The following is a 128499-nucleotide window of genomic DNA, read 5'->3' on the forward strand; positions in this document are numbered from 1 at the left end:
CATCTCCCCACGTCTCCACACCCAGCCTGGCCTGACCTCTGTGACTCTGAGACTTTGTATGTGCAGTCCCTTCCCTTGAAACATCCTTCCCTCCCCATTCCTGCCTCTCCAAGTCCTGAGCATATCCTCAGGCTCAGGCTTAAATGTCACCGCGTGTGAGTGTGTGTGTGTGTGTGTGTGTGTTTCATTGTCTGGTTTTGGGTGGAAGAGTGGCATACACTTAATTACAGACTATTCGGCAAGAACTATTGAACACGTACTCTGTGCCCCCTTGTTGGAGGTTCCCAGGGGGCATCAGTGAGCACAGCATCAAACATCTCTGTCATCGGGCTTCCCTGGTGGCACAGTGGTTGAGAGTCCGCCTGCCGATGCAGGGGACACGGGTTCATGCCCCGGTCTGGGAAGATCCCACATGCCGCGGAGCGGATGGGCCCGTGAGCCATGACCGCTGAGCCTGCGCGTCCGGAGCTTGTGCTCCGCAACGGGAGAGGCCACAACGGTGAGAGGTCCGCGTACCGCAAAAAAAAAAAATTCTCTGTCATCAAGCATAGACAATAAGCTTGTGGTTACCTGGGGTCGGGGGGGGGGATGGATTCGGAGTTTGGGGTTAGCAGATGTGAACTATTATATATAGAATGGATAAACAAGGTCCTACTGTACAGCACAGGGAACTATAGTCAATATCCTGTGATAAACCATATGGAAAAGAATATGGAAAAGCACATGTATTATATGTATATGAATAACTAAGCCACTTTGCTGGACAGCAGACATTAAACACAACTTTGTAAATAACTACGTTTCAATAAAGAAATTTTTTATATCTCTGTCATCAAGAAGCTGTCCTTCTGGATATAAGAAGGATAGAAACATTTTTAAAAAATAAGGAAAAATATTGAGTGTGTTTGGTGGTAACATGTGTCTGGAGAAGCATCGGGCAGGGAGCGAACACGTGACATTCGGGGGCTGTTTTCTGTTGCTGAGAGTGTGTCCGAGGTGATGTTTGAGCGAAGACTTGAAAGTGGAAGAAAGCAGGTTCTGTGTTCCCGTAAGAGACAATTATCCCAAGGGCTTCCAGGCCAATGCAAGTATCCGGAAGCCTTTGAGGAGAGCAGAGACAGGATTGAACTTTCATTTGAAAAGGATCCTCACAGAAATGCAAATCCAAACTACAATGAGGTATCACCTTACACCGGTCAGAATGGCAATCATCGAAAAGTCTACAAATAATAAATGCTGGAGAGGGTGTGAAGAAAAGGGAACCCCTCTGCACTGTGGATGGAAATGTAAACTGGTGCAGCCACTATGGAGAACAGTATGGAAGTTCCTTAAAAAACTAAAAATAGGGGCTTCCCTGGTGGCACAGTGGTTGAGAGTCCGCCTGCCGATGCAGGCGACACGGGTTCGTGCCCCGGTCTGAGAAGATCCGACACGCCGCGGAGCGCCGTGCCCGTGAGCCATGGCCGCTGGGCCTGCGCGACCGGAGCCTGTACTCTGCAATAGGAGAGGCCACAACAGTGACGCATACTGCAAGAAAAAAACAGAAAAACAAGAAAAACAACTAAAAATAGAGTTAGCATATGATCCAGCAATCACACTCCTCGGCATATATCCGAAGAAAACTCTAATTCAAAAAGGTACGTGCAACCCAATGTTCATAGCAGCTCTATTCACAACAGCAAAGACATGGAAGCAACCTGAGTGTCCATCCACAGAGAAATGATAAGGATGTGAGATATATATATGAATATATATAATGGAATATCACCTAGCCATGAAGAGAATGAAATCATGCCATTTGCAGCAACCTGGATGGACCTAGAGACGATCACACTGAGTGAAGTAAGTCAGACAGAGATAACATTATATAATATCACGTTCATGTGGAATCTAAAAACTAAAACCACTAAATTCATGTACAAAACAGAAACAGACTCACAGACATAGAAAACAAACTTATGGTTACCAAAGGGGAAAGGGGTTGGGGCAGGGATAAATGAGGAGTTTGGGACTAACACATACACACCACTATATATAAAATCGACACTCAACAAGGACAAAGCATAGCACAGGGAACTCTACTCAATATTCTGCAATAACCTATATTGGAAAAAAATCTGAACAAGAATAGATATATGTATATGTATAACTGAATCACCTTGCTGCACAACTGAAACTAACACAACATCGTAAATCAACTCTACTCCAATACAAAATAAAAATGAAACTAAATTAAAAACTAAATAATTCGGAGGCTCGTTAAAAAAAGAAATTTCCTTTGCACTGACATAGACCATGTGCTTTCCGTTTGTTTCACATGAAGATGCTACATGGTTTTTATTCTGAAGATGCCATTGAAAGTTTGGGAATCAGCATAGTAGAAGTTAAAAAAAAATCCCATATCATATCTTTAGAAAATACCCAGTATGCTGCCGGACACTCGGCAATCTCACCACTGATGCAGCTCTAAAGCCCGACAGTGCTGCCTGTTTGGGGAGGAAGTGATGGGCCCGGGTGGGAGCATCTCCTGGGCAGGGACCAGGCCAGCCGTAGCCCTTCTGGTCTCCAGGTCACCAGCCCAAGATGCTCAGTGTTGGGGGAAGGAGTGAAGGCATGATTGGCGGCTGCCTTCACGTCACCCAGGAGCCCCTTCTTGTCTTCTGCCCCAGACGCTCACACAGACCCTAAAGAACCCGACATCTTGCAGGACTGACCACCCGAGGGTCTAGGTGAGGCTGGGACCCTCCAGGTCGAGAGAGGAGCTGAGCGGCTCCCTGGTGTAGACAGCGGTGCTCAGACGGGAGGACCTTAGGAGGCTCGCCGTGTCCTACGCCTCCGTGTCCTCAGAGGCTCTGGTGCTGGAAGGACCCACGCGAGATGGGGGGCAGGACAGGGCTCTCCTCCTTGCCTGCTCCTCTCTGGGCAGGTCTCCGGGGTCTCTGGACCGAGGGGTGTCCGTCCGCTCTGTGCGGAGGGGGGCCGAGCTCCGGCTCTGCAGTTCCTCTTCTGTGAAGAGCTGGGTCTCGTGTTCCTCCCCGGCTTCCCGTGGGTCTCCCCGCAGCCTTACTTCCCTCTCTCCTTCCCCTTCTCTTTTCACACACAGGACGCCCAGAAGCCCTCTGTCTCAGAGATGCTGCCGCTGCTGCTGTCCCTGCTGTGGGCAGGTGGGTGGGCTGCGGGGAGAGGGGTGGGCAGGGCAGGGGCTGCGGCTGACCCTCGTTTCCCCGCAGGGTCCCTGGCTTGGGACAGCAGATACCGGCTGGAAGTGCAGGAGTCCGTGATGGTGCAGGAGGGCCTGTGTGTCCGCGTGCCCTGCTCCTTCTACTATCACTGGGACAACAGGGACAACTCTGCCCCAGTTTTCGGCTACTGGTTCCCGGAAGGGGCCGATGTGAACCTGGATGCCCCTGTGGCCACAAACAACACAGGACGTGAAGTTCAGGAAGAGACCCAAGGCCGATTCCACCTCCTAGGGGACCATGGAAACAACTGCTCCCTGGACATCAGAGACGCCAGGAGGAGGGATCAAGGTTCATATTTTTTTCGTGTGGAAAGAGGAACGACAATATGGAGTTATAAGTCTAACCTGCTCTCCTTGCATGTGACGGGTAAGGAGTGGGGTCCAGGAGAGGCCTCAGGGGAAGGACCTGGAGCCCCAGGGCAGGACTTGGATAGGACCCCCTCCTGGTAGGGGTCGGGGGGAGAGCAAGTGGGGGTTCAGAAAGACGGGCTGGACCAAAGCCTGAAGCTTATCTCAGGGCTGCACCTCTAACCCTCCTCCTGACCCCGTCTCCCCCTTTCTTCATCAGCCCTGAACCACACACCCCACATCCTCATTCCTGCGACGCTGGAGGCGGGCCGCCCCGGGAACCTGACCTGCTCTGTGCCCTGGGCCTGTGAGCAGGGCGCGCCCCCCATCTTCTCCTGGACGTCAGCCGCCCTCACCTCCCTGGGCCCCAGGACCCACCTGTCCTCAGTGCTCACCATCACCCCACAGCCCCAGGACAATGGCACCAATGTCACCTGTCAGGTGAAGTTCCCCGCAACCGGTGTCATCGTGGAGAGGACCATCCAGCTCAGCGTCACCTGTGAGCGCTGCGCCGTGTTGCCCGGGGCGTGAGGGGATGGGGGCAGGAGGGCCAGGCCGGGGGTGCTCGGTGCTGTTGCCTGGAGACCTGGCTGAGTAGGAGGGCCTGAAAGGACAGAAACCCTGTCCCTCCTTTATTTCTGTGGCTTCTGGGTGTGTGTGTGTGGGGGGGGGGATGCCTACCCTTATCTCACCCCAGTCCTCTCACTGAGGAAGGAAATCCTGTCTTCCACTGCTAGGTGCTCCACAGAGCCCAGCAAGAGGTCTGTGCTCAGGGGATGGCACAGGTAAGACGGAGCCCCCCCATCCATGGGGCATTGAGTGGAGTGGGGTCTCTTCCAGGTTGGGTCAGAGCTGCACTTTCAGAGCTCAAATGGTGCAGGTCGGGTGTGGTCCTGCAATTAGACACAAGAAGCCCCCATTAGGTCTCTTCCTGCCGTATCCTCCGACTCTGGTCTTGCCAAAGTGACCCACACCTCCCTCCCTGCCCATTCTAAATATGGGCTTTATCTTTCTCGGGTCACCGAAGGCCTGGCGGGGGGGGGGGCATTTTTTAAGTAGACTTTATTTTCAGGAACTGATTTGGGTTCGTAGCAGATTCGTCAGACGGTAAAGAGACTTCCCTCGTCCCCGCTGCACTTTCCCACACACGCACGGCCTCCCCCCAACAGCACGCCCCGCCAGAGGGTTCCTGTTACAATCGATGAATCTCCACTGACACGTCATTTTCAACCAAAGTGCATGATTGACGTTAGGGTTCCCTCTTGCTGTTGTACATTTCATGGGTTTGGTCAAATGTATAACGACATGTATCTGCCATTATAGTATCATACAGAAGAGTTTCATTGTCCCAACATCTCTTTGGGCCATTTATGTGACTGTCAGCCCCTCAGCCCTCACCCTGAGCCCTCTCTGGAGCCCAGCGCTCCCCTCACTGCTGTATTCCCACTGGTCATAACATCTGGTCCCCCATCTGGACAGAGCCCCATTAGGGCTGTCTCAGCAGTGCCCACCAATCTGTAGACAGGTGATGCCCAGACGCACATCCCTTGTGCTGGGTGTTGGGGTGCTACAGGCAGGGCCAGGAGAGCTGTCTGGGTCTGACCTGGAGGTCTGAGAAGCTTCCTGCTTCCACCTCCTTCTGAAGGCACAAAAGATCACCGTGGACCCTGAGGGACAGGGCCAACAGAGGCCAGGAGAGCAGATTTAGACCCCCTCCCTGGAAGGAAGGAGAGGCAAGGCCCTTCAGCCTCCCACAGTGCTCTCTGTCTCTCTGGAATGTCCACGGGGCACAGAACCTCATGGCTCTGCTGTGGCCAGGTCTGGAGGCTGCTCTTCATGTCTCTGGATCTGCCTATAGTGGATACTTCATACACGTGGAATGTTACAGAACAGTGGCCTTTTCTGTCCGGCTTCTCTCACTAAACGTTCTCAAGCATCATCCGTAGAGCGTGTATCAGTATCAGTTCCTTTTTGTCTGAATAACATTCCATTGCGCGGATGCGCCAGCTTGTCTCCATCCAGTTAGCAGTGGATGGACGTTTGGGTTGTTTCCACTTTTTGACTCTTACAATGCTGCTATGAACGTTGCTATACTTTTCCTTTTTATTTTATTTTATTTTATTTTTGATCATTCATTTCAGTCTTCTCCAGCATACACCTAGGAGTGAAATTTCTGGGTCAAATGGTCGTTTCTAATTTTAAATTTCTGAGGAAATGCCAGATGGTTTCCACACTGGCAGCACCATTTTACATTCCCACCAGCAATGTATGAGGGTTCCAATTTCTCCAGATCCTTGTCGACATTATTTTCCTTAAAAAAAAATTCGAGCCCGCTGGTGGGTGTGAAGAAATATCTCATTACGTTCTGAGTTACATTTATGGAGCGAATAATGACGTCGTTCATTTTATTCATGAACGTATTGGTTATTTGGAGAACTTTTTTATTCCTTTGTCCGTTTTGAAAAATTTCATTGCTTGTCTCTTTGTTCTTGAATTGTTTTTTTGTTTGTTTGTTTTTTCTTTTTTTTTTGCGGTACACAGGCCTCTCACTGTTGCGGCCTCTCCAGTCGCGGAGCACAGTCTCGGGATGCGCAGGCCCAGCGGCCATGGCTCACGGGCCCAGCCGCTCCGCGGCGCGTGGGACCCTCCCGGACCGGGGCACGAACCCGTGTCCCCTGCATCGGCAGGCGGACTCTCAACCACTGCGCCACCAGCGAAGCCCTTCAATTGTTTTCTATATGGCTTTTATATAGGCTGGATATCACACACATATCGAATCTATGATTTGCAAATATTTTCTCCCATTAAATGGGTTGGTTTTTCACTTTCTCAGTCCACTGATGAGCCGAATTTTTCTTTCCATGAAGTCCAACTTATGCATTTTTGTTTTCTGTTCAGCTGCTGGAAGGTAAGGGCATGGGGTGGGTGATACCCCGGGCACACGGGGTTTGGCATCCGGTGGATGAGGAAAGCCTGGAAGACCAACGTCCAGAGTCCTCCTGGGAGCGGAAGGACACAGGATTGAGCAGATGATTCCATCCTTGTCCCGCTTTCCTGCAGGGCAGTCGGGGCGCGTCACAGCGCAGGTGATTCTGACGGCCATCTGGGAAGCGGCTGTCAAGATCCCGCTACTCTTCTTGGTCCTCATCGCCCTCCTGTGAGCACCCCTGGGAGAGGGGAGAGGGGATGGGTGGGGAGGGCAGGGCGCAGGTGGCTGCACCCTGGAACCGGTGCTGGAGGGGGCGGGGGCGGGGCCGGCAGGAGGCCGACGGGAAGGGGGAGTGGGGGGGCGGGGCTTGGGGGCGGTGAGGAGTCCCCTGGGGCAGGGTCTCCTCCCCACCCAGTGTCAGGGTTGAAGGTAGCCGCTGTGCTCTAGAGGGTCTGTGGGGCCAGACCTGCCCTCTCCCACCTCAGTCATCCCCCCGCCCCTAAAGAAGGAACAGGGTGAGTGTGCGGCCCGCGGCACCCGATCTGACCAGAGCCTGGTCTCTTCCCTGGCTCAGAGTGACGTCCCGCAGGAGGAAGGCAGCCAGGCCTGCAGGGGGCGCGTCTGTTGCAAACGCCATTCCAGGTTACCCCTCTGGGTGAGTGATGTCGGCATCCTACCACCCAACATCCCACTGCACACCTGCCCCAGAATGGCCCCCAGGATTGCTCTGCTCAGCGTACCCAAAGTGGAGCTGCCATCTTCCTCCCCAAACCCACTTCTCTGCTGGGTTCCCTGTCACACTGATGACAAGGTGGCCCCCATCTCTAAGGCCAGAAGGAAGGACGGTGTTTGTCCCCTTTCATCCCCGCTTCTCTTCTCCAGGCTCCAATAATCACTACGTGCTGTCCATCCTTCCTCCTAAGCACAGCTCGTCCTGATGCCCGTCTCCTTCCCATCTTGACCCCAGTCGTTCCGGAAGCCTCCTCTCTTCCCTGGGTCTCTGAACCCACCCACCTCCTGCCTCCATCTCCCTGGGAAACACAGGCCTCCGCACTGTTCGCAGAGACCGTTACCATCCACTTGCTGCACAGCAGGGACAGCTGTGTTTCCTCTCCACGGCCAGAGACCAAGGTGCACACACCACTGGCTGGAGTTTCCACCCTGGCGGGCTCTGCCCTGCTGGACCCTCCACCCAGATCCCTCCTCTCCCTGCATCTCCCCACGTCTCCACACCCAGCCTGGCCAGACCTCTGTGACTCTGAGACTTTGTACGTGCAGTCCCTTCCCCTGAAACATCCTTCCCTCCCCATTCCTGCCTCTCCAAGTCCTGAGCATATCCTCAGGCTCAGGCTTAAATGTCCCCGCGTCTGTGTGAGTGTGTGTGTGTGTGTGTGTGAGTGTGTGTGTGTGTTTCATTGTCTGGTTTTGGGTGGAAGAGTGGCATACACTTAATTACAGACTATTCGGCAAGAACTATTGAACATGTACTCTGTGCCCCCTTGTTGGAGGTTCCCAGGGGGCATCAGTGAGCACAGCATCAAACATCTCTGTCATCGGGCTTCCCTGGTGGCGCAGTGGTTGAGAGTCCGCCTGCCGATGCAGAGGACACGGGTTCGTGCCCTGGTCTGGGAAGATCCCACATGCCGCGGAGCAGTTGGGCCCGTGAGCCATGGCCGCTGAGCCTGCGCGTCCGGAACCTGTGCTCCGCAACAGGAGAGGCCACAACAGTGAGAGGCCCGCGTACTGCAAAAAAAAAATTTTTAAAAATCTCTGTTATCAAGCATAGAGAATAAGCTTGTGGTTACCTGGGGTGTGGGGGGGGATGGATTCGGAGTTTGGGGTTAGCAGATGTGAACTATTATATATAGAATGGATAAACAAGGTCCCACTGTACAACACAGGGAACTATAGTCAATATCCTGGGATAAACCATATGGAAAAGCACATGTATTATATGTATAAGAATAGCTAAACCACTTTGCTGGACAGCAGACATTACACATAACATTGTAAATAACTACATTTCAATAAAGAAATTTTTTAAATCTCTGTCATCAAGAAGCTGTCCTTCTGGATATAAAATAGAAACATTTTTTAAAAATAAAGAAAAACATTGAGTGTGTTTGATGGTAACATGTGTCTGGAGAAGCATCAGGCAGGGAGCGAACACGTGACATTTGGGGGCTGTTTTCTGTCGCTGAGAGTGTGCCCGAGGTGATGTTTGAGCCAAGACTTGAAAGTGGAAGAAAGCAGGTTCTGTGCTCCCGTAAGAGACAATTATCCCAAGGGCTTCCAGGCCAATGCAAGTATCCGGAAGCCTTTGAGGAGAGCAGAGACAGGATTGAACTTTCATTTGAAAAGGATCCTCACGGAAATGCAAATCCAAACTACAATGAGGTATCACCTTACACCGGTCAGAACGGCAATCATCGAAAAGTCTACAAATAATAAATGCTGGAGAGGGTGTGAAGAAAAGGGAACCCCTCTGCACTGTGGATGGAAATGTAAACTGGTGCAGCCACTAAGGAGAACAGTATGGAAGTTCCTTAAAAAACTAAAAATAGGGGCTTCCCTGGTGGGGCAGTGGTTGAGAGTCGCCTGCCGATGCAGGCGACACGGGTTCGTGCCCCGGTCCGGGAAGATCCCACATGCCACGGAGCGGCTGTGCCCGTGAGCCATGGCCGCCGGGCCTGCGCGTCCGGAGCCTGTACTCTGCAACGGGAGAGGCCACAACAGTGACGCATACTGCAAGAAAAAAACAGAAAAACAAGAAAAACAACTAAAAATAGAGTTAGCATATGATCCAGCAATCACACTCCTCGGCATATATCCGAAGAAACCTCTAATTCAAAAAGGTACGTGCAATCCAATGTTCATAGCAGCTCTATTCACAACAGCCAAGACATATAAGCAACCTAAGTGTCCATCCACAGATAAATGGATAAAGATGTGAGATATATATATGAATATATATAATGGAATATTACCTAGCCATAAAAAGAATGAAATAATGCCATTGAAGCAACATGGATGGACCTAGAGATTATCACACTAAGTGAAGTAAGTCAGACAGAGATAACATTATATAATATCACTTTCATGTGGAATCTAAAAACTAATACCACTAAATTCATATACAAAACAGAAACAGACTCACAGACATAGAAAACAAACTTATGGTTACCAAAGGGGAAAGGGGATGGGGGAGGGATAAATGAGGAGTTTGGGACTAACACATACACACTACTATATATAAAATCGACACTCAACAAGGACCATGCATAGCACACGGAACTCTACTCAATATTCTGCAATAACCTATATTGGAAAAAACTCTGAAAAGAATAGATACATGTATAACTGAATCACCTTGCTGCACAACTGAAACTGACACACCATTGTAAATCAACTCTACTCCAATACAAAATAAAAATGAAACTAAATTGAAAACTAAATAATTTGGAGGCTTGTTAAAAAAAGAAATTTCCTTTGCAGTGACATAGACCATGTGCTTGCCCGTTTGTTCTACATGAAGATGCTACATGGTTTTTATTCTGAAGATGCCACTGAAAGTTTGCGAATCAGCATAGTAGAAGTTAAAAAAACATCCCATATCATATTTTTAGAAAATACCCAGTATGCTGCCGGACACTCGGCAATCTCACCACTGATGCAGCTCTAAAGCCCGACAGTGCTGCCTGTTTGGGGAAGTGATGGGCCCGGGTGGGAGCATCTCCTGGGCAGGGACCAGGCCAGCCGTAGCCCTTCTGTTCTCCAGGTCACCAGCCCAAGATGCTCAGTGTTGGGGGAAGGAGTGAAGGCATGATTGGCGGCTGCCTTCACGTCACCCAGGAGCCCCTTCTTGTCTTCTGCCCCAGACGCTCACACAGACCCTAAAGAGCCCGACATCTTGCGGGACCGACCACCCGAGGGTCTAGGTGAGGCTGGGACCCTCCAGGTCGAGAGAGGAGCTGAGCGGCTCCCTGGTGTAGACAGCGGTGCTCAGACGGGAGGACCTTAGGAGGCTCGCCGTGTCCTACGCCTCCGTGTCCTCAGAGGCTCTGGTGCTGGAAGGACCCACCCGAGATGGGGGGCAGGGCAGGGCTCTCCTCCTTGCCTGCTCCTCTCTGGGCAGGTCTCCGGGGTCACTGGACTGAGGGGTGTCCGTGCGCTCTGTGCGGAGGGGGGGCCGAGCTCCGGCTTTGCAGTTCCTCTTCTGTGAACAGCTGGGTCTCGTGTTCCTCCCCGGCTTCCCGTGGGTCTCCCCGCAGCCTTACCTCCCTCTCTCCTCCCCCTTCTCTTTTCACACACAGGACGCCCAGAAGCCCTCCGTCTCAGAGATGCTGCCGCTGCTGCTGTCCCTGCTGTGGGCAGGTGGGTGGGCTGCGGGGAGAGGGCTGGGCAGGGCAGGGGCTGCGGCTGACCCTCGTTTCCCCGCAGGGTCCCTGGCTCAGGACAGCAGATTTCGGCTGAAAGTGCAGCAGTCCGTGATGGTGCAGGAGGGCCTGTGTGTCCGCGTGCCCTGCTCCTTCTCCTTTTCATGGGACAACAAGGACAACTCTGCCCCAGCTTTCGGCTACTGGTTCAAGGAAGGGGCCGATGTGGACGTGGATGCCCCTGTGGCCACAAACAACTCAGAACGTAAAGTTCAGGAAGAGACCCAAGGCCGATTCCACCTCCTAGGGGACCATGGAAACAATTGCTCCCTGGACATCAGAGACGCCAGGAGGAGGGATCAGGGTTCATATTTTTTTCGTGTGCAAAGAGGAACGACAAAATGGACTTATAAGCCTAAAAAGCTCTCCTTGCATGTGACGGGTAAGGAGTGGGGTCCGGGAGAGGCCTCAGGGGAAGGACCTGGAGCCCCAGGGCAGGACTCGGATAGGACCCCCTCCTGGGAGGGGTCGGGGGGAGAGCAAGTGGGGGTTCAGAAAGACGGGCTGGACCAAAGCCTGAAGCTTATCTCAGGGCTGCACCTCTAACCCTCCTCCTGACCCCGTCTCCCCCTTTCTTCATCAGCCCTGAACCACACACCCCACATCCTCATTCCTGCGACGCTGGAGGCGGGCCGCCCCGGGAACCTGACCTGCTCTGTGCCCTGGGCCTGTGAGCAGGGCGCGCCCCCCATCTTCTCCTGGACGTCAGCCGCCCTCACCTCCCTGGGCCCCAGGACCCACCTGTCCTCAGTGCTCACCATCACCCCACAGCCCCAGGACAATGGCACCAATGTCACCTGTCAGGTGAAGTTCCCCGCAACCGGTGTGATCATGGAGAGGACCATCCAGCTCAGTGTCACCTGTAAGCGCTGCGCCGTGTTGCCCGGGGCGTGAGGGGATGGGGGCAGGTGGGCCAGGCCGGGGGTGCTTGGTGTTGCTGCCTGGAGACCCGGCTAAGTAGGAGGGCCTGGAAGGACAGAAGCCCTGTCCCTCCTGCATTTCTGTGGCTTCTGGGTGTGTGGATGCCTACGCTTATCCCACCCCAGTCCTCTCACTGAGGAAGGAAATCCTGTCTTCCACTCCTAGGTGCTCCACAGAGCCCAGCAACAGGTGTGTGCTCAGGGGATGGCACAGGTAAGACGGAGCCCCCCATCCATGGGACATTGACTGGAGTGGGGTCTCTTCCAGGTTGAGTCAGGACTGCACTTTCAGAGCTCAAATGGTGCAGGTCGGGTGTGGTCCTGCAATTAGACACAAGAAGCCCCCATTAGGTCTCTTCCTGCCGTATCCTCTGACTCTGGTCTTGCCAAAGTGACCCACACCTCCCTCCCTGCCCATTCTAAATATGGTCTTTATCTTTTTCCAGTCACCGAAGGCCTTGCGGGGGGGGGGGCATTTTTTAAGTAGACTTTATTTTCAGGAACTTATTTGGGTTCGTAGCAGAATTTGTCAGAAGGTAAAGAGACTTCCCTCGTCCCTGATGCACTTTCCCACACACACACGGCCTCCCCCCAACAGCACGCCCCGCCAGAGGGTTCCTGTTACAATCGATGAATCTCCACTGACACGTCATTTTCAACCAAAGTGCATGATTGACATTAGGGTTCCCTCTTGCTGTTGTACATTTCATGGGTTTGGTCAAATGTATAATGACATGTATCTGCCATTATAGTATCATACAGAAGAGTTTCATTGTCCCAACATCTCTTTGGGCCATTTTTTTGACTGTCAGCCCCTCAGCCCTCACCCTGAGCCCTCTCTGGAGCCCAGAGCTCCCCTCACTGCTGTATTCCCACTGGTCATAACACCTGGTCCCCATCTGGACAGAGCCCCATTAGGGCTGTCTCAGCAGTGCCCACCACAGTGTTGACAGGTGACGCCCGGACACACATCCCTTGCCCTGGGTGTTGGGGTGCCACCAGGCAGGGCCAGGAGAGCTGTCTGGGCCTGACCTGGAGGTCTGAGAAGCTTCCTGCTTCCACCTCCTTCTGAAGGCACAAAAGATCACCGTGGACCCTGAGTGACAGGGCCAGTAGAGGCCAGGAGAGCAGATTTAGACCCCCTCCCTGGAAGGAAGGAGAGGCAAGGCCCTTCAGCCTCCCACAGTGCTCTCTGTCTCTCTGCAATGTCCACGGGGCCCAGAACCTCATGGCTCTGCTGTGGCCAGGTCTGGAGTCTTTTGCAGAGAGACCCTGGATGGACAAATAGCTGACTCCACGAAGAGCTGAATTTTGTTGGGAGTCTGTGGGGTGGAGAGGAGGTGTGGCCAAACTGTGCCCTTCTGGAGAAGCCTCAGGTCCTACAAATGGTGGGGGAACATAGGGGCTGAACCCTTGGTGGGAAGGGAGGGGCACCCCTCTCTACCTGCTACGGAGAGGAGGAGACCTATGCCTGCTCCTCAGGATTGGAATTCTCCCCAAGTCTCTCTTGTCTGCAGGAAACTCGGGGATCAGGGCAGGAGTGATTGAGGGGGCCCTTGGGGGAGCTGGTGTCACCACGCTGCTTGTTCTCTGCCTGTGCCTCATCTTCTTCACGTGAGTTGGGCTGGCTGTGGGCCAGGGGAGCAGAAGAGGCGCCTGGAGGGGTTGTGAGGACCCAGAGCAAGGCTGGGGCGGTGCAGGGGTGGTGAAGATCCAGCTCGTAGACACCTGGCCAGGCCTGAGCGTGTTCCCAGCCCTGGTCCCCGATCCAGAAGCCGGGAGGGAGAAGGGACCTTGTCACAGTCTTGTTATAAAGTCTCCTGGGCTCCCTCTACACTTTTAATTTTTACTTTTTATTGGAGTAGAGTTGATTTACAATGTTGTGCTAGTTTCTGGTGTACAGCAAATTGAATAAGTTATGCATACGCATATATCCACTCTTTTTTAGATTCTATTCCCATATGTCATTACAAAGTACTGAGTAGGGTTCCCTGTGCTACACAGTAGGTCCTTAGTAGTCATCTGCTTTATATAGAGCAGTGTGTATATGTCAATCCCAATCTCCCAATTTATCCCACCGCTTTTCCCCCTTGGTATCCATAAGTTTGTTTTCTGCGTCTGTGACTCTATTTCTGTTTTGTAAATAAGTCCATTTGTACCGTTTTTTTAGATTCCACATATTAGCCATTTCATAGGACATTTGTCTTTCTCTGTCTGGCTTACTTCACTCAGTATGACAATCTCTAGGTCCACCCATGTCCCAGAAAATGGCATTATTTTGTTCTTTTTCATGGCTGAGTAATATTCCATTGTTATATGTGCCACATCTTCTTTATCCATTCCTCTGTCGATGGACATTTAGGTTGCTTCCACGTCCAGCCTATTGTAAGTGTGCTGCTATGAACGTTGGGGTGCAGGTGTCTTTCCGAATTATGGTTTTTTCTGAATATGTTGGGCTCACCCTACGCTTGACCTGCCTTAGTCACTCACTCCAGCCTCAAAAGAGATACCCTGTGTCACAGACCCTCGTGTCTCCCAACAGAGTGAAGACCTACAGGAAGAGAGCAGCCAGGACTGCAGTGGGTATGGAGGACATCCACCCTGTCATAGGACCAACTTCCCTGGTGAGTGACACGGGCATCCCGGCAATGCAGCCTGCCCTGCAGATCTCCCGGGGCGGCCCACAGCCCTGCTCCATTCAGCATGTCCAGAAATGAGCTCTTCCCCTTCCTGCGTCTTTGAAAATGTAGGATTTATTATTATTCCTCTGTGTTAGGCCAAGAGATCAGGAGACGATTGCCACAAAAAAGACAGGTAGTAGAGTTCCCAAGAGGAGGGGCCGTGCCACACCCTGCAGGGCCATGACGGGCAGCACAAGGGTCTGTCAAGAGGCAGAGGGAGTGAGGAGGAAACCTGGGCAAGAGATTTTGTGGTTTATGTGGGAAGGAACAGGCAGGGTAAGCAGACTGAGGAATGTCTAGTTGAATGATTCCAGAATGCTCTGGGGTGTAGGGGTTGTCTCTGGTTTTCTGGTACCTGGCCCCGGGGTGATGAGAGCAGGATAACGGTCCAGAGAGTAAGAGTTTGATAAAGGAAGTGGTTTGGGCTGATCGGTTTGCAATATGAAGGGCAGGCTTGCAGGCAGATCCCTTAGAATCTCTAGAACTTGACTAGCACTGGCAGGGGCAATCCCTCGAGGGTTAACAAAGCCCCGGTTGTCAAAACATCAGAAACACAAGGTGAATACATCCCTAAACATACTCTGCTGGGTTCTCCAATTCATCAATGGTACTCTTGTTCCTGACTCCCAACCAGCGATCCATCCCTTTCCCCCATCACCTCTTCCTGCACTGATACACTGCAAAGCATGTCTGTGTTTCTTCTAAATACAGCTTGATACAAACACGCCCTTTGAGCTGAGCTCCCCACTTAGCTCTTATCCTGCTGAAGCCTCCCCACCTTCCCCCAAACATCTGCATTACCTGCACCTGCATTACCTGCACCTGCATGACCTGCATCTCCATTGCCTGCACCTGCATTACCTACACCTGCATTACCTGCATCTGTATTACCTGCATCTGCATAACCTGCATCTGTATTACCTGCATCTGCATTGCCTGCACCTGCATTGCCTGCATCTGCGTTGCCTGCATCTGTATTACCTGCATCTGCATAACCTGCATCTGTATTACCTGCACCTGCATTGCCTGCATCTGCGTTGCCTGCATCTGTATTACCTGCATGTGCATTGCCTGCGTCTGCATTACCTGCACCTGCATGACCTGCATCTGAATAACCTGTACCTGCATTACCTGTATCTGAATTACCTGCATCTGCATTACCTGCTCCTGCATAGCCTGCACCTGCATTACCTGCACCTCCATGACCTGCATCTGCACTGCCTGCATCTGCATTACCTGCATCTGCATTACCTGCATCTCTATTGCCTGCAACTGCATGCCCTGCATCTGCATTACCTGCTCCCGCATAGCCTGCACCTGCATTACCTGCACCTGCGTGACCTGCATCTGCATGCCCTGCATCTGCATTACCTGCTCCTGCATAGCCTGCACCTGCATTACCTGCACCTGCATGACCTGTGTCTGCATTGCCTGCATCTGAATAACCTGCATCTGCATTACCTGCACCTGCACTGCCTGCATCTGTATTACCTGCATCTGCATTGACTGCATCTGCACTGGCTGCATCTGTATTAGACAGTCGTCCCATCCTGCCCAAGTCTGAAATGCACTGTTTCTCCGCACTGCCAAACAACTTGATTGACATTTAGGGCAGGAAAACCAGAGTCAGCTTTGATGCTGCACTTCCTCCAAACAGGCTTGCTCAAGCAAAGTAAGCTTTTTGCCCCTCAGAATCATTGCCCATCTGCCCCCTTCTCCTCCCGTGTCCGTATCAACCAGCCCTACTCATGCTCATCCTCTGATCCCTGACTTTCATTTATTTCTTGACCTATGGCTAATGTGGCCATCACTGAGGTCTCTGAGCGAATCCATCACCCATGCATTCACTTATTCCTTCAGCAACTATCTCCCACTTGTTGATTGTTCTGAGCACTTGGGTAATCTCTGTATTTTTACAGAGACAGTGGAAAATGTCCCTTGCTGTCAAGGACTTACATTTATTGAGGGGAGTGGGGCGGTTGTGGTGAAAGCAATGAACAGGTGAGTAGTGAAAGTATACAGGAAATGAGAGCTATGGAGGGAGATGCAATGGGAGGGACAGTTCTGGGGGTGGGAGTCTTTGAGAAAACCCCTGCAGGAAGTGAAGGAACACAGTGGGAGCCCCTGAAAGAGAGTCGTTGAAGGGCTCTAGACAGAGGGAGCCGCAAGTGCTGGGCTCAGAGGTTGGGACGAGCTGATGCATTGGAGAGACGCATCGCTTAATCATGACGAAGCCGCCATAAAAATCCCAATAGTATGGGGCACAGGGAGCTTCTGGCTGGTGCACAAGTGGAGGTGCTGGGAGAGTGACGTGTCTTGAGAGGGGGTGGAAACCCTGCACCCCTTCCCACATACCTTGCCCTGTGTATTTCTTCATCGGACTTTTCACGCCTTCCTAAGCTATATCCTTTCATAATAAACTAGTAATCTAGTAAGTAAACGGTTTTCCTGAGTTTTGTGAGCAACTCCAGCAAATTACTCAAACCTGAGGAGGAGGCCATAGGAACCTCTGATTTATAGCCAGTTGGTCAGAAGCACAGGTGACAACCTGGACTTGTGATTGACACCTGGTGGGGGGGAGGCAGTCTCATGGGATTGAGCCCTTAACCTGTGGGATCTGACACTATCTCCAGGCAGATAGTATCAGAACTGAGTTACATTGCAGGACACTCAGCTGGTGTGGGAGAATTCCTTGGTGTGGGGGTACAAAGAACCCACGCATCTGGTGACAGAAGTGTTGTGAGTGTGATAACGGTGCGAGAGTAAAGGAGAGACACACAGCAGAAGTGAGTTTCCATAAACACCCTCCTGTTTACGGAAAACCTCAGGAAACCTCAGAGGGCCAGGGGTTGAGTTTGTGATCAATAGATGTGTGACCTTGGGAGGAACCTACCCTCTCTGAGACTCCGTTTCTCTCCCTGTAACGTAGTAATATTTCCTCCATAGGTCTGTGTGGGTGCTCAGTAGAACTGGGAAACAATCTATAGCGTTATATGTGTTGGATGACTGAATCAATGGAACCTTCAGAAACGTTTGGTAGCAGAATGGAAGAAGGAATAGATGCTCTGTCCCAGAGTCAAATTCACTTCCTGGACCCTCTCCCCCTTCTCCCCTCGAAACTACCTTGATCTGACCCCTTCCTTTGCTCTGCATCCAGGATCACCGGGAAGAGTCCAAGTTAGAGGATCCTCCTGACCCCACCAGCTCGGCAGGGGCCACCCTCACCTCGGGGATGGAGGAAGAGCTGCATTACGCCTCCCTCAGCTTCCATGGGATGCGTCATCTTCAGGAGAGCCCCCACTCAGAATACACGGAGATCAGGACCAAGTGAGGGACCGCACGCGGCATCAGCCTCAGGCAGGACGTCCATTTCCTCTACAGGAAGCGGGACCCACAGGCTAATCCTTAGAGACTTAACATCCCCGTAGGTGATAGGTTTATGAACTACTGTTAGTGACTTTCCTGCTCTATTGGAACTATCTTAGGCTTTGCATTCAGAGACACCTGGCATCAAGTCCACGCTTTTTCATTCAGCAAGAGTATGATGTCATGGCACCTAACCCCTCCATGTCTTGGTTTTCTGCTTTGGTGAAATGGATGTGAGAGGTCCAGCATCACAAGGTGGTTGTGAGGATTAAACGAAAGTACCAAATATGCAACAGAAGTCTTCATGCATTGTGACCTTTGTCCACGGAAAAAAAGCTCACAACCTAAAAGTTGCACGTTATGTTTTATTTGGGGACCTTACTGAGGACTATAGCCTGGGAGAGAGCCTCTCCCATAGCTCTGAGGAGCTGCTCCAAAGAGGTCAGGGAGGAGCCAGGATATAAGGGTGTTTTTGCTGAAAACAAACAAACAAACATGTAGTCGAACATCAAAAGATGTCCAACCACAAACATCAGACGATCAGAGTAATGACTTTGGAGCTTTAGAGCTTTTCTGTGTACGGGAGGATGCACAGTCTGAGCTGATTGGAAATTAGTCCTTAGATGCACCTTAACAACCTAGGGCCAGGATCGTGCTTTTCTCCGTCCTGAATTCCCCTCAGGGCACACCTTCGGGGGAGACCGCAGTGGTTGACTGTTTAATGGCGGACAACATCCTTTGTTTACTGAAACGGCAGGCGACATTTTGTTTGTTTGTTTGCTCAATTCACCCAGAGGCTGGGTATGTCCTGTCCCGGGCACCACATCGGCTACATGTCAGTCTCACTGTCTACTCAAAACCCTCCCATGGATCCCTTCCTTGACTGGACCTCCAGCACCATCTCTTGCCATTCCTGAATCTTCCCTTTCCACCCTCCCTGTCTTCTACTAGTCCTGCTATAGCCAAAATCAAGTAATAACATTTAGAGAATTTCCTAAATCTTAGAGCTGACCACAGCCAAAATACCGCTCTCTCCTCAAGCCCAAAGAATAATTTACAAGCTTCTCAACCTGACGTTTTAGGTCAGGGGTCAGGAGACCTTTCTGCGAAAGGGCCAGATAGTAAGTATTTAGGCTTTTCAAGCCATAGGGTCTCGGTTGCAACTATTCAACTGTAGTGCAAAAGCAACCGTGGACCATTTGCAAACGAATTAATGTGGCTGGGTGCCAACAAAATTTTATTCACAAAAACAGGCAGCCCCAGGGTTGTAGGTTCTAGGTTATTCTTAGTCTCACCCAATCTGCTTCTCCATCACCGTACCCCAAACCACCTATCCCTCAAGCCATTCTCTAAGAACCCATTCCGATGCATCCCTCACTGTCTCTGAGCACCTGCATCTCTCCTTCCAGGAAGACCCAGCCCCATGAAGTCATCTGGCTAACACCTTCTTATCCTTCAAAGTGAGTTCAAAATTATAGTCTGGGTTGAGAAGGTAGAGGGAAGCGAGAGCTTGGAAACGTCCTCCTACAAAGCCTAACACTCTAATTTTACTGCAAATCAGTTGAAACAAAAACAGCCCCAAATAGACCAGCAGCACCAAAAGCATGGCAGGGACCATGCATGACGCCCCAGTTTCTAAAGTGACACTCGAACAGATGAAAGATTCTGGTGTGGTGTAAGAAAAGGCCTGGTGCCCAAACCCGGCGCCTACACCCAGAAAGGACAGTTAGGTCAGACTTCCGTTTATGATAACATCAGCCTGCGTGATGCGACTCATCACATTAAAGGTCGATGGTTAGCCTTCCAATCCAGGCAAGATGACACTGGCCCATTGTTCCCTGCTTCTCCCTCTGTTCACAACGATAAACCCTGCGCATGGTGCAAGACACAACCAAAGGAGAATTCTGGAAAGTGGTAAGAAGAAGGCAAGTTGCTTTAGGACCCCAGGACTGGAAAAACAACGCAGAGTCAGGGCATCCCAGTTCCTACAGCCTAACGAGGATGAACACTCGCACCCACCGTTTCCCAAACCCCGACTGAGAAACAGTCAAGGGTTATCATCATAGTGTCAGGAATGCGCTCACCTGTCCCATCATCCGCGCTATGTCCTCCTCCCTCCCTGGGGCTCCCGCAGCCCCGTCCTCCCCGCTGCATCAGCCCAGGCCACGCCCCACTGTGATTGTGTCTCCGTCCCCCTTCCTGACCCTGGCTGGTTCTCCTCCAGTGGTGGCCTCGCCTTAGCCCAACCCCACAGGACACTCTGCTCAACAGATGGGAGACAGGCACCCAGGGTGCAGGAGCGGCCACCAGCTCAGCCAGTGGAGGGACCTGCCCGAACAGCGGCCTGTTCAGCACGTCCTGGCCTGGGGAGGGGAGCGGAAGTGTGGCCAGAGTGAAGTAAGAGCGAGTAGAGATCAGAGCCGGTGCACGGAGTGAGGCAGGAGATAGATGGGCTCCAGGGTAGACATTTCCAACTGGCCTCTTGTTCACACTTCCTGGGGTGAGAAGAAGATGGGCTCCAGGCCGGACATTCATTCCCAGCCCCCTGTTTACATTTCCTGAAGCAAGAGACGAACAGGCTCCAGGACTCCATATATGACCGGACTCCTGTCTATCTTTCGAGATCTGCACCTCGATATAAAAACCAGCGACAGAAATAATAGGGTAAATAACCAGACATTGGACCTTTTTATGGCAGGAACAGAGTGGGACAAACCCTGTTGAAAGATCAAGAGGCCATGCATTTCCCATCCTTGGGGCAAGGGAGACATTGCACATGCGCAGAAAGGCTCCTTGGGGTCCAAAAGGAGGGGGCGCCACCCCATAACATGTGAGGCTAAGGCCGTCCCATAGGCCTCTGGGCTGGAATCCATCTTGGAAAAAAGCTGCGCACGCATGCTGTTGAGGGTCCTAGGGCAGGTCAGGTGTGGAAAAAGAAACCAGATAATTGGCCAAAGGGAAACAAAGACCCGGAAGAACTGCCCTATATGAATGACGTAACCGCCTTTTTATGGGGCTCTTCCTCATTGGGGGGACACCCACACCCTTTCCCTCCGGGTGTGCGTCTCTGCCTTGCTTCTATCTTAACTAAACAAACTGTTTCTGTGTGCTCTCCCCCTTGTTGTGCTGTGTCTCTGATAATAAGCTTTGTACCTGTTTTTACAGTTTTGCCTCCGTGAGAGATGCATTTTTCACTGGGGGCAAGAGCCAGGAGGTGTGGTGGCTGGGATTCCTGGTTTTCATCCAGGCTCCCCAGGTTCAATTCCTGGGCAGGGAATTAAGATCTCGCTTCACGCCACCACTCCCTGCCGCCACTCTGAGACCAGGAGGAGAAGCCAAGGTGTCCTCGGGTTACCACCTCTTTCATTCCCTTTTCTCCTCCTGTCCTTGGAGTGGCCCCATCCTGCAGGCTGACCACTGGCCACTGTGTGGGCTGCATCAATTTGGGCTGCTCTAGGCTGCTCTGAGCCCTCCACTTGTAGGAACACGTCGAATCTTCGGGGTGACCCCGTGGGTTCACCTGCTAGGGCTGCCGTAAGGAAGCACGGCCGACTGGGCGGCTTGAGCAACAGAAATTCATTTTCTCACAGATCAGGAGGCTGGAAGTCTGAGATCAAAGTGTCAGCAGGGCTGGCTTCTTAGTATTATTATTTTAAATTTTTTAAATTTTTAATTGAAGTATAGTTGCTTTACAATGTTGTGCTAATTTCTGCTGTACAGCAAAGTGATTCAGTTACACCTATATAGACATCCTTCCGAGGCCTCTCTCCTTGGCTTGTAGATGGCCGTCTTCTCCCTGTATCTTCACGTGGTCTTCCCTCAGTATGTGTCTGTGTCCTAATCTCTCTTTCTTACAAGGACACCAGTCCTATTAGATGAAGGCCCAGCCCAATGACCTGATTTTATATTAATTACTTCTTTAAAGGCCTTGTCTCCAAATGCAATCAGGCTTAGAGGTACTGGGGGTTAGGACGTGCACATAGGAATCTGGGGGGTGACACAATTCAGCTTCCAACACCGTGCGAGCATAGGCACACCTCTGCACAGAGTGGTTAAGCGCCTCCCCAAGGTGGCACAGCAAGGATTAGGGAAGCAAGCGCAAGCCTAGAGCCATCTGCTGCAGAGCCTGTGCCCCTGAGCCCCGCATGAAAGCCCTCAGGGGAGGAAGCCCCCGGGAAGCGCTAACCACCACTGAGGGGGGGACTCAGAGTGACCCCTGAGGGATGGGCAGGGCCAGACACCTGACCTGCAAGACAGCCACAGAAGAGTCTGTAGAAAACGCCCACCTCTGTCCTTGTGTCAGATTCTCCCACAGACGAGGGTTGAACATTGTGATCCTTCCATGTGACAGATGAGAAAACTGAGGCCTGGAAGGGAGAAGGGCGGGGCCCACCTACCTCCAAACACTGGCATCCCCCCAGGGCCACGCTGCCTGCCATCTTGCTCCCAGTGCCCGGCGCCCAAGCCTGGCATGTGCAGGGAGGCCTGGGGCAGGGGGCTGCGAGCAGGTCAGGAAGCCTCAGGACCCCCTGTGGGATCATGTCCTGGTGGCCACCCTCCTGGATCCTGGTCTCATCCTCTCCATCCATTTATACCTGGGAACTCGCCTTCTAGCTGCACGGAGCGATGGGGTTTCCTCCAAGCCTCTATCTGGGCTGCCCCTATCTCACACTGTATCAGCAGGAGCTGGGGCGCTGGAGAAGTTCTCAAGGGTGGAGACAAAGTCTGCCGCATTCTTGCCTTGTGCTCCACTCCCCTGAAAGGAGAGGTGCCCCTGTGCCGTTGTCGTGTTCATTTTGTTCCCAAGTCCAAGCTTGCTCTGCTCGCCTCACAACGGGCGCGTGAATCGGAGATGAGGTGTTGAGGGAAGGAATGACACCTTTATTCGGAAAGCTGGCAGACCTAGAAGACGGCAGACTAGTGTCTCTGAAGAACCTTTTGACTGGGGTTTGGATGCCAATTTCTTTTACAGCACAGAGAGGGAGAGGAGATGAGGAAGTAAAGTGAAAAGGCCACAAGCTTTGCAAACATCTCCTGGAATGGCCAGCCTCGGGGAGGGAATGCGTTCATTTCTTCTTCCTTGCAGCCATCCACGGGTGGAACAGTGTCCAGATGTTTCCCTGAACGAGGCCACTTTGTTTTAACCTTCAGGCAGAGGGGCAGGGCTCCCCGAGGCAGGCCATTATGTAGAGACAGTATCCTTTTAATGAACAAAAGCAGTGGAAAGCAAAGGTTAAAGTAGAAGAAACAGATCCAACACGGAGTCAGGATTGACTCTTCCCTGTTACAATTTCAGTAACTAATCACCACCTCTTTCACCCTGGCGGGGACTGACCGGCCTGATTTCCTGCGGACAGAGGTGTGGGAGGGACAGGCTGTGGACAGGGATCCGGGAGACGCCTTTGGGCTGTATTCGCTGCTCGTGACCCTCACCAGGGCCTCACATGGAAAGTAGAAGTGGTGACTCTCCAAGGTCCACGCAGCTCCGGCAGCATGTGGGTGCGGAGTTCCTCTTTTGTGGTCGGTTACCTTCTGACCTCAGCTCTGGGCTTCCTGTGGGGGCTTCCTCTCAATCCTGTGACACAAAGGCCCCATCACTCTTACCCCAAAGATGCTGCTACTGCCACCACCGCTGCTGCTGCTGTCCCTGCTGTGGGCATGTGGGTGGGCTGCGGGGAGACGGCTGGGCGGGGCAGGGGCTGCAGCCGATCGTTGTTCCTCTGCAGGGTCCCTGGCTTGGGACAGCGAATACCGGCTGGAAGTGCAGGAGTCCGTGACGGTGCAGGAGGGCCTGTGTGTCCGCGTGCCCTGCTGCTTCTACTATCCCTGGGACAAGTGGGACAACTCTGTCCCAGCTTTCGGCTACTGGTTCCAGGAAGGGACCAGAACCTACCCGGATCGTCCAGTGGCCACAAACAAACGAGGTAGTGCGGTGCTGACGAAGACCCAGGGCCGATTCCACCTCCTTGGAGACCCCCGGACCTACAACTGCTCCCTGGACATCAGAGATGCACGGCAGGGAGACACGGGGACATACTTCTTTAGGGTGGAGAGAGGGCCTACTGTGAAATATAGTTATTCTGAGTACAAGCTCCACCTGCATGTAACAGGTAAGGATGGTGTCAAGGAGAGGACACAGACACAGGGGCCCTGAGTGTCCCCAGGGCAGGGCTGGGAGGGGACCCCCTGTCTTCTCATCCTGGGAGGGGCCCAAGGGGACCTAGGAGGACAGGCCGCTGCGGCTGCCCTGGGGCAGAGACAGCTCTGAGGGGCACACTCAGGCCCCCCCGCCCAGGGCCTGGGTCTGTTTCTCTCTCCTCTTCAGCTCTGACACAGACACCCGACATCCACGTCCAGGGGACCCTAGAATCTGGCCTCCCCGAGAATATCACCTGTGCAGTGCCATGGGCCTGTGAGAGGGGGACACCCCACACCTTCTCCTGGACCGGGGTTGCCCTCCCTTCCCTGCACCCCAAGGGCCCCCACTCCTCGGTGCTCACCCTCACCCTGGGGCCCCAGGACCACGGCACCAACCTCACCTGTCGAGTGACCTTCCCCGGAGCTGGCGTGAGCGCAGACAGAACCATCAGGCTCAACGTGTCCTGTGAGCGCGGGGCCGGGACGCCGGGGCCCTGAGGGCGGAGGACGTTGGGGACGGGAGGGAGGGCCTGGGCTACTGCATGCTGAGTCCTGCAAGCTGGAACTGGGGAGGAAGGAAAGAGGACACTACTCCACCCTCTTCCTATTTCTAATGTTTCTGGGGGAAAGGGCCAATGCCTGCCTTCCTGCCACTGAAAAGGGGACCGTTATGTCTGTCTGTCCAGATGCACCCCAGAAGCCGACCATCAGAGTGTTCCGGAAGGAAGACACAGGTAGGTCTAAACCTCTCTTCTCCAGGGGTGTGGTGGAAGTGGAAGTGTCTCTGCCCTTCGGAGCAGAGCTGGGGATCAGAACTCAGATGGCAGAGAGGCTCAGGCCCGGGGAGGGGACAGCAGAGGTGGGACAACCCCCACTGGCTCATCAGCTTACGCACTGGCCTCCCCCTTTCGCTGGCCCTGCTCTCATGGGGTATCGCGTGGCCTCTTCCTTGTCTGTTGGACGTGGCTGTCACCACTGCCAGGGCTCCATCCTTGTCCCACATCCTGCCCAATAGTATTCAGCCCTTGTGTATCCCCCCTCTTGGTTATCTTTTCGAATAGAACCTACACATGTACATTTTAAAACACACACATATATGCAGATCATACTACCCGCATGCTTTGCATCTCTATTAGTATTTTTAATAAACTTTTCATATGCAGTAATTTTAGACTCGCGTGGTACAGAGACTGTCCACAGATCTCTCTCCTCAGCATTAAAATCCTCCATCCATGTGGCATATTTGCCACAACTAAGGAAGTGATGTTGGTACATTTCTACAAACTAAACTCGCCTTTTTCTCAAACTTGGTATATCTTGGAGATTCTCCGGTATCTGTACCTAGGAAACCTTCTTCATTCTTAATGATGACCCCATGGTTTTCCAGTTAGAAGTATATTATATGATAAAGTACTTAATAGGTCTCCTGTTAGTGGAAAACTACGGTGTTTCCCATCCTTTGCAAGGACAGGACAAATGTGTGGGTCTGGAAGCTTACTCTTGAGACAGAAGAAAGTCCTAGATCGAAGGGCATGTTTGTAATTTCTGCAGATATTGCCAAATCGAGCTACATGGAAGGCGTTCTGCTTACGCTACCCCTGCTATGTGTCTGTTTCCCTGCTACACATTTTCATCCTTGCTGATACCATAAGTGAATACACTCTCATGTTAACTTGCATCATCATTTTGTGAATAGGTTGGGTATCTTTCATTGTGTTTAAAAAACATGCGTATTCCTTTTTTTTTATTTTTATTGCGGTACGCGGGGCCTCTCACTGTTGTGGTCTCTCCCGTTGTGGAGCACAGGCTCCGGACGCGCAGGCTCAGCGGCCATGGCTCACGGGCCCAGCCGCTCCGCGGCATGTGGGATCTTCCCGGACCGGGGCACGAACCCGTGTCCCCTGCATCGGCAGGCGGACTCTCAACCACTGCGCCACCAGGGAAGCCCCATGCGTATTTCTTTGTGGTCTTTTTCTTGATTTGAAGAAACTCTTTTCATATTAACGCAATCATCTGTGTATAAGTTGAGACGATTTATTTTCATCCTAATCATGGGCTTTTGACTTAGTGCACGGTGATTTTGCTAGGCAAAAACATGCCATTTTTCTTGGCCACACCGCGTGGCTTGTGGGATCTTAGTTCCCCAACCGGGGATCTAGCCCGTGCCCCTGGAAGCACAGAATCCTAACCACTGGACCGCCAGGGAACCCCCGCCATTTTTTTTTTAAGTTGCATTCAGTGATGTACTGGGACTAGCTCTTACTGGTTGGCGAGAGCCAGTTGTGCCATTGTGTCCATCTTTTCCCGCTTCGGGGTTCAGAGGCTTCAAATTAGGTGCTTGAAATTGGCCAAGATGGGAGTTTTTACACAGAGGAAATTGACAAGTGCTACAAAGCAGGAAGATATGAACCCTTAGGCAATGGAAGAGACAGACAGACAGACAGGCAGACTGAAGCTAGCTTTCTCTCTGTCCTGCCAGGACCTGAAAGTCTGGGCCAAAGCCTATCTCTCCCAGTCCAGGAGGGCCAGTTCCTACGCCTGGACTGTGTTGCCGACAGCAACCCTCCTGCCAGGATGAGCTGGATCCGGGGGAGCCTGACCCTGAGCCCCTCCAATTGCTCGAACCCAGGGGTCCTGGAGCTGCCCCGGGTGGAAATGGAGGACCATGGGAAATATGTCTGCCGAGCTCAGCATCCGTTGGGGTCCAAGGAAGCATCTCTGAGCCTCGTTGTGAAAAGTGAGTTGGAACACACCTGAGGGAAGGACGCCTGGGTTCTAGGGAGGGGAGAGTCTCCTCTGATCCCTCCCATGTCTCCCCACAGAACCCCGCAGCTGCTGGGACCCGCCTGCTCCCAGGAGGAGGAGGGTCTGCACTGCGACTGTTCTAAATATGGTCTTTATCTTTCTCCAGTCACCGAAGACCTTGTGGGGGGGGCATTTTTTAAGTAGACTTTATTTTCAGGAACTGATTTGGGTTCGTAGCAGATTCGTCAGAAGGTAAAGAGACTTCCCTCGTCCCCGCTGCACTTTCCCACAGACGCACGGCCTCCCCCCAACAGCACGCCCCGCCAGAGGGTTCTTGTTACAGTCGATGAATCTCCACTGACACGTCATTTTCAACCAAAGTGCATGATTGACGTTAGGGTTCCCTCTTGCTGTTGTACATTTCATGGGTTTGGTCAAATGTATAATGACATGTATCTGCCATTATAGTATCATACAGAAGAGTTTCATTGTCCCAACATCTCTTTGGGCCATTTTTGTGACTGTCAGCCCCTCAGCCCTCACCCTGAGCCCTCTCTGGAGCCCAGCGCTCCCCTCACTGCTGTATTCCCACTGGTCATAACACCTGGTCCCCCATCTGGACAGAGCCCCATTAGGGCTGTCTCAGCAGTGCCCACCAATCTGTAGACAGGTGATGCCCAGACGCACATCCCTTTGCTGGGTGTTGGGGTGCTACAGGCAGGGCCAGGAGAGCTGTCTGGGTCTGACCTGGAGGTCTGAGAAGCTTCCTGCTGCCACCTCCTTCTGAAGGCACAAAAGATCACCGTGGACCCTGAGGGACAGGGCCAATAGGGGCCAGGAGAGCAGATTTAGATCCCCTCCCTGGAAGGAAGGAGAGGCAAGGCCCTTCAGCCTCCCACAGTGCTCTCTGTCTCTCTGGAATGTCCACGGGGCACCGAACCTCATGGCTCTGCTGTGGCCAGGTTTGGAGTCTGCTCTCCATGTCTCTGGATCTGCCTATAGTGGATACTTCATACACGTGGAATGTTACAAAACAGTGGCCTTTTCTGTCCGGCTTCTCTCACTAAACGTTCTCAAGCATCATCCATGGAGCGTGTATCAGCATCAGTTCCTTTTTGTCTGAATAATATTCCATTGCGTGGATGCGCCAGCTTGTCTCCATCCAGTTAGCAGTGGATGGACGTTTGGGTTGTTTCCACTTTTTGGCTCTTACAATGCTGCTATGAACGTTGCTATACTTTTCCTTTTTATTTTATTTTATTTTTTTTTTTTTTGATCATTGATTTCAGTCTTCTCCAGCATACACCTAGGAGTGAAATTTCTGGATCAAATGGTAGTTTCTAATTTTAAATTTCTGAGGAAATGCCAGATGTTTTCCACACTGGCAGCACCATTTTACATTCCCAACAGCAAAGTATGAGGGTTCCAATTTCTCCAGATCCTTGTCGACATTATTTTGCTTAAAAAAACAATTCGAGCCTGCTGGTGGGTGTGAAGAAATACCTCATTACGTTCTGAGTTACATTTATGGAGCGAATAATGACATCGTTCATTTTATTCATGAATGTATTGGTTATTTGGAGAACCTTTTTATTCCTTTGTCCGTTTTGAAAAATTTCATTGCTTGTCTCTTTGTTCTTGAATTGTTTTTTTGTTTGTTTGTTTTTTCTTTTTTTTTTGCGGTACACAGGCCTCTCACTCTTGCGGCCTCTCCCGTCGCGGAGCACAGACTCGGGACGCGCAGGCCCAGCGGCCATGGCTCACGGGCTCAGCCGCTCCGCGGCACGTGGGACCCTCCCGGACCGGGGCACGAACCCGTGTCCCCTGCATCGGCAGGCGGACTCTCAACCACGGCGCCACCAGCGAAGCCCTTGTATTCTTTTGATATAGCTTTTATATAGGCTGGATATCACACACATATCGAATCTATGATTTGCAAATATTTTCTCCCATTCAGTGGGTGGGTTTTTCACTTTCTCAGTCCACTGATGAGCCGAATTTTTCTTTCCATGAAGTCCAACTTACGCATTTTTGTTTTCTGTTCAGCTGCTGGAAGGTAAGGGCATGGGGTGGGCTGATACCCCGGGCACACGGGGTTCGGCATCCGGTGGATGAGGAAAGCCTGGAAGACCAACGTCCAGAGTCCTCCTGGGAGCGGAAGGACACAGGATTGAGGTCCAGCAGATGATTCCATCCTGGTCCCACTTTCCTGCAGGGCAGTCGGGGCGCGTCGCACCACAGGTGATTCTGACGGCCATCTGGGAAGCGGCTGTCAAGATCCTGCTACTCTTCTTGGTCCTCATCGCCCTCCTGTGAGCACCCCTGGGAGAGGGGAGAGGGGATGGGTGGGGAGGGCAGGGCGCAGGTGGCTGCACCCCGGAACCAGCGCTGGAGGGGGCGGGGGCGGGGCCGGCAGGAGGCTGACGGGAAGGGGGAGTGGGGGGGCGGGGCTTGGGGGCGGTGAGGAGTCCCCTGGGGCAGGGGCTCCTCCCCGCCCAGTGTCACGGTTGAAGGTAGCCGCTGTGCTCTAGAGGGTCTGTGGGGCCAGACCTGCCCTCTCCCACCTCAGTCATCCCCCCGCCCCTGAAGAAGGAACAGGGTGAGTCTGCGGCCCGCGGCACCCGATCTGACCAGAGCCTGGTCTCTTCCCTGGCTCAGAGTGACGTCCCGCAGGAGGAAGGCAGCCAGGCCTGCAGGGGCCGTGTCAGATGCAAACGCCAGGCCGGCAGGGGGCGCGTCTATTGCAAACGCCATTCCAGGTTACCCCTCTGGGTGAGTGATGTCGGCATCCTACCACCCAACATCCCACTGCACACCTGCCCCAGAATGGCCCCCAGGATTGCTCCGCTCAGCGTACCCAAAGTGGAGCTGCCATCTTCCTCCCCAAACCCACTTCTCCGCTGGGTTCCCTGTCACACTGATGACAAGGTGGCCCCCATCTCTAAGGCCAGAAGGAAGGACGGGGTTTGCCCCCTTTCATCCCCGCTCCTCTTCTCCAGCATCCAATAATCACTAAGTGCTGTCCATCCTTCCTCCTAAGCACAGCTCGTCCTGATGCCCGTCTCCTTCCCATCTTGACCCCAGTCGTTCCGGAAGCCTCCTCTCTTCCCTGGGTCTCTGAACCCACCCACCTCCTGCCTCCATCTCCCTGGGAAACACAGGCCTCCGCACTGTTCGCAGAGACCGTTACCATCCACTTGCTGCACAGCAGGGACAGCTGTGTTTCCTCTCCACGGCCAGAGACCAAGGTGCACACACCACTGGCTGGAGTTTCCACCCTGGCGGGCTCTGCCCTGCTGGACCCTCCACCCAGATCCCTCCTCTCCCTGCATCTCCCCACGTCTCCACACCCAGCCTGGCCAGACCTCTGTGACTCTGAGACTTTGTATGTGCAGTCCCTTCCCTTGAAACATCCTTCCCTCCCCATTCCTGCCTCTCCAAGTCCTGAGCATATCCTCAGGCTCAGGCTTAAATGTCCCCGCGTGTGTGTGAGTGTGTGTGTGTGTGTGTGTGTTTCATTGTCTGGTTTTGGGTGGAAGAGTGGCATACGCTTAATTACAGACTATTCGGCAAGAACTATTGAACATGTACTCTGTGCCCCCTTGTTGGAGGTTCCCAGGGCGCATCAGTGAGCACAGCATCAAACATCTCTGTCCTCGGGCTTCCCTGGTGGCGCAGTGGTTGAGAGTCCGCCTGCCGATGCAGAGGACACAGGTTCGTGCCCCGGTCTGGGAAGATCCCACATGCCGCGGAGCAGTTGGGCCCGTGAGCCATGGCCGCTGAGCCTGCGCGTCCGGAACCTGTGCTCCGCAACAGGAGAGGCCACAACAGTGAGAGGCCCGCGTACTGCAAAAAAAAAATTTAAAAAAATCTCTGTCATCAAGCATAGAGAATAAGCTTGTGGTTACCTGGGGTGTGGGGGGGGATGGATTCGGAGTTTGGGGTTAGCAGATGTGAACTATTATATATAGAATGGATAAACAAGGTCCCACTGTACAACACAGGGAACTATAGTCAATATCCTGGGATAAACCATATGGAAAAGAATATGGAAAAGCACATGTATTATATGTATAAGAATAGCTAAGCCACTTTGCTGGACAGCAGACATTACACACAACATTGTAAATAATGTAAATAACTACATTTCAATAAAGAAATTTTTTAAATCTCTGTCATCAAGAAGCTGTCCTTCTGGATATAAAATAGAAACATTTTTTAAAAATAAAGAAAAACATTGAGTGTGTTTGATGGTAACATGTGTCTGGAGAAGCATCGGGCAGGGAGCGAACAGGTGACATTTGGGGGCTGTTTTCTGTCGCTGAGAGTGTGCCCGAGGTGATGTTTGAGCCAAGACTTGAAAGTGGAAGAAAGCAGGTTCTGTGCTCCCGTAAGAGACAATTATCCCAAGGGCTTCCAGGCCAATGCAAGTATCCGGAAGCCTTTGAGGAGAGCAGAGACAGGATTGAACTTTCATTTGAAAAGGATCCTCATGGAAATGCAAATCCAAACTACATTGAGGTATCACCTTACACCGGTCAGAACGGCAATCATCGAAAAGTCTACAAATAATAAATGCTGGAGAGGGTGTGAAGAAAAGGGAACCCCTCGGAACTGTGGATGGAAATGTAAACTGGTGCAGCCACTAAGGAGAACAGTATGGAAGTTCCTTAAAAAACTAAAAATAGGGGCTTCCCTGGTGGGGCAGTGGTTGAGAGTTGCCTGCCGATGCAGGCGACACGGGTTCGTGCCCCGGTCCGGGAAGATCCCACATGCCACGGAGCGGCTGTGCCCGTGAGCCATGGCCGCCGGGCCTGCGCGTCCGGAGCCTGTACTCTGCAACGGGAGAGGCCACAACAGTGACGCATACTGCAAGAAAAAAACAGAAAAACAAGAAAAACAACTAAAAATAGAGTTAGCATATGATCCAGCAATCACACTCCTCGGCATATATCCGAAGAAACCTCTAATTCAAAAAGGTACGTGCAACCCAATGTTCATAGCAGCTCTATTCACAACAGCGAAGACATGGAAGCAACCTGAGTGTCCATCCACAGAGAAATGGATAAAGATGTGAGATATATATATGAATATATATAATGGAATATTACCTAGCCATAAAAAGAATGAAATAATGCCATTTGAAGCAACATGGATGGACCTAGAGATTATCACACTAAGTGAAGTAAGTCAGACAGAGATAACATTATATAATATCACTTTCATGTGGAATCTAAAAACTAATACCACTAAATTCATATACAAAACAGAAACAGACTCACAGACATAGAAAACAAACTTATGGTTACCAAAGGGGAAAGGGGATGGGGGAGGGATAAATGAGGAGTTTGGGACTAACACATACACACTACTATATATAAAATCGACACTCAACAAGGACCATGCATAGCACACGGAACTCTACTCAATATTCTGCAATAACCTATATTGGAAAAAAATCTGAACAAGAATAGATATATGTATATGTATAACTGAATCACCTTGCTGCACAACTGAAACTAACACACCATTGTAAATCAACTCTACTCCAATACAAAATAAAAATGAAACTAAATTGAAAACTAAATAATTTGGAGGCTCGTTAAAAAAAAGAAATTTCCTTTGCACTGACATAGACCATGTGCTTGCCCGTTTGTTCTACATGAAGATGCTACATGGTTTTTATTCTGAAGATGCCACTGAAAGTTTGCGAATCAGCATAGTAGAAGTTAAAAAAACATCCCATATCATATTTTTAGAAAATACCCAGTATGCTGCCGGACACTCGGCAATCTCACCACTGATGCAGCTCTAAAGCCCGACAGTGCTACCTGTTTGGGGAAGTGATGGGCCCGGGTGGGAGCATCTCCTGGGCAGGGACCAGGCCAGCCGTAGCCCTTCTGGTCTCCAGGTCACCAGCCCAAGATGCTCAGTGTTGGGGGAAGGAGTGAAGGCATGATTGGCTGCTGCCTTCACGTCACCCAGGAGCCCCTTCTTGTCTTCTGCCCCAGACGCTCACACAGACCCTAAAGAACCCGACATCTTGCGGGACCGACCACCCGAGGGTCTAGGTGAGGCTGGGACCCTCCAGGTCGAGACAGGAGCTGAGCGGCTCCCTGGTGTAGACAGCAGTGCTCAGACGGGAGGACCTTAGGAGGCTCGCCGTGTCCTACGCCTCCGTGTCCTCAGAGGCTCTGGTGCTGGAAGGACCCACCCGAGATGGGGGGCAGGGCAGGGCTCTCCTCCTTGCCTGCTCCTCTCTGGGCAGGTCTCCGGGGTCACTGGACTGAGGGGTGTCCGTGCGCTCTGTGCGGAGGGGGGGCCGAGCTCCGGCTTTGCAGTTCCTCTTCTGTGAACAGCTGGGTCTCGTGTTCCTCCCCGGCTTCCCGTGGGTCTCCCCGCAGCCTTACCTCCCTCTCTCCTCCCCCTTCTCTTTTCACACACAGGACGCCCAGAAGCCCTCCGTCTCAGAGATGCTGCCGCTGCTGCTGTCCCTGCTGTGGGCAGGTGGGTGGGCTGCGGGGAGAGGGGTGGGCAGGGCAGGGGCTGTGGCTGACCCTCGTTTCCCCGCAGGGTCCCTGGCTTGGGACAGCAGATACCGGCTGGAAGTGCAGGAGTCCGTGACGGTGCAGGAGGGCCTGTGTGTCCGCGTGCCCTGCTCCTTCTACTATCCCAGGTACAGCTGGGACAACTCTGCCCCAGTTTTCCGCTACTGGTTCAAGGAAGGGGCCGATGTGAACGTGGATGCCCCTGTGGCCACAAACAACTCAGAACGTAAAGTTCAGGAAGAGACCCAAGGCCGATTCCACCTCCTAGGGGACCATGGAAACAATTGCTCCCTGGACATCAGAGACGCCAGGAGGAGGGATCAAGGTTCATACTTCTTTCGTGTGGAAAGAGGAACGACATTATGGAGTTATAAGTCTAACCTGCTCTCCTTGCATGTGACGGGTAAGGAGTGGGGTCCGGGAGAGGCCTCAGGGGAAGGACCTGGAGCCCCAGGGCAGGACTCGAATAGGACCCCCTCCTGGGAGGGGTCGGGAGGAGAGCAAGTGGGGGTTCAGAAAGACGGGCTGGACCAAAGCCTGAAGCTTATCTCAGGGCTGCTCTTCTAACCCTCCTCCTGACCCCATCTCCCCCTCTCTTCATCAGCCCTGAACCACACACCCCACATCCTCATTCCTGCGACGCTGGAGGCTGGCCGCCCTGGGAACCTGACCTGCTCTGTGCCCTGGGCCTGTGAGCAGGGCGCGCCCCCCATCTTCTCCTGGACGTCAGCCGCCCTCACCTCCCTGGGCCCCAGGACCCACCTGTCCTCAGTGCTCACCATCACCCCACAGCCCCAGGACAATGGCACCAATGTCACCTGTCAGGTGAAGTTCCCCGCAAGCGGTGTGATCATGGAGAGGACCATCCAGCTCAGTGTCACCTGTAAGCGCTGCGCCGTGTTGCCCGGGGCGTGAGGGGATGGGGGCAGGTGGGCCAGGCCGGGGGTGCTTGGTGTTGCTGCCTGGAGACCCGGCTAAGTAGGAGGGCCTGGAAGGACAGAAGCCCTGTCCCTCCTGCATTTCTGTGGCTTCTGGGTGTGTGGATGCCTACGCTTATCCCACCCCAGTCCTCTCACTGAGGAAGGAAATCCTGTCTTCCACTCCTAGGTGCTCCACAGAGCCCAGCAACAGGTGTGTGCTCAGGGGATGGCACAGGTAAGACGGAGCCCCCCATCCATGGGACATTGACTGGAGTGGGGTCTTTTCCAGGTTGGGTCAGAGCTGCACTTTCAGAGCTCAAATGGTGCAGGTCGGGTGTGGTCCTGCAATTAGACACAAGAAGCCCCCATTAGGTCCCTTCCTGCCGTATCCTCCGACTCTGGTCTTGCCAAAGTGACCCACACCTCCCTCCCTGCCCATTCTAAATATGGTCTTTATCTTTTTCCAGTCACTGAAGGCCTTGCGGGGGGGGGCATTTTTTAAGTAGACTTTATTTTCAGGAACTTATTTGGGTTCGTAGCAGAATTTGTCAGAAGGTAAAGAGACTTCCCTCGTCCCTGATGCACTTTCCCACACACGCACGGCCTCCCCCCAACAGCACGCCCCGCCAGAGGGTGCCTGTTACAATCGATGAATCTCCACTGACACGTCATTTTCAACCAAAGTGCATGATTGACATTAGGGTTCCCTCTTGCTGTTGTACATTTCATGGGTTTGGTCAAATGTATAATGACATGTATCTGCCATTATAGTATCATACAGAAGAGTTTGATTGTCCCAACATCTCTTTGGGCCATTTTTTTGACTGTCAGCCCCTCAGCCCTCACCCTGAGCCCTCTCTGGAGCCCAGCGCTCCCCTCACTGCTGTATTCCCACTGGTCATAACACCTGGTCCCCATCTGGACAGAGCCCCATTAGGGCTGTCTCAGCAGTGCCCACCACAGTGTTGACAGGTGACGCCCGGACACACATCCCTTGCCCTGGGTGTTGGGGTGCCACCAGGCAGGGCCAGGAGAGCTGTCTGGGCCTGACCTGGAGGTCTGAGAAGCTTCCTGCTTCCACCTCCTTCTGAAGGCACAAAAGATCACCGTGGACCCTGAGTGACAGGGCCAGTAGAGGCCAGGAGAGCAGATTTAGTCCCCCTCCCTGGAAGGAAGGAGAGGCAAGGCCCTTCAGCCTCCCACAGTGCTCTCTGTCTCTCTGCAATGTCCACGGGGCCCAGAACCTCATGGCTCTGCTGTGGCCAGGTCTGGAGTCTTTTGCAGAGAGACCCTGGATGGACAAATAGCTGACTCCACGAAGAGCTGAAGTTTGTTGGGAGTATGTGGGCTGGAGAGGAAGTGTGGCATAGACTGTGTCCTTCTGGAAAAGGCTCAGATCCTACAAATGGTGGGGGAACCTAGGGGCTGAACCCTCGTTGGGAAGGGGGGCACCCCTCTCTACCTGCTACGGAGAGGAGGAGACTTATGCCTCCTCATCAGGATTGGAATTCTCCCCAAGTCTCTCTTGTCTGCAGGAAACTCGGGGACCAGGGCAGGAGTGATTGAGGGGGCCCTTGGGGGAGCTGGTGTCACCACGCTGCTTGTTCTCTGCCTGTGCCTCATCTTCTTCACGTGAGTTGGGCTGGCTGTGGGCCAGGGGAGGATAAGAGGCCCCTGGAGGGGTTGTGAGGACCCAGAGCAAGGCTGGGGCGGTGCAGGGGTAGTGAGGATCCAGCTCGTAGACACCTGCCCAGGCTCGAGCGTGTTCCCAGCCCTGGTCCCAGATCCAGAAGCCGGGAGGGAGAAGGGACCTTGTCACAGTCTTGTTATAAAGTCTCCTGGGCTCCCTCTACCCTTTTAATCTTTACTTTTTATTGGAGTAGAGTTGATTTACAATGTTGTGCTAGTTTCTGGTGTACAGCAAATTGAATAAGTTATGCATACGCATATATCCACTCTTTTTTAGATTCTATTCCCATATGTCATTACAAAGTACTGAGTAGGGTTCCCTGTGCTACATAGTAGGTCCTTAGTAGTCATCTGCTTTATATACAGCAGTGTGTATATGTCAATCCCAATCTCCCAATTTATCCCACCGCTTTTCCCCCTTGGTATCCATAAGTTTGTTTTCTGCGTCTGTGACTCTATTTCTGTTTTGTAAATAAGTCCATTTGTACCGTTTTTTTAGATTCCACATATTAGCCATTTCATAGGACATTTGTCTTTCTCTGTCTGGCTTACTTCACTCAGTATGACAATCTCTAGGTCCACCCATGTCCCAGAAAATGGCATTATTTTGTTCTTTTTCATGGCTGAGTAATATTCCATTGTTATATGTGCCACATCTTCTTTATCCATTCCTCTGTCGATGGACATTTAGGTTGCTTCCACGTCCAGCCTATTGTAAGTGTGCTGCTATGAACGTTGGGGTGCAGGTGTCTTTCCGAATTATGGTTTTTTCTGAATATGTTGGGCTCACCCTACGCTTGACCTGCCTTAGTCACTCACTCCAGCCTCAAAAGAGATACCCTGTGTCACAGACCCTCGTGTCTCCCAACAGAGTGAAGACCTACAGGAAGAGAGCAGCCAGGACTGCAGTGGGTATGGAGGACATCCACCCTGTCATAGGACCAACTTCCCTGGTGAGTGACACGGGCATCCCGGCAATGCAGCCTGCCCTGCAGATCTCCCGGGGCGGCCCACAGCCCTGCTCCATTCAGCATGTCCAGAAATGAGCTCTTCCCCTTCCTGCGTCTTTGAAAATGTAGGATTTATTATTATTCCTCTGTGTTAGGCCAAGAGATCAGGAGACGATTGCCACAAAAAAGACAGGTAGTAGAGTTCCCAAGAGGAGGGGCCGTGCCACACCCTGCAGGGCCATGACGGGCAGCACAAGGGTCTGTCAAGAGGCAGAGGGAGTGAGGAGGAAACCTGGGCAAGAGATTTTGTGGTTTATGTGGGAAGGAACAGGCAGGGTAAGCAGACTGAGGAATGTCTAGTTGAATGATTCCAGAATGCTCTGGGGTGTAGGGGTTGTCTCTGGTTTTCTGGTACCTGGCCCCGGGGTGATGAGAGCAGGATAACGGTCCAGAGAGTAAGAGTTTGATAAAGGAAGTGGTTTGGGCTGATCGGTTTGCAATATGAAGGGCAGGCTTGCAGGCAGATCCCTTAGAATCTCTAGAACTTGACTAGCACTGGCAGGGGCAATCCCTCGAGGGTTAACAAAGCCCCGGTTGTCAAAACATCAGAAACACAAGGTGAATACATCCCTAAACATACTCTGCTGGGTTCTCCAATTCATCAATGGTACTCTTGTTCCTGACTCCCAACCAGCGATCCATCCCTTTCCCCCATCACCTCTTCCTGCACTGATACACTGCAAAGCATGTCTGTGTTTCTTCTAAATACAGCTTGATACAAACACGCCCTTTGAGCTGAGCTCCCCACTTAGCTCTTATCCTGCTGAAGCCTCCCCACCTTCCCCCAAACATCTGCATTACCTGCACCTGCATTACCTGCACCTGCATGACCTGCATCTCCATTGCCTGCACCTGCATTACCTACACCTGCATTACCTGCATCTGTATTACCTGCATCTGCATAACCTGCATCTGTATTACCTGCATCTGCATTGCCTGCACCTGCATTGCCTGCATCTGCGTTGCCTGCATCTGTATTACCTGCATCTGCATAACCTGCATCTGTATTACCTGCACCTGCATTGCCTGCACCTGCATTGCCTGCATCTGCGTTGCCTGCATCTGTATTACCTGCATGTGCATTGCCTGCGTCTGCATTACCTGCACCTGCATGACCTGCATCTGAATAACCTGTACCTGCATTACCTGTATCTGAATTACCTGCATCTGCATTACCTGCTCCTGCATAGCCTGCACCTGCATTACCTGCACCTCCATGACCTGCATCTGCACTGCCTGCATCTGCATTACCTGCATCTGCATTACCTGCATCTCTATTGCCTGCAACTGCATGCCCTGCATCTGCATTACCTGCTCCCGCATAGCCTGCACCTGCATTACCTGCACCTGCGTGACCTGCATCTGCATGCCCTGCATCTGCATTACCTGCTCCTGCATAGCCTGCACCTGCATTACCTGCACCTGCATGACCTGTGTCTGCATTGCCTGCATCTGAATAACCTGCATCTGCATTACCTGCACCTGCACTGCCTGCATCTGTATTACCTGCATCTGCATTGACTGCATCTGCACTGGCTGCATCTGTATTAGACAGTCGTCCCATCCTGCCCAAGTCTGAAATGCACTGTTTCTCCGCACTGCCAAACAACTTGATTGACATTTAGGGCAGGAAAACCAGAGTCAGCTTTGATGCTGCACTTCCTCCAAACAGGCTTGCTCAAGCAAAGTAAGCTTTTTGCCCCTCAGAATCATTGCCCATCTGCCCCCTTCTCCTCCCGTGTCCGTATCAACCAGCCCTACTCATGCTCATCCTCTGATCCCTGACTTTCATTTATTTCTTGACCTATGGCTAATGTGGCCATCACTGAGGTCTCTGAGCGAATCCATCACCCATGCATTCACTTATTCCTTCAGCAACTATCTCCCACTTGTTGATTGTTCTGAGCACTTGGGTAATCTCTGTATTTTTACAGAGACAGTGGAAAATGTCCCTTGCTGTCAAGGACTTACATTTATTGAGGGGAGTGGGGCGGTTGTGGTGAAAGCAATGAACAGGTGAGTAGTGAAAGTATACAGGAAATGAGAGCTATGGAGGGAGATGCAATGGGAGGGACAGTTCTGGGGGTGGGAGTCTTTGAGAAAACCCCTGCAGGAAGTGAAGGAACACAGTGGGAGCCCCTGAAAGAGAGTCGTTGAAGGGCTCTAGACAGAGGGAGCCGCAAGTGCTGGGCTCAGAGGTTGGGACGAGCTGATGCATTGGAGAGACGCATCGCTTAATCATGACGAAGCCGCCATAAAAATCCCAATAGTATGGGGCACAGGGAGCTTCTGGCTGGTGCACAAGTGGAGGTGCTGGGAGAGTGACGTGTCTTGAGAGGGGGTGGAAACCCTGCACCCCTTCCCACATACCTTGCCCTGTGTATTTCTTCATCGGACTTTTCACGCCTTCCTAAGCTATATCCTTTCATAATAAACTAGTAATCTAGTAAGTAAACGGTTTTCCTGAGTTTTGTGAGCAACTCCAGCAAATTACTCAAACCTGAGGAGGAGGCCATAGGAACCTCTGATTTATAGCCAGTTGGTCAGAAGCACAGGTGACAACCTGGACTTGTGATTGACACCTGGTGGGGGGGAGGCAGTCTCATGGGATTGAGCCCTTAACCTGTGGGATCTGACACTATCTCCAGGCAGATAGTATCAGAACTGAGTTACATTGCAGGACACTCAGCTGGTGTGGGAGAATTCCTTGGTGTGGGGGTACAAAGAACCCACGCATCTGGTGACAGAAGTGTTGTGAGTGTGATAACGGTGCGAGAGTAAAGGAGAGACACACAGCAGAAGTGAGTTTCCATAAACACCCTCCTGTTTACGGAAAACCTCAGGAAACCTCAGAGGGCCAGGGGTTGAGTTTGTGATCAATAGATGTGTGACCTTGGGAGGAACCTACCCTCTCTGAGACTCCGTTTCTCTCCCTGTAACGTAGTAATATTTCCTCCATAGGTCTGTGTGGGTGCTCAGTAGAACTGGGAAACAATCTATAGCGTTATATGTGTTGGATGACTGAATCAATGGCACCTTCAGAAACGTTTGCTAGCAGAATGGAAGAAGGAATAGATGCTCTGTCCCAGAGTCAAATTCGCTTCCTGGACCCTCTCTCCCTTCTCCCCCCGAAACTACCTTGATCTGACCCCTTCCTTTGCTCTCCGTCCAGGATCACCAGCGAGAGTCCAAGTTAGAGGATCCTCCTGACCCCACCAGCTCGGCAGGGGCCACCCTCACCTCGGGGATGGAGGAAGAGCTGCATTACGCCTCCCTCAGCTTCCATGGGATGCGTCATCCTCAGGAGAGCCCCCACTCAGAATACACGGAGATCAGGACCAAGTGAGGGACCGCAAGCGGCATCAGCGTCAGGCAGGACGTCCATTTCCTCTACAGGAAGCGGGACCCACAGGCTAATCCTTAGGGACTTAACATCCCCGTAGGTGATGGGTTTATGAACTACTGTTAGTGCCTTTCCTGCTCTATTGGAACTCTCTTAGGCTTTGCATTCAGAGACACCTGGCATCAAGTCCACGCTTTTTCATTCAGCAAGAGTATGATGTCATGGCACCTAACCCCTCCATGTCTTGGTTTTCTGCTTTGGTGAAATGGATGTGAGAGGTCCAGCATCACAAGGTTGTTGTGAGGATTAAACGAAAGTACCAAATATGCAACAGAAGTCTTCATACATTGTGACCTTTGTCCACGGAAAAATAGCTCACAACCTAAAAGTTGCACGTTATGTTTTATTTGGGGACCTTACTGAGGACTATAGCCTGGGAGAGAGCCTCTCCCATAGCTCTGAGGAGCTGCTCCAAAGAGGTCAGGGAGGAGCCAGGATATAAGGGTGTTTTTGCTGAAAACAAACAAACAAACATGTAGTCGAACATCAAAAGATGTCCAACCACAAACATCAGACGATCAGAGTAATGACTTTGGAGCTTTAGAGCTTTTCTGTGTATGGGAGGATGCAGGAGTCTGAGCTGATTGGAAATTAGTCCTTAGATGCACCTTAACACTCTAGGGCCAGGATCGTGTTTTTCTCGTCCTGAATTCCCCTCAGGGCACACCTTCGGGGGAGACCGCAGCGGTTGATTGTTTAATGGCGGACAACATCCTTTGTTTACTGAAACGGCAGGCGACATTTTGTTTGTTTGTTTGCTCAATTCACCCAGAGGCTGGGTATGTCCTGTCCCGGGCACCACATCGGCTACATGTCAGTCTCACTGTCTACTCAAAACCCTCCCATGGATCCCTTCCTTGACTGGACCTCCAGCACCATCTCTTGCCATTCCTGAATCTTCCCTTTCCACCCTCCCTGTCTTCTACTAGTCCTGCTATAGCCAAAATCAAGTAATAACATTTAGAGAATTTCCTAAATCTTAGAGCTGACCATAGCCAAAATACCGCTCTCTCCTCAAGCCCAAAGAATAATTTACAAGCTTCTCAACCTGACGTTTTAGGTCAGGGGTCAGGAGACCTTTCTGCGAAAGGGCCAGATAGTAAGTATTTAGGCTTTTCAAGCCATAGGGTCTCCGTTGCAACTATTCAACTGTAGTGCAAAAGCAACCGTGGACCATTTGCAAACGAATTAATGTGGCTGGGTGCCAACAAAATTTTATTCACAAAAACAGGCAGCCCCAGGGTTGTAGGTTCTAGGTTATTCTTAGTCTCACCCAATCTGCTTCTCCATCACCGTACCCCAAACCACCTATCCCTCAAGCCATTCTCTAAGAACCCATTCCGATGCATCCCTCACTGTCTCTGAGCACCTGCATCTCTCCTTCCAGGAAGACCCAGCCCCATGAAGTCATCTGGCTAACACCTTCTTATCCTTCAAAGTGAGTTCAAAATTATAGTCTGGGTTGAGAAGGTAGAGGGAAGCGAGAGCTTGGAAACGTCCTCCTACAAAGCCTAACACTCTAATTTTACTGCAAATCAGTTGAAACAAAAACAGCCCCAAATAGACCAGCAGCACCAAAAGCATGGCAGGGACCATGCATGACGCCCCAGTTTCTAAAGTGACACTCGAACAGATGAAAGATTCTGGTGTGGTGTAAGAAAAGGCCTGGTGCCCAAACCCGGCGCCTACACCCAGAAAGGACAGTTAGGTCAGACTTCCGTTTATGATAACATCAGCCTGCGTGATGCGACTCATCACATTAAAGGTCGATGGTTAGCCTTCCAATCCAGGCAAGATGACACTGGCCCATTGTTCCCTGCTTCTCCCTCTGTTCACAACGATAAACCCTGCGCATGGTGCAAGACACAACCAAAGGAGAATTCTGGAAAGTGGTAAGAAGAAGGCAAGTTGCTTTAGGACCCCAGGACTGGAAAAACAACGCAGAGTCAGGGCATCCCAGTTCCTACAGCCTAACGAGGATGAACACTCGCACCCACCGTTTCCCAAACCCCGACTGAGAAACAGTCAAGGGTTATCATCATAGTGTCAGGAATGCGCTCACCTGTCCCATCATCCGCGCTATGTCCTCCTCCCTCCCTGGGGCTCCCGCAGCCCCGTCCTCCCCGCTGCATCAGCCCAGGCCACGCCCCACTGTGATTGTGTCTCCGTCCCCCTTCCTGACCCTGGCTGGTTCTCCTCCAGTGGTGGCCTCGCCTTAGCCCAACCCCACAGGACACTCTGCTCAACAGATGGGAGACAGGCACCCAGGGTGCAGGAGCGGCCACCAGCTCAGCCAGTGGAGGGACCTGCCCGAACAGCGGCCTGTTCAGCACGTCCTGGCCTGGGGAGGGGAGCGGAAGTGTGGCCAGAGTGAAGTAAGAGCGAGTAGAGATCAGAGCCGGTGCACGGAGTGAGGCAGGAGATAGATGGGCTCCAGGGTAGACATTTCCAACTGGCCTCTTGTTCACACTTCCTGGGGTGAGAAGAAGATGGGCTCCAGGCCGGACATTCATTCCCAGCCCCCTGTTTACATTTCCTGAAGCAAGAGACGAACAGGCTCCAGGACTCCATATATGACCGGACTCCTGTCTATCTTTCGAGATCTGCACCTCGATATAAAAACCAGCGACAGAAATAATAGGGTAAATAACCAGACATTGGACCTTTTTATGGCAGGAACAGAGTGGGACAAACCCTGTTGAAAGATCAAGAGGCCATGCATTTCCCATCCTTGGGGCAAGGGAGACATTGCACATGCGCAGAAAGGCTCCTTGGGGTCCAAAAGGAGGGGGCGCCACCCCATAACATGTGAGGCTAAGGCCGTCCCATAGGCCTCTGGGCTGGAATCCATCTTGGAAAAAAGCTGCGCACGCATGCTGTTGAGGGTCCTAGGGCAGGTCAGGTGTGGAAAAAGAAACCAGATAATTGGCCAAAGGGAAACAAAGACCCGGAAGAACTGCCCTATATGAATGACGTAACCGCCTTTTTATGGGGCTCTTCCTCATTGGGGGGACACCCACACCCTTTCCCTCCGGGTGTGCGTCTCTGCCTTGCTTCTATCTTAACTAAACAAACTGTTTCTGTGTGCTCTCCCCCTTGTTGTGCTGTGTCTCTGATAATAAGCTTTGTACCTGTTTTTACAGTTTTGCCTCCGTGAGAGATGCATTTTTCACTGGGGGCAAGAGCCAGGAGGTGTGGTGGCTGGGATTCCTGGTTTTCATCCAGGCTCCCCAGGTTCAATTCCTGGGCAGGGAATTAAGATCTCGCTTCACGCCACCACTCCCTGCCGCCACTCTGAGACCAGGAGGAGAAGCCAAGGTGTCCTCGGGTTACCACCTCTTTCATTCCCTTTTCTCCTCCTGTCCTTGGAGTGGCCCCATCCTGCAGGCTGACCACTGGCCACTGTGTGGGCTGCATCAATTTGGGCTGCTCTAGGCTGCTCTGAGCCCTCCACTTGTAGGAACACGTCGAATCTTCGGGGTGACCCCGTGGGTTCACCTGCTAGGGCTGCCGTAAGGAAGCACGGCCGACTGGGCGGCTTGAGCAACAGAAATTCATTTTCTCACAGATCAGGAGGCTGGAAGTCTGAGATCAAAGTGTCAGCAGGGCTGGCTTCTTAGTATTATTATTTTAAATTTTTTAAATTTTTAATTGAAGTATAGTTGCTTTACAATGTTGTGCTAATTTCTGCTGTACAGCAAAGTGATTCAGTTACACCTATATAGACATCCTTCCGAGGCCTCTCTCCTTGGCTTGTAGATGGCCGTCTTCTCCCTGTATCTTCACGTGGTCTTCCCTCAGTATGTGTCTGTGTCCTAATCTCTCTTTCTTACAAGGACACCAGTCCTATTAGATGAAGGCCCAGCCCAATGACCTGATTTTATATTAATTACTTCTTTAAAGGCCTTGTCTCCAAATGCAATCAGGCTTAGAGGTACTGGGGGTTAGGACGTGCACATAGGAATCTGGGGGGTGACACAATTCAGCTTCCAACACCGTGCGAGCATAGGCACACCTCTGCACAGAGTGGTTAAGCGCCTCCCCAAGGTGGCACAGCAAGGATTAGGGAAGCAAGCGCAAGCCTAGAGCCATCTGCTGCAGAGCCTGTGCCCCTGAGCCCCGCATGAAAGCCCTCAGGGGAGGAAGCCCCCGGGAAGCGCTAACCACCACTGAGGGGGGGACTCAGAGTGACCCCTGAGGGATGGGCAGGGCCAGACACCTGACCTGCAAGACAGCCACAGAAGAGTCTGTAGAAAACGCCCACCTCTGTCCTTGTGTCAGATTCTCCCACAGACGAGGGTTGAACATTGTGATCCTTCCATGTGACAGATGAGAAAACTGAGGCCTGGAAGGGAGAAGGGCGGGGCCCACCTACCTCCAAACACTGGCATCCCCCCAGGGCCACGCTGCCTGCCATCTTGCTCCCAGTGCCCGGCGCCCAAGCCTGGCATGTGCAGGGAGGCCTGGGGCAGGGGGCTGCGAGCAGGTCAGGAAGCCTCAGGACCCCCTGTGGGATCATGTCCTGGTGGCCACCCTCCTGGATCCCGGTCTCATCCTCTCTGTCCATTTATACCTGGGAACTCGCCTTCTAGCTGCACGGAGCGATGGGGTTTCCTCCAAGCCTCTATCTGGGCTGCCCCTATCTCACACTGTATCAGCAGGAGCTGGGGCGCTGGAGAAGTTCTCAAGGGTGGAGACAAAGTCTGCCGCATTCTTGCCTTGTGCTCCACTCCCCTGAAAGGAGAGGTGCCCCTGTGCCGTTGTCGTGTTCATTTTGTTCCCAAGTCCAAGCTTGCTCTGCTCGCCTCACAACGGACGCATGAATCGGAGATGAGGTGTTGAGGGAAGGAATGACACCTTTATTCGGAAAGCTGGCAGACCTAGAAGACGGCAGACTAGTGTCTCTGAAGAACCTTTTGACTGGGGTTTGGATGCCAATTTCTTTTACAGCACAGAGAGGGAGAGGAGATGAGGAAGTAAAGTGAAAAGGCCACAAGCTTTGCAAACATCTCCTGGAATGGCCAGCCTCGGGGAGGGAATGCGTTCATTTCTTCTTCCTTGCAGCCATCCACGGGTGGAACAGTGTCCAGATGTTTCCCTGAACGAGGCCACTTTGTTTTAACCTTCAGGCAGAGGGGCAGGGCTCCCCGAGGCAGGCCATTATGTAGAGACAGTATCCTTTTAATGAACAAAAGCAGTGGAAAGCAAAGGTTAAAGTAGAAGAAACAGATCCAACACGGAGTCAGGATTGACTCTTCCCTGTTACAATTTCAGTAACTAATCACCACCTCTTTCACCCTGGCGGGGACTGACCGGCCTGATTTCCTGCGGACAGAGGTGTGGGAGGGACAGGCTGTGGACAGGGATCCGGGAGACGCCTTTGGGCTGTATTCGCTGCTCGTGACCCTCACCAGGGCCTCACATGGAAAGTAGAAGTGGTGACTCTCCCAGGTCCACGCAGCTCCGGCAGCATGTGGGTGCGGAGTTCCTCTTTTGTGGTCGGTTACCTTCTGACCTCAGCTCTGGGCTTCCTGTGGGGGCTTCCTCTCAATCCTGTGACACAAAGGCCCCATCACTCTTACCCCAAAGATGCTGCTACTGCCACCACCGCTGCTGCTGCTGTCCCTGCTGTGGGCATGTGGGTGGGCTGCGGGGAGACGGGTGGGCGGGGCAGGGGCTGCAGCCGATCGTTGTTCCTACGCAGGGTCCCTGTATCAGGACAAGGGATACTGGCTGCGGGTGCAGGAGTCCGTGACGGTGCAGGAGGGCCAGTGTGTCCGTGTGTCCTGCTGCTTCTACTATCCGCGGGACAACTGGGACGACTCTGTCCCAGCTTTCGGCTACTGGTTCCAGGAAGGGGCCAGAATCGACCAGGATCGTCCAGTGGCCACAAACAACCCAGGTCGTGAGGTGCTGACGGACACCCAGGGCCGATTCCACCTCCTTGGAGACCCCCGGACCTACAACTGCTCCCTGGACATCAGAGATGCACGGCAGGGAGACACGGGGACATACTTCTTTAAGGTGGAGAGAGGGCCTACTGTGAAATATAATTATATACAGAGCAAGCTCCACCTGCATGTAACAGGTAAGGATGGTGTCAAGGAGAGGACACAGACACAGGGGCCCTGAGTGTCCCCAGGGCAGGGCTGAGAGGGGACCCCCTGTCTTCTCATCCTGGGAGGGGCCCAAGGGGACCTAGGAGGACAGGCCGCTGTGGCTGGCCTGGGGCAGAGACAGCTCTGAGGCGCACACTCAGGCCCCCCCCCCCAGGGCCTGGGTCTGTTTCTCTCTCCTCTTCAGCTCTGACACAGACACCCGACATCCACGTCCAGGGGACCCTAGAATCTGGCCTCCCCAAGAATATCACCTGTGCAGTGCCATGGGCCTGTGAGAGGGGGACACCCCACACCTTCTCCTGGACCGGGGTTGCCCTCCCTTCCCTGCACCCCAAGGGCCCCCACTCCTCGGTGCTCACCCTCACCCTGGGGCCCCAGGACCACGGCACCAACCTCACCTGTCGAGTGACCTTCCCCGGAGCTGGCGTGAGCGCAGACAGAACCATCAGGCTCAACGTGTCCTGTGAGCGCGGGGCCGGGACGCCGGGGCCCTGAGGGCGGAGGACGTTGGGGACGGGAGGGAGGGCCTGGGCTACTGCACGCTGAGCCCTGCAAGCTGGAACTGGGGAGGAAGGAAAGAGGACACTACTCCACCCTCTTCCTATTTCTAATGTTTCTGGGGGAAAGGGCCAATGCCTGCCTTCCTGCCACTGAAAAGGGGACCGTTATGTCTGTCTGTCCAGATGCACCCCAGAAGCCGACCATCAGAGTGTTCCGGAAAGAAGACACAGGTAGGTCTAAACCTCTCTTCTCCAGGGGTGTGGTGGAAGTGGAAGTGTCTCTGCCCTTCGGAGCAGAGCTGGGGATCAGAACTCAGATGGCAGAGAGGCTCAGGCCCGGGGAGGGGACAGCAGAGGTGGGACAACCCCCACTGGCTCATCACCTTATGCACTGGCCTCCCCCTTTCGCTGGCCCTGCTCTCATGGGGTATCGCGTGGCCTCTTCCTTGCCTGTTGGACGTGGCTGTCCCCACTGCCAGGGCTCCATCCTTGTCCCACATCCTGCCCAATAGTATTCAGCACTTGTGTATCCCCCCTCTTCGTTATCTTTTCGAATAGAACCTACACATGTACATTTTAAAACACACACATATATGCAGATCATACTACCCGCATGCTTTGCATCTCTATTAGTATTTTTAATAAACTTTTCATATGCAGTAATTTTAGACTCGCGTGGTACAGAGACTGTCCACAGATCTCTCTCCTCAGCATTAAAATCCTCCATCCACGTGGCATATTTGCCACAACTAAGGAAGTGACGTTGGTACATTTCTACAAACTAAACTCGCCTTTTTCTCAGACTTGGTATATCTTGGAGATTCTCCTGTATCTGTACCTAGGAAACCCTCTTCATTCTTAATGATGACCCCATGGTTTTCCAGTTAGAAGTATATTATATGATAAAGTACTTAATAGGTCTCCTGTTAGTGGAAAACTACGGTGTTTCCCATCCTTTGCAAGGACAGGACAAATGTGTGGGTCTGGAAGCTTTCTCTTGAGACAGAAGAAAGTCCTAGATCGAAGGGCATGTTTGTAATTTCTGCAGATGTTGCCAAATCGAGCTACATGGAAGGCGTTCTGCTTACGCTACCCCTGCTGTGTGTCTGTTTCCCTGCTACACATTTTCATCCTTGCTGATACCATAAGTGAATACACTCTCATGTTAACTTGCATCATCATTCTGTGAATAGGTTGGGTATCTTTCATTGTGTTTAAAAAACATGCGTATTCCTTTCTCTTTTTTTTTTTTTTTTTTGCTGTACGCGGGCCTCTCACTGTTGTGGCCTCTCCAGTTGTGGAGCACAGGCTCCAGACGCACAGGCTCAGCGGCCATGGCTCACGGGCCCAGCCGCTCCGCGGCATGTGGGATCTTCCCGGACCGGGGCACGAACCCGTGTCCCCTGCATCGGCAGGCGGACTCTCAACCACTGCGCCACCAGGGAAGCCCCATGCCTATTTCTTTGTGGTCTTTTTCTTGATGATTTGAAGAAACTCTTTTCATATTAACGCAATCATCTGTGTATAAGTTGAGAGGATTTCTTTTCATCCTAATCATGGGCTTTTGACTTAGTGCACGGTGATTTTGCTAGGCAAAACATGCCATTTTTCTTGGCCGCACCGCGTGGCTTGTGGGATCTTAGTTCCCCAACCGGGGATCTAGCCCGTGCCCCCTGCAGTGGAAGCACAGAATCCTAACCACTGGACCGCCAGGGAACCCCCGCCATTTTTTTTTTAAGTTGCATTCAGTGATGTACTGGGACTAGCTCTTACTGGTTGGCGAGAGCCAGTTGTGCAGTTGTGTCCATCTTTTCCCACTTCTGGGTTCAGAGGCTTCAAATTAGGTGCTTGAAATTGGCCAAGATGGGAGTTTTTACACAGAGGAAATTGACAAGTGCTACAAAACAGGAAGATATGAACCCTTAGGCAATGGAAGAGACAGACAGACAGACAGGCAGACTGAAGCTAGCTTTCTCTCTGTCCTGCCAGGACCTGAAAGTCTGGGCCAAAGCCTATCTCTCCCAGTCCAGGAGGGCCAGTTCCTACGCCTGGACTGTGTTGCCGACAGCAACCCTCCTGCCAGGATGAGCTGGATCCGGGGGAGCCTGACCCTGAGCCCCTCCAATTCCTCGAACCCTGGGGTCCTGGAGCTGCCCCGGGTGCAACTGGGGGACCATGGGAAATATGTCTGCCGAGCTCAGCATCCGTTGGGGTCCAAGGAAGCATCTCTGAGCCTCGTTGTGAAAAGTGAGTTGGAACACACCTGAGGGAAGGACGCCTGGGTTCTAGGGAGGGGAGAGTCTCCTCTGATCCCTCCCATCTCTCCCCACAGAACCCCGCAGCTGCTGGGACCCGCCTGCTCCCAGGAGGAGGAGGGTCTGCACTGCGACTGTTCTAAATATGGTTTTTATCTTTCTCCAGTCACCGAAGGCCTTGTGGGGGGGGGCATTTTTTAAGTAGACTTTATTTTCAGGAACTGATTTGGGTTTGTAGCAGATTCGTCAGAAGGTAAAGAGACTTCCCTCGTCCCCGCTGCACTTTCCCACAGACGCACGGCCTCCCCCCAACAGCACGCCCCGCCAGAGGGTTCTTGTTACAGTCGATGAATCTCCACTGACACGTCATTTTCAACCAAAGTGCATGATTGACATTAGGTTTCCCTCTTGCTGTTGTACATTTCATGGGTTTGGTCAAATGTATAATGACATGTATCTGCCATTATAGTATCATACAGAAGAGTTTCATTGTCCCAACATCTCTTTGGGCCATTTTTGTGACTGTCAGCCCCTCAGCCCTCACCCTGAGCCCTCTCTGGAGCCCAGCGCTCCCCTCACTGCTGTATTCCCACTGGTCATAACACCTGGTCCCCCATCTGGACAGAGCCCCATTAGGGCTGTCTCAGCAGTGCCCACCAATCTGTAGACAGGTGATGCCCAGACGCACATCCCTTTGCTGGGTGTTGGGGTGCTACAGGCAGGGCCAGGAGAGCTGTCTGGGCCTGACCTGGAGGTCTGAGAAGCTTCCTGCTTCCACCTCCTTCTGAAGGCACAAAAGATCACCGTGGACCCTGAGGGACAGGGCCAATAGGGGCCAGGAGAGCAGATTTAGACCCCCTCCCTGGAAGGAAGGAGAGACAAGGCCCTTCAGCCTCCCACAGTGCTCTCTGTCTCTCTGGAATGTCCACGGGGCACAGAACCTCATGGCTCTGCTGTGGCCAGGTCTGGAGGCTGCTCTCCGTGTCTCTGGATCTGCCTATAGTGGATACTTCATACACGTGGAATGTTACAGAACAGTGGCCTTTCTGTCCGGCTTCTCTCGCTAAACGTTCTCAAGCATCATCCGTAGAGCGTGTATCATATCAGTTCCTTTCTGTCTGAATAACATTCCATTGCGCGGATGCGCCAGCTTGTCTCCATCCAGTTAGCAGTGGATGGACGTTTGGGTTGTTTCCACTTTTTGACTCTTACAATGCTGCTATGAACGTTGCTATACTTTTCCTTTTTATTCTTATTTTTTTTTTTTTTTTTGGATCATTGATTTCAGTTTTCTCGGGCATATACCTAGGAGTGAAATTTCTGGGTCAAATGGTCGTTTCTAATTTTAAATTTCGGAGGAAATGCCAGATGCTTTCCACACTGGCAGCACCATTTTACATTCCCACCAGCAATGTATGAGGGTTCCAATTTCTCCAGATCCTTGTCGACATTATTTTCCTTAAAAAAAAATTCGAGCCCGCTAGTGGGTGTGAAGGAATATCTCATCATGTTTTGATTTACATTTATGGAGCGAGTAATGACGTCGTTCATTTTATTCATGAACGTATTGGTTATTTGGAGAATTTTTTTATTCCTTTGGCCGTTTGGAAAAATTGCACTGTTTGCCTTTTTGTTCTTGAATTGTTTTTTGTTTGTTTGTTTGTTTTTACTTTTTTTTTTTTTTTGTGGTACGCAGGCCTCTCACTGCTGCGGCCTCTCCCGTTGCGGAGCACAGCCTCCGGATGCGCAGGCCCAGCGTCCATGGCTCACGAGCCCAGCCGCTCCGCGGCATGTGGGATCTTCCCGGACCAGGGCACGAACCCGCGTCCCCTGCATCGGCAGGAGGACTCTCAACCACGGCACCACCAGCGAAGCCCTTGTATTGTTTTTGATATAGCTTTTATATAGGCTGGATATCACACACATATCGAATCTATGATTTACAAATATTTTCTCCCATTAAATGGGTGGGTTTTTCACTTTCTCAGTCCACTGATGAGCCGAATTTTTCTTTCCATGAAGTCCAACTTATGCATTTTTGTTTTCTGTTCAGCTGCTGGATGGCAAGGGCTAGGGGTGGGTTGATACCCCGGGCACACGGGGTTCGGCATCCGGTGGATGAGGAAAGCCTGGAAGACCAACGTCCAGAGTCCTCCTGGGAGCGGAAGGACACAGGATTGAGCAGATGATTCCATCCTGGTCCCGCTTTCCTGCAGGGCAGTCGGGGCGCGTCACAGCGCAGGTGATTCTGACGGCCATCTGGGAAGCGGCTGTCAAGATCCCGCTACTCTTCTTGGTCCTCATCGCCCTCCTGTGAGCACCCCTGGGAGAGGGGAGAGGGGAGGGGTGGGGAGGGCAGGGCGCAGGTGGCTGCACCCTGGAACCAGCGCTGGAGGGGGCGGGGGCGGGGCCGGCAGGCGGCTGACGGGAAGGGGGAGTGGGGGGGCGGGGCTTGGGGGAGGTGAGGAGTCCCCTGGGGGAGAGGCTCCTCCCCGCCCAGTGTCAGGGTTGAAGGTATCCGCTGTGCTCTAGAGGGTCTGTGGGGCCAGACCTGCCCTCTCCCACCTCAGTCATGCCCCCGCCCCTGAACAAGGAACAGGGTGAGTCTGCGGCCCGCGGCACCCGATATGACCAGAGCCTGGTCTCTTCTCTGGCTCAGAGTGATGTCCCGCAGGAGGAAGGCAGCCAGGCCTGCAGGGGGCGCGTCTATTGCAAACGCCATTCCAGGTTACCCCTCTGGGTGAGTGATGTCGGCATCCTACCACCCAACATCCCACTGCACACCTGCCCCAGAATGGCCCCCAGGATTGCTCCGCTCAGCGTACCCAAAGTGGACGTGCCATCTTCCTCCCCAAAACCACTTCTCCGCTGGGTTCCCTGTCACACTGATGACAAGGTGGCCCCCATCTCTAAGGCCAGAAGGAAGGACGGGGTTTGTCCCCTTTCATCCCCGCTCCTCTTCTCCAGGATCGAATAATCACTACGTGCTGTACATCCTTCCTCCTAAGCACAGCTCGTCCTGATGCCCGTCTCCTTCCCGTCTTGACCCCAGTCGTTCCAGCAGCCTCAACTCTTCCCTGGGTCTCTGAACCCCCCCACCTCCTGCCTCCATCTCCCTGGGAAACACAGGCCTCCGCACTGTTCGCAGAGACCGTTACCATCCACTTGCTGCACAGCAGGGACAGCTGTGTTTCCTCTCCACGGCCAGAGACCAAGGTGCACACACCACTGGCTGGAGTTGCAGCCCTGGCGGGCTGTGCCCTGCTGGACTCTCCACCCACATCCCTCCTCTCCCTGCATCTCCCCACGTCTCCACACCCAGCCTGGCCTGACCTCTGTGACTCTGAGACTTTGTATGTGCAGTCCCTCCCCTGAAACATCCTTCCCTCCCCATTCCTGCCTCTCCAAGTCCTGAGCATATCCTCAGGCTCAGGCTTAAATGTCACCGCGTGTGTGTGAGTGTGTGTGTTTGTGTGTGAGTGTGTGTGTGTGTTTCATTGTCTCGTTTTGGAAGAGTGGCATACACTTAATTACAGACTATTCGGCAAGAACTATTGAACATGTACTCTGTGCCCCCTTGTTGGAGGTTCCCAGGGGGCATCAGTGAGCACAGCATCAAACATCTCTGTCATCGGGCTTCCCTGGTGGCGCAGTGGTTGAGAGTCCGCCTGCCGATGCAGGGGACACGGGTTCGTGCCCTGGTCCGGGAAGATCCCACATGCAGCGGAGCGGCTGGGCCCGTGAGCCATGGCCGCTGAGCCTGCGCATCCGGAACCTGTGCTCCGCAACGGGAGAGGCCACAACAGTGAGAGGTCTGCGTACCGCAAAAAAAAAAAAAAAATGTCTGTCATCAAGCATAGAGAATAAGCTTGTGGTTACCTGGGGGACGGGGGGGGATGGATTCGGAGTTTGGGGTTAGCAGATGTGAACTATTATATACAGAATGGATAAACAAGGTCCCACTGTACAGCACAGGGAACTATAGTCAATATCCTGGGATAAACCATATGGAAAAGAATATGAAAAAGCACATGTATTATATGTATATGAATAACTAAGCCACTTTGCTGGACAGCAGACATTACACATAACATTGTAAATAACTACATTTCAATAAAGAAATTTTTAAAATCTCTGTCATCAAGAAGGTGTCCTTCTGGATATAAGGAGAAACATTTTTAAAAAATAAGGAAAAATATTGAGTGTGCTTGATGGTAACATGTGTCTGGAGAAGCATCGGGCAGTGAGCGAACACGTGACATTTGGGGGCTGTTTTCTGTTGCTGAGAGTGTGCCCGAGGTGATGTTTGAGCCAAGACTTGAAAGTGGAAGAAAGCAGGTTCTGTGTTCCCGTAAGAGACAATTATCCCAAGGGCTTCCAGGCCAATGCAAGTATCCGGAAGCCTTTGAGGAGAGCAGAGACAGGATTGAACTTTCATTTGAAAAGGATCCTCACGGAAATGCAAATCCAAACTACAATGAGGTATCCCCTGACACCCGTCAGAATGGCCATCATCAAAAAGTCTACAAATAATAAATGCTGGAGAGGGTGTGAAGAAAAGGGAACCCCTCTGCACTGTGGATGGAAATGTAAACTGGTGCAGCCACTATGGAGAACAGAATGGAGGTTCCTTAAAAAACTAAAAATAGGGGCTTCCCTGGTGGGGCAGTGGTTGAGAGTCCGCCTGCCGATGCAGGGGACACGGGTTTGTGCCCCGGTCCGGGAAGATCCTACATGCTGCGGAGCGGCTGGGCCCGTGAGCCATGGCCGCTGGGCCTGTGCGTCCGGAGCAATGGGAGAGGCCACAACAGTGACGCGTACTGCAAGAAAAAAAACTAAAAATAGAGTTAGCATATGATCCAGCAATCACACTCCTAGGCATATATCCGAAGAAATCTCTAATTCAAAAATGTACGTGCAACCCAATGTTCATAGCAGCTCTATTCACAACAGCGAAGACATGGAAGCAACCTGAGTGTCCATCCACAGAGAAATGGATAAGGATGTGAGATATATATATGAATATATATAATGGAATATCACCTAGCCATGAAAAGAATGAAATAATGCCATTTGCAGCAACACGGATGGACCTAGAGATGATCACACTAAGTGAAGTAGGTCAGACAGAGATAAACATAATATAATATCACTTTCATGTGGAATCTAAAAAATAATACAAATAAATTCATGTACAGAACAGAAACAGACTCACAGACATAGAAAACAAACTTATGGTTACCAAAGGGGAAAGGGGATGGGCAGAGATAAATGAGGAGTTTGGGACTAACACATACACACTGCTATAAATAAAATCGACACTCAACAAGGACAAAGCAGAGCACAGGGAACGCTACTCAATATTCTGCAATAACCTATATTGGAAAAAATCTGAACAAGAATAGATATATGTATATGTATAACTGAATCACCTTGCTGCACAACTAAAACCAACACAGCATTGTAAATCAACTCTACTCCAATACAAAATAAAAATGAAACTAAATTGAAAACTAAATAATTTGGAGGCTCGTTAAAAAAAGGAAATTTCCTTTGCGCTGACATAGACCATGTGCTTCCCGTTTGTTCTACATGAAGATGCTACATGGTTTTTATTCTGAAGATGCCATTGAAAGTTTGCGAATCAGCATAGTAGAAGTTAAAAAAACATCCCATATCATATTTTTAGAAAATACCCAGTATGCTGCCGGACACTCGGCAATCTCACCACTGATGCAGCTCTAAAGCCCGACAGTGCTGCCTGTTTGGGGAGGAAGTGATGGGCCCGGGTGGGAGCATCTCCTGGGCAGGGACCAGGCCAGCCGTAGCCCTTCTGTTCTCCAGGTCACCAGCCCAAGATGCTCAGTGTTGGGGGAAGGAGTGAAGGCATGATTGGCTGCTGCCTTCACGTCACCCAGGAGCCCCTTCTTGTCTTCTGCCCCAGACGCTCACACAGACCCTAAAGAACCCGACATCTTGCGGGACCGACCACCCGAGGGTCTAGGTGAGGCTGGGACCCTCCAGGTCGAGACAGGAGCTGAGCGGCTCCCTGGTGTAGACAGCGGTGCTCAGACGGGAGGACCTTAGGAGGCTCACCGTGTCCTACGCGTCCGTGTCCTCAGAGGCTCTGGTGCTGGAAGGACCCACGCGAGATGGGGGGCAGGGCAGGGCTCTCCTCCTTGCCTGCTCCTCTCAGGGCAGGTCTCCGGGGTCTCTGGACCGAGGGGTGTCCGTCCGCTCTGTGCGGGGAGCGGCCAAGCTCCGGCTCTGCAGTTCCTCTTCTGTGAACACCTGAATCTCGTGTTCCTTCCCGACTTCCCATGGGTCTCCCTGCAGCCTTACTTCCCTCTCTCCTTCCCCTTCTCTTTTCACACACAGGACGCCCAGAAGCCCTCCGTCTCAGAGATGCTGCCGCTGCTGCTGCTGTCCCTGCTGTGGGCAGGTGGGTGGGCTGCGGGGAGAGGGGTGGGCAGGGCAGGGGCTGTGGCTGACCCTCGTTTCCCCGCAGGGTCCCTGGCTTGGGACAGCAGATACCGGCTGGAAGTGCAGGAGTCCGTGACGGTGCAGGAGGGCCTGTGTGTCCGCGTGCCCTGCTCCTTCTACTTTCCCTGGTACAGCTGGGACAACTCTGTCCCAGTTTTCGGGTACTGGTTCCCGGAAGGGGCCGATGAGAAGCTGGATGCCCCTGTGGCCACAAACAACCGACATCGTAAAGTTCAGAAAGAGACCCAAGGCCGATTCCACCTCCTAGGGGACCATGGAAACAATTGCTCCCTGGACATCAGAGACGCCAGGAGGAGGGATCAAGGTTCATACTTTTTTCGTGTGGAAAGAGGAACGACATTATGGAGTTATAAGTCTAACAAGCTCTCCTTGCATGTGACGGGTAAGGAGTGGGGTCCGGGAGAGGCCTCAGGGGAAGGACCTGGAGCCCCAGGGCAGGACTCGGATAGGACCCCCTCCTGGGAGGGGTCGGGGGGAGAGCAAGTGGGGGTTCAGAAAGACGGGCTGGACCAAAGCCTGAAGCTTATCTCAGGGCTGCTCTTCTAACCCTCCTCCTGACCCCGTCTCCCCCTTTCTTCATCAGCCCTGAACCACACACCCCACATCCTCATTCCTGCGACGCTGGAGGTGGGCCGCCCCGGGAACCTGACCTGCTCTGTGCCCTGGGCCTGTGAGCAGGGCGCGCCCCCCATCTTCTCCTGGACGTCAGCCGCCCTCACCTCCCTGGGCCCCAGGACCCACCTGTCCTCAGTGCTCACCATCACCCCACAGCCCCAGGACGATGGAACCAATGTCACCTGTCAGGTGAAGTTCCCCGCAAGCGGTGTGATCGTGGAGAGGACCATCCAGCTCAGTGTCACCTGTGAGCGCTGCGCCGTGTTGCCCGGGGCGTGAGGGGATGGGGGCAGGTGGGCCAGGCCGGAGGTGCTTCGTGCTGTTGCCTGGAGACCCGGCTGAGTAGGAGGGCCTGGAAGGACAGAAGCCCTGTCCCTCCTGCGTTTCTGTGGCTACTGGGTGTGGGGGGGGGATGCCTACCCTTATCTCACCCCAGTCCTCTCACTGAGGAAGGAAATCCTGTCTTCCACTCCTAGGTGCTCCACGGAGCCCAGCAAGAGGTCTGTGCTCAGGGGATGGCACAGGTAAGACGGAGCCCCCCCATCCATGGGGCATTGAGTGGAGTGGGGTCTCTTCCAGGTTGGGTCAGAGCTGCACTTTCAGAGCTCAAATGGTGCAGGTCGGGTGTGGTCCTGCAATTAGACACAAAAAGCCCCCATTAGGTCTCTTCCCTCAGTATCCTCCGACTCTGGTCTTGCCAAAGTGACCCACACCTCCCTCCCTGCCCATTCTAAATATGGTCTTTATCTTTCTCCGGTCAACGAAGGCCTTGCGGGCGGGGGTGGGGAGGGAGCATTTTTTAAGTAGACTTTATTTTCAGGAACTGATTTGGGTTCTTAGCAGAATTCGTCAGACGGTAAAGAGACTTCCCTCGTCCCCACTGCACTTTCCCACACACGCACGGCCTCCCCGCAACAGCACGCCCCACCAGAGGGTGCCTGTTACAATCGATGAATCCCCACTGACACGTCATTTTCAACCAAAGTGCATGATTGACGTTAGGGTTCCCTCTTGCTGTTGTACATTTCATGGGTTTGGACAAATGTATAATGACATGTATCTGCCATTATAGTATCATACAGAAGAGTTTCATTGTCCCAACATCTCTTTGGACCACTTTTTTGACTGTCAGCCCCTCAGCCCTCACCCTGAGCCCTCTCTGGAGCCCAGCGCTCCCCTCACTGCTGTATTCCCACTGGTCATAACACCTGGTCCCCCATCTGGACAGAGCCCCATTAGGGCTGTCTCAGCAGTGCCCACCAATCTGTTGACAGGTGACGCCCAGACGCACATCCCTTGCCCTGGGTGTTGGGGTGCCACGAGGCAGGGCCAGGAGAGCTGTCTGGGTCTGACCTGGAGGTCTGAGAAGCTTCCTGCTGCCACCTCCTTCTGAGGCACAAAAGATCACCGTGGACCCTGAGGGACAGGGCCAATAGGGGCCAGGAGAGCAGATTTAGACCCCCTCCCTGGAAGGAAGGAGAGACAAGGCCCTTCAGCCTCCCACAGTGCTCTCTGTCTCTCTGGAATGTCCACGGGGCCCAGAACCTCATGGCTCTGCTGTGGCCAGGTCTGGAGTCTTTTGCAGAGAGACCCTGGATGGAGAAATATCTGACTCCACGAAGAGCTGAAGTTTTTTGGGAGTCTATGGGCTGGAGAGGAGGCGTGGCATAGACTGTGTCCTTCTGGAGAAGGCTCAGATCCTACAAATGGTGGGGGACCTAGGGCCTGAACCCTCGGTGGGAAGGGGGGGCACCCCTCTCTACCTGCTACGGAGAGGAGGAGACTTAGGCCTGCTCGTCAGGATTGGAATTCTCCCCAAGTCTCTCTTGTCTGCAGGAAACTCGGGGACCAGGGCAGGAGTGATTGAGGGGGCCCTTGGGGGAGCTGGTGTCACCACGCTGCTTGTTCTCTGCCTGTGCCTCATCTTCTTCACGTGAGTTGGGCTGGCTGTGGGCCAGGGGAGGATAAGAGGCCCCTGGAGGGGTTGTGAGGACCCAGAGCAAGGCTGGGGCGGTGCAGGGGTAGTGAGGATCCAGCTCGTAGACACCTGGCCAGGCTCGAGCGTGTTCCCAGCCCTGGTCCCAGATCCAGAAGCCGGGAGGGAGAAGGGACCTTGTCACAGTCTTGTTATAAAGTCTCCTGGGCTCCCTCTACCCTTTTAATCTTTACTTTTTATTGGAGTAGAGTTGATTTACAATGTTGTGTTAGTTTCTGGTGTACAGCAAATTGAATAAGTTATGCATACACATATATCCACTCTTTTTTAGATTCTATTCCCATATTTCATTACAAAGTACTGAGTAGAGTTTCCTGTGCTATATAGTGGGTCCTTAGTAGTCATCTGCTTTATATATAGCAGTGTGTATATGTCAATCCCAATCTCCCAATTTATCCCACCACTTTTCCCCCTTGGTATCCGTAAGTTTGTTTTCTGCGTCTGTGACTCTATTTCTGTTTTGTAAATAAGTCCATTTGTACCATTTTTTTAGATTCCACATATTAGCCATATAACATGACTTTTGTCTTTCTCTGTCTGGCTTACTTCACTCAGTATGACAATCTCTAGGTCCATCCATGTCCCAGAAAATGGCATTATTTTGTTCTTTTTCATGGCTGAGTAATATTCCATTGTATATATGTACCACATCTTCTTTATCCATTCCTCTGTCGATGGACATTTAGGTTGCTTCCACGTCCAGGCTATTGTAAGTGTGCTGCTATGAACGTTGGGGTGCAGGTGTCTTTCCGAATTATGGTTTTTTCTGAATATGTTGGGCTCACCCTACTCTTGACCTGCCTTAGTCACTCACTCCAGCCTCAAAAGAGATACCCTGTGTCACAGACCCTAGTGTCTCCCAACAGAGTGAAGACCTACAGGAAGAGAGCAGCCAGGACTGCAGTGGGTATGGAGGACATCCACCCTGTCATAGGACCAACTTCCCTGGTGAGTGACACGGGCATCCCGGCAATGCAGCCTGCCCTGCAGATCTCCCGGGGCGGCCCACAGCCATGCTCCATTCAGCATGTCCAGAAATGAGCTCTTCCCCTTCCTGTTTCTTTGAAAATGTAGGATTTATTATTATTCCTCTGTGTGAGGCCAACAGATCAGGAGACGATTGCCACAAAAAAGACAGGTAGTACAGTTCCCAAGAGGAGGGGCCGTGCCACACCCTGCAGGGCCATGAGGGGCAGCACAAGGGTCTGTCAAGAGGCAGAGGGAGTGAGGAGGAAACCTGGGCAAGAGATTTTGTGGTTTACATGGGAAGGAACAGGCAGGGTAAGCAGACTGAGGACTGACTAGTTGAATGATTTCAGAATGCTCTGGGGTGTAGGGGTTGTGTGTAGTTTTCTGGTACCTGGCCCCGGGGTGATGAGAGCAGGATAATGGTCCAGAGAGTAAGAGTTTGATAAAGGAAGTGGTTTGGGCTGATCGGTTTCCAATATGAAGGGCAGGCTTGCAGGCAGATCCCTTAGAATCTCTAGAACTTGACTAGCACTGGCAGGGGCAATCCCTCCAGGGTTAACAAAGCCCCGGTGGTCAAAACATCAGAAACACAAGGTGAATACATCCCTAAACATACTTCTGCTGGCTTCTCCAATTCATCAATGGGACTCTTGTTCCTGACTCCCAGCCAGAGATCTATCCCTTTCCCCCATCACCTCTTCCTGCACTGATACACTGCAAAGCATGTCTGTGTTTCTTCTAAATACAGCTTGATACAAACACGCCCTTTGAGCTGAGCTCCCCACTTAGTTCTTATCCTGCTGAAGCCTCCCCACCTTCCCCCAAACATCTGCATGACCTGTACCTGCATTGCCTGCACCTGCATTGCCTGCACCTGCATTACCTGCATCTGTATTACCTGCATCTGCATTACCTGCACCTGCATTGCCTGCACCTGCATTGCCTGCATCTGTTTTGCCTGCATCTGCATTACCTGCATCTGCATTGCCTGCATCTGCACTGCCTGCATCTGTATTAGACAGTCGTCCCATCCTGCCCAAGTCTGAAATGCGCTGTTTCTCCGCACTGCCAAACAACTTGATTGACATTTAGGGCAGGAAAACCAGAGTCAGCTTTGATGCTGCGCTTCTTCCAAACAGGCTTGCTCAAGCAAAGTAAGCTTTTTGCCCCTCAGAATCATTGCCCATCTTCCCCCTTCTCCTCCCGTGTCCGTATCAACCAGCCCTACTCATGCTCATCCTCTGATCCCTGACTTTCATTTATTTCTTGAGCTATGGCTAATGTGGCCATCACTGAGGTCTCTGAGCAAATCCATCACCCATGCATTCACTTATTCCTTCAGCAACTATCTCCCACTTGTTGATTGTTCTGAGCACTTGGGTAATCTCTGTATTTTTACAGAGACAGTGGAAAATGTCCCTTGCTGTCAAGGACTTACATTTATTGAGAGGGGAGTGGGGCGGTTGTGGTGAAAGCAATGAACAGGTGAGTAGTGAAAGTATACAGGAAATGAGAGCTATGGAGGGAGATGCAATGGGAGGGACAGTTCTGGGGGTGGGAGTCTTTGAGAAAACCCCTGCAGCAAGTGAAGGAACACAGTGGGAGCCCCTGAAAGAGAGTCGTTGAAGGGCTCTAGACAGAGGGAGCCACAAGTGCTGGGCTCAGAGGTTGGGACGAGCTGATGCATTGGAGAGACGCATCGCTTAATCATGACGAAGCCGCCATAAAAATCCCAATAGTATGGGGCACAGGGAGCTTCTGGCTGGTGCACAAGTGGAGGTGCTGGGAGAGTGACGTGTCTTGAGGGGGGGGGAAACCCTGCACCCCTTCCCACATACCTTGCTTGCCCTGTGTATTTCTTCATTGGACTTTTCACGCCTTCCTAAGCTATATCCTTTTATAATAAACTAGTAATCTACTAAGTAAACGGTTTTCCTGAGTTTTGTGAGCCACTCCAGCAAATTAATCAAACCTGAGGAGGAGGTCCTAGGAACCTCTGATTTATAGCCAGTTGGTCAGAAGCACAGGTGACAATCTGGACTTGTGATTGACACCTGAAGTGGGGGGGAGGCAGTCTCATGGGACTGAGCCCTCAACCTGTGGGATCTGACACTCTCTCCAGGCAGAGAGTATCAGAATTGAGTTACATTGCAGGACACTCAGCTGGTGTGGGAGAATTCCTTGGTGTGGGGGTACAAAGAACCCACGCATCTGGTGACAGAAGTGTTGTGAGTGTGATAACAGTGCGAGAGTAAAGGAGAGACACACAGCAGAAGTGAGTTTCCATAAACACCCTCCTGTTTACGGAAAACCTCAGGAAACCTCAGAGGGCCAGGGGTTGAGTTTGTGATCAATAGATGTGTGACCTTGGGAGGAACCTACCCTCTCTGAGACTCCGTTTCTCTCCCTGTAACGTAGTAATATTTCCTCCATAGGTCTGTGTGGGTGCTCAGTAGAACTGGGAAACAATCTATAGCGTTATATGTGTTGGATGACTGAATCAATGGAACCTTCAGAAACGTTTGGTAGCAGAATGGAAGAAGGAATAGATGCTCTGTCCCAGAGTCAAATTCACTTCCTGGACCCTCTCTCCCTTCTCCCCCCGAAACTACCTTGATCTGACCCCTTCCTTTGCTCTCCATCCAGGATCACCGGCGAGAGTCCAAGTTAGAGGATCCTCCTGACCCCACCAGCTCGGCAGGGGCCACCCCCACCTCGGGGATGGAGGAAGAGCTGCATTACGCCTCCCTCAGCTTCCATGGGATGCGTCATCCTCAGGAGAGCGCCCACTCAGAATACACGGAGATCAGGACCAAGTGAGGGACCGCACGCGGCATCAGCCTCAGGCAGGACGTCCATTTCCTCTACAGGAAGCGGGACCCACAGGCTAATCCTTAGGGACTTAACATCCCCGTAGGTGATGGGTTTATGAACTACTGTCAGTGACTTTCCTGCTCTATTGGAACTATCTTAGGCTTTGCATTCAGAGACACCTGGCATCAAGTCCACGCTTTCTCATTCAGCAAGAGTATGATGTCATGGCACCTAACCCCTCCATGTCTTGGTTTTCTGCTTTGGTGAAATGGATGTGAGAGGTCCAGCATCACAAGGTTGTTGTGAGGATTAAACGAAAGTACCAAATATGCAACAGAAGTCTTCATGCATTGTGACCTTTGTCCACGGAACAAAAGCTCACAACCTAAAAGTTGCATGTTATGTTTTATTTGGGGACCTTACTGAGGACTATAGCCTGGGAGAGAGCCTCTCCCATAGCTCTGAGGAGCTGCTCCAAAGAGGTCAGGGAGGAGCCAGGATATAAGGGTGTTTTTGCTGAAAACAAACAAACAAACATGTAGTCGAACATCAAAAGATGTCCAACCACAAACATCAGACGATCAGAGTAATGACTTTGGAGCTTTAGAGCTTTTCTGTGTATGGGAGGATGCAGGAGTCTGAGCTGATTGGAAATTAGTCCTTAGATGCACCTTAACACTCTAGGGCCAGGATCGTGTTTTTCTCGTCCTGAATTCCCCTCAGGGCACACCTTCGGGGGAGACCGCAGCGGTTGACTGTTTAATGGCGGACAACATCCTTTGTTTACTGAAACGGCAGGCGACATTTTGTTTGTTTCTTTGCTCAATTCACCCAGAGGCTGGGTATGTCCTGTCCCGGGCACCACATCGGCTACATGTCAGTCTCACTGTCTACTCAAAACCCTCCCATGGATCCCTTCCTTGACTGGACCTCCAGCACCATCTCTTGCCATTCCTGAATCTTCCCTTTCCACCCTCCCTGTCTTCTACTAGTCCTGCTATAGCCAAAATCAAGTAATAACATTTAGAGAATTTCCTAAATCTTAGAGCTGACCACAGCCAAAATACCGCTCTCTCCTCAAGCCCAAAGAATAATTTACAAGCTTCTCAACCTGACGTTTTAGGTCAGGGGTCAGGAGACCTTTCTGCTAAAGGGCCAGATAGTAAGTATTTAGGCTTTTCAAGCCATAGGGTCTCCGTTGCAACTATTCAACTGTAGTGCAAAAGCAACCGTGGACCATTTGCAAACGAATTAATGTGGCTGGGTGCCAACAAAATTTTATTCACAAAAACAGGCAGCCCCAGGGTTGTAGGTTCTAGGTTATTCTTAGTCTCACCCAATCTGCTTCTCCATCACCGTACCCCAAACCACCTATCCCTCAAGCCATTCTCTAAGAACCCATTCTGATGCATCCCTCACTGTCTCTGAGCCCCTGCATCTCTCCTTCCAGGAAGACCCAGCCCCATGAAGTCATCTGGCTAACACCTTCTTATCCTTCAAAGTGAGTTCAAAATTATGGTCTGGGTTGAGAAGGTAGAGGGAAGCGAGAGCTTGGAAACGTCCTCCTACAAAGCCTAACACTCTAATTTTACTGCAAATCAGTTGAAACAAAAACAGCCCCAAATAGACCAGCAGCACCAAAAGCATGGCAGGGACCATGCATGACGCCCCAGTTTCTAAAGTGACACTTGAACAGATGAAAGATTCTGGTGTGGTGTAAGAAAAGGCCTGGTGCCCAAACCCGGCGCCTCCACCCAGAAAGGACCGTTAGGTCAGACTTCCGTTTATGATAACATCAGCCTGCGTGATGCGACTCATCACATTAAAGGTCGATGGTTAGCCTTCCAATCCAGGCAAGATGACACTGGCCCATTGTTCCCTGCTTCTCCCTCTGTTCACAACGATAAACCCTGCGCATGGTGCAAGACACAACCAAAGGAGAATTCTGGAAAGTGGTAAGAAGAAGGCAAGTTGCTTTAGGACCCCAGGACTGGAAAAACAATGCAGAGTCAGGCCATCCCAGTTCCTACAGCCAAACGGGGATGAACACTCACACCCACCGTTTCCCAAACCCCGACTGAGAAACAGTCAAGGGTTATCATCATAGTGTCAGGAATGCGCTCCCCTGTCCCATCATCCGGGTTCTGTCCTCCTCCCTCCCTGGGGCTCCCACAGCCCCGTCCTCCCCGCTGCATCAGCCCAGGCCACGCCCCACTGTGATTGTGTCTCCGTCCCCCTTCCTGACCCTGGCTGGTTCTCCTCCAGTGGTGGCCTCGCCTTAGCCCAACCCCACAGGACACTCTGCTCAACAGGTGGGAGACAGGCACCCAGGGTGCAGGAGCGGCCACCAGCTCAGCCAGTGGAGGGACCTGCCCGAACAGCGGCCTGTTCAGCACGTCCTGGCCTGGGGAGGGGAGCGGAAGTGTGGCCAGAGTGAAGTAAGAGCGAGTAGAGATCAGAGCCGGTGCTCGGAGTGAGGCAGGCGATAGATGGGCTCCAGGCTAGACATTTCCAACTGGCCTCTTGTTCACACTTCCCGGGGTGAGAAGAAGATGGGCTCCAGGCCGGACATTCATTCCCAGCCCCCTGTTTACATTTCCTGAAGCAAGAGACGAACAGGCTCCAGGACTCCATATATGACCGGACTCCTGTCTATCTTTCGAGATCTGCACCTCGATATAAAAACCAGCGACAGAAATAATAGGGTAAATAACCAGACATTGGACATTTTTATGGCAGGAACAGAGTGGGACAAACCCTGTTAAAAGATCAAGAGGCCATGCATTTCCCATCCTTGGGGCAAGGGAGACATTGCACATGCGCAGAAAGGCTCCTTGGGGTCAAAAAGGAGGGGGCGCCACCCCAAACCATGTGAGGCTAAGGCCGTCCCATAAGCCTCTGGGCTGGAATCCATCTTGCAAAAAAGCTGCGCACGCATGCTGTTGAGGGTCCTAGGGCAGGTCAGGTGTGGAAAAAGAAACCAGATAATTGGCCAAAGGGAAACAAAGACCCGGAAGAACTGCCCTATATGAATGACGTAACCGCCTTTTTATGGGGCTCTTCCTCATTGGGGGGACGCCCACACCCTTTCCCTCCGGGTGTGCGTCTCTGCCTTGCTTCTATCTTAACTAAGCAAACTGTGTCTCTGTGTGCTCTCCCACTTGTTGTTGTGCTGTGTCTCTAATAATAAACTTTGTACCTGTTTTTCCAGTTTTGCCTCCGTGAGAGATGCATTTTTCACTGGGGGCAAGGGCCAGGGGGTGTGGTGGCTGGGATTCCTGGTTTTCATCCAGGCTCCCCAGGTTCAATTCCTGGGCAGGGAATTAAGATCTCGCTTCACGCCACCACTCCCTGCCGCCACTCTGAGAGCAGGAGGAGAAGCCGAGGTGTCCTGGGGTTACCACCTCTTTCATTCCCTTTTCTCCTCCTGTCCTTGGAGTGGCCCCATCCTGCAGGCTGACCACTGGCCACTGTGTGGGCTGCGTCAGTTTGGTCTGCTCTAGGCTGCTCTGAGCCCTCCACTTGTAGGAACACGTCGAATCTTCGGGGTGACCCCGTGGGTTCACCTGCTAGGGCTGCCGTAAGGAAGTACGGCCGACTGGGCGGCTTGAGCAACAGAAATTCATTTTCTCACAGATCAGGAGGCTGGAAGTCTGAGATCAAAGTGTCAGCAGGGCTGGCTTCTTATTATTATTATCTTAAATTTTTAATTGAAGTATAGTTGCTTTACAATGTTGTGCTAATTTCTGCTGTACAGCCAAGTGATTCAGTCACACCTATATAGACATCCTTCTGAGGCCTCTCTCCTTGGCTTGTAGATGGCCGTCTTCTCCCTGTATCTTCACGTGGTCTTCCCTCAGTATGCGTCTGTGTCCTAATCTCTCTTTCTTATGAGGACACCAGTCCTATTAGATGAAAGCCCAGCCCAATGACCTGACTTTATATTAATTACCTCTTTAAAGGCCTTGTCTCCAAATGCAGTCACACTTAGAGGTACTGGGGGTTAGGACGCGCACATAGGAATCTGGGGGGTGACACAATCCAGCTTCCAACGCCGTGCGAGCATAGGCACACCTCTGCACAGAGTGGTTAAGCGCCTCCCCAAGATGGCACAGCAAGGATTAGGGAAGCAAGCGCAAGCCTAGAGCCATCTGCTGCAGAGCCTGTGCCCCTGAGCCCCGCATGAAAGCCCTCAGGGGAGGAAGCCCCAGGGAAGCGCTGACCACCACTGAGGGTGGGACTCAGAGTGACCCCTGAGGAATGGGCAGGGCCAGACACCTGACCTGCAAGACAGCCACAGAAGAGTCTGTAGAAAACGCCCGCCTCTGTCCTTGTGTCAGATTCTCCCACAGACGAGGGTTGAACATTGTGATCCTTCCATGTGACAGATGAGAAAACTGAGGCCTGGAAGGGAGAAGGGCGGGGCCCACCTACCTCCAAACACTGGCATCCCCCCAGGGCCACGCTGCCTGCCATCTTGCTCCCAGTGCCCGGCGCCCAAGCCTGGCATGTGCAGGGAGGCCTGGGGCAGGGGGCTGCGAGCAGGTCAGGAAGCCTCAGGACCCCCTGTGGGATCATGTCCTGCTGGCCACCCTCCTGGATCCTGGTCTCATCCTCTCTGTCCATGTATACCTGGGAACTCGCCTTCTAGCTGCACGGAGCGATGGGGTTTCCTCCAAGCCTCTATCTGGGCTGCCCCTATCTCACACTGTATCAGCAGGAGCTGGGGCGCTGGAGAAGTTCTCAAGGGTGGAGACAAAGTCTGTCGCATTGTTGCCTTGTGCTCCACTCTCCTGAAAGGAGAGGTGCCCCTGTGCCGTTGTCGTGTTCATTTTGTTCCCAAGTCCAAGCTTGCTCTGCTCGCCTCACAACGGACGCATGAATCGGAGATGAGGTGTTGAGGGAAGGAATGACAACTTTATTCGAAAAGCTGGCGGACCTAGAAGACGGCAGACTAGTGTCTCTGAAGAACCTTTTGACTGGGGTTTGGATGCCAATTTCTTTTACAGCACAGAGAGGGAGAGGAGATGAGGAAGTAAAGTGAAAAGGCCACCAGGTTTGCAAACATCTCCTGGAATGGCCAGCCTCGGGGAGGGAATGCGTTCATTTCTTCTTCCTTGCAGCCATCCACGGGTGGAACAGCGTCCAGATGTTTCCCTGAACGAAGCCACTTTGTTTTAACCTTCAGGCGGAGGGGCAGGGCTCCCCGAGGCAGGCCATTATGTAGAGACAGTATCCTTTTAATGAACAAAAGCAGTGGAAAGCAAAGGTTAAAGTAGAAGAAACAGATCCAACACGGAGTCAGGATTGACTCTTCCCTGTTACAATTTCAGTAACTAATCACCACCTCTTTCACCCTGGCGGGGACTGACCGGCCTGATTTCCTGCGGACAGAGGTGTGGGAGGGACAGGCTGTGGACGGGGATCCGGGAGACGCCTTTGGGCTGTATTCGCTGCTCGTGACCCTCACCAGGGCCTCACATGGAAAGTAGAAGTGGTGACTCTCCCAGGTCCACGCAGCTCCGGCAGCATGTGGGTGCGGAGTTCCTCTTTTGTGGTCAGTTACCTTCTGACCTCAGCTCTGGGCTTCCTGTGGGGGCTTCCTCTCAATCCTGTGACACAAAGGCCCCATCACTCTTACCCCAAAGATGCTGCTACTGCCACCACCGCTGCTGCTGCTGTCCCTGCTGTGGGCAGGTGGGTGGGCTGCGGGGAGACGGGTGGGCGGGGCAGGGGCTGCAGCTGACCCTCATTTCCCCGCAGGGTCCCTGGCTCAGGACAAGAGATACTGGCTGCGGGTGCGGGGGCCTGTGACGGTGCAGGAGGGCCTGTGTGTCCGCGTGCCCTGCTCCTTCCACTATCCCCGGTACGACTGGGATGACTCTGTCCCAGCTTTCGGCTACTGGTTCCAGGAAAGGGCCAGACCCTACCAGGATCGTCTAGTGGCCACAAACAACCCAGATCGTGCGGTGCTGACGGACACCCAGGGCCGATTCCACCTCCTTGGAGACCCCCGGACCTACAACTGCTCCCTGGACATCAGAGATGCACGGCAGAGAGACACGGGGACATACTTCTTTAGGGTGGAGAGAGGGCCTTCTGTGAAATATAGTTATTTAGAGAACAAGCTCCACCTGCATGTAACAGGTAAGGATGGTGTCAAGGAGAGGACACACAGACACAGGGGCCCTGAGGGCCCCCAGGGCAGGGCTGGGAGGGGACCCCCTGTCTTCTCATCCTGGGAGGGGCCCAAGGGGACCTAGGAGGACAGGCCGCTGCGGCTGGCCTGGGGCAGAGACAGCTCTGAGGGGCACACTCGGGCTCCCCCCCCACAGGGCCTGGGTCTGTTTCTCTCTCCTCTTCAGCTCTGACACAGACACCCGACATCCACGTCCAGGGGACCTTAGTATCTGGCTTCCCCAGGAATATCACCTGTGCAGTGCCATGGGCCTGTGAGAGGGGGACACCCCACACCTTCTCCTGGACCGGGGTTGCCCTCCCTTCCCTGCACCCCAAGGGCCCCCACTCCTCGGTGCTCACCCTCACCCTGGGGCCCCAGGACCATGGCACCAACCTCACCTGTCGAGTGACCTTCCCCGGAGCTGGCGTGAGCACAGACAGAACCATCAGGCTCAACGTGTCCTGTGAGCGCGGGGCAGGGACGCAGGGGCCCTGAGGGCGGAGGGCGTTTGGGACGGGAGGAGGGCCTGGGCTACTGCATGCTGAGCCCTGCAAGCTGGAACTGGGGAGGAAGGAAAGAGGATGCTACTCCACCCTCTTCCTATTTCTAATGTTTCTGGGGGGAAAGGGCCAATACCTGCCTTCCTGCCGCTGAAAAGGGGACTGTTATGTCTGTCTGTCCAGATGCACCCCAGAAGCCAACCATCAGAGTGTTCCGGAAAGAAGACACAGGTAGGTCTAAACCTCTCTTCTCCAGGGGTGTGGTGGAAGTGGAAGTGTCTCTGCCCTTCGGAGCAGAGCTGGGGATCAGACCTCAGATGGCAGAGAGGCTCAGGCCCGGGGAGGGGACAGCAGAGGTGGGACAACCCCCACTGGCGCATCAGCTTACGCACTGGCCTCCCCCTTTCGCTGGCCCTGCTCTCACGGGGTATCGCGTGGCCTCTTCCTTGTCTGTTGGACGTGGCTGTCCCCACTGCCAGGGCTCCATCCTTGTCCCACATCCTGCCCTCATTCTCCTTAGGATCTAGACCCCACCTACTCCTTCAGTTTCCTTCCCTCATTTTAATGTCATTGTTTACAATAGTAAGCATACGGGACTGCCCTGGCGGTCCAGTGGTTAAGACTCCACGCTCCCAATGCAGGGGGCGCAGGTTCGATCCCTGTTCAGGGAACTAAGATCCTGCATGCCGCACGGCACAGCCAAAATAACTAAATAAATAAAACAAAAAGTAGAACGTAGTTGAAAAAGATAAAGAAAAGAAAAGAAAAGAATAAGCATACCATGTGTGTTAGTCAGCTCAGGCCGCCATAATAAAATACCAGAGACTCGGTGGCTTAAAAACTGGGAGTTTATTTCTCACAGCTCTGGAGGCTGGGACGTCTGAGCTCAAAGCGCCGGCTGATCGGGTTCCTGGTGAGGGCTCGCTTCCTGGCTTGTGCACCGCTGCTTTTTGTCTACGTTCTCTGGTATCTCTTATAAGAACACTAACGTCATCGTGAGAATCTCAATCTCATGACCTCATCTAACCCTAATGACTTCTCAGAGACCCGTCCAAATACCTCCAAATACCATCATATTGGAGGTTAGGGCTTTGACATATGAATGTGAGGGGAACATAGTTCAGTCCCCAGCGCAATTTAACAAAAATAAAATAGTATTCAGCACTTGTGTATCCCCCCTCTTGGTTATCTTTTCGAATAGAACCCACACGTGTACATTTTAAAACACACACATATATGCAGATCATACTACCCGCATGCTTTGCATCTCTATTAGTATTTTTAATAAACTTTTCATATGCAGTAATTTTAGACTCACGTGGTACAGAGACTGTCCACAGATCTCTCTCCTCAGCATTAAAATCCTCCATCCACGTGGCATATTTGCCACAACTAAGGAAGTGACGTTGGTACATTTCTACAAACTACACTCGCCTTTTTCTCAGACTTGGTATATCTTGGAGATTCTCCTGTATCTGTACCTAGGAAACCCTCTTCATTCTTAATGTTGATCCCATGGTTTTCCAGTTAGAAGTATATTATATGATAAAGTGCTTAATAGGTCTCCTGTTAGTGGAAAACTACGGTGTTTCCCATTCTTTGCAAGGACAGGACAAATGTGTGGGTCTGGAAGCTTACTCTTGAGACAGAAGAAAGTCCTAGATCGAAGGGCATGTTTGTAATTTCTGCAGATGTTGCCAAATCGAGCTACATGGAAGGCGTTCTGCTTACGCTACCCCTGCTGTGTCTCTGTTTCCCTGCTAAACATTTTCATCCTTGCTGATACCATAAGTGAATACACTCTCATGTTAACTTGCATCATCATTTTGTGAATAGGTTCGGTATCTTTCATTGTGTTTAAAAAACATGTGTATTCCTTTTTTTTTATTTTTATTGCGGTACGCGGGCCTCTCACTGTTGTGGCCTCTCCCGTTGTGGAGCACAGGCTCCGGACGCGCAGGCTCAGCGGCCATGGCTCACGGGCCCAGCCACTCCACGGCATGTGGGATCTTCCCGGACCGGGGCACGAACCCGCGTCCCCTGCATCGGCAGGCAGACTCTCAACCACTGCGCCACCAGGGAAGCCCCATGCCTATTTCTTTGTGGTCTTTTTCTTGATGATTTGAAGAAACTCTTTTCATATTAACGCAATCATCTGTGTATAAGTTGAGAGGATTTATTTTCATCCTAATCTTGGGCTTTTGACTTAGTGTACGGTGATTTTGCTAGGCAAAAACATGCCATTTTTCTTGGCCGCACCGCGTGGCTTGTGGGATCTTAGTTCCCCAACCGGGGATCTAGCCCGTGCCCCCCGCAGTGGAAGCACAGAATCCTAACCACTGGACCACCAGGGAACCCCCGCCGTTTTTTTTTTAAGTTGCATTCAGTGATGTACTGGGACTAGCTCTTACTGGTTGGCGAGAGCCAGCTGTGCAATTGTGTCCATCTTTTCCCGCTTCGGGGTTCAGAGGCTTCAAATTAGGTGCTTGAAATTGGCCAAGATGGGAGTTTTTACACAGAGGAAATTGACAAGTGCTACAAAGCAGGAAGATATGAGCCCTTAGGCAATGGAAGAGACAGACAGACAGACAGGCAGACTGAAGCTAGCTTTCTCTCTGTCCTGCCAGGACCTGAAAGTCTGGGCCAAAGCCTATCTCTCCCAGTCCAGGAGGGCGAGTTCCTACGCCTGGACTGTGTTGCCGACAGCAACCCTCCTGCCAGGATGAGCTGGATCCGGGGGAGCCTGACCCTGAGCCCCTCCGATTCCTCGAACCCAGGGGTCCTGGAGCTGCCCCGGGTGGAACTGGAGGACCATGGGAAATATGTCTGCCGAGCTCAGCATCCGTTGGGGTCCAAGGAAGCATCTCTGAGCCTCGTTGTGAAAAGTGAGTTGGAACACACTGAGGGAAGGACGCCTGGGTTCTAGGGAGGGGAGAGTCTCCTCTGATCCCTCCCATCTCTCCCCACAGAACCCCGCAGCTGCTGGGACCCGCCTGCTCCCAGGAGGAGGAGGGTCTGCACTGCGACTGTTCTAAATATGGTCTTTATCTTTCTCCACTCACCGAAGGCCTTGCGGGGGGGGCATTTTTTAAGTAGACTTTATTTTCAGGAACTGATTTGGGTTCGTAGCAGATTCGTCAGAAGGTAAAGAGACTTCCCTTGTCCCCGCTGCACTTTCCCACACACGCGCGGCCTCCCCCCAACAGCACGCCCCGCCAGAGGGCACCTGTTACAGTCGATGAATCTCCACTGACACGTCATTTTCAACCAAAGTGCATGATTGACGTTAGGGTTCCCTCTTGCTGTTGTACATTTCATGGGTTTGGACAAATGTATAATGACATGTATCTGCCATTATAGTATCATACAGAAGAGTTTCATTGTCCCAACATCTCTTTGGGCCATTTTTGTGACTGTCAGCCCCTCAGCCCTCACCCTGAGCCCTCTCTGGAGCCCAGCGCTCCCCTCACTGCTGTATTCCCACTGGTCATAACACCTGGTCCCCCATCTGGACAGAGCCCCATTAGGGCTGTCTCAGCAGTGCCCACCGAACTGTTGACAGTTGATGCCCGGACGCACATCCCTTGCCCTGGGTGTTGGGGTGCCACCAGGCAGGGCCAGGAGAGCTGTCTGGGTCTGACCTGGAGGTCTGAGAAGCTTCCTGCTGCCACCTCCTTCTGAAGGCACAAAAGATCACCGTGGACCCTGAGGGACAGGGCCAATAGGGGCCAGGAGAGAAGATTTAGTCCCCCTCCCTGGAAGGAAGGAGAGACAAGGCCCTTCAGCCTCCCACAGTGCTCTCTGTCTCTGTGGAATGTCCACGGGGCCCAGAACCTCATGGCTCTGCTGTGGCCAGGTCTGGAGGCTGCACTCCATGTCTCTGGATCTGCCTATAGTGGATACTTCATACACGTGGAATGTGACAAAACAGTGGCCTTTTCTGTCCGGCTTCTCTCGCTAAACGTTCTCAAGCATCATCCGTAGAGCGTGTATCAGTATCAGTTCCTTTTTGCCTGAATAATATTCCATTGCGCGGATGCGCCAGCTTGTCTTCATCCAGTTAGCAGTGGATGGACGTTTGGGTTCTTTCCACTTTTTGGCTCTTACAATGCTGCTATGAACGTTGCTATACTTTTCCCTTTTTTTTTTTTTTGGATCATTGATTTCAGTTTTCTCGGGCATGTACCTAGGAGTGAAATTTCTGGGTCAAATGTTAGTTTCTAATTTTAAATTTCTGAGGAAATGCCAGATGGTTTCCACACTGGCAGCACCATTTTACATTCCCACCAGCAATGTATGAGGGTTCCAATTTCTCCAGATCCTTGTCGCCATTATTTTCCTTAAAAAAAAAATTCGAGCCCGCTGGTGGGTGTCAAGAAATATCTCATTATGTTTTGAGTTACATTTATGGAGCGAGTAATGGCATCGTTCATTTTATTCATGAACGTATTGGTTATTTGGAAAATTTTTTTAGTCCTTTGTCCGTTTGGAAAAATTTCACTGTCTCTTTATTCTTGAATTGTTTTTTTGGTCTTTTTTTTTCTTTTTTTCTTTTGCGGTACGCAGGCCTCTCACTGTTCAGGCTTCTCCCGTCGCGGAGCACAGGCTCCGGCCGCGTAGACCCAGAGGCCATGGCTCACGGGCCCAGCCGCTCCGCGGCACGTGGGACCCTCCCGGACCGGGGCACGAACCCGCGTCCCCTGCATTGGCAGGCGGACTCTCAACCACTGCGCCACCAGCGAAGCCCTTGTATTGTTTTGATATAGCTTTTATATAGGCTGGATATCACACACATATCGAATCTATGATTTGCAAATATTTTCTCCCATTAAATGGGTGGGTTTTTCACTTTCTCAGTCGATTGATGAGCCGAATTTTTCGTTTTCATGAAGTCCAACTTACGCATTTTTGTTTTCTGTTCAGCTGCTGGAAGGTAAGGGCATGGTGAGGACTAATACCCCGGGCACACGGGGTTCGGCATCCGGTGGATGAGGAAAGCCTGGAAGACCAACGTCCAGAGTCCTCCTGGGAGCGGAAGGACACAGGATTGAGCAGATGATTCCATCCTGGTCCCGCTTTCCTGCAGGGCAGTCGGGGCGCGTCACAGCGCAGGTGATTCTGACGGCCATCTGGGAAGCGGCTGTCAAGATCCCGCTACTCTTCTTGGTCCTCATCGCCCTCCTGTGAGCACCCCTGGGAGAGGGGAGAGGGGATGGGTGGGGAGGGCAGGGCGCAGGTGGCTGCACCCTGGAACCAGCGCTGGAGGGGGCGGGGGCGGGGCCGGCAGGAGGCTGACGGGAAGGGGGAGTGGGGGGGCGGGGCTTGGGGGCGGTGAGGAGTCCCTGGGGCAGAGGCTCCTCCCCGCCCAGTGTCAGGGTTGAGAGTAGCCGCTGTGCTCTAGAGGGTCTGTGGGGCCAGACCTGCCCTCTCCCACCTCAGTCATGCCCCCGCCCCTGAACAAGGAACAGGGTGAGTGTGCGGCCCGCGGCACCCGATCTGACCAGAGTCTGGTCTCTTCTCTGGCTCAGAGTGACGTCCCGCAGGAGGAAGGCAGCCAGGCCTGCAGGGGGCGTGTCAGATGCAAACGCCAGGCCGGCAGGGGGCGCGTCTATTGCAAACGCCATTCCTGGTTACCCCTCTGGGTGAGTGATGTCGGCATCCTACCACCAAACATCCCACTGCACACCTGCCCCAGAATGGCCCCCAGGATTGCTCCACTCAGCGTACCCAAAGTGGAGCTGCCATCTTCCTCCCCAAACCCACTTCTCTGCTGGGTTCCCTGTCACATTGATGACAAGGTGGCCGCCATCTCTAAGGCCAGAAGGAAGGACGGGGTTTGTCCCCTTTCATCCCCGCTCCTCTTCTCCAGGATCGAATAATCACTAAGTGCTGTCCATTCTTCCTCCTAAGCACAGCTCGTCCTGATGCCCGTCTCCTTTCCGTCTTGACCCCAGTCGTTCCAGCAGCCTCCTCTCTTCCCTGGGTCTCTGAACCCCCCCACCTCCTGCCTCCATCTCCCTGGGAAACACAGGCCTCCGCACTGCTCGCAGAGACCGTTACCATCCACTTGCTGCACAGCAGGGACAGCTGTGTTTCCTCTCCACGGCCAGAGACCAAGGTGCACACACCACTGGCTGGAGTTGCAGCCCTGGCGGGCTCTGCCCTGCTGGAATCTCCACCCAGATCCCTCCTCTCCCTGCATCTCCCCACATCTCCACACCCAGCCTGGCCAGACCTCTGTGACTCTGAGACTTTGTATGTGCAGTCCCTCCCCTGAAACATCCTTCCCTCCCCATTCCTGCCTCTCCAAGTCCTGAGCATATCCTCAGGCTCAGGCTTAAATGTCCCCGCGTCTGTGTGAGTGTGTGTGTGTGTGTGTGTGTGTGTGTGTGTGAGTGTGAGTGTGAATGTGTGTGAGTGTGTGTGTGTGTGTGTGTGTGTGTGTGTGTGTGTGTGTTTCACTGTCTGGTTTTGGGTGGAAGAGTGGATACACTTAACTATAGACTATCCGGCAGGAACCATTGAACATCTACTCTGTGCCCCCTTGTTGGAATTTCCCAGGGGGCATCAGTGAGCACAGGATCAAACATCTCTGTCCTCGGGCTCCCCTGGTGGCACAGTGGTTGAGAGTCCGCCTGCCGATGAGGGGACAGGGGTTCGTGCCCCGGTTTGGGAAGTTCCCACATGCCGCGGAGCGGCTAGGCCCGTGAGCCATGGCCGCTGAGCCTGCGCGTCCGGAGCCTGTGCTCCGCAACGGGAGAGGCCACAACAGTGAGAGGCCCACGTACCGCAAAAAAAAAAAAAAGAAATTCTCTGTCATCCAGCATAGAGAATAAGCCTGTGGTTACCTGGGGGGGGGGGGGGGATGGATTCGGAGTTTGGGGTTAGCAGATGTGAACTATTATATATAGAATGGATAAACAAGGTCCTACTGTACAGCACAGGGAAATATAGTCAATATTTTGGGATAAACCATATGGAAAAGCACATGTATTATATGTATATGAATAACTAAGCCACTTTGCTGGACAGCAGACATTAAACACAACATTGTAAATAACTACGTTTCAATAAAGAAATTTTTTTAAATCTCTGTCATCAAGAAGCTGTCCTTCTGGATATAAGGATAGAAACATTTTTTAAAAATAAGGAAAAATATTGAGTGTGTTTGATGGTAACATGTGTCTGGAGAAGCATCGGGCAGGGAGCGAACAGGTGACATTTGGGGGCTGTTTTCTGTTGCTGAGAGTGTGCCCGAGGTGATGTGTTCCCATAAGAGACAATTATCCCAAGGGCTTCCAGGCCAATGCAAGTAACCGGAAGCCTTTGAGGCGAGCAGAGACAGGATTGAACTTTCATTTGAAAAGGATCCTCACAGAAATGCAAATCCTAACTACAATGAGGTATCACCTTACACCGGTCAGAATGGCAATCATTAAAAAGTCTACAAATAAATGCGGGAGAGGGTGTGAAGAAAAGGGAACCCCTCTGCACTGTGGATGGAAATGTAAACTGGTGCAGCCACTATGGAGAACAGTATGGAAGTTCCTTAAAAAACTAAAAATAGGGGCTTCCCTGGTGGCACAGTGGTTCAGAGTCCGCCTGCCGATGCAGGGGACACGGGTTCGTGCCCCGATCCGGGAAGATCCCACATGACACGGAGCGGCTGTGCCCGTGAGCCATGGCCGCTGGGCCTGCGCGTCCGGAGCCTGTACTCTGCGATGGGAGAGGCCACAACAGTGACGCATACTGCAAGAAAAAAACAAAAACAAGAAAAACAACTAAAAATAGTGTTAGCATATGATCCAGCAATCACACTCCTGGGCACATATCCGAAGAAACCTCTAATTCAAAAAGGTACTTGCAACCCAATGTTCATAGCAGCTCTTTTCACAACAGCCAAGACATGGAAGCCACCTCAGTGTCCATCCACAGATAAATGGATAAGGATGTGAGATATATATATGAATATATATAGTGGAATATCACCTAGCCATGAAAAGAATGAAATCATGCCATTTGCAGCAACATGGATGGACCTAGAGACGATCACACTAAGTGAAGTAGGTCAGACAGAGATAACATTATATAATATCACTTTCATGTGGAATCTAAAAACTAAAACCACTAAATTCATGTACAAAACAGAAACAGACTCACAGACATAGAAAACAAACTTATGGTTACCAAAGGGGAAAGGGGATGGGTAGGGATAAATGAGGAGTTTGGGACTAACACATACACACTGGTATAAATAAAATCGACACTCAACAAGGACAAAGCATAGCACAGGGAACGCTACTCAATATTCTGCAATAACCTATATTGGAAAAAAATCTGAACAAGAATAGATATATGTATATGTATAACTGAATCACCTTGCTGCACAACTGAAACTAACACACCATTGTAAATCAACTCTACTACAATACAAAATAAAAATGAAACTAAATTGAAAACTAAATAATTTGGAGGCTCGTTAAAAAAAAGAAATTTCCTTTGCGCTGACATAGACCATGTGCTTCCCGTTTGTTCTACATGAAGATGCTACATGGTTTTTATTCTGAAGATGCCACTGAAAGTTTGCGAATCAGCATAGTAGAAGTTAAAAAAACATCCCATATCATATTTTTAGAAAATACCCAGTATGCTGCCGGACACTCGGCAATCTCACCACTGATGCAGCTCTAAAGCCCGACAGTGCTGCCTGTTTGGGGAGGAAGTGATGGGCCCGGCTGGGAGCATCTCCTGGGCAGGGACCGGGCCAGCCGTAGCCCTTCTGGTCTCCAGGTCACCAGCCCAAGGTGCTCAGTGTTGGGGGAAGGAGTGAAGGCATGATTGGCGGCTGCCTTCACGTCACCCAGGAGCCCCTTCTTGTCTTCTGCCCCAGACGCTCACACAGACCCTAAAGAACCTGACATCTTGCAGGACCGACCACCCGAGGGTCTAGGTGAGGCTGGGACCCTCCAGGTCGAGAGAGGAGCTGAGCGGCTCCCTGGTGTAGACAGCGGTGCTCAGACGGGAAGACCTTAGGAGGCTCACCGTGTCCTACGCGTCCGTGTCCTCAGAGGCTCTGGTGCTGGAAGGACCCACGCGAGATGGGGGGCAGGACAGGGCTCTCCTCCTTGCCTGCTCCTCTCTGGGCAGGTCTCCGGGGTCTCTGGACCGAGGGGTGTCCGTCCGCTCTGTGCGGAGGGGGGGCCGAGCTCCGGCTCTGCAGTTCCTCTTCTGTGAAGAGCTGGGTCTCGTGTTCCTCCCCGGCTTCCCGTGGGTCTCCCCGCAGCCTTACCTCCCTCTCTCCTTCCCCTTCTCTTTTCACACACAGGACGCCCAGAAGCCCTCCGTCTCAGAGATGCTGCCGCTGCTGCTGTCCCTGCTGTGGGCAGGTGGGTGGGCTGCGGGGAGAGGGGTGGGCAGGGCAGGGGCTGCGGCTGACCCTCGTTTCCCCGCAGGGTCCCTGGCTCAGGACAACAGATTTCGGCTGGAAGTGCAGGAGTCCGTGACGGTGCAGGAGGGCCTGTGTGTCCGCGTGCCCTGCTCCTTCTACTTTCCCAGGTACAGCTGGGACAACTCTGCCCCAGTTTTCGGCTACTGGTTCAAGGAAGGGGCCGATGTGAACCTGGATGCCCCTGTGGCCACAAACAACGCAGGACGTGAAGTTCGGGAAGAGACCCAAGGCCGATTCCACCTCCTAGGGGACCATGGAAACAATTGCTCCCTGGACATCAGAGACGCCAGGAGGAGGGATCAAGGTTCATATTTTTTTCGTGTGGAAAGAGGAACGACAAAATGGACTTATAAGCCTAAAAAGCTCTCCTTGCATGTGACGGGTAAGGAGTGGGGTCCGGGAGAGGCCTCAGGGGAAGGACCTGGAGCCCCAGGGCAGGTCTCGGATAGGACCCCCTCCTGGGAGGGGTCGGGGGGAGAGCAAGTGGGGGTTCAGAAAGACGGGCTGTACCAAAGCCTGAAGCTTATCTCAGGGCTGCTCTTCTAACCCTCCTCCTGACCCCATCTCCCCCTTTCTTCATCAGCCCTGAACCACACACCCCACATCCTCATTCCTGCGACACTGGAGGCGGGCCGCCCCGGGAACCTGACCTGCTCTGTGCCCTGGGCCTGTGAGCATGGCGCGCCCCCCATCTTCTCCTGGACGTCAGCCGCCCTCACCTCCCTGGGCCCCAGGACCCACCTGTCCTCAGTGCTCACCATTACCCCACAGCCCCAGGACAATGGCACCAATGTCACCTGTCAGGTGAAGTTCCCCGCAAGCGGTGTGATCGTGGAGAGGACCATCCAGCTCAGTGTCACCTGTGAGCGCTGCGCCGTGATGCCCGGGGCGTGAGGGGATGGGGACAGGTGGGCCAGGCCGGAGGTGCTTGGTGCTGTTGCCTGGAGACCCGGCTGAGTAGGAGGGCCTGGAAGGACAGAAGCCCTGTCCCTCCTGCATTTCTGTGGCTTCTGTGGGGGGAGGGGGGGATGCCTACCCTTATCTCACCCCAGTCCTCTCACTGAGGAAGGAAATCCTGTCTTCCACTGCTAGGTGCTCCACAGAGCCCAGCAAGAGGTGTGTGCTCAGGGGATGGCACAGGTAAGACGGAGCCCCCCATCCATGGGGCATTGACTGGAGTGGGGTCTCTTCCAGGTTGGGTCAGAGCTGCACTTTCAGAGCTCAAATGGCGCAGGTCGGGTGTGGTCCTGCAATTAGACACAAGAAGCCCCCATTAGGTCTCTTCCTGCCGTATCCTCCGACTCTGGTCTTGCCAAAGTGACCCACACCTCCCTCCCTGCCCATTCTAAATATGGTCTTTATCTTTCTCCGTCACCGAAGGCCTTGCGCGGGGGCATTTTTTAAGTAGACTTTATTTTCAGGAACTGATTTAGGTTCGTAGCAGATTCGTCAGAAGGTAAAGAGACTTCCCTTGTCCCCGCTGCACTTTCCCACACACGCACGGCCTCCCCCCAACAGCACGCCCCGCCAGAGGGTTCCTGTTACAATCGATGAATCTCCACTGACACGTCATTTTCAACCAAAGTGCATGATTGACGTTAGGGTTCCCTCTTGCTGTTGTACATTTCATGGGTTTGGACAAATGTAAAATGACATGTATCTGCCATTATAGTATCATACAGAAGAGTTTCGTTGTCCCAACATCTCTTTGGGCCATTTTTGTGACTGTCAGCCCCTCAGCCCTCACCCTGAGCCCTCTCTGGAGCCCAGCGCTCCCCTCACTGCTGTATTCCCACTGGTCATAACACCTGGTCCCCCATCTGGACAGAGCCCCATTAGGGCTGTCTCAGCAGTGCCCACCAATCTGTAGACAGGTGATGCCCAGACGCACATCCCTTGCCCTGGGTGTTGGGGTGCTACAGGCAGGGCCAGGAGAGCTGTCTGGGTCTGACCCGGAGGTCTGAGAAGCTTCCTGCTTCCACCTCCTTCTGAAGGCACAAAAGATCACCGTGGACCCTGAGGGACAGGGCCAATAGGGGCCAGGAGAGCAGATTTAGACCCCCTCCCTGGAAGGAAGGAGAGGCAAGGCCCTTCAGCCTCCCACAGTGCTCTCTGTCTCTCTGGAATGTCCACGGGGCAGAGAACCTCATGGCTCTGCTGTGGCCAGGTCTGGAGGCTGCTCTCCATGTCTCTGGATCTGCCTATAGTGGATACTTCATACACGTGGAATGTTACAGAACAGTGGCCTTTTCTGTCCGGCTTCTCTCGCTAAACGTTCTCAAGCATCATCCGTAGAGCGTGTATCATATCAGTTCCTTTCTGTCCGAATAACATTCCATTGCGCGGATGCGCCAGCTTGTCTCCATCCAGTTAGCAGTGGATGGACGTTTGGGTTGTTTCCACTTTTTGGCTCTTACAATGCTGCTATGAACGTTGCTATACTTTTCCTTTGTATTCTTATTTTATTTTATTTTTGATCATTGATTTCAGTCTTCTCCAGCATACACCTAGGAGTGAAATTTCTGGGTCAAATGTTAGTTTCTAATTTTAAATTTCGGAGGAAATGCCAGATGGTTTCCACACTGGCAGCACCATTTTACATTCCCACCAGCAATGTATGAGGGTTCCAACTTCTCCAGATCCTTGTCGACATTATTTTCCTTAAAAAAAATTCGAGCCCGCTGGTGGGTGTGAAGAAATATCTCATTACGTTCTGAGTTACATTTATGGAGCGAATAATGACATCGTTCATTTTATTCATGAATGTATTGGTTATTTGGAGAACTTTTTTATTCCTTTGTCCGTTTTGAAAAATTTCATTGCTTGTCTCTTTGTTCTTGAATTGTTTTTTTGGTCTTTTTTTTTCTTTTTTTTTTTTGCGGTACGCAGGCCTCTCACTGTTCCGGCCTCTCCCGTTGCGGAGCACAGGCTCCGGCCGCGTAGACCCAGAGGCCATGGCTCGCGGGCCCAGCCGCTCTGCGGCACGTGGGACCCTCCCGGACCGGGTCACAAACCCGCGTCCCTTGCATTGGCAGGCGGACTCTCAACCACTGCGCCACCAGCGAAGCCCTTGTATTGTTTTTGATATAGCTTTTATATAGGCTGGATATCACACACTTATCGAATCTATGATTTGCAAATATTTTCTCCCATTAAATGGGTGGGTTTTTCACTTTCTCAGTCGATTGATGAGCCGAATTTTTCGTTTTCATGAAGTCCAACTTACGCATTTTTGTTTCCTGTTCAGCTGCTGGAAGGTAAGGGCATGGGGTGGGCTGATACCCCGGGCACACGGGGTTCGGCATCCGGTGGATGAGGAAAGCCTGGAAGACCAACGTCCAGAGTCCTCCTGGGAGCGGAAGAACACAGGATTGAGCAGATGATTCCATCCTGGTCCCGCTTTCCTGCAGGGCAGTCGGGGCGCGTCGCAGCACAGGTGATTCTGACGGCCATCTGGGAAGCGGCTGTCAAGATCCCGCTACTCTTCTTGGTCCTCATCGCCCTCCTGTGAGCACCCCTGGGAGAGGGGAGAGGGGAGGGGTGGGGAGGGCAGGGCGCAGGTGGCTGCACCCTGGAACCAGCGCTGGAGGGGGCGGGGGCGGGGCCGGCAGGAGGCTGACGGGAAGGTGGAGTGGGGGTGCGGGGCTTGGGGGCGGTGAGGAGTCCCCTGGGGCAGAGGCTCCTCCCCACCCAGTGTCAGGGTTGAGGGTAGCCGCTGTGCTCTAGAGTGTCTGTGGGGCCAGACCTGCCCTCTCCCACCTCAGTCATCCCCCCGCCCCTGAACAAGGAACAGGGTGAGTGTGCGGCCCGGGGCACCCGATATGACCAGAGCCTGGTCTCTTCTCTGGCTCAGAGTGACGTCCCGCAGGAGGAAGGCAGCCAGGCCTGCAGGGGGCGTGTCAGATGCAAACGCCAGGCCGGCAGGGGGCGCGTCTATTGCAAACGCCATTCCAGGTTACCCCTCTGGGTGAGTGATGTCACCATCCTACCACCCAACATCCCACTGCACACCTGCCCCAGAATGGCCCCCAGGATTGGCCGCTCAGCGTACCCAAAGTGGAGCTGCCATCTTCCTCCCCAAACCCACTTCTCCGCTGGGTTCCCTGTCACACTGATGACAAGGTGGCCCCCATCTCTAAGGCCAGAAGGAAGGACGGGGTTTGTCCCCTTTCATCCCCGCTCCTCTTCTCCAGCATCCAATAATCACTAAGTGCTGTCCATCCTTCCTCCTAAGCACAGCTCGTCCTGATGCCCGTCTCCTTCCCATCTTGACCCCAGTCGTTCCGGAAGCCTCCTCTCTTCCCTGGGTCTCTGAACCCCCCCACCTCCTGCCTCCATCTCCCTGGGAAACACAGGCCTCCGCACTGTTCGCAGAGACCGTTACTATCCACTTGCTGCACAGCAGGGACAGCTGTGTTTCCTCTCCACGGCCAGAGACCAAGGTGCACACACCACTGGCTGGAGTTGCAGCCCTGGTGGGCTCTGCCCTGCTGGACTCTCCACCCACATCCCTCCTCTCCCTGCATCTCCCCACGTCTCCACACCCAGCCTGGCCTGACCTCTGTGACTCTGAGACTTTGTATGTGCAGTCCCTCCCCTGAAACATCCTTTCCTCCCCATTCCTGCCTCTCCAAGTCCTGAGAATATCCTCAGGCTCAGGCTTAAATGTTACCGCTTGTGTGTGTGTGTGTGAGTGTGTGTGTGAGTGTGTGTGTGAGTGTGTGTGTGTGTGTGTGTGTGTCATTGTCTGGTTTTGGGTGGAAGAGTGGCATACACTTAATTATAGACTATTCGGCAAGAACTATTGAACATGTACTCTGTGCTCCCTTGTTGGAGGTTCCCAGGGGGCATCAGTGAGCACAGCATCAAACATCTCTGTCATCGGGCTTCCCTGGTGGCGCAGTGGTTGAGAGTCCGCCTGCCGATGCAGGGGACACGGGTTCGTGCCCTGGTCCGGGAAGATCCCACATGCAGCGGAGCGGCTGGGCCCGTGAGCCATGGCCGCTGAGCCTGCGCATCCGGAACCTGTGCTCCGCAACGGGAGAGGCCACAACAGTGAGAGGTCCGCGTACCGCAAAAAAAAAAAAAAAAATGTCTGTCATCAAGCATAGAGAATAAGCTTGTGGTTACCTGGGGGGCGGGGGGGGGGGTATGGATTCGGAGTTTGGGGTTAGCAGATGTGAACTATTATATACAGAATGGATAAACAAGGTCCCACTGTACAGCACAGGGAACTATAGTCAATATCCTGGGATAAACCATATGGAAAAGAATATGGAAAAGCACATGTATTATATGTATATGAATAACTAAGCCACGTTGCTGGACAGCAGACATTACACATAACATTGTAAATAACTACATTTCAATAAAGAAATTTTTAAAATCTCTGTCATCAAGAAGGTGTCCTTCTGGATATAAGGATAGAAACATTTTTAAAAAATAAGGAAAAATATTGAGTGTGCTTGATGGTAACATGTGTCTGGAGAAGCATCGGGCAGTGAGCGAACACGTGACATTTGGGGGCTGTTTTCTGTTGCTGAGAGTGTGCCCGAGGTGATGTTTGAGCCAAGACTTGAAAGTGGAAGAAAGCAGGTTCTGTGTTCCCGTAAGAGACAATTATCCCAAGGGCTTCCAGGCCAATGCAAGTATCCGGAAGCCTTTGAGGAGAGCAGAGACAGGATTGAACTTTCATTTGAAAAGGATCCTCACGGAAATGCAAATCCAAACTACAATGAGGTATCCCCTGACACCCGTCAGAATGGCCATCATCAAAAAGTCTACAAATAATAAATGCTGGAGAGGGTGTGAAGAAAAGGGAACCCCTCTGCACTGTGGATGGAAATGTAAACTGGTGCAGCCACTATGGAGAACAGAATGGAGGTTCCTTAAAAAACTAAAAATAGGGGCTTCCCTGGTGGCACAGTGGTTGAGAGTCCGCCTGCCGATGCAGGGGACACGGGTTTGTGCCCCGGTCCGGGAAGATCCTACATGCTGCGGAGCGGCTGGGCCCGTGAGCCATGGCCGCTGGGCCTGCGCGTCCGGAGCAATGGGAGAGGCCACAACAGTGACGCGTACTGCAAAAAAAAAAAAAACAAAAAAAAACTAAAAATAGAGTTAGCATATGATCCAGCAATCACACTCCTAGGCATATATCCGAAGAAACCTCTAATTCAAAAATGTACGTGCAACCCAATGTTCATAGCAGCTCTATTCACAACAGCGAAGACATGGAAGCAACCTGAGTGTCCATCCACAGAGAAATGGATAAGGATGTGAGATATATATATGAATATATATAGTGGAATATCACCTAGCCATGAAAAGAATGAAATAATGCCATTTGCAGCAACACGGATGGACCTAGAGATGATCACACTAAGTGAAGTAGGTCAGACAGAGATAAACATAATATAATATCACTTTCATGTGGAATCTAAAAAATAATACAAATAAATTCATGTACAAAACAGAAACAGACTCACAGACATAGAAAACAAACTTATGGTTACCAAAGGGGAAAGGGGATGGGCAGGGATAAATGAGGAGTTTGGGACTAACACATACACACTGCTATAAATAAAATCGACACTCAACAAGGACAAAGCAGAGCACAGGGAACGCTACTCAATATTCTGCAATAACCTATATTGGAAAAAATCTGAACAAGAATAGATATATGTATATGTATAACTGAATCACCTTGCCGCACAACTGAAACTAACACAACATCGTAAATCAACTCTACTCCAATACAAACTAAAAGTGAAACTAAATTGAAAACTAAATAATTTGGAGGCTCGTTAAAAAAAGAAATTTCCTTTGCACTGACATAGACCATGTGCTTGCCCGTTTGGTTTACATGAAGATGCTACATGGTTTTTATTCTGAAGATGCCACTGAAAGTTTGCGAATCAGCATAGTAGAAGTTAAAAAAACATCCCATATCATATTTTTAGAAAATACCCAGTATGCTGCCGGACACTCGGCAATCTCACCACTGATGCAGCTCTAAAGCCCGACAGTGCTGCCTGTTTGGGGAGGAAGTGATGGGCCCGGGTGGGAGCATCTCCTGGGCAGGGACCGGGCCAGCCGTAGCCCTTCTGGTCTCCAGGTCACCAGCCCAAGATGCTCAGTGTTGGGGGAAGGAGTGAAGGCATGATTGGCGGCTGCCTTCACGTCACCCAGGAGCCCCTTCTTGTCTTCTGCCCCAGACGCTCACACAGACCCTAAAGAAACCTACATCTTGCGGGACCGATCACCCGAGGGTCTAGGTGAGGCTGGGACCCTCCAGGTCAAGACAGGAGCTGAGCGGCTCCCCGGTTAGACAGCGGTGCTCAGACGGGAAGACCTTAGGAGGCTCACCGTGTCCTACGCGTCCGTGTCCTCAGAGGCTCTGGTGCTGGAAGGACGCACGCGAGATGGGGGGCAGGACAGGGCTCTCCTCCTTGCCTGCTCCTCTCTGGGCAGGTCTCCGGGGTCTCTGGACCGAGGGGTGTCCGTCCGCTCTGTGAGGAGGAGGGTGCCGAGCTCCGGCTCTGCAGTTCCTCTTCTGTGAACAGCTGGGTCTCGTGTTCCTCCCCGGCTTCCCGTGGGTCTCCCCACAGCCTTACCTCCCTCTCTCCTCCCCCTTCTCTTTTCACACACAGGACGCCCAGAAGCCCTCCGTCTCAGAGATGCTGCCGCTGCTGCTGTCCCTGCTGTGGGCAGGTGGGTGGGCTGCGGGGAGAGGGGTGGGCAGGGCAGGGGCTGCGGCTGACCCTCGTTTCCCCGCAGGGTCCCTGGCTCAGGACAGCAGATACCGGCTGGAAGTGCAGGAGTCCGTGACGGTGCAGGAGGGCCTGTGTGTCCGCGTGCCCTGCTCCTTCTACTATCACTGGGAATACAGGGACAACTTTGCCCCAGTTTTCGGCTACTGGTTCCCGGAATGGGCCGATGTGAACCTGGATGCCCCTGTGGCCACAAACAACGCAGGACGTGAAGTTCAGGAAGAGACCCAAGGCCGATTCCACCTCCTAGGGGACCATGGAAACACTTGCTCCCTGGACATCAGAGACGCCAGGAGGAGGGATCAAGGTTCATACTTTTTTCGTGTGGAAAGAGGAACGACATTCTGGAGTTATAAGTCTAACAAGCTCTCCTTGCATGTGACGGGTAAGGAGTGGGGTCCGGGAGAGGCCTCAGGGGAAGGACCTGGAGCCCCAGGGCAGGACTCGGAGAGGACCCCCTCCTGGGAGGGGTCGGGGGGAGAGCAAGTGGGGGTTCAGAAAGAGGGGCTGGACCAAAGCCTGAAGCTTATCTCAGGGCTGCACCTCTAACCCTCCTCCTGACCCCGTCTCCCCCTTTCTTCATCAGCCCTGAACCACACACCCCACATCCTCATTCCTGCGACGCTGGAGGCGGGCCGCCCCGGGAACCTGACCTGCTCTGTGCCCTGGGCCTGTGAGCAGGGCGCGCCCCCCATCTTCTCCTGGACGTCAGCCGCCCTCACCTCCCTGGGCCCCAGGACCCACCTGTCCTCAGTGCTCACCATCACCCCACAGCCCCAGGACAATGGAACCAATGTCACCTGTCAGGTGAAGTTCCCCGCAAACGGTGTGATCGTGGAGAGGACCATCCAGCTCAGTGTCACCTGTGAGCGCTGCGCCGTGTTGCCCGGGGCGTGAGGGGATGGGGGCAGGTGGGCCAGGCCGGGGGTGCTTGGTGCTGTTGCCTGGAGACCTGGCTGAGTAGGAGGGCCTGGAAGGACAGAAGCCCTGTCCCTCCTGCATTTCTGTGGCTTCTGTGGGGGGAGGGGGGGATGCCTACCCTTATCTCACCCCAGTCCTCTCACTGAGGAAGGAAATCCTGTCTTCCACTCCTAGGTGCTCCACAGAGCCCAGCAAGAGGTGTGTGCTCAGGGGATGGCACAGGTAAGACGGAGCCGCCCATCCATGGGGCATTGAGTGGAGTGGGGTCTCTTCCAGGTTGGGTCAGAGCTGCACTTTCAGAGCTCAAATGGTGCAGGTCGGGTGTGGTCCTGCAATTAGACACAAGAAGCCCCCATTAGGTCTCTTCCTGCCGTATCCTCCGACTCTGGTCTTGCCAAAGTGACCCACACCTCCCTCCCTGCTCATTTTAAATATGGTCTTTATCTTTCTCCAGTCACCGAAGGCCTTGCGGCAGGGGGGGGGGGCATTTTTTAGGTAGACTTTATTTTCAGGAACTTATTTGGGTTCGTAGCAGATTCGTCAGAAGGTTAAGAGACTTCCCTCGTCCCCGCTGCACTTTCCCACACACGCACGGCCTCCCCCCAACAGCACGCCCCGCCAGAGGGTGCCTGTTACAATCGATGAATCCCCACTGACACGTCATTTTCAACCAAAGTGCATGATTGACGTTAGGGTTCCCTCTTGCTGTTGTACATTTCATGGGTTTGGTCAAATGTATAATGACATGTATCTGCCATTATAGTATCATACAGAAGAGTTTTATTGTCCCAACATCTCTTTGGGCCATTTTTGTGACTGTCAGCCCCTCAGCCCTCACCCTGAGCCCTCTCTGGAGCCCAGCGCTCCCCTCACTGCTGTATTCCCACTGGTCATAACACCTGGTGCCCCATCTGGACAGAGCCCCATTAAGGCTGTCTCAGCAGTGCCCACCAAACGGTTGACAGGTGACGCCCAGACGCACATCCCTTGCCCTGGGTGTTGGGGTGCCACCAGGCAGGGCCAGGAGAGCTGTCTGGGCCTGACCTGGAGGTCTGAGAAGCTTCCTGCTGACACCTCCTTTGAAGGCACAAAAGATCACCGTGGACCCTGAGTGACAGGGCCAGTAGAGGCCAGGAGAGCAGATTTAGACCCCCTCCCTGGAAGGAAGGAGAGGCAAGGTCTTTAAGCATCCCACAGTGCTGTCTGTCTGTCTCTCTGGAATGTCCACGGGGCACAGAACCTCATGGCTCTGCTGTGGCCAGGTCTGGAGTCTTTTGCAGAGATACCCTGGATGGAGAAATATCTGACTCCACGAAGAGCTGAAGTTTGTTGGGAGTATGTGGGCTGGAGAGGAAGTGTGGCATAGACTGTGTCCTTCTGGAGAAGGCTCAGGTCCTACAAATGGTGGGGGAAGCTAGGGGCTGAACCCTCGGTGGGAAGGGAGGGGCACCCCTCTCTACCTGCTACGGAGAGGAGGAGACCTATGCCTGCTCATCAGGATTGGAATTCTCCCCAAGTCTCTCTTGTCTGCAGGAAACTCGGGGGCCAGGGCAGGAGTGATTGAGGGGGCCCTTGGGGGAGCTGGTGTCACCACGCTGCTTGTTCTCTGCCTGTGCCTCATCTTCTTCACGTGAGTTGGGCTGGCTGTGGGCCAGGGGAGGAGAAGAGGGGCCTGGAGGGGTTGTGAGGACCCAGAGCAAGGCTGGGGCGGTGCAGGGGTCGTGAAGATCCAGCTCGTAGACACCTGGCCAGGCTTGAGCGTGTTCCCAGCCCTGGTCCCAGATCCAGAAGCCGGGAGGGAGAAGGGACCTTGTCACAGTCTTGTTATAAAGGCCCCTGGGCTCCCTCTACCCTTTTAATTTTTAATTTTTATTGGAGTAGAGTTGATTTACAATGTTGTGCTAGTTTCTGGTGTACAGCAAATTGAATAAGTTATGCATACCCATATATCCACTCTTTTTTAGATTCTATTCCCATATTTCATTACAAAGTACTGAGTAGGGTTCCCTGTGCTACACAGTAGGTCCTTAGTAGTCATCTGCTTTATATATAGCAGTGTGTATATGTCAATCCCAATCTCCCAATTTATCCCACCGCTTTCCCCCTTGGTATCCATAAGTTTGTTTTCTGCGTCTGTGACTCTATTTCTGTTTTGTAAATAAGTCCATTTGTACCGTTTTTTTAGTTTCCACATATTAGCCATTTCATAGGACATTTGTCTTTCTCTGTCTGGCTTACTTCACTCAGTATGACAATCTCTAGGTCCATCCATGTCCCAGAAAATGGCATTATTTTGTTCTTTTTCATGGCTGAGTAATATTCCATTGTATATATGTGCCACATCTTCTTTATCCATTCCTCTGTCGATGGGCATTTAGGTTGCTTCCACGTCCAGCCTATTGTAAGTGTGCTGCTATGAACGTTGGGGTGCAGGTATCTTTCCGAATTATGGTTTTTTCTGAAGATGTTGGGCTCACCCTACTCTTGACCTGCCTTAGTCACTCACTCCAGCCTCAAAAGAGATACCCTGTGTCACAGACCCTCGTGTCTCCCAACAGAGTGAAGACCTACAGGAAGAGAGCAGCCAGGACTGCAGTGGGTATGGAGGACATCCACCCTGTCATAGGACCAACTTCCCTGGTGAGTGACACGGGCATCCCGGCAATGCAGCCTGCCCTGCAGATCTCCCGGGGTGGCCCACAGCCATGCTCCATTCAGCATGTCCAGAAATGAGCTCTTCCCCTTCCTGCTTCTTTGAAAATGTAGGATTTATTATTATTCCTCTGTGTGAGGCCAACAGATCAGGAGACGATTGCCACAAAAAAGACAGGTAGTACAGTTCCCAAGAGGAGGGGCCGTGCCACACCCTGCAGGGCCATGAGGGGCAGCACAAGGGTCTGTCAAGAGGCAGAGGGAGTGAGGAGGAAACCTGGGCAAGAGATTTTGTGGTTTACGTGGGAAGGAACAGGCAGGGTAAGCAGACTGAGGAATGTCTAGTTGAATGATTTCAGAATGCTCTGGGGTGTAGGGGTTGTCTCTGGTTTTCTGGTACCTGGCCCCGGGGTGATGAGAGCAGGATAACGGTCCAGAGAGTAAGAGTTTGATAAAGGAAGTGGTTTGGGCTGATCGGTTTGCAATATGAAGGGCAGGCTTGCAGGCAGATCCCTTAGAATCTCTAGAACTTGACTAGCACTGGCAGGGGCAATCCCTCGAGGGTTAACAAAGCCCCGGTTGTCAAAACATCAGAAACACAAGGTGAATACATCCCTAAACATACTTCTGCTGGGTTCTCCAATTCATCAGTGGTACTCTTGTTCCTGACTCCCAACCAGCGATCCATCCCTTTCCCCCATCACCTCTTCCTGCACTGATACACTGCAAAGCATGTCTGTGTTTCTTCTAAATACAGCTTGATACAAACACTCCCTTTGAGCTGAGCTCCCCACTTAGCTCTTATCCTGCTGAAGCCTCCCCACCTTCCCCCAAACATCTGCATTACCTGCATCTGTATTACCTGCATCTGCATAACCTGCATCTGTATTACCTGCATCTGCATTGCCTGCACCTGCATTGCCTGCACCTGCATTGCCTGCATCTGCGTTGCCTGCATCTGCATTGCCTGCGTCTTCATTACCTGCACCTGCATGACCTGCATCTGAATAACCTGTACCTGCATTACCTGTATCTGAATTACCTGCATCTGCATTACCTGCTCCTGCATAGCCTGCACCTGCATTACCTGCACCTCCATGACCTACATCTGCATTGCCTTGTCTGCATTACCTGCATCTGCATGACCTGCATCTGCATTACCTGCATCTGCATTACCTGCATCTCTATTGCCTGCACCTGCATGCCCTGCATCTGCATTACCTGCTCCCGCATAGCCTGCACCTGCATACCTGCACCTGCATGACCTGCATCTGCATGCCCTGCATCTGCATAGCCTGCACCTGCATTGCCTGCACCTGCATGACCTGTGTCTGCATTGCCTGCATCTGAATAACCTGCATCTGCATTACCTGCACCTGCACTGCCTGCATCTGTATTACCTGCATCTGCATTGACTGCATCTGCACTGCCTGCATCTGTATTAGACAGTCGTCCCATCCTGCCCAAGTCTGAAATGCACTGTTTCTCTGCACTGCCAAACAACTTGATTGACATTTAGGGCAGGAAAACCAGAGTCAGCTTTGATGCTGCACTTCTTCCAAACAGGCTTGCTCAAGCAAAGTAAGCTTTTTGCCCCTCAGAATCATTGCCCATCTGCCCCCTTCTCCTCCCGTGTCCGTATCAACCAGCCCTACTCATGCTCATCCTCTGATCCCTGACTTGCATTTATTTCTTGACCTATGGCTAATGTGGCCATCACTGAGGTCTCTGAGCGAATCCATCACCCATGCATTCACTTATTCCTTCAGCAACTATCTCCCACTTGTTGATTGTTCTGAGCACTTGGGTAATCTCTGTATTTTTACAGAGACAGTGGAAAATGTCCCTTGCTGTCAAGGACTTACATTTATTGAGGGGAGTGGGGCGGTTGTGGTGAAAGCAATGAACAGGTGAGTAGTGAAAGTATACAGGAAATGAGAGCTATGGAGGGAGATGCAATGGGAGGGACAGTTCTGGGGGTGGGAGTCTTTGAGAAAACCCCTGCAGGAAGTGAAGGAACACAGTGGGAGCCCCTGAAAGAGAGTCGTTGAAGGGCTCTAGACAGAGGGAGCCGCAAGTGCTGGGCTCAGAGGTTGGGACGAGCTGATGCATTGGAGAGACGCATCGCTTAGTCATGACGAAGCCGCCATAAAAATCCCAATAGTGTGGGGCACAGGGAGCTTCTGGCTGGTGCACAAGTGGAGGTGCTGGGAGAGTGACGTGTCTTGAGAGGGGGTGGAAACCCTGCACCCCTTCCCACATACCTTGCTTGCCCTGTGTATTTCTTCATCGGACTTTTCACGCCTTCCTAAGCTATATCCTTTCATAATAAACTAGTAATCTAGTAAGTAAACGGTTTTCCTGAGTTTTGTGAGCCACTCCAGCAAATTAATCAAACCTGAGGAGGAGGTCCTAGGAACCTCTGATTTATAGCCAGTTGGTCAGAAGCACAGGTGACAACCTGGACTTGTGATTGACACCTGAAGTGGGGGGGAGGCAGTCTCATGGGACTGAGCCCTCAACCTGTGGGATCTGACACTCTCTCCAGGCAGATAGTATCAGAACTGAGTTACATTGCAGGACACCCAGCTGGTGTGGGAGAATTCCTTGGTGTGGGGGTACAAAGAACCCACGCATCTGGTGACAGAAGTGTTGTGAGTGTGATAACGGTGCGAGAGTAAAGGAGAGACACACAGCAGAAGTGAGTTTCCATAAACACCCTCCTGTTTACGGAAAACCTCAGGAAACCTCAGAGGGCCAGGGGTTGAGTTTGTGATCAATAGATGTGTGACCTTGGGAGGAACCTACCCTCTCTGAGACTCCGTTTCTCTCCCTGTAACGTAGTAATATTTCCTCCATAGGTCTGTGTGGGTGCTCAGTAGAACTGGGAAACAATCTATAGCGTTATATGTGTTGGATGACTGAATCAATGGAACCTTCAGAAACGTTTGGTAGCAGAATGGAAGAAGGAATAGATGCTCTGTCCCAGAGTCAAATTCACTTCCTGGACCCTCTCTCCCTTCTCCCCCCGAAACTACCTTGATCTGACCCCTTCCTTTGCTCTCCATCCAGAATCACCAGCGAGAGTCCAAGTTAGAGGATCCTCCTGACCCCACCAGCTCGGCAGGGGCCACCCCCACCTCGGGGATGGAGGAAGAGCTGCATTACGCCTCCCTCAGCTTCCATGGGATGCGTCATCCTCAGGAGAGCGCCCACTCAGAATACACGGAGATCAGGACCAAGTGAGGGACGGCACGCGGCATCAGCCTCAGGCAGGACATCCGTTTCCTCTACAGGAAGCGGGACCCACAGGCTAATCCTTAGGGACTTAACATCCCCATAGGTGATAGGTTTATGAACTACTGTTAGTGACTTTCCTGCTCTATTGGAACTATCTTAGGCTTTGCATTCAGAGACACCTGGCATCAAGTCCACGCTTTTTCATTCAGCAAGAGTATGATGTCATGGCACCTAACCCCTCCATGTCTTGGTTTTCTGCTTTGGTGAAATGGATGTGAGAGGTCCAGCATCACAAGGTTGTTGTGAGGATTAAACGAAAGTACCAAATATGCAACAGAAGTCTTCATGCATTGTGACCTTTGTCCACGGAAAAAAAGCTCACAACCTAAAAGTTGCATGTTATGTTTTATTTGGGGACCTTACTGAGGACTATAGCCTGGGAGAGAGCCTCTCCCATAGCTCTGAGGAGCTGCTCCAAAGAGGTCAGGGAGGAGCCAGGATATAAAGGTGTTTTTGCTGAAAACAAACAAACAAACATGTAGTCGAACATCAAAAGATGTCCAACCACAAACATCAGACGATCAGAGTAATGACTTTGGAGCTTTAGAGCTTTTCTGTGTATGGGAGGATGCACAGTCTGAGCTGATTGGAAATTAGTCCTTAGATGCACCTTAACACTCTAGGGCCAGGATCGTGCTTTTCTCCGTCCTGAATTCCCCTCAGGGCACACCTTCGGGGGAGACCGCAGCGGTTGATTGTTTAATGGTGGACAACATCCTTTGTTTACTGAAACGGCAGGCAACATTTTGTTTGTTTGTTTGCTCAATTCACCCAGAGGCTGGGTATGTCCTGTCCCGGGCACCACATCGGCTACATGTCAGTCTCACTGTCTACTCAAAACCCTCCCATGGATCCCTTCCTTGACTGGACCTCCAGCACCATCTCTTGCCATTCCTGAATCTTCCCTTTCCACCCTCCCTGTCTTCTACTAGTCCTGCTATAGCCAAAATCAAGTAATAACATTTAGAGAATTTCCTAAATCTTAGAGCTGACCACAGCCAAAATACCGCTCTCTCCTCAAGCCCAAAGAATAATTTACAAGCTTCTCAACCTGACGTTTTAGGTCAGGGGTCAGGAGACCTTTCTGCTAAAGGGCCAGATAGTAAGTATTTAGGCTTTTCAAGCCATAGGGTCTCGGTTGCAACTATTCAACTGTAGTGCAAAAGCAACCGTGGACCATTTGCAAACGAATTAATGTGGCTGGGTGCCAACAAAATTTTATTCACAAAAACAGGCAGCCCCAGGGTTGTAGGTTCTAGGTTATTCTTAGTCTCACCCAATCTGCTTCTCCATCACCGTACCCCAAACCACCTATCCCTCAAGCCATTCTCTAAGAACCCATTCCGATGCATCCCTCACTGTCTCTGAGCACCTGCATCTCTCCTTCCAGGAAGACCCAGCCCCATGAAGTCATCTGGCTAACACCTTCTTATCCTTCAAAGTGAGTTCAAAATTATAGTCTGGGTTGAGAAGGTAGAGGGAAGCGAGAGCTTGGAAACGTCCTCCTACAAAGCCTAACACTCTAATTTTACTGCAAATCAGTTGAAACAAAAACAGCCCCAAATAGACCAGCAGCACCAAAAGCATGGCAGGGACCATGCATGACGCCCCAGTTTCTAAAGTGACACTTGAACAGATGAAAGATTCTGGTGTGGTGTAAGAAAAGGCCTGGCGCCCAAACCCGGCGCCTACACCCAGAAAGGACAGTTAGGTCAGACTTCCGTTTATGATAACATCAGCCTGCGTGATGCGACTCATCACATTAAAGGTCGATGGTTAGCCTTCCAATCCAGGCAAGATGACACTGGGCCATTGTTCCCTGGTTCTCCCTCTGTTCACAACGATAAACCCTGCGCATGGTGCAAGACACAACCAAAGGAGAATTCTGGAAAGTGGTAAGAAGAAGGCAAGTTGCTTTAGGACCCCAGGACTGGAAAAACAACGCAGAGTCAGGCCATCCCAGTTCCTACAGCCAAACGGGGATGAACACTCGCACCCACCGTTTCCCAAACCCCGACTGAGAAACAGTCAAGGGTTATCATCATAGTGTCAGGAATGCGCTCACCTGTCCCATCATCCGCGTTATGTCCTCCTCCCTCCCTGTGGCTCCCGCAGCCCTGTCCTCCCCGCTGCATCAGCCCAGGCCACGCCCCACTGTGATTGTCTCCATCCCCCTTCCTGACCCTGGCTGGTTCTCCTCCAGTGGTGGCCTCGCCTTAGCCCAACCCCACAGGACACTCTGCTCAACAGGTGGGAGACAGGCACCCAGGGCGCAGGAGCGGCCACCAGCTCAGCCAGTGGAGGGACCTGCCCGAACAGCGGCCTGTTCAGCACGTCCTGGCCTGGGGAGGGGAGCGGAAGTGTGGCCAGAGTGAAGTAAGAGCGAGTAGAGATCAGAGCCGGTGCACGGAGTGAGGCAGGCGATAGATGGGCTCCGGGCTAGACATTTCCAACTGGCCTCTTGTTCACACTTCCCGGGGTGAGAAGAAGATGGGCTCCAGGCCGGACATTCATTCCCAGCCCCCTGTTTACATTTCCTGAAGCAAGAGACGAACAGGCTCCAGGACTCCATATATGACCGGACTCCTGTCTATCTTTCGAGATCTGCACCTCGATATAAAAACCAGCGACAGAAGACAGAAATAATAGGGTAAATAACCAGACATTGGACATTTTTATGGCAGGAACAGAGTGGGACAAACCCTGTTGAAAGATCAAGAGGCCATGCATTTCCCATCCTTGGGGCAAGGGAGACATTGCACATGCGCAGAGAGGCTCCTTGGGGTCCAAAAGGAGGGGGCGCCACCCCATAACATGTGAGGCTAAGGCCGTCCCATAGGCCTCTGGGCTGGAATCCATCTTGGAAAAAAGCTGCGCACGCATGCTGTTGAGGGTCCTAGGGCAGGTCAGGTGTGGAAAAAGAAACCAGATAATTGGCCAAAGGGAAACAAAGACCCGGAAGAACTGCCCTATATGAATGACGTAACCGCCTTTTTATGGGGCTCTTCCTCATTGGGGGGACGCCCACACCCTTTCCCTGCGGGTGTGCGTCTCTGCCTTGCTTCTATCTTAACTAAGCAAACTGTGTCTCTGGGTGCTCTCCCACTTGTTGTGCTGTGTCTCTAATAATAAGCTTTGTACCTGTTTTTACAGTTTTGCCTCCGTGAGAGATGCATTTTTCACTGGGGCAAGAGCCAGGGGGTGTGGTGGCTGGGATTCCTGGTTTTCATCCAGGCGCCCCAGGTTCAATTCCTGGGCAGGGAATTAAGATCTCGCTTCACGCCACCACTCCCTGCCGCCACTCTGAGAGCAGGAGGAGAAGCCGAGGTGTCCTCGGGTTACCACCTCTTTCATTCCCTTTTCTCCTCCTGTCCTTGGAGTGGCCCCATCCTGCAGGCTGACCACTGGCCACTGTGTGGGCTGCGTCAGTTTGGGCTGCTCTAGGCTGCTCTGAGCCCTCCACTTGTAGGAACACGTCGAATCTTCGGGGTGACCCCGTGGGTTCACCTGCTAGGGCTGCCGTAAGGAAGCACGGCCGACTGGGCGGCTTGAGCAACAGAAATTCATTTTCTCACAGATCAGGAGGCTGGAAGTCTGAGATCAATGTGTCAGCAGGGCTGGCTTCTTATTATTGTTATTTTAAATTTTTAATTGAAGTATAGTTGCTTTACAATGTTGTGCTAATTTCTGCTGTACAGCAAAGTGATTCAGTCACACCTATATAGACATCCTTCTGAGGCCTCTCTCCTTGGCTTGTAGATGGCCGTCTTCTCCCTGTATCTTCACCTGGTCTTCCCTCAGTATGTGTCTGTGTCCTAATCTCTCTTTCTTACAAGGACACCAGTCCTATTACATGAAGGCCCAGCCCAATGACCTGATTTTATATTAATTACCTCTTTAAAGGCCTTGTCTCCAAATGCAATCACGCTTAGAGGTACTGGGGGTTAGGACGTGCACATAGGAATCTGGGGGGTGACACAATTCAGCTTCCAACGCCGTGCGAGCATAGGCACACCTCTGCACAGAGTGGTTAAGCGCCTCCCCAAGGTGGCACAGCAAGGATTAGGGAAACAAGCGCAAGCCTAGAGCCATCTGCTGCAGAGCCTGTGCCCCTGAGCCCCGCATGAAAGCCCTCAGGGGAGGAAGCCCCCGGGAAGCGCTGACCACCACTGAGGGTGGGACTCAGAGTGAGCCCTGAGGGATGGGCAGGGCCAGACACCTGACCTGCAAGACAGCCACAGAAGAGTCTGTAGAAAACGCCCGCCTCTGTCCTTGTGTCAGATTCTCCCACAGACGAGGGTTGAACATTGTGATCCTTCCATGTGACAGATGAGAAAACTGAGGCCTGGAAGGGAGAAGGGCGGGGCCCACCTACCTCCAAACACTGGCATCCCCCCAGGGCCACGCTGCCTGCCATCTTGCTCCCAGTGCCCGGCGCCCAAGCCTGGCATGTGCAGGGAGGCCTGGGGCAGGGGGCTGCGAGCAGGTCAGGAAGCCTCAGGACCCCCTGTGGGATCATGTCCTGGTGGCCACCCTCCTGGATCCTCGTCTCACCCTCTCCGTCCATTTATACCTGGGAACTCGCCTTCTAGCTGCATGGAGCGATGGGGTTTCCTCCAAGCCTCTATCTGGGCTGCCCCTATCTCACACTGTATCAGCAGGAGCTGGGGCGTTGGAGAAGTTCTCAAGGGTGGAGACAACGTCTGCCGCATTCTTGCCTTGTGCTCCATTCCCCTGAAAGGAGAGGTGCCCCTGTGCCGTTGTCGTGTTCATTTTGTTCCCAAGTCCAAGCTTGCTCTGCTCGCCTCACAACGGACGCATGAATCGGAGATGAGGTGTTGAGGGAAGGAATGACAACTTTATTCGGAAAGCTGGCAGACCTAGAAGACGGCAGACTAGTGTCTCTGAAGAACCTTTTGACTGGGGTTTGGATGCCAATTTCTTTTACAGCACAGAGAGGGAGAGGAGATGAGGAAGTAAAGTGAAAAGGCCACAAGCTTTGCAAACATCTCTTGGAATGGCCAGCCTCGGGGAGGGAATGCGTTCATTTCTTCTTCCTTGCAGCCATCCACGGGTGGAACGGCGTCCAGATGTTTCCCTGAACGAAGCCACTTTGTTTTAACCTTCAGGCGGAGGGGCAGGGCTCCCCGAGGCAGGCCATTATGTAGAGACAGTATCCTTTTCATGAACAAAAGCAGTGGAAAGCAAAGGTTAAAGTAGAAGAAACAGATCCAACACGGAGTCAGGATTGACTCTTCCCTGTTACAATTTCAGTAACTAATCACCACCTCTTTCACCCTGGCGGGGACTGACCGGCCTGATTTCCTGCGGACAGAGGTGTGGGAGGGACAGGCTGTGGACGGGGATCCGGGAGACGCCTTTGGGCTGTATTCGCTGCTCGTGACCCTCACCAGGGCCTCACATGGAAAGTAGAAGTGGTGACTCTCCCAGGTCCACGCAGCTCCGGCAGCATGTGGGTGCGGAGTTCCTCTTTTGTGGTCGGTTACCTTCTGACCTCAGCTCTGGGCTTCCTGTGGGGGCTTCCTCTCAATCCTGTGACACAAAGGCCCCATCACTCTTACCCCAAAGATGCTGCTACTGCCACCACCGCTGCTGCTGCTGTCCCTGCTGTGGGCATGTGGGTGGGCTGCGGGGAGACGGGTGGGCGGGGCAGGGGCTGCAGCCGATCGTTATTCCTACGCAGGGTCCCTGTATCAGGACAAGAGGTACTGGCTGCGGGTGCGGGGGCCTGTGACGGTGCAGGAGGGCCTGTGTGTCCGCGTGCCCTGCTCCTTCCAGTATCCCCGGGCCTACTGGGACGACTCTGTCCCAGCTTTCGGCTACTGGTTCCAGGAAGGGGCCAGAACCAACCAGGATCGTCTAGTGGCCACAAACAACCCAGATCGTGCGGTGCTGACGGACACCCAGGGCCGATTCCACCTCCTTGGAGACCCCCGGACCGACAACTGCTCCCTGGACATCAGAGATGCACGGCAGAGAGACACGGGGACATACTTCTTTAGGGTGGAGAGAGGGCCTACTGTGAAATATAGTTATTTAGAGAGCAAGCTCCACCTGCATGTAACAGGTAAGGATGGTGTCAAGGAGAGGACACAGACACAGGGGCCCTGAGGGCCCCCAGGGCAGGGCTGGGAGGGGACCCCATGTCTTCTCATCCTGGGAGGGGCCCAAGGGGACCTAGGAGGACAGGCCGCTGCGGCTGGCCTGGGGCAGAGACAGCTCTGAGGGGCACACTCGGGGCCCCGCGTCCACGGCCTGGGTCTGTTTCTCTCTCCTCTTCAGCTCTGACACAGACACCCGACATCCACGTCCAGGGGACCCTAGAATCTGGCCTCCCCAGGAATATCACCTGTGCAGTGCCATGGGCCTGTGAGAGGGGGACACCCCACACCTTCTCCTGGACCGGGGTTGCCCTCCCTTCCCTGCACCCCAAGGGCCCCCACTCCTCGGTGCTCACCCTCACCCTGGGGCCCCAGGACCATGGCACCAACCTCACCTGTCGAGTGAACTTCCCCGGAGCTGGCGTGAGCGCAGACAGAACCATCAGGCTCAACGTGTCCTGTGAGTGCGGGGCCAGGACGCCGGGGCCCTGAGGGCGGAGGGCGTTGGGGACGGGAGGGAGGGCCTGGGCTACTGCGTGCTGAGCCCTGCAAGCTGGAACTGGGGAGGAAGGAAAGAGGACACTACTCCACCCTCTTCCTATTTCTAATGTTTCTGGGGGGAAAGGGCCAATGCCTACCTTCCCGCCACTGAAAAGGGGACTGTTATGTCTGTCTGTCCAGATGCACCCCAGAAGCCGACCATCAGAGTGTTCCGGAAAGAAGACACAGGTAGGTCTAAACCTCTCTTCTCCAGGGGTGTGGTGGAAGTGGAAGTGTCTCTGCCCTTCGGAGCAGAGCTGGGGATCAGAACTCAGATGGCAGAGAGGCTCAGGCCCGGGGTGGGGACAGCAGAGGTGGGAAAACCCCCAATGGCGCATCAGCTTACGCACTGGCCTCCCCCTTTCGCTGGCCCTGCTCTCATGGGGTATCGCGTGGCCTCTTCCTTGCCTGTTGGACGTGGCTGTCCCCACTGCCAGGGCTCCATCCTTGTCCCACATCCTGCCCTCATTCTCCTTAGGATCTAGACCCCACCTACTCCTTCAGTTTCCTTCCCTCATTTTAATGTCATTGTTTACAATAGTAAGCATACGGGACTGCCCTGGCGGTCCAGTGGTTAAGACTCCACGCTCCCAATGCAGGGGGCGCAGGTTCGATCCCTGTTCGGGGAACTAAGATCCTGCATGCCGCACGGCACAGCCAAAATAAATAAAACAAAAAGTAGAACGTAGTTGAAAAAGATAAAGAAAAGAAAAGAAAAGAATAAGCATACCATGTGTGTTAGTCAGCTCAGGCCGCCATAATAAAACACCAGAGACTCGGTGGCTTAAAAACTAGGAGTTTATTTCTCACAGCTCTGGAGGCTGGGACGTCTGAGCTCAAAGCGGCGGCTGATTGGGTTCCTGGTGAGGGCTCGCTTCCTGGCTTGCGCACCGCTGCTTTTTGTCTACGTTCTCTGGTATCTCTTATAAGAACACTAACGTCATCGTGAGAATCTCAGTCTCATGACCTCATCTAACCCTAATGACTTCTCAGAGACCCGTCCAAATACCTCCAAATACCATCATATTGGAGGTTAGGGCTTTGGCATATGAATGTGAGGGGAACATAGTTCAGTCCCTAGCGCAATTTAACAAGAATAAAATAGTATTCAGCACTTGTGTATCCCCCCTCTTCGTTATCTTTTCGAATAGAACCTACACATGTACATTTTAAAACACACACATATATGCAGATCATACTACCCGCATGCTTTGCATCTCTATTAGTATTTTTAATAAACTTTTCATATGCAGTAATTTTAGACTCACGTGGTACAGAGACTGTCCACAGATCTCTCTCCTCAGCATTAAAATCCTCCATCCACGTGGCATATTTGCCACAACTAAGGAAGTGACGTTGGTACATTTCTACAAACTACACTCGCCTTTTTCTCAGACTTGGTATATCTTGGAGATTCTCCGGTATCTGTACCTAGGAAACCCTCTTCATTCTTAATGATGACCCCATGGTTTTCCAGTTAGAAGTATATTATATGATAAAGTACTTAATAGGTCTCCTGTTAGTGGAAAACTACGGTGTTTCCAATCCTTTGCAAGGACAGGACAAATGTGTGGGTCTGGAAGCTTACTCTTGAGAGAGAAGAAAGTCCTAGATCGAAGGGCATGTTTGTAATTTCTGCAGATGTTGCCAAATCGAGCTACATGGAAGGCGTTCTGCTTACGCTACCCCTGCTGTGTGTCTGTTTCCCTGCTACACATTTTCATCCTTGCTGATACCATAAGTGAATACACTCTCATGTTAACTTGCATCATCATTTTGTGAATAGGTTGGGTATCTTTCATTGCGTTTAAAAACCATGTGTATTTCTTTCTCTTTTTTTTTTATTGCGGTACGCGGGCCTCCCACTGTTGTGGCCTCTCCCGCTGCGGAGCACAGGCTCCAGATGCACAGGCTCAGCGGCCATGGCTCACGGGCCCAGCTGCTCCGCGGCATGTGGGATCTTCCCGGACCGGGGCACGAACCCATGTCCCCTGCATCGGCAGGCGGACTCTCAACCACTGCGCCACCAGGGAAGCCCCATGCCTATTTCTTTGTGGTCTTTTTCTTGATGATTTGAAGAAACTCTTTTCATATTAACGCAATCGTCTGTGTATAAGTTGAGAGGATTTCTTTTCATCCTAATCATGGGCTTTTGACTTAGTGTACGGTGATTTTGCTAGGCAAAAACATGCCATTTTTCTTGGCCGCACCGCGTGGCTTGTGGGATCTTAGTTCCCCAACCGGGGATCTAGCCCGTGCCCCCTGCAGTGGAAGCACGGAATCCTAACCACTGGACCGCCAGGGAACCCCCGCCATTTTTTTTTTAAGTTGCATTCAGTGATGTACTGGGACTAGCTCTTACTGGTTGGCGAGAGCCAGTTGTGCAATTGTGTCCATCTTTTCCCGCTTCGGGGTTCAGAGGCTTCAAATTAGGTGCTTGAAATTGGCCAAGATGGGAGTTTTTACACAGAGGAAATTGACAAGTGCTACAAAACAGGAAGATATGAACCCTTAGGCAATGAAAGAGACAGACAGACAGACAGGCAGACTGAAGCTAGCTTTCTCTCTGTCCTGCCAGGACCTGAAAGTCTGGGCCAAAGCCTATCTCTCCCAGTCCAGGAGGGCGAGTTCCTACGCCTGGACTGTGTTGCCGACAGCAACCCTCCTGCCAGGATGAGCTGGATCCGGGGGAACCTGACCCTGAGCCCCTCCAATTCCTCGAACCCAGGGGTCCTGGAGCTGCCCCGGGTGCAACTGGAGGACCATGGGAAATATGTCTGCCGAGCTCAGCATCCGTTGGGCTCCAAGGAAGCATCTCTGAGCCTCGTTGTGAAAAGTGAGTTGGAACACACTGAGGGAAGGACGCCTGGGTTCTAGGGAGGGGAGAGTCTCCTCTGATCCCTCCCATCTCTCCCCACAGAACCCCCGCAGCTGCTGGGACCCTCCTGCTCCCAGGAGGAGGAGGGTCTGCACTGCAACTGTTCCTCCCGAGCCCAGCCGGCCCCCTCCCTGCGCTGGCGGCTGGGGGAGGGGCTGCTGGAGGGGAATTTCAGCAACGCCTCCTTCAAGGTCACCTCCAGCTCGGCTGGGCCCTGGGTCAACAGCTCCCTGAGCCTCCGCGAGGGGCTCAGCTCTGGCCTCCGACTCAGCTGCGAGGCCCAGAACGGCCACGGGGAACAGAGCGCCACTGTCCTGCTGCTACCAGGTCTGGGAGCTCTGAAGGGCCGTGTCCGGGGAAAGGGGACACACGAGTCTGCGTCCTAGAAGAGACTGAGAGGGAGAGAAATGGGCCTGATTCAGGGCAAAAGGGGAACTAGAGTTCATGGTCCTCTGTCGGTTGGCTGGGGTGGGGGCTGGGGACACAGGAACCTACAATTATATAGAAGGATGGGGGACAAAGGACAGAGTCCTGGATAGAAGTGGGCACACTCGTGGGTCATGGACTTGAGAAGGCTGGTCACTTAGGTGCCTGCTTAGGGAGACTGCAGGTCACCCCAAGTCTCTTATTTGCAGGGAGGCCAGCACCCAGGACCGGTGTGGTTTGGGGGGCCGTCGGGGGATCCGGCGTCACAGCCCTGCTAGCTGTCTGCCTGTGCCTCATCTTCTTTGTGTGAGTGGTGGTCCCAGTTTGGGACAAGACTTCCCGAGGTGGTGGTATGGGGGGCAAGGGGCGAAGGAGGGGGAGACTCAAAGAAATTTTCAAAACTCAAAGCTCAGAGCTGAGGGCCCTGGTAGAGTGATGAAGCCGGGAAGGAGGGCCGTTAGTCAAAGCGGCATCAGGAATGCAGCCTCCTGACATCTTGGCCAAGTGTGGACTCTGGTGCCAGCCATCCTGGAGGAGGGAACAGGTGTTCTGGTCATGGTCTCTGCAGCTGGACGCCAGCCTGCATTCAGTCAGTCCTTCTCAGCTCCATGCAGTGAGTCCACCAAGCCAAGAAAGGCCCTGGTCTCTCTTTTCAGAGTGAAGATCTACAGGAAGAAATCAGCGGAGAAGGCATCAGGCAGAGATGGCGTCCGTCCCGCACTGACTTCCATCTCTCTGGTGAGTGATGTGGGCAACTTTCCATCCAGTGTCTCCACTGGACACCTCTCCCCTAACAGGGCCCGTAGCAGCTTACTCAGCACCTCAAAAAAATGAGTTCGTTCTCCCCACCTGCAAATTTGTTCTTCCTCCTGAATTTCCTGTTGCACTCAAGTCACCCTCTCCTCTTTCCCCTCCATCACTTCCCAGAGCCAAGAATTGCCCAAGTCCTGTCCATCTTCCTTTTAGCAAAGCTCATCTCCATTTGGCCCCTTCCCTGCTGAGCCCTCACATTCTCTCTGCCGGGTCACTGGCTTCATCTCTCCTCCCCGAACAAGCTCTCGGCAAGAAATTCCCCTAACGGCTGTCCTTCGGTCACCCTGTGCTTGCTCCCCACTGTCTAGATCCAACAGAAATATGCGAGCCATGTATATAACTTAAAACTTAGCCACGTGAGTAAAGTAGAAAGGAACATGAGATCAATTTTAATATAATATTTTATTTAAGCCAACGTAGCCAAAGTGTTATTTCAAACATCATGTCATCAACAGTCAACATAAACATACAAATTATTGAGATTTCTCTTTCTTTCTTTCTTTTCTTCTTTCTTTCTTTCTTTCCTTCTTGCTTTCTTGCTTTCTTACTTGCTTTCCTTCTCTCTTTCTCCCTTCTTTCCTTCCTCTGTTTTCTTTCTTTCTTTCTTTTTCTTTCTTCCTTCCTTCTTCCTTCCCTCCCTCCCCCTCCCCCTTTCTTTCTTTTTTTTTTAAATTTATTTATTTTTAGCTGCATGGGTCTTTGTTGCTGTACACAGGCTTTCTCTAGTTGCAGCGTGTGGGGGCTACTCTTCGTTGTGGTGCGTGGGCTTCTCATTGTGGTGACGTCTCTTGTTGCGGAGCACGGGCTCTAGGCGCAAGAGCTTCAGTAGTTGTGGCTCACAGGCTCAGTAGTTGTGGCTCTTGGGCTCTAGAGTGCAGGCTCAGTAGTTGTGGCTCACGGGTTTAGTTGCTCCATGACATGTGGGATCCTCCAGGGACCAGAACTCAAACCCATGTCCCCTACATTTGCAGGTAGACTCTTAACCACTGCGCCACCAGGGAAGCCCCTCTTTCTTTCTTTCTTTCTTTCCTTCTTTCTTCCTTCCTTCCTTCCTTTGTTCCTTCATTCCTTCCTGCGTTTCTTTCTTTCTTTCCTTCTTTCTTTCTTTTTTCTTTCTTTTTTCTTTCCTTCTTTCTTCTTTCTTTTTTCTTTCTTTCTTTCTTTCTTTCTTTCCTTCTTTCTTCTTTCTTTCTTTCTTTCTTTTTTCTTTCTTTTTTTCTTTCTCTTTCTTTCTTTCTTTCTCGACTTTGAACTCCAGTATGCATTTTGTACTCAGCACATCTTTGTTCTGACTCACCACGTTTCATGGGCTCAAGAGCCATGTGTGGCTGGGGGCTCCTGTGCTGGACAGCGCAGGCTTAGGAAATCAAGACCAAATTCTTCAGTCTGGTGTTCTGTGATCTGTCCCCTGCCAAGTTCTCCAGCCGGCATCCTGTCCCTCCCCACAAAATGAGCTGATTATATTCTATGATATTATGATTTATAATAAGAAATATATATTTGGTCTTTATCCCCTATTCCTGGCACAGAGCCCCTAGAACCCTTGAACTTTCCTGTGATGGGAGTGATAAAAGTATTTCTTGTTATATTCATGGAGTGACTTTTGGGAAGCACCTAAGGATGGGGGCTGGTTGCTGGGAGAACCAACCATGCAATTGGGGGATTGGAACTTTCAGTCCCACGCCCTGACCTCCAGGGATGGGAAAGGGGCTGGAGGATGAGTTCAATCCCCAAGGGCCAATGATTCAGTCAATCATGACTATGGAATGAAGCCTCCATAAAATCCCTCAAAGTATGGGGCTCAGAGAGCTTCCAGGTTGGTGAACAAGTGGAGATTTGAAGAGATTGAAGCAATCGGAGAGGGCATGGAAACTGCACCCTTTCCCTATACCTTGCCCTACACATCTCTTCCATCTGGCTGTTCCTGAGTTATATACTTTAATTTAAAAAAACAGCTAATTTAATAAGTGAAATATTTCTCTGAGTTCTGTGAGCTGCTCTAGCAAATGAATGGAATCTGAGGAGAGGGGTTGTGGGAATCTCTGATCGACAGCTGTCTGGTCAGAAGCACAGGTGAGAATCTGGGACTTGTGATTGGCATGTGAGGTTGAGGGTGGGACAGTCTTGTGGGACCGAGCCTTTAACAGTGTCAGAATTGAGCTGAATTGTAGGACACCTAGCTGGTGCTGCAGACGTGCTTGTTGGTGTGCAAATCCCCCCGCCCCTGCCCCATATTGTAAGTGGTTCCAGGATCCTTATATCTCCAGGCAGGGCTCACTCTTTGTGACTTTGTGCGTTTGCATTCGAGATTTCCTCTGTCCTGGTCCCATTTGCACTGGTCAAGCCCTCAGTCATCTTTCTTGCCCCAATTAATTTTTTTATTTATTTTTTATTGATCCATAATTGATTTACAATATTGTGTTAGTTTCTGGTATACAGCAAAGTGATTCCTATATATATATATTCTTTTTCAGATTATTTTCCATTATAGTTTATTAAAAGATATTATACGTAGTTCCCAGTGCTATACAGTAGGACCCTGTTGATTATCTGTTTTAGATGTAATAGTGTGTATCTGCTAATCCCAAACTCCTGATTTATCCCTCCCTGCCTCCCCTGTAACCATAAGTTTACTTTCTGTCTGTGAGTCTGTTTCTGTTTTGTAAATAAGTTCTTTTGTATCATTCTTTTAGATTCCACATATAAGTGAAATCATATGATATTTGTCTTTCTCTGTCTGACTTACTTCACTTAGTATGATAATCTCTAGGTCCACCCATGTTGCTGAAAACGGCATTATTTCCTTCTTTTGTTAAAAAATGTATTTTATTGAAGTATAGCTGATTTACAATGTTGTGTTAATTTCTGCTGTACAGCAAAGTGATTCAGTTTTATATATATATATATATATATACACACACACACGTTCTTTTTCATATTCCTTTCCATTATGGTTTATCACTGGATATTGCTTTTTTTTAATTAATGAACTTATTTATTTATTTTTGGCTGCGTTGGGTCTTCATTGCTGCATGTGGGCTTTCTTTAGTTGCGGCAAGCAGGGGCTACTCTTCGTTGCAGTGCACGGGCTTCTCATTGCCGTGGCTTCTCTTGTTGCAAAGCATAGGCTCTAGGCGCACAGGCTTCAGTAGTTGTGGCACGTGGGCTCAGTAGTTGTGGCGCACGGGCTTAGTTGCTCCGCAGCATGTGGGATCTTCCCGGACCAGGGCTCAAACCCATGTCCCCTGCATTGGCAGGCGGATTCTTAAGCACTGTGCCACCAGGGCAGCCCTATCACTGGATACTTAGTCCCCTGTGCTATACAGTAGGGCCTTGTTGTTTATCCATTCTATATATAATAGTTTGCATCTGCTAATGCCAAACTCCCAATCCATCCCTCCCCCACCCCACCCTCCTTGGCAACCACAAGTCTGTTCTCTATGTCTGTGAGTCTGTTTCTGTTTTATTTCATTCTTTTTTAATGTCATGCCAATTTATGTCATTTAAATATTCCCCTGCCCTATACCAGACCGACTGTCGTCATGCATCCCTGTAATAATCACAGGCCTGTCCCCACCACACTGTGAGCCCCTGGAGGGTAGTTCAGGTCTCCTGCAGACCTCTGTGACTCTCACCCACAGCACCCTGCTTCTGTCCATCAAATCACAATTTGCAATTTGATAAGTTTTGAGTGGGCAACAATTTCATACAGTCCCCTTGTCCTCATAGACTGTCCAAGGTCAGGGATCTTGTCTGTGGAAGAATCACTTCACCTTGCTCACTCGGTCTGTTTTCCTAACTGTAAAATGAGGATAACATTTATATCATCCGTGGAGGGAAGTTATGAGCATTCAGTGGGGTGAGAAACAAGAAGAACAGACCACTATGATTAAAGGAATGAATGAATGAGTGAGTGAGTGAATGAGTGAATCCTCAGGAAATGGGTGTGAAATGGATAAGGGAATAATTGCCCCCCTCAAGCCCCAGGTTCCCTTCTCCAGACCTCAACAGCCAGCTCTGAAGCTCTTCTCTCGTCCCACTCAGGGTCACCTCAATGAATCCTGTTCAGACAGCCCCTCGGACTACCAGACCCCAGCTCCGGCCACCTCCACCCCAGGGAAGGAGCAGGAGCTCCATTACGCCACCCTCAACTTCCACAGGCTGAGGACCCACAACTTTCAGGACCAGGACACCGCTGAGTACTCAGAGATCAAGATCCAGAAATGATGCCCCCGCCCCCAACCCCAGAACCAGGCTGGAGCCCAGAAGGTGCATCTCTGAAGAAAATGTGTGCCAGGCACCGATTCTTGAGGACTTGGCTGCCCTCTGAGCCAGAGCTTACAAATGAGGAGGTGAAGCTCCTGGGAGCGGCTGAAGGGCACAGAGAGTCCCAGGTTCAAATCCAGACCCTGGCAGCCCTGAGGGTGTTATAGCAGGCGAATCACTTTACCTCTCTGTGCTTCAGTTTCCTTCTCTGTAAAATGGGGATAATATCCATTAGGCACATTGTTAAGTGGGAAAAATGCACTTTGGGAGCTGCTAACCACATTGTTATGTGTTAAGTTAGCCTCAGCATGGAGGGAGATGTCAGCTCTACCACATATTTCTGTTTTGCCTGACTGTTTTTAAGAACATGAATTATTTTTTGTTTGTTTGTTTTTCCGGGAGGGAGGAGATAAAACATGTATTATTTTTTTTAAGTAAATCTAAATTTACCTCTCTGGATGGAGACGATATTTCCCAATACATGTACCTAACAAAGGACACCCAGGATATATAATGAATATTTTTTTTAATAATAAATAATTTAAAAATAAATTTGAAGGCTTCCCTGGTGGCGCAGTGGTTAAGAATTCACCTGCCAATGCAGGGGACACGGGTTCAAGCCCTGATCTGGGAAGATCCCACATGCCGCGGAGCAACTAAGCCCATACGCCACAACTACTGAGCCTGTGCTCTAGAGCCCTCGAGCCACAACTACTGAAGCCGCGTGCCACAACTACTGAAGCCCGCATGCCTAGAGCCCGTGCTCCGCAACAAGGGAAGCCACCGCAATGAGAAGCCCGCGCACCGCAACGAAGAGTAGCCCACGCTCGCCCTGACTAGAGAAAACCCGCATGCAGCAACAAAGACCCAACGCAGCCAAAAATAAATAAAATAATAATAAATATATATTTTTTAAAATAAATAAATTTGAAAAAAAAATTTAAAGGGTTATGTAAAGAGCTTCCACGAATCCATTAGAAAAAGGCAGACAACCGAATACAAAGACAAAATAGTCAAATGGCCAATAAGCATAGAGAAAAGTATTCAACTTCTGTCGCTGTCAGGGAAATAAAAATTAAAATCACAGTGGTGCCAACTGCATAGTCACACTGGCTAAGGTAATAAAAATAATGTCAAGGAAATCAAGTGTTGGGGATATTACGCTAAGTGAAATAAACAGTTACAGAATGACAAATGCTGCATGATTCCAGCTCTAGGAAGTATTTAAGGAAATCAAACTCTGAAACAGAAGGTAGAGGGGCCCTGGGGGAGACTCAGAGAAGGGGAGTTAGGAAATTGCTCTTCGATAGGTGTAGAGTTTCATTTTTGCAAGATGAAAACATGCTAGATATTTGATGGCCAACAATGTGCATGTCATTAACATTACTGTACCGTGCACTTAAAAATGGTTACGATGGTAAATTTTATGTTATTTTTTTTTTTACCACAATGTTTTTAAAAGTACTGTATAGTGGTTACCAGGGGCTGGGGACTGGGGGTGTCGGTGGACAGTTCATGTTTAGTGGGTACAGAATTTCAGTTTCGGAGGATGAAAAAGTTCTAGAGACAGACGGAGATGATGGTTGCACGATGTGAATATGCTTAATGCCATTGAATTGTACACTTGAAACATGGTTAAACCAGTATGTCATGGGTACTTCATCACAATAAAAAATGTTTCCTTAAAGAACATCAAGGGGCTTCCCTGGTGGCGCAGTGGTTGAGAGTCCGCCTGCTGATGCAGGGGACACAGGTTCGTGCCCCGGTCCGGGAAGATCCCACATGCCGCGGAGCGGCTGGGCCCGTGAGCCATGGCGGCTGAGCCTGCGCGTCCGGAGCCTGTGCTCCGCAACGGGAGAAGCCACAGCAGTGAGAGGCCCGTGTACCGCAAAAAAAAACAAAAACAAAAAGAACATCAAGTGTTGGTGAAGATGTGGAGCAACTGGAACTCTCCTACACTGCTGGTAGGAGTGAGAATTGGTACAACCACTTGGGAAAGACTTTGTCACTCTCTACTAACACTAAGCACATGAGACAGCCATTCAACTCCCAGGTGTGCGCCCAACAGAAGCGCGTACACATGTTCACCATATGTATACAAGGGTGTTCATAGCAGTGCTTGTTGTAAGGGCTGAAAACAGGAACCTGCCCAAATTCCCATCAACAGTAAGACAGGTGACAACAAGGTTCTACTGTATAGCACAGGAAACTATATTCAGTACCTTGTAATAAGCCATAGTGGAAAAGAATATGAAAAAGTACACATATATATATATATACACAGATATATAATACGGCTGAATCACTGTGCCGTACACCAGAAACTAACGCAACGTTGTAAATCGACTATACTTCAGTCTAAAAAACAAAAAACAGTAAGACAGGTAAATAGAGAGTAAATTATTTACGCAATGGAAAAAGTAACAACTGCACACAACATGTATGAATCTTCCAAACAATGTTGAGTGAAATGACCCAGACACAAAGCATACCTACTATGTGATATCCTTGATATGAGGTTCAGACAAAACTCATCTTAAAAAAAAAGGAAAAAAGGGCTTCCCTGGTGGCGCAGTGGTTGAGAGTTCGCCTGCCGATGCAGGGGACGCGGATTTGTGCCCCGGTCCGGGAGGATCCCACGTGCCACGGTGCGGATGGGCCCGTGAGCCATGGCCACTGAGCCTGCACGTCTGGAGCCTGTGCTCCGCAACGGGAGAGGCTGCAACAGTGAGAGGCCTGCGTACTGAAAAAAAAAAAAAAAAAAAAGGAAAAAAAGTTAAAAAGCAGCTTTCACTGCTGAGGGCCCAGATTCAGTCCCTGGTTGGGGGACTAAGATCCCACAAGCCATGTGGCGCAGCTGAAAAAAAAATCAAAAACCCTAATCTTAGGTGTTAGAAGTCCATATACTGGTTACCCTCAGTGGGTACTGGCTGTAGGAGGGCAGTAGGGGTATCCTGGGGTTTCCAGTAAGGATCTGTTTCTTGATCTGGGCATTCATTGCTCAGATATATTCACTCTACGAAAGGTTGTTGTTGTTTTTTAAATACTGGGTCCTACTCCTATCCTTTTCTTTTTTTCAAATTTATTTTTATTTTTGGCTGCATTGGGTCTTTGTTGCTGCGCACGGGCTTCCTCTAGTTGCGGCGAGCGGGGGCTACTCTTTGTTGCAGTGTGTGGGCTTCTCACTGCAGTGGTTTCTCTTGTTGCGGAGCGTGGGCTCTAGGGCACCAGGGTTTCAGTAGTTGCAGCACACAGGCTCAGTAGTTGTGGCTCCCGGGCTCTAGAGCACAGGCTCAGGAGTTGTGGCGCACGGGATTTGTTGCTCTGTGGCATGTGGGATCTTCCCGGACTGGGGATTGAACCCATGTCCCCTGCATTGGCAGGCGGATTCTCAACCACTGCGCCATCAGGGAAGTCCCTATGAAACATTTTTGAGTCAAACAATTATGATGTGTGCTCTTTTCTATATGAATATTACTCTTGAATAAAATTTACATTAAGCTTTAAAAAGATGATCCTTGCAAGTTTCTAACTCTGATCTCCACCAAACGATAAGCTTCCCCAGGGCAGGGACAGTACTATGTCCAGCCTTGTGTCTTCAGAGCCTAGCCTTGGACACAACACATCAACTGGGCTCAGTAAACCTTTGAAATGATTTGCACTCAAGTGCAAGGGGAAGACACAGCCGGGCTCTGCTGAGGCTTCCCATGTTGTTTCCAGCCCAAGCCTCTGTCCTAAGTTCTGAATCCCAGTGTCCTCCACATCTCTCCCTGATTGACCACAGGTGCTTCGCTTTCAGTGTATCCCAAGCCGGACTCTGCATCACCCCTCAAGCCTGGTTCTCGCCTGGGTCCTCCGTCCAGGACTCGAGAATGTCCATCCAGCAGCATGGTGCCTGACTCGTAGTATCAGCCCAGGAGAGCATCGCACCCTTGTGCCTGGATCAGCGCCATCCCCCACGAGGACACAACTCCTGGCCCAGCACGTCTTGGATCTTGTGAAACAGGCCTCCTCCCCTTCTCCAGTCTCTCTGGTTTCCATTTAGGTTCCTCTCTGTCTGTTCCTCCAAGAGGCCACTGTCCTAACCACTTCCTGAATTGGTGAGTCTGCATCTTCTTCTCCCGCCAGGGCCACTGTATAAAGTGCCTCAAGACCCAGCTACCAGGTCCAGTAGTATTCAAGGCCCAGCTTTCAGCATGAAGCCTTCTTCAACCCTGTCCTATCATCTGGGGAAGAGTCTTTTTAAAAAATATTTATTTATGTATTTGCATTGGGTCTTAGTTGTAGCAGGCAGGCTCACCGGCTCCTTCGTTGCAGCTTTTCAGTTCCTTAGGTGTGGCATGAGAACTCTTACTTGTGGCATGCATGTGGGATTTAGTTCCCGGACCAGGGATCAAACCCAGGCCCTCTGCACTGGGACCGCAGAGTCTTAACCACTGTGCCACCAGGGAAGTCCTCTGGGGAAGATTCTGGAACTCCCTCCTCTGGAACCCCGCAGACCTCATTCATCTCTCCACTGTAGTTTTAATCACAGGGCCTAGAGGCTGTCTAACCTGTCTTAGTGAAGGCAGGGGAGGGCAGCTATTAAAACTGTAAGCCCTAACCCTCCTGCATTGTTGGTAGGGATGTAAATTGATGCAGCCATTATGGAGAGCAGTATGTAGGTTCCTTCAAAAACTAAAAATAGAGTTACCATAGGATCCTGCCATCCCACTCCTGGACATATTTCCAAAGAAAACTCTAATTCAAAAAGACACCTGCACCCCAATGTTCACAGCAGCACTATTTACAGTAGCTAAGACATGGAAACAACCTACATGTCCGTCGAGAGTTGAGTGAATCATGAAGATGTGATATTCATACGCAATGGAATATTACTCAGCCATAATAAAGAACGAAATAATGCCATTTGTAACAGCTTGGATGGACGGAGAGATGATCACACTAAGTGAAGAAAGTCAGACAGAGAAAGACAAATACCATATGATGTCACTTACATGCGGGATCTAAAATAATGACACAAATGAACTTACCTATGAAACAGAAACAGACTCAGTTATAGAGAACAGACTTGTGGTCGCTGAGGAGGGGAGGGGTGGAAGAGGGGAGGGGATGGCTTGGGAGTTTGGGATTAGCAGATGCGAACTATTATATATAGCATGGATAAACAACAAGGTCCTACTGTACCGCACAGGGAACTATATTCAGTATCTTGTAATAAACCATAATGGAAAAGAAAAACATTGTAAGCCCTTTCCTAATAACCACAAAATGGAAAAAGTCCAAATATCTATCAATGGATGAATGAATAAACAAAATGTGATCCTTCCCTACAATGGCATATCATTCAGCCATAAAAGCACGGATACGCGCTACGACGTGGATGAACGTCAATAACGTGCTAAGTGAAAGACGCAAGACACAAATGGTCACATGTTGCAAAATTCCATTTATATGAAACCTCCAAAATAGATAAATCCATAGAGACTGAAAGCAGATGAGGCGCTGCCGGGGGCTTTGGGGAGGAGGAACTGGAGAGTAACTGTTTCATGGGTATGAAGTTTCTTTTTGGGGTGATGGAAAATGTTTTGGAACTAGATAGAGGTGTTGGTTACAAAATATTGTGCATATACGAAATGTCACTAAATTGTTCACTTTAAAATGTTTTGTTTTGTTTTGTTTTGTTTGCGGTACGCGGGCCTCTCACTGCTGTGGCCTCTCCCGTTGCGGAGCACAGGCTCCGGACGCGCAGGCTCAGCGGCCATGGCTCACGGGCCCAGCCGCTCCGCGGCATGTGGGATCCTCCCGGACCGGTGCACGAACCCGTGTCTCCTGCATCGGCAAGCGGACTCTCAACCACTGTGCCACCAGGGAAGCCCTAAAATGGTTAATTTTATGTCATGGTAATTTCTCCTTTATTAAAATAATAATGATAATACTAATAATAGTCATTTAAAGTCCTTCCATCAGGATTCAAGCACCTGCTTCACCACTTAACCTCTCGCTACTACCACTTGCTCATGTGTCAAATGGGGAGGACAACCTTCCTTAGCTCATTTTGTTGCTTTGAGAATTCAGTGAATTCACGCCCACAGGCACGGTGCAGTGCCCTGTGCTTGGTGAGCCGGCAGTGACTGTCACCTGCAGGTGGCTGCTCAGAGTGTACCCAGAGAAACACCGCCCAGGTAATCATTAAACTTACTAAACAACCGCTAGGTTTGAAGCTGTAAACGTGCGGCACCCTGATAAGTGGGTGTTTCTGCGGTCATGGGTAAAGGATGTTGACATGCAAGTTAGCAAAGGAGAAGTATGAGGCTTATTTCAAGCCTTCGTGGTCAGGGTTCTGTTTCAATTCCCCCCCCCCCTTTCTTCACCCGTTCCCACTGAGTCAACAACTCCCTGATCTGTCCCCTCTTCTCTAGCCCAGCCTGGTCTCTCTCCCTTGATCATTAAAACACCCTCCTCGGGCTTCCCTGCTGGCGCAGTGGTTGAGAGTCCGCCTGCCGATGCAGGGGACACGGGTTCGTGACCCGGTCCGGGAAGATCCCACATGCCGCGGAGCGGCTGGGCCCGTGAGCCATGGCCGCTGAGCCTGCGCGTCCGGAGCCTGTGCTCCGTAAACACTTCCTCCTTAAAAATCTGGGCTCCGGTGTCATCCCATCCAGCCCATCACCACCAGCAGCAGCAGAGGGAGCGGATGTGCAGCTCCAACTCTGTCCCTCTCCTCCTAAATGTCCTTCCATGCCTGCCCCTTTCCCTCAAGATGAAATATCAACTTCAGTGAGAGTTATTCAAGAATTTTCACGCTCACACCTTCATCTACCCTTGGCACTCCCTGGTGGTCTAGTGGTTAGGATTTGACGCTCTCGTCTACCCTAAACACACCCCCTTTTAGCCACCACTTCACACATCTTAGCCACATCCCTGTCACTTCATGAAGATCTCATACCCCTTCCTGTCTCTCCAACCTTCATTCATAGGGTCCCATCCCACTATAATATTGTCCCCTTTCTCCGTCTTTGCGATACATGCTTATCCTTTGAGATCTGGCTCGAGTATCACCTCCTCAAACAAGCTATCGATACCTTCCCTGCTTTACCCCGCCCCCACCCCTGCACTTTCCCGTGGGGGGATTAGAGTCCAGTTTATCAACCTCAGCACTACTGATATCTGGGCAGTTGGGGGCTGAATGACTCTTTCTTGTGCGGGTGTGTCTTGTGCATTGTAGGATGTCAAGGAGCACCTCTGATCTCTATCCATGAGATGTCAGTAGCTTCCGCTGGCCAGTTTTGACAACCAAAAATGTCTCCAAACATTACCGAATGCCCGTGGGAGAGCCAAACGTCCCCCACCCCCAGCAGAACCACTGGGTTAGAGCCTCCCTCCTCTGCACTCACACAGATACTTCAGTGGAACGACAAACTTTCTCCAGTTCTCCTTTTCAAAGTCACCACAAACACCATTTCTTCACTCCTGGAAAAGTTTCAAAACAATTAAGTGCGTTTCAGTTCCTTTGCCTCGCATTCATGAGGGGAGCCGTGGGAAATTCCTACCTTTGTTCCTCATTTCTTTGTTCCCCAGACGTCTTTTTGTTGTTGTTCCCAATCTGCATTCTACCATACACCAAGAATAACAAAAGGAAGAAGATACAGTTTCTGCCTCAGAGGAGTTCAAGTTCATGGGGTAAGGTTTGGGGAAGGAACAGAAATCCGTAACCTATTAAAACACAGTGTGATGTGGTTCCTATCAAGATGGACATAGGGTATTAAGAGAAAAGTAGGAGTTGGCCAAGCAGAGAAAATGCAAAGCAGCCCAGGTAGTAATAACATCAGGTATAAAACAAGGAGGTGGGAGACACTCTGGCAGCTGTCTGGGCAAGAGAGATCAGTGCGCAGTAGTGAGTCCTGGGGTAAAGGAGACAAGGTGAGGTCACATCCCTAGAAACTTTGACTGGTCTCTGCTCTCCAAAGACTTTGTAGCCATGTTGAGGAGGCTGGACTTCCTCCTTCAGTCTGTCACACAAAAAACAAATCTGGATTAAGATAAAAAGAGAGTTTGTTCAAAACGATTACTGCAATAAGGGGAATGGGATTATTGCAACGGGGAAAAGGAAACTTCTCTTTGTTAAAAAACAAGTTTTAATAAAGTTTAAAATATGGAAATCATACAAAGCATCTCTTCCAATCACAGTGGACTAAAACTAGAAATCGATAACAGAAAGGCAACCGGAAAATTCACGAATATGTGGAAATTAAACAGCACGCTCTTCAACAATCAAGAGTGTAAAAAGAAATCACCAGGGAAATTAGAAAATACCTTGGGACAAATGAAAACCGAAACACATACCAAAATTTATGGGATGCTGTCAAAGCAGTGCTAAAAGAGAAATGTAGAGCTGCAGACGCTTACATTCAAAACGAAGAAAGAGCTCAAACGAGCCACATCATTTTACAGATTGAGAAGCTAGAAAAGCAAAACAAAACGAAACCTAAAGCTGGCAGAAGGAAATAAATGATAAAGATTAGAATCGAGATAAATGAAAGAGAATGGAAAAGCAATAGAAAAAATCAACAAAACAAAGTTAATTCTTTGAAAAGATCAACAAGACTGACCAACTTTTTTCATATAAATTTATTTATTTAATTTTTGGCTATGTTGGGTCTTCATTGCTGCGTGTGGGCTTTCTCTAGTCGCAGTGAGTGGGGGCTACTCTTCGTTGCAGTGTGTGGGCTTGTCATTGTGGTGGCTTCTCTAGCTGCAGAGCACGGGCTCTAGGCATGAGGGCTTCAGTAGTTGTGGCACGTGGGCTCAGTAGTTGTGGCTCGCAGGCTCTAGAGCGCAGGTTCCATGGTTGTGGTGCACGGGCTTAGTTGCTCTGCAGCATGTGGAATCTTCCCCGACCAAGGCTCAATCCCATGTCCCCTGCATTGGCAGCCAGATTCTTAACCACTGTACCACCAGGGAAGTGCAAGACTGACCAACTTTTAACTAGATCAACTAAGAATGAAAGAGAAAAGACTCAAATTACAAAAATCAGAAATGAAAGTGAGAATATTATTACTGATTCTAAAAAAAAAAAAAAAGATTGTGAGAGTACTATTAACAATTGTATAGCAACAAATTGGGTAACCCAGATGAATGGATAAACTCCTAGAAACACACGATCTACTAAGACTAAATCATGAAGAAATAGAAAATCTGAATAGACCTATAACTAGTAATAAGATTGAATCAATAATTTAAAACCTCGCAACAAAGAAAAGCTCAGGACCAGATGGCTTCATGAATGAATTCTACCAAACATTTAAAGAAGAATTAACACCAATCTTTATTAAACTCTTCCAAAAAATCAAAGAGGAGGGAACACTTCCTAACTCATTCTTTGAGGCCAATGTTGCCCTGATACCAAAGCCAGACAAAGAGACTACAAGAAAATGAAACTACAGACCAATATTCCTTAGATATGACAGTGAAACAGAGACAACAAAAGAAAAGTGAAAAAATTGGACTTCACCAAAATTAAAAACATTTGTGTATCTAGTAACATTATCAACATAGTGAAAAGGCAACACACGGAATGGGAGAAAATATTTGCAAATCATATCTCTGAAAAAGGATTAACATCTACAAGATATAAAGAGCTCCTACAACTCAACAAATACAAATGATCCAATTTTTTAAAATGTCAAAGACTTGAATAGACGTGTCTCCAAAGAAGATATAAAAGTAATAATGAGATATTACTTTGTACCTATTAGGATGGCTATTATCAAAGAAAGAAAAAATAGGGAGGTTGATGAAGTTTCAGAGAAATTGGAACCCTTGTGCCTTGCTGGAGAGAATGCAAAATGTTGAAGCCACTGTGGAAAACAGTCTGAAGGATCCTCAAAAAATTACACATAGAACGACCATATGACCCAGTAATGCCACTTCTGGGTATATGCCCCAAAGAAAGGAAAGCAAGGACTCAAACAGGTGTTTGTAAACCAATGTTCATAGTAGCAGCATCACAATAACCAAAAGGTGGAACAACCGAAGTGTCTATTGGCAGATGAATGGATAAACAAAGTGTGGCATATATATATATATATATATATATATATATATATATATATATATACATACACACACACCAGAATATTATCCAGCCTTAAAAAGGAGAGAAATCCTGTTGCATGCTACAACATGGATGAAGCTTGAAAACATTATGCTAAATGAAATAAGCCAATCACAAAAGGATAAATATTATGTGGTCCCACTTATATGAGGTGCTTAGACTAGTCAGATTCCTAGAGAAAGGAAGTAGAATGGTGATTACAAGGGGTTGAGGGGAGAGAGGAATGGGAGGTACTGTTTAATGGTTACAGAGTTTAAATTTGGGATGATGGAAAGTTTTCTGGAGATGGATAGAGGTGACGGCTGCACAGCAATGTGAATGTACGTAGTGACACTCGATTATACACTAGGAAATGATTAAAATGATAAATTTTATGTAGTGTATATTTTATCACAATGTTTTTTTAAGGTAAGAAATGGATTTATTTAGAGAGAAACACACTCCACAGACATAGTGTGGGCCATCTCAGAAGGTGAGAAAAGGCCTATCACAGTTTTTAAAAAGAATATTGTGCCGTGTTCCTGGTCAAATTGTCCCCAAATTCATCTGTTAATTCAATGAAATCCCAATCAGAATTCTGGAAGGTGTGTGTGTGTGTGTGTGTGTGTGTGTGTGTGTGAATGAGAGCCATCAGGGTGAGGGTAGAGTGTTTTTTGTTTTTGAAATTTTTTTTATTGAAGTATAGTTGATTTACAATGTTGTGTTAGTTTCAGGTGTACAGCAAAGTGACTATTTTTTTTTCAGATTTTTTTCCATTATACTTTATTACAAGATATTCAATATAGTTCCCTGTGCTATACAGTAGGTCCTTGTTGTTTATCTATTTTATATATAGTAATGTGTATCTGCTCATCCCAAACTCCTAATTTGCCACCCCCCCCCCCCCCGCATGGTTTTCATGAACATGGTCAAAAAAGGCTTCTCTGAGAAGAAAATTGGCACCTAAATTTCCATAGCACCACCCACACTACTGATTGGCTCAAGCCCTGAAGCTTGATCCTCTTCCCCACCAGGCCCCCCAACACACAAAGGGGGGGGGGGGGGCATGTGCTTTCAGCTCCTGATTGGCTCTTGCAGCTGTGCATCAACTCCCAAAGCTTCATCTGCCTCATTGATTGGCTGTGGACTACTAATCCATGCAGTCGCTGATTGGCTATGAAAGAGGCCCATGCAGTAGCTGATTGGCTGCCGGGTAGATGCGTACAGCGCATGCGCAGGAGGCACACAGCCTGGATCCAGAGCAGTTTCCACGTGGCACTGAGCTGCAGCCTTCCACTTGCAGACAGGCCAGGGCATCAGGCCCCGCGGGGTCTCGCGGGGCCTCACGGGGCCGCGCTGGGCCTGTTGGCTTTCCCGTCAGTTACTGAGTGTAGAACCTGCGTTGGGACTGTCCAAACTGGGCTTCCATGAAAGTAGGGCATCTCTGTCAGTCCGAGTGACCTTGGGCAGCTAGGCAGCTACGACGTCAGTGAGGTCTCCCAAGGTGGCTGTCCGGCCTGAGAGGCTCCCGAGAGCCCCTTAGTCAGAAAGGCCAATTCTGGATCAGATTGGGAGGCTCCCTGAGAGCTAGCTCACCAACTAGCCAGCCAGTTCACTGGGAGCCTGTCTCTGTATTTGTCAGCCTGCCACCAAGTGGGTCACCCAGTCAGCCTGAAGGGGAACTAGGGGGTCACCAATATCAGTAAGATCACCAATCGGTGTGTCGATGGAGGATCAGGCTAGCGCCCTGATGAGTCAGCAGTTAGTCCCCTCGTAAATCATTTAATCAGCTAATCAGATCATCCGCCCCCTTCACAGCCTGCCCTGTTAATCAGTCAAATTAGGCTCCCTGTAAATCAGCCTCTTAATAAGTTAATCCCCCTGCAAGGCACTCAGTCATTAGTCACACAGTTATCCCGCGTGTTGTAAACCAGCTAATCAGTTTCACTGTTAGTCCTTGGTTTCTCTAGAAAACTCGTTTCCCAGGCAACATAAGTAGGTCATCCAAAATTCAGTCCCGCCCTTAGGAAGTCTGGAAAGCCCTTTGCATTACTTACGTTCTGCTGAGGGAGGTGTGCTGAGGATAAAGAATCTCCTGGAACCCTTGGAATGAGAAACAAAGGTAAAATTGGGAGGAGAAGTGATGGATGAAGGGCAATAGAAGGGCAGGAAAGAAAAGAGGGTAATGAGGATTCGTCCCATATATCTCTAAAGGCTGGCACAGAGGAGCAAGAAGAAATCAGAATTTTAGAGCAAGGCTGACCATCACATCTCAAACAATCAAGCCCACTCATGTTACAGAGGAAGAAATAAAAGGAAAACCAGAGAGAGGGATATAGTTGACCAAGGTGATTCCGTGATTTAATGGCTAAGCCTGGGCCAGGACCCAGACAGGGCTCGTTCCAACACCCCAATGCAGTTTTAAATCAGAGAACGGAAAAGGAAAAAAAAAAAAAATTGGCAGTGCAAAAAGGGAATGGTTGTGGGGTGTGAAGAAGAGAAAATACTTCACTACCTGGAAGCCTGGACAGCATCTTATTTATGTAAGTAGGAGAAAGGAAATCTGTTTTGACATGTGGGGATTAAGGGTTGGTGCAGAGTCCACTCAAAGGGGTCCTGTAAAGCATGTAGAAATATGGAACAGGAAAATGGGTGGGGGTGGGGGAGAGGAAATAAAATGTTAGGAAAAAAAAGAAAAAAAGCAGAGATCTGGCCCTAAACCAGAAAAACAGTGGAAACAGAAAGAGAGGACTTCCCTGGTGGTGCAGTGATTAAGAATCCGCCTGCCAATGCAGGGGACACGGGTTCGAGCCCTGGTCCGGGAAGATCCCACGTGCCGAGGAGCAACTAAGCCCGTGCGCCACTACTACTGAGCCTGCACTCTAGAGCCCGCGAGCCACAACTGCTGAGCCCGTGTGCCACAACTACTGAAGCCCATGTGCCTGGAGCCCGTTCTCCGCAACAAGAGAAGCCACCAACAATGAGAAGCCCGCGCACCGCAACGAAGAGTAGCCCCCCACTCACCGCGACTAGAGAAAGCCCACGCGCAGCAACAAAGACCCAACACAGAAAAAAAATAAATTAAAAAAAATTTAAAAAGAGAGAGAGAAAAAAATTGAAGTATAAGAAAAAAGGGGGAAAAAAGAAGAGAGAAAGAAAAAGAAAGGAAAGCAGAGCTCTGGTTCTAGAACCAGGAAAAAACAAAAAAAAAAGGAAAGCAGAGAGCTGGTTCTAACACCAGAAGAACAGAGGTGGAAAAAAGTAGTCCCAATTCAAATGCTGAGAGAGGCCAAGTAGGTAATTTAATAAATAGTAACTAACATTTATTGAGTGTATACTATGTAAGGCTCTGTCCTAGTAATTTGTTTAATCCTAAGAACGACCCCATGAGACTCAGGCCCTTGACAGAGCACAGAGTCCTAACCACTGGACTGCCACTTTTTTGTGTGAAATAGCCTGATTTTTAAATGTTATCCCCCCACAAGAAAAAAAGTTGATTTAATAAATTAAGCTTTTAGGAGGCCAAACAAAATCTATTTATGGCTCAAATCCAGCTTGGGTACCACCAGTTTGCAACCTCTGATGCAGAGACCAAGAGTGATGGAACTGACTTACCCAGAATCTTCAGAAGCGGGAGACAAAGATTAGGCTTTCTGACTCCTGGTCTACTTCCAGGAAGAATCTGAAACACTTAGGAGCCCTCCCATGGCTTCCCAGGAGAGGGTGGAGACAGTGACCAAAGGAACTGGGTTCTGGCGCTGCCCCAAGCCAGCCACTTACACCCCAGGGACCTGCGAGCTGCTCAGAGTGATGTTGAAGGAATCCAAACTGACACACTTCCAACAGCGCCACATCATGGACACCATGAAACGAGGAGACACTCTCCCCCTACAGTGCAGCCCAACTTCCAGCTAGAGGGTCTTGCCTTCCAAGCCGCCGGCCTCAGCCATCTGCTTGCCTCCCATCCAGGCTGCCCGGTCCCACCTCCGGACTGCCAGCGTGTGCCAAGACAACGGGGCCTACAGCCGGGAGCAGCTGAAGCCTCAAGCCACCCGAGATGTGGAGAAGGAGAAGCGCAGACTCCGAAATATTTTTGCCACCAGGAAAGAGCCAGAGGAATGGAAAAGAAAGCCCCTCCTATGCGACAGGAGGGCCCAGCCCCTGAGCTGGACCGGTGTGAAGAATTGGTGAAGGAAATCCAGGAGAGGAAAGAATTCCTGGCTGACATGGAGGCCCTAGGGCAGCGCAGACAGTACCGAGGGCTCATCCTTACTGAAATCTCCCAGAAACTACAGGAAATGGAAGACCTTGACCACAAGAGGAGTGAGGAACTTAGGAAGGCTCTTGCCACCACTTAATCTGCCTCCGGAGGGGGGCGGGGGAACCCAACCTCCACCACTGGAGCCCACCCCCTTGCCAAGCAGGGTCATCCCCAGGTCAGCCCACCCACCCCAGCCTTCAGCCATGTAAATGGTTGTATAGCACTGCCCCCACCTAGGGTACCCTGGACATAGATAGCACCCTAGAAAATGGACCGTGTCTCAGAAAATGAGCTGATTCTCCTTGAGACTCTGCCCAGGGATTCTCAGTCAGCTGAGCCTCTGAGACCAGTCACAAATACAGACACATACACACACACAGTGACTCTTTTCTTGGGGAAAGAGCCACACACACAGTGAAAGAAAGGATCCAAGTCTCACCATCTTGGGTGTGTGTCTAAGGGCATCCACTGGGCCCCCTTCCCTCCGCCTCCCCGACTGCGTGTCCCTGCGTCCAGCACATTAGGTTTCCTGAACTTAGTAATGAATATGATTCTTTTCTTCCTACCTGTCTTAGGACCTACTTATTTGACTTCTTACAGTTTTGGGCAAATATTTAACCAGTATGATCAACTGGCTAATAAAACATATTTAACGTGAAAAAAAAAGAAGAAGAAAAGAAAAGGAGGAGGAGGAGGGCAAATTAAACCTGAAGCAAGCAGAAGGAAAGAAATAAGAGAAAGCAGACATCAATTAAATTAAAAACAGAAGCAACTGACACTGCAGAAATACAAAGGATCATGAGAGATTACTACAAGCAACTCTATGCCAATAAAATGGACAACCTGGAAGAAATGGACAAGTTCTTAGAAATGCACAACCTTCCAAGACTGAACCAGGAAGAAATAGAAAATATGAACAGACCAATCACAAGCACTGAAATTGAAACTGCAATTAAAAATCTTCCAACAAACAAAAACCCAGGACCAGATGGCTTCACAGGCGAATTCTATCAAACACTTAGAGAAGAGCTAACACCTATCCTTCTCAAACTCTTCCAAAATATAGCAGAGGGAGGAATACTCCCAAACTCATTCTATGAGGCCACCATCACTCTGATACCAAAACCAGACAAAGATGTCACAAAGAAAGAAAACTACAGGCCAATATCACTGATGAACATAGATGCAAAAATCCTCAACAAAATACTAGCAAACAGAATCCAACAGCACATTAAAAGGATCATCCTCAATGGTGAAAAACTGAAACCATTTCCACTGAGAAAACACTCCCATTTATCACTGCAACAAAAAGAATAAAATATCTAGGAATAAACCTACCAAAGGAGACAAAAGACCTGTATGCAGAAAATTATGAGACACTGATGAAAGAGATTAAAGATGATATAAATAGATGGAGAGATATACCATGTTCTTGGATTGGAAGAATCAACATTGTGAAAATGACTCTACTACTCAAAGCAATCTACAGATTCAATGCAATCCCTATCAAACTACCACTGGCATTTTTCACAGAACTAGAGCCAAAAATTTCACAATTTGTATGGGAACACAAAAGACCCCGGATAGCCAAAGCAATCTTGAGAAAGAAAAATGGAGCTGGAGGAATCAGGCTCTGGGACTTCAGGCTATACTACAAAGCTACAGTAATCAAGACAGTATGGTACTGGCACAAAACAGAAATTAGATCAATGGAACAGGATAGAAAGCCCAAAGCTAAACCCATGCACATATGGTCACCTTATCTTTGATAACAGAGGCAAGAATATACAGTGGAGAAAAGACAGCCTCTTCAATAAGTGGTGCTAGGAAAAATGGACAGCTACATGTAAAAGAATGAAATTAGAACACTCTCTAACACCATACACAAAAATAAACTCAAAATGGATTAAAGACCTAAATGTAAGGCCAGACACCATCAAACTCTTAGAGGAAAACACAGGCAGAACACTCTATGACATAAATCACAGCAAGATCCTTTTTGACCCACCTCCTAGAGAAATGGAAACAAAAATAAACAAATGAGACTTAATGAAACTTAAAAGCTTTTGCACAGCAAAGGAAACCATAAACAAGACCAAAAGACAACCCTCAGAATGGGAGAAAATATTTGCAAATGAAACAGCTGACAAAGGATTAATCTCCAAAATTTACAAGCAGCTCATGCATCTCAATATCAAAAAAACTAACAACCCAGTCCAAAAATGGGCAGAAGACCTAAATAGACATTTCTCCAAAGAAAATATACTACAGATTGCCAACAAACACATGAAAGAATGTTCACCATCATTAATCATTAGAGAAATGCAAATCAAAACTACAATGAGGTATCATCTCACACCGGTCAGAATGGGCATCATCAAAAAATCTACAAACAATAAATGCTGGAGAGGGTGTAGAGGAAAGGGAACCCTCTTGCACTGTTGGTAGGAATGTAAATTGATACAGCCACTATGGAGAACAGTATGGAGTTTCCTTAAAAAACTAAAAATAGAACTACCGTACGACCCAGAAATCCCACTACTGGGCATATACCCTGAGAAAACCATAATTCAAAAAGAGTCATGTACCAAAATGTTCATTGCAGCTCTATTTACAATAGCCAGGACATGGAAGCAACCTAAGTGTCCATCAACAGATGATTGGATAAAGAAGACGTGACACATATATACAATGGAATATTACTCAGCCATAAAAAGTAATGAAACTGAGTTATTTGGAGTGAGATGGATGGACCTAGAGACTGTCATTCAGAGTGAAGTAAGTCAGAAAGAGAAAAACAAATACCATATGCTAACACATATATATGGAATCTAAAAAAAAAAAAAAAGGTCATGAAGAACCTAGGGGCAAGACAGGAATAAAGATGCAGACCTACTAGAGAATGGACTTGAGGACACAGGGAGGGGGAAGGGTAAGCTGGGACAAAGTGAGAGAGTGGCATGGACATATATACACTACCAAACGTAAAATAGATAGCTAGTGGGAAGCAGCCGCATAGCACAGGGAGATCAACTAGGTGCTTTGTGACCACCTAGAGGGGTGGGATAGGGAGGGTGGAAGGGAAGGAGATGCAAGAGGGAAGAGATATGGAGACATATGTATATGTATAATGATTTACTTTGTTATAAAGCAGAAACTAACACACCATTGTAAAGCAACTATACTCCAATAAAGATGTTAAAAAAATTAACCTTCCAGAATTGGAAACAACTAAATTTTCAATAAAGTGGCTTTTTCATTAAAAAAGAAAACAGAAGCGATACAGAAAAATCGGTTGAAACCAAAAGCTTATTCTTTAAAAAAAAAAAAAAAACTCAATAAAATTGATAGACCTTAAGGAAACTGACTGAGAAAAAGAGAGATGACACAAATTTTGAATACCAAGAATGAAAGAGTAGTTATAACTACAGATCCTAAAGACATTACAAGGATAATAAGGAATATATTTTTCAGAAGAGAACCTTTCTAAGCACTGGGAAGGACACAAAGATGTATTTGATGTAGGGCCTTTTCTCAAGGAGCTGACTCTTGGATAGATTCCCTGGTAGGGTATTTCATCAGTTTCCCAATGAAAGCAGTAACCAAATGAAGAAGCGTGCAGTAGACTGTGCAAGTTTGTGTAGCGGCTCCACAAGGCTGTCAGGGAACAAGGATCCCTATACTGTTGTCAATAATTTCCTCAGTCTGTGGCTTTGATCTACATGGTTCCTCACGGTCGCCAGATGGCTGCTCCGCTTCCCGTATCGCATGTATATTCCAGGGAAAAAGAAGAAGAAAAGCAACAAGAAGAAAGTAGCGGTGCTAATATGAGAAAACCAGAACTCCCCAAAAGACTCCAGCAGATAGCCTCAGACATTTGGTATTTCAAGTAGGCAAGTCTCTCAAGATATTTGCGTAATAATAAATCTAACAGCAGAGTCTGTGGTTTTTATTTTTGCATTGTTCACGTGGGAGAAGAGAACAGTACCGTCCTACAGATAGGTATACAATTTAAGAAACAGAGATGTCAATTACAATGTTATTGTTACCAGAGCAAAAAATTATCAAGTAAGACCACTGGTCAGAATTCCACTTTATTGGGATATCATTTTCATAAGACATGGAATAATTTCTAATGTCTTTGGAGTATCGTAAGACTGCTTTGTTTGAATTGTTCTTCTAAGGGCGGACTTATATCAACAGAGAACAGAACAAATCAGTACCAGTCTTGAATATTCATATGAAACTGTATATTGCAGAGGAGAACATAAATTATGTTCTTATAAACATTCGCAGTTTTGCACAATATCAAATCAGATTCCCTGAACCTTTTTATGACACAAAACCGTATCTTTTGATTTATAGCTGCAGGGGAAGGGAACATCTTCAATTCTTTCTGAGACACATTTCCTTTATCGTGAACACTTATTTTTAAAAAAATAGAGCTCTCAAATTTCATTAGCTAGTATTATATGCAAAAAACAGACCTTCAGAGCTCAATTGTGATGGCAAAAAATGGGGTAACGGCTGAATGGACTTCTATTTGGTGATAATAATTTAATAGCATCTTTCTTGTACTTGCTTCATTGGCCAGAACTCTGTCACGTGGCCAGCCCTAGATGTAAAAGAGGAAGGGAAATAGGGTTCTTTTTTTAAACTGATAACATCACCACCTGAACAAATTTGAAATAATAAGAACATACAAGACGGTAGATATCAGGCAACTCTTGGGTTCTGCCTGAGACATTGCTCTAAAAGAGAAGAATATATATAAGTGCTGAAGAAAGTCTGAGAAAGGAGGCTTTTTTGTGGTTGTGAGGATCCAGGAAGGCTACCAGGAGGAAGTTACATTTGACCTGGGCTAGAAAGAGAGGTATGATTTGAATGTGGGCAGAGGGGAGAGTTGCAGAAGGATGCCATGAAAAAGGCGGTGGCCCAAGTAAACATACAGAGGTAGGAATGCACGGAGTAGATGTGGTATATGTATACATACTTGTTTCTCTTAAGCTTGCAAAGAATGGCAGAAAGGGGAGCAGTAGAGATAGGGCAAGTGTGAGCCCAAATCATGGACAGCCTTGATGCAAGGCAAGGGAGTGTGGAATTTATCTTGCCAGCCGTAGAAATGTCTTTTATCACTCAAATGTCTCTTAAATATACCCCATCCTCTCCATCCCCCATAGCCACTGGGCCAGCTCAGACCACATCCTCATTCTCTTGAACTATTGCTTCCTCCTCAATGCAGACCATAGAGACCTTGATAACATCCACACCTGTTGCCTGCCCCCCCACCATGGTTCAAAACGTTTCCATGATTTCCACGACTTCCCCATTGACTTGCGAAAAAGCCCAAGCTCCTCGGCCTGGCATTTGAGACCCTTTAAAGGGAGAAGGGGCTGGGAGTGAAGACTAGAGGAAAGAGAAGAAAGAAGACATGGTCTTGAGACTCCACAGAGAGTCACGGGGAACCTTCCCTGTCCCTGTTCCTGAAGCTGCTCAGCCTCTGGTCCCATGAGGCTCCTAATTCACAGGTGGAGGGACCTTAAGGGTGATTGCAGAGATAAGAATACCCAGTAAACAGGACTCCCCTGGCGGCGCAGTGGTTGAGAGTCCGCCTGCCGATGCAGGGGACGCGGGTTTGTGCCCCGGTCCGGGAGGATCCCACATGCCGCGGAGCGGCTGGGCCCGTGAGCCATGGCCACTGAGCCTGCGCGTCCGGAGCCTGTGCTCCGCAACGGGAGAGGCCACAGCAGTGAGAGGCCCGCGTACCGCAAAAAAAAAAAAAAAAAAAAAAGAATACCCAGTAAACAGTGAATTTATTTCTACCTCCACCTTCTGCTTCTAACTGCTTCTCCTCTCCGATGCATTCCAAATCCTGCCCTCCAGGACATGTGGATCTGAGATCAAGAGTCAGCAGCATAATAGGTCCTGATCCTCTCTTGTCCCTGAGAACCTGTTGGTGCTGATGGTGCTACCACTGTTACGGTTGGGTAAGTGGAACGAGAGGCCGGGTAGGAGGTGGTTGAGGAAGCCGAGGAAGTGCTGGGATGGGTGTGGCTGCGGGGGTGGAAGCTGGGCTGGGCTGAGGTCAGGTGAAGAGGTGATGACCTAAAGAATGATAAATAATACGTAATAGACGTCTTCCATGTGCATTTTCTGTGCTTGCCATTGTGACCCACCCTG

General features: G+C 50.9%; 7 protein-coding genes across 7 annotated transcripts; all 7 read left to right on the forward strand.

Annotated features, from left to right (window-relative positions):
- Positions 1-23532: 23532 nt before the first annotated feature.
- On the forward strand, positions 23533-29120 carry LOC307178469 (sialic acid-binding Ig-like lectin 13; the record flags this gene model as incomplete). Its single annotated transcript, XM_079906665.1, has 7 exons — positions 23533-24031; positions 24217-24525; positions 24746-24793; positions 26500-26800; positions 26882-26984; positions 28851-28860; positions 29020-29120. The coding sequence occupies 7 exons, from the start codon at positions 23533-23535 to the stop codon at positions 29118-29120; spliced, it is 1371 nt and encodes a 456-aa protein (XP_079762791.1).
- Positions 29121-29523: 403 nt separating this feature from the next.
- Positions 29524-62177, forward strand: LOC307178470 (sialic acid-binding Ig-like lectin 11). The gene is given in 22 exon segments (XM_079906666.1): positions 29524-29576; positions 33251-33311; positions 33378-33755; positions 33957-34263; positions 36833-36914; positions 40144-40313; positions 44803-44860; positions 45964-46462; positions 46678-46956; positions 47177-47224; positions 48983-49240; positions 49326-49328; positions 49331-49396; positions 51465-51561; positions 51781-51848; positions 55193-55252; positions 55757-55957; positions 56336-56614; positions 56844-56891; positions 58204-58300; positions 59230-59311; positions 61979-62177. Coding segments are annotated over 21 exon segments (3288 nt in total). The 5' UTR covers positions 29524-29576; positions 33251-33277; the 3' UTR covers positions 62153-62177.
- Positions 62178-67794: 5617 nt separating this feature from the next.
- Positions 67795-71923, forward strand: LOC307178471 (sialic acid-binding Ig-like lectin 13; the record flags this gene model as incomplete). The annotated part of the gene is given in 6 exon segments (XM_079906667.1): positions 67795-68293; positions 68512-68790; positions 69011-69058; positions 71455-71712; positions 71797-71799; positions 71802-71923. Coding segments are annotated over 6 exon segments (1209 nt in total).
- A 940-nt stretch (positions 71924-72863) lies between these two features.
- Positions 72864-82590, forward strand: LOC307178472 (myeloid cell surface antigen CD33-like; the record flags this gene model as incomplete). Its single annotated transcript, XM_079906668.1, has 10 exons — positions 72864-72903; positions 73914-74010; positions 74356-74469; positions 77975-78213; positions 78280-78657; positions 78859-79137; positions 79368-79415; positions 81686-81782; positions 82129-82242; positions 82554-82590. The coding sequence occupies 10 exons, from the start codon at positions 72864-72866 to the stop codon at positions 82588-82590; spliced, it is 1443 nt and encodes a 480-aa protein (XP_079762794.1).
- A 1161-nt stretch (positions 82591-83751) lies between these two features.
- On the forward strand, positions 83752-92863 carry LOC307178473 (myeloid cell surface antigen CD33-like; the record flags this gene model as incomplete). Its single annotated transcript, XM_079906669.1, has 8 exons — positions 83752-83775; positions 85925-85985; positions 86052-86429; positions 86631-86909; positions 87140-87187; positions 88499-88595; positions 89524-89605; positions 92690-92863. 8 exons carry the CDS (start codon positions 83752-83754, stop codon positions 92861-92863), a joined length of 1143 nt encoding a protein of 380 aa, XP_079762795.1.
- A 5643-nt stretch (positions 92864-98506) lies between these two features.
- On the forward strand, positions 98507-108362 carry LOC307178532 (sialic acid-binding Ig-like lectin 5; the record flags this gene model as incomplete). Its single annotated transcript, XM_079906747.1, has 9 exons — positions 98507-99005; positions 99191-99499; positions 99721-99768; positions 100392-100442; positions 102158-102415; positions 102500-102784; positions 103093-103189; positions 103540-103621; positions 107741-108362. The coding sequence occupies 9 exons, from the start codon at positions 98507-98509 to the stop codon at positions 107921-107923; spliced, it is 1812 nt and encodes a 603-aa protein (XP_079762873.1). The 3' UTR covers positions 107924-108362.
- A 13401-nt stretch (positions 108363-121763) lies between these two features.
- Positions 121764-122416, forward strand: LOC307178902 (UPF0193 protein EVG1-like; the record flags this gene model as incomplete). Its single annotated transcript, XM_079907559.1, is given in 3 exon segments — positions 121764-121970; positions 121974-122175; positions 122178-122416. Coding segments are annotated over 3 exon segments (648 nt in total).
- Between the last annotated feature and the right edge of the window lie 6083 nt (positions 122417-128499).

This window comes from Stenella coeruleoalba, assembly GCF_951394435.1.
Source record: "Stenella coeruleoalba genome assembly, chromosome: 20".
Lineage (NCBI taxonomy): Eukaryota > Metazoa > Chordata > Mammalia > Artiodactyla > Delphinidae > Stenella > Stenella coeruleoalba.